The sequence below is a fragment of the Jaculus jaculus genome, chromosome 20 (assembly GCF_020740685.1).
Source record: "Jaculus jaculus isolate mJacJac1 chromosome 20, mJacJac1.mat.Y.cur, whole genome shotgun sequence".
In the NCBI taxonomy this organism is placed as follows: Eukaryota; Metazoa; Chordata; class Mammalia; order Rodentia; family Dipodidae; genus Jaculus; species Jaculus jaculus.
This window is the reverse complement of record NC_059121.1, coordinates 27,586,841-27,731,019: the sequence shown is the minus strand read 5'-3', so window position 1 is coordinate 27,731,019 and position 144,179 is coordinate 27,586,841. Positions and strand designations below refer to the sequence as shown.

The following is a 144,179-nucleotide window of genomic DNA, read 5'->3' as shown; positions in this document are numbered from 1 at the left end:
GAGGGATAGTATCAAGTGTGGAAGGAGAGATTTGAGGAATTCCCAGGAGTATCCCTTACCATTGTCATTGGCATTGGGCCTTCCTCTTAGGTCCGGTTTTATCTGACTTACCCATGACTTCTCCTTAATTTTAAATCATTTAGAAACTCCTTATGATATGTCAGTTTGCAAAGGCTATCAACTTGAACTATTAATTTGATATTATCTAGAAATATGTCCTTTCTGCTATTCATACTGTTAGGCAATAGGGATGCAGATTGTAATCAGTACCTGTGCAATAGACAATAAACTAAATAATAGCTATGCACAAAAAGATACAAGTGTTTTCTTCTTTGTATTCCAAATTAATCACATTTTTTCCCCAGAAAACGCTTGGTGCCCTTTTCAAAAAAAATAAAGACGTGTTTTTGAGTAGATCAGCAGAGAACAGCAATGTGGAGAGACAATGAACTGTTAGAAGAGGAAGCACCCATCATGCAAGGCATCACGGAGCTCAGGAAGAAAAGCTAACCCTCTCCCACATAGGAAAGGAGGGTCGTGAACTGAAAGTGCACACTCACAGGGCATCATCATCATGCCACAGTGGATCAGTCATTGGGCACAGTGAGCAGGGCACCAAGAGAGAGGGAGAGCTACAGTCCTTCAGAGCTCAACTCAAGTTTTAACTGTAGCTTTCACTTCACTTGAATCATTTGATACTGTCTTTATGTGCCACATTTTACTTTAATTCGCATTATTAAAGATTTTCTTTGGCATAGTGAGTGGTCAAAGTTTAAAAGTTTGGTTTGAAGGTGTTGTCAGATACCACCATATTGTTTTTCTTACCTTATGCTTTGGACATTTTGCTTCTATCCCATGTAAACAGGAGGCTGAAAGGATCCCTATGTTTTTTTTTTAATTTTATTTATTTATGTATTTGAGAGAGAGAAAGATAGATATATGTAGAGAGAGATAGAGAGAGAAAGAATGGATGTACCAGGGCCTCCAGCCACTGCAAACGAACTCCAGATGCGTATGCCAACTTGTGCATCTGGCTTACATGGGTCCTGGGGAATTGAGCCTTAAACCGGGGTCCCCAGGCTGCACAGGCAAGGGTTTAACTGCTAAGCCATCTCTCCAGCCTGATCACTATGTTTTTAAAGAAGAGGTCTTAAACTGTGTCATTGCTGAAACGGTCTGACAGCATCAGCTGGCCTTGTTCTATCTTTGCTTTTATTTATTAATTCATGTTATGTGCTTTGAAAGTTTCCTATGTGCCAGGAACTGTGCCAACAAGGGGAAGGCATGATGAAAAATTTCAGTATTACTCCCTTCCAAATGTATAATCGTCAATAGGTTAGGAAAACGAAGAGATTACAACAAAGTGCATCACAGTGCTAATTTAATTAATGCTCTGTCATGAGTCAGTCTATATGTGGTAATGACATTGTCCCAACTGTCTTTTTATTCTACCACAGAGTCAACTTTTCAGCAACTCAGAAAGACATAATTTTCTTTCTTTTTTATTTTAGAAAAGCAAACCTAAAATACATCTACTAGACCACAGTTATTTACAAACATATACATTTCTACTTTTCTATTTGGAGCAGTGATTCTCAAACCATAATTGTCTAATTGTATCGTCTGTCATATATATGCATCCTCCATGCAACCAAAGACAATTATCCCCAAGCACATGAACCCAACATTTGGATTAAGATGGCCTAAAACCACCATGGAAGTTCTAAAACCACAGAACAAGAATGAAGGAGTGCAGTGTCCGTGTGGGCTCTCACCATAAACATCCCCATCTGAACAGAAACAGTATGCAGCTGTGGTTTGTATCCGAGACTTGCTGTATCTTTGTTACAACTGATAGAAGTTTGTTAATTCTCACTTTTATTGTTTAAATGAATAGCTCAAAAAGTTCTGTCATTTTTTAAGCTGGGCCTAGACTATGGGGGAATAAAAGAGACATGTTTTACATTTCTGGAAAACCTGTGTCTATATCCATAGCTATATCCATCACCTGCTTCATCCAAATATACAAAAAACTGAGATAGAAATAAAAGGTCAGTTTAAAGCTTTAGATGCCCCAAATATTTTCACCTGCCATGAAAAATAAAGGTAATTGTTTCTTTTATGGAGTCCGGCAAGTAGGTCAGAGACATTCTGTGATTTGTTCAGCACTGTGGAATTATCCAGTCTGTTGACAGAGTGACAACTAAGATGTCTCTGAGGAAGGCCATACCAGATAACCCAGCGCTCAGAGGCAAGCGTTGAGGCCATTCACAGCTTAGGATCAGGCAGGGTTGAGTCATGCAAATAAATCCAAAAGCAGACAGTGGCTGTAGAAAACAAGGTGAGAAATACCTGCTAGACACCTAAATTTGGAAGTGCACCATGGGCAGGCAGCAGCCGTGGCAGGAACAGGAAGCAGAGGGGTCACAGTCTGTAGGGCTGGAGAGGGTGCAAGAGGCCAGAGACGGACAGAGAGACCCTTCATGCTGGGCTGGAATCAGTACAACAGCAGTGTGTAGGAGGCAGAGTTTGTGGAGTGCCCTGGATTTGCCCACCACTAGCTACAAAATGAGCCCTGCGGAAAACTACCCAGCAAGGCACTGGGAGAAACACAGTGGGAGTCTTTCTCTCTTGGGGAACAGGGCACAGAATGAAGAGCAGGACTGCAGGGAGGAAATGGCCCACCTATACTTTTCAACCGGAGTAGCTCTGTGTTTAGCTTCCTAGTAACAGCTCACTTCAAGAAAGAATTTTATAATTTAAGACAAAAGTTTGAAGTTCATCGTAAATGAATCACTGCACTTTAAAATATATCTTACTATATCCATATAGTATTTTCGATTTATGAGGTACTGTGTTTATTTCTTTTTCTTTATCAGTTATGTTCATACTCAGTGTGTAAACAGCCATGTGGTACCATTGTTAGCCTCCTCCCTGTCCTCCCCTCTCCAAAAGGACCCTCCTCTTTGGGGATTCTGGGTCATGCACTGTAGGTGTAGCCATTAGTTATGGGGAAGAGGCAATGTCTCTGTGCATAATGTCCCAACTTATGGCTCTAACAACCTTTCCACCCTCTCTTCCATGAATTTCCCTGAGCCACATTGGGTTCATTATAGAGGTATGCTTCAGTGAAGAGGTCTTGGGAGTCTCTGGGTTTCTGGATCTCTGGTTTGGTAAGAGTTGAGTGTTTTCTGTGTCTATTTCCATAACCCTTGTGCTGGTACCGGGTTCACCAAGAAAACAGCGCTCTTGCTCATTTCTTCAATTCCTCTATGGTTTCAGCTGGGGACCTGGTTAGGTGTGATGGGCTGATTCTCTCCTCATGTTCTGAGTCCATCTGAAAAAGAGAAGCAGATTCTCCAATAGAGTGAAGTCAGTACTGGATAAATGGGATAACCATTATTATTTTAGAGGGAATTTAATAGTTGTAGGCCCTCTCGTAGCCCATGATTGGTGGGAGCTTGATATTGGAGAGTGGACTCAATGTTTTTGGATATGATTCTGACTTGTTTTGCAGTTCCAGTTATGGGTTCAGTTCCACTGAGTGGATCTGTTAGGCAATGAAAGAGCAGTTGGTTACCCACTATGGCTGTGTGCCACTATTGCACTTGTGTGAGCATCGCGTCAAGTTGTTTACTGCTGAGTAGCTTAGACCACGAGTTGCTTGGACAGATGTTGGTCATTTTCCCTCGGTCACTCAGGTAGCATCTCTGGCAGTAGACAAGGTAACTGTCTGGGGACTGACTCTTCCAGATTTCAGCCAGGTCTCTCCATGTTTCTTTTAATATATTTTTTTAATTTATTTGAAAGAGAGAATGCAGTACAGGAGATAGAGTGGGGGGAGGGAGAAAACAGGTGCACCAGGGCCTCCAGCAACTGCAAATGAACTCCAGATGCATGTGCATCTGGGTCCTGGGGAATCAAACTGAGGTCCTTTGGCTTTGCAGGCAAATGCTTTAACCACTAAGCAATCTCTCCAGCCCTTGTGTTTGTTTTTTAAAAAAAATTCTTCATTTATGAGAGAGAGAGAGAGAAAGAGACTGAGAACATAGGTATGGGACACCAGGACCTTTTTGCCACTGCAAACAAACTCCAGATACATTCACTACCTTGTGAATATGGATTTATATGGATACTAAGGAACTGAACCTGGCCATCGGGCTTTGCAAGCAAGCACCTTTAAATGCTGAGCCATTTCTCCAGCCCTGTGTTCCATTTTTAAAGGCTGAAAATAGAAGAAGCAAATCCCAGAATAATTAAGAGGCTTTCCTCCACCACTGAGCTGTATCTGTAGTCCCAGTCAGATCATAATTTTAGAAACATTGATATTTATCATAAAAAGTGAAAGCTATATGTGAATAGGGCAAGATGGTACCAACATCTCATCAGGTTTGCAGTTTTGGAAACTGTGTCATGATCAGCCAGCACTGAATTGTGAGGATATATATACCTACAAGTAATAGAAGCTTTAGATAGTTCAATTTTTTCAGGCTGTTTTGTGGGGAAAACTACTGTAACATTAAAGATGTCATAAACTGGGGATAGATCTCTGTTCTGAGACCATTGGAACATCACACTGTGATTACTAAAAAAATATCAATGACCTGAAGAAACCTGAGATTTGGATGGGGTTGTTAGGGAGGGGAGAGTTCGCAATACACTTGACGGGACTCAGGAGTAAGGGGCCACATGGAAATGGAGTGACATCGAGTTTGGTAACTCGAAAGTCAAGGTCATCCTTATTAAGACAGAAAACAAAGAAAAAAACAAAGAAGGAAAGAAATCTGTGTGTATCCTTATACCGCTCCTACACCATCCTTCAGATCAGAAAGTGGAAAACTAGGGTAGATAATTTGTGGGATTATCAAACTCCCACAGACCACTCCAAAATCAGCATGACACACTATCCCAGCACCTTCCATCAGAACATGCTCTTATCTCAGCCCCTTTCACGTGCTTGCTTGGGAGGCTCAGCTTTGGGAGTCAGGTTGTCATTTCTTTAACTGCCATTGTGATGTCAAGTTTTCCCCCTCTTACCAAAGTCTAATTCTTGAAGCAATTTTTGTATCTTGAACACTTTCCCCTTATCTCTGCATAGACCTCTAAAATGTGCCTATTAATGAAAATTACACCTGACAATAAATTCTCTAAGATTCATAGACATAAGAAAAGATCAAAGAAAATAAGAAAAGAAATTTTAAGTGATGTTATTTTAAACAAAAATAGGTGAAACTGAAATCTTTTGACATTATGGAGTGCTATAATATTTTTATACTTTAGGAACTGGAGAAATAAGAGTCTAGAGAGCAAAAGATGAGGGCCCGAAATCTGAAAAAAAAAAAAAGTTAAATGTTGCTTACACAGTTTTCTTATTGTGAGTTAGGATGGAATCAAAGTCAAGTAATTTCAACAAAAAGACTCATTTTACATTTTTTTCATGCACGTGATAGGTGCTGTAGTTTCTTTTTTTTTTTTTTGAGGTAAGGTCTCACTCTAGCCCAGGCTGACCTGGAATTCACTATGGAGTCTCAGGGTGGCCTCGAACTCACGGCAATCCACCTACCTCTGCCTCCCGAGTGCTGGGATTAAAGGCGTGCGCCACCACGCCCGGCGGTGCTGTAGTTTCTTAATGAACAAAAGTTATTGGCTTTCGCTCCAAATTAAAGCCCAAGATTAAAGTCATAATCAAACTCATTCAAATCAAAATAAGTAATGGAAAATTTCAGTTAAAAATACAAGTTTAGGGCTGGAGAGATGGCTTAGTGGTTAAGGCGCATGCCTGCGAAGCCTAAGGACACAGGTTTGACTCTCCAGGACCCATGTAAGCCAGATGCACATGGTGGCACATGCATCTGGACTTTGTAGTGGCTAGAGGGCCTGGCATGGCCATTCTCTCTCTCTTTTTTTCTCTCTCTCTAATAAATAAATAAAAATAAAATTTTTAAAAATGCAAGTGTACAGGTGTTGTAGTTTTCTTGTTATTGCTGGGATAAAGCACTCCAACTAAAAGCAGCTGATGGGAGGAAAGATTTTTTTGGTTTTTTTTAACTTCTGTAAAAAGTAAGACGGCTTACAATCTTGAAGGGAAACTTCATGATGGCAGAGGAAAGCATGGCATGAGCAGAGGCCGGATATCACCTGTGCCACAGCAGAGCATGTGTAAAGTAGTAATAGAGTGAGCTGAACTCACACTGATAAGCTGGGGACAAATAAACTTCAAGGCCACCCCTAGCAGCACGCCTCCTCCAGCAAGGCTCCACCTCCCAAGGTGCCGTCAGCTGGAGACCAAGCATTCAAAACAGACCAGTTTAGGGAAATTATCTTATTCAACCCATCACAGCAGGCCCCTGACTCTTAAGGCTGTGAATGTGGAGGATCATGTCTCTTGAATGCATGTGGAACAACACAGTTGCTGTACCGCTGTTGACTTCAGTCACTAAATTAAATATAACCTATGTGAGGAACCACACACCAGCAACACTGTGGTAGCCTAGCAGCTTGATGGAGAGGGAAATCTCCAGATGCCAGTTTTGAGATACCACATTTTTGCCCTACCCTATCCTTGACTTACCACATCAGCATCTATTGCTCATCAGGATTCCAGGTGACACATGTTGAAGTTCCCATAACATTGGCATCAGAGAGAGGGAAACAAATGCTTTCCTGGGAGTCTTGGAGGACTACTCCATAATCAGTCCTAAGGAAACAAAACTAATTATGGGAGGTATAAATGCCCTGTTCATTTAAACTGTTTGCAGATTTGTTTTGATGATTGCATATGGCATTTATGTATCAGAGGTTTTATTTTGTAGGTATGAACTCAAGTTATGGATTGTAGATCTTCTTGTTTAGTTACAAACATAGGCTGATATCCAGAAATATTGGCATAGAATTCAAATGGTAAGAACCTATCTGTAGCATTTTAACCTCTGTTGTCAATTTTCCTGAGATGATTTTTTTTTTACATCTTATTTCATGTCTTCTTCATGGTGACGTTATTGATTATGATGAGGCATGTGTCACTGAAAAATATATTTATATTTTTTAAGTTTTTATTTTTTATTTGAGAGAGTCAGGGAGAGAGAGACAGACAGACAAAGAGAATGGGTGCACCACCTTCTGCATCTGGCTTACATGGGTCCTTGAACCTTTGCAGACAAACACCCCAGCCACTAAGCCATCCTTACAACTCCCCCCCCCCAAATATTTTAAGAGAGATTAAATGCATTAAGGCAGGTTGATGTCCTAGGACCTCACATGAATTTGATCACTTGTATTTAGGGCTTTATTTTAAAGTATGAGTAGTGTATCGGCTACTTTTGTTATTGCTGTAGAAACAATAAATGAAAAGAAAGCTTTATTTTGACTCACAGTTTTAGAGGTGTTTGTCATGGCAGGGAGGGCTTTGTGACATGGTAGCCAGAAATCTTAGACAAATCCAGAAATGACCTAGGGTGAGATATAGCTTCCAAGGTCTTCCCTTAGTGACTCAGTCCTTGTAACTGGGCCTACTGTCTAGTAATGTCATCACATTATGAAGTCATTAAGGTATTAATACATTCATTAGGTCAGAGACCACAGGATTTGATGGTCTCTGGAACTGAGATCATAAACACGCTCATATAGGTGTTTTCTTAATCCCCTTGGAATTTTTTCACACAATCAAGTTGACAATCATATTAGTACAAATAGTTCTATAGCACTGGCAGCGGGCACTGACAGTGTGTTCTGAAACCCTCATTGTCAATGACTTGGCAGTCAGTCTTTCATGCATGTGAGGGTTCTTTCTGCTGGTATGTCTTTTTCTGTACCCTTATATTAGATTATTATAGTCTCAATGAATCTGTGTCCACATATTCAGTCATACCCTGGCATAGTCCCTTGTCATGTGAAATGGGGATAATTTATATGACCTAAAAGATTATTGCAGAAGTAGTGGAAAGTGTCTTCTGCAGATAGATAAGAACAGACATGGTGGTTTCCTTTGCTCTCTTAGATCACCTTGCTAGAGGCCGTGCTGTTAAGATACTCCAGAAGCCTCATGGAAGAATCTTTACCACCAGGATCTGGGGCTTCCTGAGAGGCAGAGTCTGAGGACTCGAGACTAGGGATGAGATCTTGAAGTGATCTTGTATCCACAATACACTCGTAGCTAGCTGGAGCTCTGGTTGGCATCTTGTAGCCCACGTGGTAAGAGAACATGAGCCAGAACCATTAAACAAAGACGTCCATGGATTCCTGACACATGGGGACTGAGACAGTAGCTCTGCCCTCGCAAACAGCCAATCTGTGGAGCACTTGTTGCATGATAATGTATCACTAACAGATAGATCCTCTACCACCTCTGGAAAATCTCTCTGAACTGAACAGTATGAAACAAATATAAGTCCTAAATAAAACTGCTAAAGAAATATGATTTCCTATGTCTGATTTATTTATATTTTTAAAGGTCTCAAGGTAAAATCACTGTCCCTTTTTTATATTTGAAAACAATTTAAGTTAAATATTTTTAAAGATCATACTATAAAAATGAATAGAGGATTTAATCAAGTTATGGATTATATAAATAAATTTTAAATGTTAAGTTAATTTAAAGACCTACACTGATTATGGCAACAGTTATTTTATCTCTAAACAATAATATAAATTAGTAATCTCTGTTCAGGTTGTCTGTCTCTAGGTTGTCTGTTTCTACGGTATAGGAAAGAAAGGAGGGTAGCAAAACTTAAAGTGCTACTTGCCAGTATTTTTCAGTTCTGTGTGAATTTAACTGGGCACAGAAAGCATGTTTTCTCCTGTTGTTCTCTTTTTATTGTCCTGAGCCAGTAGTAAATGTGAGGCTATGATGCTTGAGGCTATAATTTTGTGCAGGAAACCACAATATGGTCTGAGAATAATTGCCACAAGCTCTTTGATTGAAAGATAAAATTAGAAAAAAATCTTTTGATATTTCTATCAAAATTTATTCTCTGGAAGAAAAACAACAAATTACTTCTTCAATGGTGAAATCAATAGTGGGGGAAATGGCATAGATTTTATTTTGGGGGAATAATCAAGTAAAATTTCTATGGCTATATTTGTTCCTATTTTAGGAAGAAAAGTAATAGAGTTTCAAACCTTTTCTGATTCAAATTAGTTTAAAAATAAAATAGCTGCATCATCCAGACAGAAAAGTAATTTTTCCCCTCTTTGGCTTCAACCATCTCTACTATACCCCATTTCCCATCCACAAAATTAGTCAGTCTTTTCTTCTTTATGTTATTGTAAAAGATAAATTAAATTTTAGGAAAAATTTATATGAAAACTACCATGAACAAAATTCTGGCACTTTTCTACAATACCACACAGTAGCTCTGAAGGTAGTATTGGATTGGATTGGCTTTCTTTATTTGAGAATTACACAGAGGTCCATGGGGCATAGAAGAAGCATAAACTGCCCCAGAGTTCTTATACATTTATATATTTTAATTTGTAGTACTAAATTGTTGCAAGGTTTAAAACATATGCCCAAATGTAGTCTTTACTTATCAACTTGAACTCAAATGTTTGGAAGACCTTTAAGAAAACATGTCATGGTCTTTGTCCTGTTTCTGTCTTTATGCCAGGGCTACCCCTGAATCACAGTGGAGGGGTATACTCTGATTTACTCTAAGAGCTTGTCCCTTCACAAGCTATAAACTCAACATTTGGATACCTCACTAGGACATCATGCACATGATTAACTTGATATTTTAGCAAAGAGGTCTTAGAGAAATGGGAGCCAAGAATGGCACTTGAGGCTACTTCCCCGCCAGCAACCTCCTTTGAATATAGCAAAATGTTAATATGACAGAATTGTGCATGCAGAGTCTGACTGCAGGATAAAATGAGACATTATTGTTATTTATATTACCACATGCCACATGCAGAGAAGACATTTTTAAGACATATTATTAATTTCAATTCCCTGTACCAATATAGACACAGATGGTAAACAAGAATGTGGAATGTTAAGGGATAGTTGTTTACTTTTCCAAAGGCTTTACTTTCAATCATTCCTAGAAAGATATTCTATTAATAGGAAAAGTCATTGCCAGGGTTCCAAATTGTTGGAAGGCATTAATCCCTATGGCATCTATATTAACATATAAATCCATAATTATTTGAATAGGACAGCAACAACATCAAGACTTGGTTAACCTCTTGAAAATTTAATTTCTTCTTCTGCATTCATATATAAGAACATTGATGTTAAACGGAAAAGCTGCACAGTAACTTCAGCTGGTCAGGATCCAAAGCTCAGTTTTCCACAGACACATAAAATTAGCTGAAAGTAGCCAATATTCTAACTTATAACAAGGTCTGGGTGAGCTTCCTCTGCTCCATTACTACATCCCGTCTGCAAACCAGGTGCACAAAGCATTGCAAGGAAGTGAAGTCTGGTTTCCAATAATTAATGGGGCTGTTTAGTGAATGAGAGTCAGAGCTGTAGCAGTATATTACCCCGGAGAGTGTTAGCAAAGGTTTCCTGAAGGTAAATGGGACTTACACATGAAAGCTTACAATCCCAGTGAGCAAGGGGATTCTTGGGGCTCATTAAAATTCAATGTCTGACCACCAATGCCTGCTTAAAGAAGAGGGGAGGGAAATCTCTGTTTTACAGAGTGAATAAAATGTATCTTCTAAGGGAAATAAGGCAACCCTGTTCATACTGATGAACCATGAAAACAACTGCCTGCTAAACATTTTCCTGGGCTTAAAGACTTTAGGGCTATGTGCACCTCCATTCACCAAGTATATATCTTTTGAATAAATTTTGTTTATGATTGATGGTGGAGTCTATATTTTATGCTCTGTTATATTTGAAATAATTTTCCTCAAATGCAATTAAGATTTGAAACAATCATGTTTACTGATAAGGATATGAATATTATGAGGAGTATGCTAAAGACCAGTCAAACTCTTTGAAAGGGTTTTAGGCTGTAGTAACCTCTATTATGATGTAGTAGCCAATATTCTATAGTAGCCTCTGTTATGATGAATGCAGAAGGACAAAGAGCCATCTGATACAACTGACTTGTCCCCATCCAAATTACTGAATAGTAAATTAAAGAAAAGTCAAAACAACAGAAAAACAAAGAAGCCTGTTTGAAAACGGTGAATTGTATGTTAGGTCACATTTCTAGGTGTCTTTGGCAAGATAAGTTTAATCTGTTCACGAGTGTCTCAATATCTACAAGTCCATCCTTTACAGTATCTACAGGACTTGTACCAGAATAGTCTGAGTAACGTGTAAATGCCACAGCTGGGCTAGGTCACCAGAAATCTCGTTTGAGGTGAGTTATCAGGAAGATGAGCTTCCTAAGAGAAACATCTAAGTCTTTGTTGGCAGTGAAATGGATCGTCTTTCAATAGAGTTTATAAAAATGGAACTTTACACAGATAAAGTGGCAAGTCAATGGCTGAAATTTGCCATTGTCCTTTATGACACATGTTAGTTTCTATTATTTTGGCATCACAGCAGTAAACATAATTTTCATTCATTCAATCAGTGCATTCTATGGCAGGCAGCCATGAAGCTGGGTTTTTTGAAAGTAACACAAGCAAGGCAAATCCTCTGCATTCTAACAGGAGTTGATGTGGCAAAGGTGGCTGAGGGTCTCTGTCACAAGTGAAATCAGTTCTGGATAGTGCTAAATGATGGCACTGAGCAAAAGAGGCAGACGCGCTCACACGCAAGCAAGGGCAGATTCCAAGACCAGCTTCCGCTCTCTGAGAGCTTGGGCTGGGGAGGTAGCTCTGCAGATAAAGTGCTTGCTGCACACAAGCATGAAGACATGAGCATGGGTCCCCAGCACCCACGTAAATCTGGGAATGGTAGCAAGTGCTTGCATCCCTACTTCAGGCGAGGAGGAGACAAGACATTCCCTAGGACTTGCTGGCTGGCTACAGGTAAATCAGTGACCTCCAGGTTCAGTGAGAGACCCTGCCTCCCAAATAAAGAAGATATCCACTGAGAAATACACCTGATGTTGACCTCTGACTCCACACATATGTGTAAACATATACATGAATACCCCCCCACACACATATGCACACACATATACAAACATGCATGCATATACATGCTAAGCAGATAAAAGAATCCCAGTGAACCCAAAGGGCACATACCAGACACAAACAAACAAACAAAACCAAAAGAACCCACAGATAGACAAATCCTATGCAAACCTCAGAAGGACAAAACAAAACAAACAACAAAATCACAGAGATAATCTTGAAAGAACCCAGAGGGGATCATTGTGCTTTACTTATGAAGAAAGAAGATGAAACATTGTAAGCATTATATCAGGGGCAGAAAGAATATAGGAGCCAGGGATGGGAGGAGGGACTTGGAAAAATGCTTTGTGGACACGAAGTAGTCCTTGCATTCAAATCTGAAAAAGTTGTGAACAACATTGGTCCAATCAACATTCTGTCATAGGTGATGAAGGAGGGGAAAAAGACATCAACATTGAAGGGAGACTAGTAGGAAAAAAGACAGGTTTCATTGGAAGAAAGTGATAGAAGAGGAATTAAGAAACAAAAGAAGAAATAGAAAGCAAACAAGAATTTCTTCAGCTTTTTCATCAGAAACCATGCCATCCAAACTGTGGAACCCAACATCTAAATGTTTGGGCAAAATCATTATCTCGTCAGCCAGCTAGTATTTTATATGAGCGAAAATTATATTTAAGTTACAAGGAAAGTTAAAATTTCCATTAGTTTCATATTGGCAGCCAGTTTTAACATGCACTGGTGTAAGACAAAGTGACCTAAATCACAAGAATATGTACAATGATTCTTTTTTAAAAAAATCTAATATCATTTTTACATTTTGACAATTTCATGCATATATACAATGCATTTTGATTCTCCCACTTACTCTCACTCTCTTTTCCTCTTTCCCTTCCCACTAAAACTCTTCTTCCCATAGGATCCTAAACCCAACTCCCCAATATGACTTGTTTATTTCATTAACTTTTTGATTCAAAGATTTGCATTAGAATCACTTGCATAATCATGGGTGGGAGGCTATTTGCTGGACAGTGGGCAATCCTCCCGTGGCCACCCTTTAGGATATCACTTCTCCCCTCTAGCAGTCACTAGTTTGCACTACTTGTTCTGGAATGTAGGGGGTCCCATGGGCTCTCCCTCATCCATGATGACATGTTATATTAACAGGCTCATCATACATAGGAAGCTCCTGGCTAAGAGTCCATGAAGGGATTGTTTTTATATATATCCAGGAATGTGTTCTGCAGCCCAACTTATCACCCTCCTGTTCTGTTCTAATAAGCTGCATCAGTAATGTTTTTTTTCTTAAATTCATCCATAGCCATTCTTTTTCTAATGACCACTAAAAGGCATTCTAGTTTCTCTCCATCTTCCCTTTGAAGATGATCTTACTAAACTGAAAGAGAAACAGAAGTTTGATATAGAACAAGATGATTATGACTTGGAGTGGAATATTTCTTATTCTTTTTCTCATGTTCGTGTGTGTGTGTGTGTGTGTGTGTGTGTGTGTTGAGAGGCATCAGCACAAAAGCAGTGGAAATACATGCTCTATGTGAGTAAAACTTTTGGGCAAAATGGATGTTTTTGATGATGTTTGCATGATATGTATATAAGTTGAGTTACTGTCTTTCTTTCTTTCTTTCTTTCTTTCTTTCTTTCTTTCTTTCTTTCTTTCTCTCTTTCTTTCTTTGTTTTCTTGAGGTAGGGTCTCACTCTAGCCCAGGCTGACCTGGAATTCATTATGGAGTCTTAGGGTGGCCTTGAACTCACAGCAATTCTTCTACCTCTGCCTCCCAAGTGCTGGGATTAAAGGCATGCACCCCCACGCCCAGCTGAGTTACTGTTTTCTTAATATATTTCATTTTATCTCTGCTCAGCTGTGAACCAGAGTTATATCTTAATAAATTCATAGTAAAATACAGTCTACAATGATTCTAGCAAAGTTACACCATGATTTTTAATTATTTATTATTAATTTTTTTTTTTGGCTTTTTGAGGTAGGGTCTCATACTAGCCCAGGCTGACCTGGAATTCACTATGTAGTCTCCACACTCCATGTGGCCTTGATGCAAGCCAGAAATGTGGTAAACATGAGACATAAGAGGCATGGTACTGTTACAGACTTAACCATTTTATAAGTAAGAGAAATGCATTCAAAAATAAAGATTAAAAATGTAATGTGGTAAATATAGTAAGCTAGTAATAGTTAAATTCACTATCAAATATTATGTACATAAATGATTGTATCATAGTACTAATACATATAATGTGTTGCATTTTGATGTTATGAAGGTTACAGTGTCACTGGGTGATAAGAATGCTTCAGTTTCATTGTATATGGATATTTATTGACATACATGTGTTCCATCATTGGTTGTAACATTTGGCAGATGCCTGTGGGTAGTTTTATAATGCAATACTAGTCAGATGGGCTTCTACAAAGCAATATATACTGAGTCTTTGATACATATTATAATTTAATGCTTGGTAATATCAGACTTCTTAATTTTTGCCAATATATTTGAAAATGTTTTCCATAACATCACAGTGGAAAGATCATATATTGGTTTGTTCTTATGAACTAAGCACTTCTCTTTTAATGAAACCAGAGATATTATAAGGAAAGAAACAATATGGTGCTATATCTCATAAATATAGATGCAAAATCCTCAAACAAACATCAATAAATTAAAGTTATTTGCATATTCAGAAGCATTTGGTAAAAATTCAATATTGGTATATGATTTCAAAACCTATTACAAACTAGAAACAAAAGCGTACGTTTTGGTTAAGTAAAGAGTCTACCAAAAAATAATAAATAAGAAAGCAAAAAAAAAAAAAAAATCCAAGCTAACAAAATACTAACTATGAAAGACTGAATTCTGTCTCCCTAAGACTTGGAAAGAAGTAAGTATGGTCACTTTGCCAATGTCTTTATTTCATATAATACTGCAGTAAGTCAAATAAACCCAAGAGTCAATGAAGAAATAGCTCACAGGGTTGGAGAAATGGCTCAGCAGTTAAAGTGCTTGCCTGAAAAACCTGAGGACCCATGTTCTCCAGGTCCCATGTAAGGCAGACACACAAGGTGATGGAAGTGCCCAAGGCTGCACATGCACGCAGGATGGTACATGCATCTGGAGTTCAGGTGCAATGGCTGGAGGTCCTGACACTCTAATTATCTCCCTGTCTCTCTTTCACTCTCACTCTGTCACATAAAAATGGCCAGTCTGTTGGTCTTGCTGTGAAAAAAATAAGAAAGAAAGAAATAGCACACAGATTAGAGTGGACAGGGTAAAATCATCTTTATACATAAATGGCATTCTTCATTAACTATGAGAAATTGACAAAGAAATAGAACTAAGAAGTGAATTTATCAAGACCACAGAGTACCAAGCAGCAATATGAAAATCAGTTACATTGCTACATAATAGTGATAATTTTAAATTGAACTGAAAATCCTAAAATGATACTTAATCCAATTAACTTATTTTTTCCTGTATAGGACATGGTTAAGAAATTTGTTTAGAACCTTGGTTGGATTTTTAAAGCTCTTTGAAAGAAAAAAAAAGTTTGTCTCTGGGGTAGGTTTCACATATGTAGCATAGCTTTGGTTGAGTTAAAACAATTTGTGTAAAAAATTGACCTGGTTTACATTATAGCATCTTATCACTCAAAACCATATACTTAATGTCTTATAAGGAAGGGACAGAAAAATAAAAGCTGTCTTTAATAGTTTCATTGACAGTGAGAGTTAAAAAGACTCAGAGATTTTAGAGACTAACATGTCACTATACAATTCATAAAAAATTGTCTTAATAAAAATCCTATCTAAGTTGTTCATGGGGTACACTTCTTACCAGATAATAACTTGTAAGTGACATATTTATGTGGATTGAAGATCATTCAGCTTGTGTTTATTTGCAACTGAAATATATGTTCTTTAAATCATTGAGTTGACCCCTTTAAAATAGATTTCTAGTAAATTTATTAGTCTGTATTTTGCAGGGTGCATATAGCATATGGCACTATCGTGTTCAAAAGCTGCCTTAAAGCTAAGTGTACTAGTGTGTGAGTCTCTGCTAGAGCTACCACACATTCATATTTTCTCTCAGTCTCAGGCCTTAAGGCCTTCCAAAGAGTAGGTAGCATTTTTCACCATAGTGATCTAAATAAAAACCTCTGGTGTTTCTACATCCATTTTTGTAGTAGAAGGATAGCCACACTTAAAGCAAACTAGCCACTGTTAAAGTAGTTATTTTGGAAGAACATTCTATATTATATATAATATAATTATATATTATATTATACATATATTATAATATTTATTATTGTATATTATATTATACATAATTATATTATATATAAAATATAGAATGTTATGATTTTTGACTTCCCATCTTGGATTTCCCTATATACTCTATGTTAACTTGTTCAAAAGTTTCTTTAAATAAGTGAGGATTTAATATATTGTAAGCAATGAACCAAGATATGAAATAAATAAGTAGATACTAAAACAAATCAGGTGAAAATTATATGGAAATATTTCTAAGAAGTAGTCAATTCAGAAGAAATAAAACATTCAAATCCATAGGCAATAAAATATTCCAAATATGCTGATTAATTTCTGTATCTTTTCTTAAGCCTATATTTTACTTCTGATGTCTGAGGGAGAAACAGTATTCATAAAGCAGCTGCCTAAAATGACCCCTGTTTATGGTTGTGAACTTCATGTCCAATTTTATTTACTTTTTGTTTCTGGGAAAACTGTCACATCAAATTAATAAAGCATTTGAAATATAACATGTTGCCAGACAGGGAAAAGTAGCTATAGCTTATGGTTGCTTCTGTTAAAATAACTCAGTATCGTGATAAAATAGAAGGGATTGACTTTGAATGTTTGTGTGGGTTTGCTATCCTTTAGCATGGGAGCTTCAGCCCTGAAACAAGGAGAAGTAGCATTTAGTACATGAAGCCCAAACAGTGAATGTCAGCAACGGCTGGTGTTCATAGCCTTCCTTTCTGATTACCCCAAAGAAAAACAAGGTCAAGAAGCCCAGAAACTTTTCATGGGCAGCTTGTATAGTTCAAAACCTGTTTATTTGCTCTCGTGGTTAACTCTCTTTTAGAAAAAATCTCATGTTTTTCCAGCCACAGTAGCCACAGTATTGTTCAAAGGAGTACACATTCTGCATTGTAATATTAATAAATAGCAGTGAACAGTCACCACAAATGTGGACAAGAGAAGAAAAAGAAACAAAACAAACACATTTCTTTTATAGGGAATGATGTGATTGGAAAAAAAGAATTTTATAAAATTTGAGGCGAGGTTTAGTACACATAAATGGCATCTATTAGTTTTTACAAGGTTGTTTTGAACTCACAATTTAAATTTTGGGATCTAGTTAGCAGAACATATTGTTAAAAGGCCTGCAATTTACTGATCTCAATTCACGTAAAGTCAATAGAAATACATGGGAATCTTTAATTTGTTAACAACAACAACAAAAAACCAGCCACCCAACATGAGGTCACTGTATCAAGTTATAAGGCTTTGTTGATGATGAGAAGAAATTTTAGGATGTTAAAAACATCCTAACAAAGAGAACTAAAATTTCAGAAATTATGTGTTTGTCTTATCTCATTCTAGAGGATAAACCCAGGACCAAGGGGCAAAAATGCTGACACACAGGATAGGCAGAGATCAGTTTGATGCAGTTTGGGTTCCAAAGACACATGTTTTGATACAATGGCAGCCAACCAAAAAGTCTGGATCCAAGTAGTCCAAGCTCTTGCTTTAAGATTATATGCCACTCCTATGAATATGGAGACCTAAAGTTCGTGCTTATAGAAAGAATCTACCTTGAAAGACATGGGAAGAAGTGGGAATTTGCTTGATCCTAAGTTTGGACAACAGTAGAATCATGTTGGATATAGAATATATTCCTAAAAAGCTCATGCATCCCAAGGTCTCATCCCTATTTGGGGAGGTTCTGAAACTTTTAAGGACGGGACTTTGCTGTAGGAATGTCACTGGGGACAGGTTCTTAGGGGTATGTTTTCCATGACACTTTCCTCTCTCCCTCTTTTTCCTTTGTGATTTGAGCAGAATAACTTCCTCTGTCACAGCTTCCTACTCCCTAAATAGCTTTGGCCAAATCACCGTGAACCAAACCCTCTTAACTGAGTTGAGATAATCCTTCTACTCTTATCTATGTCAAGTATGTTGCTCACAGTGATGAATAATAGCTAATTAACTCCCCAATAATATGCCGGTGTTCCCTCTTACCATAGCATTGATTACTTGTCATGGAAATTATATTTAAGCATAGTAAATTATGCATGCAAAAACAAACTATAGGGGCCTGAAGAGATTACTCAGTACTTAAGGTGCTTGATTGCAAAACCTAATGACCCTGGTTTGATCCCTGTTACCCATGTAAAGCCAGATGAACTGAGTAGTGCATGCATCTGGAGTTTGTTTGTAGTAGTTGGAGGCCCTGGCATGCCCATTCTCACACGCACAGTTTCTCTCTACTCCCTGTCTCTCTTTGCTTGCAAATAAAAATGAACTATGTCTCACTAATATTTATATTACCAGCATCATATATATATAAATAATATAATGGTAATATAAATATAAATATATATATATATGATACTGGTAATATAAATATATATTTATAATATAAATATATATCTTACAATATATGTATATATATATATCTTACTATATATACATATATATATCTTACTATATATATGATATGTATGGTGATAATGGAGCTGAAAATATTAAATAGGAATGCTAGTTTTCTCAGTTATAGGAAAACCATGAAGATGAGTATTTCAAACCAACAAATACTTGAAATAATATTGATTATTAGGATTTCCATGTGTTTTCATGTTAGTTGAAAAAGAATCAGAATTTAAACCAAGACAAAAGATTTGGAAGTCAATGAAGTATGGTTGTAGTGAATTGTTTATCTATTACTAAAAATGCTCATTAGTTTTGATTACCTCTGAATGCATCAAGCAAGCAATGGACTACATGAGACCGGCAGTTCCCAGAGGTCCCCTTGTACTCTCTAGGCACAATGAACTTTCCCTCTTTGAGTTGCTGCCATGTTTACAATCATTGAAATGATCATGATCAGTTATTGTCCCATAGAAATAGGATTTATTACTACAATGTTCCTGACTCTGTCCATGGCCCTAAGGATGGAGCAGAATAAACCAAACCCAGTATCTATGGCCATAGGTCTTACATACTACTTCTGGTGCTAATGAAATGGTGACTGCTTTCAGGTCACAGTCACTCCGCTTCAAGAATGGAATAAACAGATAGCGAAGGGTGAGCAAACATGGATTTAACGATCCCTACATGAAAACCGGACTCTTGGTTACAGCAGGTTTGCCAACCAGGGCAATGGTGATGGCTGCGCCCTCGGTAGCAGCGGGCTGAAAAACAGCAGGGCGCGGAGGTGTTACAGCTCTGAATCCCTGACAAGTCCCAGAGAGCCAGGCAAGAGAGGCTGCCATCAGTTACCACAGCTGAAGCTCTTGGCAGGCTCTGTTGTTTCAGGCAAGATTGGGTGCCAATAAAGTGGGAGGCCAAGACTGCAGGGCAGGAACAGGGACCCAGGGCTGCCAGCGTCTGGGGCAGGAATGAGTCTGAGTGTGGAGAGCGCAGGTTGGAGTGCAAGGTCCCACGCAGGTCTAGCACCGAGGCAACAGGTGGCTCCAGAGGCTTTCGGGGCAGGAGCACGTCCTGCTGGTTCCAGAGTCCTGGGAAGAGGAGCCTCAGCACTGGGCAGTCGTGGGGGCAGAAGCAGGTTCGGGCCTGGACACCGATGGTTCTCCAGGCCAGACATAAGCAGGTCTATCCACTGTGGCACACACTCACTCTTTCTGTAACAATCATCCTTCTTTTTTTAATATTACTTATGTGAGAAACAAGGAGAGACATTTTAGGCTTAACAGGGCTTCTTACCACTTGCAAGGAACTCCCTATGTTTGTGTCACTATGTGCATCTGGCTTTATGTGACTACTGGGGAATTGAACCTGGCCAGTAGGGCTTTGGAAGCAAGCTCCTTTCACCTGAACCATCTCCCTGACCCCCACCATACTTACTTCCACAGTGACTGTACCAGTTTACATTCCCACCTGCGTTCCATGTCCTCTCTGCTCCATCCTTACCAACATTTGATGTCATTTTTTTTTCTTTCTCATTTTGGTTTTCTCGATGTAGGGTCTTGCTCTACCCCACGGCTGACCTGGAATTCACTATGTAGCTTCAGGGTGGCCTTGAACTCAGGGCAATCCTCCTGAATGCTGGGATTAAAGGCGTGCGGCTTCACTCAGGGTTTGTTTTCTTTTTTTGGCTGTTCAGAGTCAGACTCAGGAGTTGAGCTAGGATTTAAATAGACAAAGGCTGGCCCTGATTGGTCACGCAAATTACTGTGAAAACGCAGAGGGACCAATCAGACTGGCTATCAGCCAAGTGTCCTAAAGTTTACATCCAGTGCTCTTCCTCCCTATTACAGTGGTGAACACCAAAAAGCTATATAAAAATGGCAGAGCGAGGGTTTCCCTGGTAGCATTCTGATCACCACCAGAAAAAAACAAAAAACAAAAAAACAAACTTTTGCTTCTAGATGCTTGGCACTGCAGTCAGCTTGCGGACTGTGGAGCCGATTGCAAAGGGCAGGTACGGAAGCCATGTCCTCCGTGGTTGTGGGGTGGAGGGGATGGTTCCGGGCTCATCTGTCCCTCTGTCTACTGCCAGGACCTCTTTCTTTCACTGTCTCTGGATTGGGGCCTAATTAATTCCGTGTTCTCTAGTTCTCATGTATGACTCTTGTCTCTTTTCTAATCAAGACAAGTAGCCTCATTAAAATCTTTGTCGTGTACTGCTTCCGCACAACCCTTGCTAGGGATTAAAACCAGCCAAAACAATAGAAAGTAAATCTAGTGGCTGAGTGAGATGAGACATCTCTATCACACTGTAAGGCTCAGAGCATGCTGGAGAAGAGGTGGCCGGAAGAATGCAAGAGCCAAAGGATGGGGAGGAGTGCTCTGGAATGTTGCTTTCTGGACAGGAGGTGGCCACTGCATTCATGACCTCACAGCACCTGCCTTTACCTGTACAGGATCTGCACAATATTGGGGCCATCAGTATGTCATGGATGATGGATGAGGGCCAAAAAAAATAAATAAAAGTGAAGTCAAAGTAGAAGGGGGACTAATCGGAAAGAGGGGGTTCAGAACAAGAGGATGAGACAAAATAAAGCAATGGGAGGGGATTGTGATCAAAATACATTCTGTGCCTGTATGAAAACTGTTAACAAAAAAGGCAAAAAATAAAGTACACAGGTCCTACAAGACAAAAAATAAATAAATAAAGCAGGAGTCCTAGAGGCTGAGATGAGACCATAGTTTCTCAATTTACATTTTTGGCCTTATCAAATCTGACCTTTGGATATATTGATCGATTTGGGGAGGTTAAAATGGATTGAGTAGGTACAATGGCAAATGGCCACAGTTTGGAGAAACTTGTAAGCGAGAACTTGGCTGACCACTGGAGGATAAAGCAGTGCCGGGTACACAGAGGCGACTTCCTCACATGTGCACTGACATAGAGGATCATCGTCGTCTTTGGTCATGCTTGTCACTGCAGACCAGAACCTGAGAAAACTAACATTGTTAAAGTTGTGACTAGACAATGGAATTGACCCAGTAAATTCCTAAGCGTTAGGTGTCCTTACTTAGTTTGCCAGCTATTGAGATGAATTCCTCTTCACCCCTGGGATGTATTGGACCAAATTGTGATGAGTGGATTTATAGTTGAGAGATTTCAAGCTCACTTAATAGGCTACTAGTACATGATAAGTTATCCAACCCAAAAACACAAAAGTATTTTCTAGCTGAAAAAATTACTTAAGTTATTTGAAATAATCAAATTCATTAAATTCCTTAACAGAATAGAAAAATGCAAGTGAAATAAGATTGTCTTTAAACTTTGAGAAATAATTAAAAGTAGCCAAATTCATTCAAAGGAGTTTTAAGGTTATTAGGAATGTAGATTCAGTTTTATCTAAGCAATAGTTTTTATGAGTAGTAATTTGTATAAAATATTAGACTAAGAAAAGCAGACCACATTCTGTTATAAACCGTGTTAGTTTAAGATAACATGATGAAGAATGCAGTTCCTTCTTTATTTAAAAAAAATTATTTACACACACAAGCGTGCCTGTGTGTGTGTATATATATGTGTGTGTGTGCCCAGTTTTCTTGCCACTGCAAGATGTTTACTAGACACATTCATTACATTTTGTGTCTGTGGGATCAAACCTGAGTCACAGGCTTTGAAGTAAGCACCTCTAATCACTGTGCAATCTCCTCAGCGCTGTTCCTTCTTTAATAAATATTAAAGAAGTTAGTTCCAGTACAAATTGAAATTAGCAAACAATTCCACCTGCACATATGCAGATTTAATTGGCAATATTCCATAAGTCTGGGTGAAATACTCAGTATTAAAAACCTAAAATTAAACTAAAACTCTTGCCTCACTAGAGTAAATGTGATGAAGGTTTTATATGAGTTGGCATTTTGAAAGGACCCATAAATTCACCTCACATTAAAGAGTTGTAGCCCTCATGTCTGTTTGCTGTGAAATATTCTCTACTCATAGGCTAAAACTTGACACTAATGTAGAAATGCAACTTTCAATTAGAACATTGAAGTTACCATCATGGAAGGAACTATAGGGGCGAGGATAAATTTTGTGTTCTTGGAATGGAATCAAAGCCTTAGTGGCAGCTTTGTACATAGAATGCAATGTCTTGGGAAGGCAAACAGTAGGGATTGCTTGAAATGACTGGAATTAGTCTTCCCAAATACAAACAGGTGATGAAAGTAGGAAGAAACTTTCCAGCCTTCCTTTGTCTCTGGGTAGTATTACAATGTTGGGCATTGGGAAATGATGTAACATATTTTGCTTCTGTTGTACAGAACTGGTCCTTTTTTTTTTTTTAGAAAAAAAATTAGAAAAAGGCTTAGGAAGTAAACTGGCAAGTAATATATAAATACAACTTTAATCATACTATATATCTAGAAGAGATATATAGTATAGATGCATGTGTATATTTCTTAATTTTAGAAAATGGCACGCTTTCAAGTAATAGAAAGCAATAGAAAACCAAAACAAATGGAGTGATTCTAAGAAACATTCCTCTGTTTTCTGGAGAGGAAAGGTTCATTTCTATGGAAGTCTGTTTTGGCCTCAGAAAAGATTCATTTGGGTGTAAATAATGATGTGATCATACTTGGATAAGTAAAAATATTTAATTTGGTGTTAGAATAATTTTGTTGATATTTTAAAAATTCTTGTCTGGAATTAATATTTTTATACTAACTTCACCTGAAATATTACAATGAAATCTATTCTCTTTTTTAAGATATTTTATTATTTATTTATTTGAGAGAGTGAGAAAGAGGTAGAAAGAGGTGGGGAAGAGAGAGAGAGAGAGAGAGAGGGAGGGAGGGAGGGACAGAGAGAGAATGAGAGAGAGAGAGAGAGAGAGAGAGAGAGAGAGAGAGAGAGAGAGAGAGAAAGAGAAAGAGATTGGGCCCACCAGGGCCTCCAGCTGCTGCAAATGAACTCCAGATACATGCACCACTTTGTGCATCTGGCTTTTGTGGGTTCTTTGGCTTTGCAGGCAATCTCCTTAACCATTAAGCCAGCTCTCCAGCCTCTATTCTCTTTTTTTGGTTTGAACTATTTATATTTGAAATGGCAGTGTACAAATATTTCAAATATGTAGTTATAATAGTGGATGTATATTTATGAAAACAAGCTTTCTACAAAATATAAAGCTTATTCTAAGAAGAATATGTCTTCCTAAGTGTTAAAGGTGTATTTAGCGAAGAAAAGATTTAAAGTCTCCAATGTTAATTTAAAATGTGCTTTTGTTGTTTTTTAAAGGTAAGTTCTCACTCTAGCCCAGGTTGAGCTGTTATTCACTCTGTAGTGCCTGGCTGGCCTCAAACTCTGGGTGATCCTCCTACCTCTGCCTCCTCAGTGCTGAGATTAAAGGCGTGCATGACCACTCCCAGCTACAATAAGTCTTTTTAATTTAAAAATTTATTTATTTATGTATTTATTTGAAAACACAGAGAGATAGAGGGAAGAGAAACAGACAGAGAGTGGCACATAAATCTGGAATTTGTTTTCAGTTGTGGAAGGCCCTGGTGTACCTATTCTCCTTTCTCTCTCTCTCATATATCTCTGCTCATGAATATAAATAACTAATTAATTAATATTTAAAAAACACATTTCTTCTTGATTTTTATTTATTCAAAGGAATAAAAGTAATAAGCAATAAAATAGAATACAATTGTCAAGAAAAGGGAAGAGGAAATAATTGTAGTCATCTACCTTTAATGTCAATATGGAAGAAATAAAGTTGTGATATTTGATATCTACAGACAGCATTGGTCCAGAATATGAACGATGTATTTGGGTGGAAGAATTAACAACAGTAAGAACTGAAAATTCAAGACCTGAAGGCAATAGGGATCATGGCCCATTCAGAAACCTGAAATAAATTCAGTATGGCTAGAATGTGTATTTGACTTAACCAAACATTCAGGACATTTCTTTAGTGGATGTAGAGTAGGTGATTATAATAAATGTGCTGTCTGGCTTGTGAATACTCATGTGTTCTGTAAGCACATACATGTTAAGTAATTATTGATAAATTTAATCTTAAATTGATTCAATAGTTTAAAATTTTTAAGGGCAACCTAATAGTAGCTCAGCATTACTTTAATTGAAAGCAAATGATATTCTTATAAAACTACTCAAAAAAAAATGGGGTTTTAATAAGAAGCATGCAGCTACTTTGTTTCTTCTTCTATATTATATTATTTTTATTACAGTAAAAATAAATACATCAACATTATCCAAATAACATAATTTTGGTTTCAAAAGTGTTTGGAATCTATGATTAACAGAATCATGTCAATGTTCATGATTTAACTAGATTTATAGGGTGGTGTTGGTATCTCCTTTGTTGATTCAAGAAAAGTTACTGACTTTGTACCAGGGATAGCATAAAATGTGCGATATACTCACCTTTATTAATAATTATGAAAATACAAGTTAAAGCAAAAGTGAATGACATTTCAACTACTACATATTTTGTGAAAATATATTTTTTGGGCTGGAGAGATGGCGTAGCGGTTAAGCGCTTGCCTGTGAAGCCTAAGGACCCCGGTTCGAGGCTCGGTTCCCCAGGTCCCACGTTAGCCAGATGCACAAGGGGGCGCACGCGTCTGGAGTTCGTTTGCAGAGGCTGGAAGCCCTGGCGCGCCCATTCTCTCTCTCTCCCTCTACCTGTCTTTCTCTCTGTGTCTGTCGCTCTCAAATAAATAAATAAATAAAAATTTTAAAAAAAACATTTAAAAAAAAATATTTTTTAAGTTCAGGAAATGCAAAATGTCAATGGTGATGTGTTGTAATGAAAAACACTGTGGTAAAGCATTACCATCACTGTGGAAATTATTTTGTACGGGGTTGGAGGGATGGCTTAGAATTTAAGGCATTTGCCTGCAAAGCCAAAGGATTCAGGTTCGACTCCCAGGACCCATGTTAGCCAGATGCACAAGGGGGGCACCTGCGTCTGCAGTTCATTTGCAGTGACTGGAGGCCTGGTGTGACCATTCTCTCTCTCTCTCTTCCTTCCTCTTTCTTTACCAAATGAATAAATAAATAAATAAAAATTCACACATTCCAATAATTTCATTTCTAGGTATGTGGGTACTACAAGATGTCTAAAAGCAGCAAAATAAAATTGTGATAATCATTGAACAAAGCTAAGATCCTTAATACTATGTGAAAGATATCTGAATAAATTGTGTATTTCTAAAACCATGCAATGATGGAAATGTATTAACTATGACTAAACATTAACATGAGTGGATTTTAAATTCAATCTTGAAAGAAAAGTCATATAACCATTTCAAGGCTTCAATTTTTAAATTACTCTTTTAAAACACATATTTTATTTGTTTATTTGAAAGCAGAGAGATAAGAGAGATGGAGAGAGGTAATGGGCACACTAGTGCTGTGAGTGAACTCAAAATACGTGTGCCACTGTGCATCTGGCTCTTACATGGGAACTGGGGAATCGATCCCTGGTCCTTAGGCTCTGCATGCAAGCACCTTAACCATTGAGCAATCTCTCTAGCCCATAAACTACTCTTACCACACACATTTGTAAAGCTTACTGATCACTGATGACCATTCACCTAAAGAAATAGTAAATTTATTTTTTTTCCAAAAATCTTTCTTTTCATTGTTATAGATATTTTTATTTATTTATTTTAAAACATTTTTAATTTATTTATTTGAGAGCGACAGACACAGAGAGAAAGACAGATAGAGGGAGAGAGAGAGAATGGGCGCGCCAGGGCTTCCAGCCTCTGCAAATGAACTCCAGATGCGTGCGCCCCCTTGTGCATCTGGCTAACGTGGGACCTGGGGAACCGAGCCTCGAACCAGGGTCCTTAGGCTTCACAGGCAAGCGCTTAACCATCATGCCATCCCTCCAGCCCATTATGGATATTTTTAGGCAGCTAAGAGCCTGTTACAGCAGAAGTGCCCTCTCTACTACCTTCTAGCTGCTGTTTCCTCCTCTTTTGTCTTTTCTTTTTGCTTTTTCATTGACAATGTTCATGAGTATGGGCAATAAACCATATTATTTCCCTCCCATCAACCCCATTCCCCAGTCCCAAATCTACTCTCCATTGAATCCCTTCTGTCCAATTGGTTTCTTTCCTACTTTGATGTCATCATTTTTTCCCTCCTGTTACATTGGCTGTGTGTAGGTAGTGTTAGGCAATGTTAGGTCATGGGTATCAGTGCCATTTTATGTCTGGAAGATTGCATTGTAAGTAGTCCTCCACTTCCTTGGGCTCATACATTTTTTTCCACCACCTCTTCTGCAATGGACCCTGAACCTTGGAGGGTGTGAAAGAGATATTTCACTTAGTGCTGGACACTCCACTGTCACGTCTCAGCACTTTGGTGAGTTTCGAGTCACCTCAGTGGTCACCACCATCTGAAAAGTGAAATTTCTCTAATGAGAACTCAGAGCAGCATGAACATCCGGGCACACACGCAAGTGTTTGGAGGGAAGTTGTCCTTGCTTCTATTAGTCAGTGGTCAGTTTTAAAAGTGTTGTGAAACTCTTCTAAAGCTACTTCTTCATCTGTTAGGTTAATTTTAATTAAAACTAGATTATATAAACCTGTGCATCTGCTCCATTGACCACTGAAACCTGCATTGTGCACTAATACACTAACAGTGAGCAAACCTTGAGAGTCACAATCCACCTTCCTCTTCACACAGCAACCTACCTCTTCTGGTTCTTTATGAGCTTCGGATTGAAGCTCGACAGTGCTTGTATGTTTTTGAGATATCAGGAACCCTTGTTTCTGTTTTAGTTAAAATATATAGCAATATTTCATGCATCATAGATTCTTTTGTGGTTTCATAGACCCTCCTTTAAAACTCCATGAAATTAATCAAATGGTTTTTGGGGTGGTTTGAGTCAGGTGTCCCCCATAAACTTAGGTGTTCTGAATGCTAGGTTCCCAGCTGATGGAGATTTGGAAATTAACACCTCCTGGAGGGATTGTGTTGTTGGGGGCGGGCTTATGGGTGTTATAGCCATTTTCCCCATGCCAGTGTTTGGCACACTCTCCTGTTGCTATGGTCCACCTTATGTTGGCCAGGGGATGATGTCCACCCTCTGCTCATGCCATTGTTTCCCCCTGCCATCATGGAGCTTCCCCTCAAGCCTGTTAGCCAAAATAAACCTCTTTTTCCCAGAAGCTGCTCTTGGTTGAGTGATTTCTACCAGCAATGTTAACCAGACTGCAACAGTTATCAATGGAGATAAAGGAAATGAAGAATTACCAAATATTTGTGTTTTCAAAATCATCATAATGTACTATATCTTCTTCACTGTCCCTGGCTGAAGACCATAATATTAAAGCTTAGTGACTTTTTTGCTATGATGTATAAAAGAATAAAATTCCATTTGAATGGGCATCAATGGCACATTATTTGAGGAACTAGAATTTAAGACTATCAAATGTTGTTTCTCCAAAATGGATATTTTTTCTGTTTTTTTTTTTAACCCTATATCACCTTGCTCCATTTTTTAAATCACAAAATAAGTTTTAAAAACTTAAACTACTTTTAGGCTATGCACATGAACTGAGATGAGAGTTTCAAGACCATAAAAATGAAATAAATAGGTCATCAAGTTTGGAATTTAATTTTAATGAAATTTTGATTAATTTTAAATTAATCTTTCCATTAATTAGAAAGCCATAAGGAGTCAAATGAACTTCAAGCTTCTTGCAGACCCTCTTCCATTGCTTCTAGGGGGAGAATTTATTGATCTAGTTGACCTCTAAGATCTATTTCAATTTTATAATTATAGAATGGGTCTATAAATTTGTAAAATTTGGAAGATAAACCAGCTTTTCATTTGAAACAAGTATCAGTAAGAAGTTTTAGATGTTTCTTCTTAGAGTACAGCCTACTGTTGTGCTAGGAACATTAGATATACTGCTTCAAATACTTACAAAAACTTCAAATACCCTTTAAAAGAAAATAATGATTATTGCCATAGAATTTTATCATAAGTAAACTGATGACAAACAACTGAGGCAGAGTTGAGTGCAGAGATGTCTGGCTCTAATGTCCATATTTTCTTCAAAAGAGACATTGCTTTTGATAGGACTGTGAAATAAATTATGGAAAAATGTATGGTTTTCTTTAAGTTGCATACAGGTGCAATGACAAAAAGGCAAGGAATGTTGGCGATTTTCAGAATTGTTATTGAAAGGAATGGAAAGTATCACCTTTTCCTCAGACTTCTAGCTTGACATGCATAACAAGTAACATGTCAAATATTTTCTTCAGGTGTCTATTTTATTTGTTTTCTTGAATATTTGAAAACTTTTGCATGTGTGTATACCATCATGTATATTTATTCTTGAATCTGTAATTCTACCTAGGTGGCACTGAATCTGTTACATATTTCATGCTCAATTAAAAAGAAATCTTACAAGATTTCCATGTATTATGGAAAGATCGCCATCTGTCCCCTACTTAATTAGGTCCATCCTGATTATGTTAAGTGTGTTCTGGCTCCCGTTAAAATTCTCTAAATGCATGAGAAGGAGAAATTGTTGAAAATGAATTGTCAGCAAGAAGCAGGAGTGATTCAAATGAAGAAAGAAACTCCAAGAGATGTTTAACAAAGAGAATGACCTCAAAAGCGAATGCTTCAACTACATTAAACGAGAGCTCTTCCCCTTCACTTCTCATGGTGTATGCAACAGATCATTGTGGAGCTCCAGGAGTTTCCTTCCTGGTACTTATTATTTGCTTGGAACACCTTTAGGCCTTTTGGATCTGATTGGAGCCAGGAAGGGAGATGCCAAATATATTATAAGAAAGGCTTCTTCTTAGGGTCATTTAGACCTGATTTGAGGGAGCAAAATGTTGCTATACATTTTATATGTCAAAAACCTCTGCCTGAGAAATTCCTAGGTGATGGAAAAGCTATCAGCATTTCAAATAAAACACAAATATAGATAAAAAAGGAAAGGTAAGAAATTCTTCAAACTAGGTGGAGGTAAGGGATGGGGGATAGTCCTGGTTTGTTTTGTTTGAGCCCTGCGGTTATTTTCAAATGTTTCCTTGAATTCAAAATATGAAAGAAGAAAATTCAACTGACCCTGAACATCAGTGACACACAAATATTCACATAAGGTGTGCAAATATTTAGTTTTACTGTTTTACTAGTTACTGAACAAATATTTGTTTACCAAATACATACCAGGAGTGTCTAGGCTCCACCCAAACAAGTATGGATCATGAATTCTAAAAGGAAAGAACATGGACCATTTTAGATTGTGTTATGTGACACACAGAAAAAAAAAAAAATGAGTACGTGTGAGAGATTTATTTTATAAGGAAATTCAGGAATGGCTGTTCCTAAAAGTGACATTCAAGCAGAGATCAGAAAAGTGAGCCATACCAGTGTCCCAGGAAAGGAGCGACTTCCAAAGTGCCCTCAAACCTGTAGGTATGAGAAGCAATGAAGACCACATGGCTGGAGCGGAGTAAGTTTTGAGGAGACACTGATGGAAGATGAAAATAAGGAGCAAACACGATCCTCAAGTCTTGAGCGCATGCTTAGCTGAGGAGAGAACAGTAAACAGCATATTCACTGAAATAGTCACTATTCTTCCAGGATTTAATAATACCACAGAAGGGACTCCACTACCTGACCTTAGTTGTCAAGGCAATTATTAGATATGTGACTTAGGAGATAGCTTGCTTTAATGGAAGGAGATAATTAGAATGAACTCATTTCTAATTAATACATGCATTTGAAATCATTTAATTAAAAACCCCAAATGGTTGTAGAGATTGCTCAGTGGTTAAAGACACTTGCTTGCAGAGCCTCATGGCCTGGGTTCAATTCCTCAGTACCCTAGTACAGTTAGAACCACAAAGTGTCACATGCACCTAGAGTTTGTTTGCAGTGGCAACAGGACCCTGCATGCCCACCTTCTTTCCCTCTCCCCTGCCTCAAATTTGTAAATGAAATATTTTCAAGAAAATGATTCCTGTGCCTCACAGTCTCCTCTTTCTTGGCCTTGCCTTAACTTCCTTTTCCTTCCTTTTGTCTTACTTGGCTTTTCCTCTTATAGGTCACAAGCAGTATCAGTTGATTTGTATAACATTCTCAAAATGACAATATTTTAAAAAATAGAGATTAGCAGTTGCTAGGTAAAAAGGTAAAAGGGGGCAGGTAGGCAGGAAGTGTGGCCATGCATGACAAGGTAAAATGAAGACTTATTTTTGTGTTTTATACATTTCTTTTATTATTGACAATTCCATGCATAGATTACCCTCTTCATTCATTACCCTCTTTTATCCTATTTCCATTAAACTTTTCTTCTTCTCAGCTTATCCCTCCCCTACTTTCATGCCTATATATTTTTCTGACTGCCTGTGCCTGAGCCAAAGGAACGGGCTTGAGCATGGGCGAGGGTTGCTTACTAGTGCTGGGCGAATTGCCACGGCTCTGCCTTGAAGGGTCTAATGCCCCCACCCACAATGAAGTGTGACAGGTTTGGTTTTGTGCAGGAAAACCAGAGTTGCTCTGAGCTCCTGTGTACCATGGCATTCAGAACACAGCTCTACAGCACCCCTCCCCACCCTTTCATATTCCTTTTGCTCCCTTTTCTGTGATGGTTTCTGAGCCATGGAGGGCAAAGTCCAGCTGTTTTCTTAGGGCCGAATTGAATAATCTTAAATGTAAATGAAATCTTCCAAGTCTTCAGAAATAATGGCTTTAGAAATGCCTCATAGCTTCTCTCTTTCTCTCTGACTCTTTCTCTCTCTTTCTGTCGTTCTCAAATAAATAAGTAAAAATTAAAAAAAAAAAAAGGCTGGAGAGATAGCTTAGTGGCTAAGTGCTTGCCTGTGAAGCCTAAGGACTCCGGTTCAAGGCTAGATTGCCCAGGACCCACGTTAGCAAGATGCACAAGGGGTCACCCTCGTCTGTAGTTCATTTGCAGTGGCTGGAAGCCCTGGCATACCCATTCTCTCTTTCTCTCTCTTTCTGTCGTTCTCAAATAAATAAATAAAAATTAAAAAATAAATAAATCAAAATAATACTTGATTTTGTCCCACACTTGAAGAGCATTTCTGTTTTTCATTTTATTTTAATCTCTGGTCACTATTTTACCCCTGGATATTGAGAAACAGGAGGGATGGATAGCCATGCTCCAACATGCATCATTGACTCTCCTAGATCCAAGATATGATTTTGGTGTGGAGGAGTCTATTCATTGATTAACCCACAGATCTGGCTCATAAACAGTATTCAAGGTGCTAAGAATAGTTGACGCTCTAGTTTTTTAGTCTATTTTATTTTGTAAATTTTATTTATTTATTTGTGAGAAGAAGAGAGGGAGAGAGAGAGAGAGGGAATGAATGGGTATGCCAGGGCCTTCAGCCACTGCAAACGAGCTCCAGATCCATTGCCTCCTTGTGTGTTTTATGCCAGTTTACATTTTCCACAGAAGACAAAGTAGTTCATTTGAAAGTGCTGGGCTCAAAGATGATAGCCAAACTACATACTTATTTCTCCTCATTTACTTCATATTTCTCCTTACTTGTGGGACTGGAGAGATGCTTCAGTGGTTAAAGGTGCTTGCTTGCCAAACCTTATTGCTCAGGCTCGATTCCCTAGTACCCACAGAAAATTAGATGTGCAAAGTGGTGCGTGCATCTGAAGCTCATCTGCAGTGGCAGGAGGCCACAGTGAACTTGTACTCACTTTGCTTCTCTCTGTCTGATTTCTTATCTCTTTCTCCCTCTCTTTCCACTAAATAAAACAAAAATTAAGAAGGAAGATTGTATTATCAATAATATGAGTTGTCTTACTGAGATTCTGTTGTTTCTAAAAAGCATGCCTTTTGGGGTCTAGAGGTATTACTCAGTGGTAGTGTGCTTACTTAGCATGCCCAAGGCTTTAATTCCTCAACAATGGAAAAATAATAATTTTCATAGAAGTAATTATACTTGATAAATTATTCTTGATTTCTTCAGAGACATCCAAGAGTCATTAGAGCACAGGCTGACAAACGCCAATATGCTAAAGAAACAAGGAGTGCCATTTGAGTTGTGAGAAGCATGACACCTCATTTCTTGCCTGGATTTTGCTGTGTGGTAATTGTTAGGGAAACATCTGGCTACTGTCACACACTTTAGTATCCAGTCTCATTGCATGACATTTTCTTCTGTGACATTTAGTTCCCATTTGGGATTTGGAGTTGAAAACCTAAAATTAAGTTCCATTTCCAGCTTAATAATAGGGAATCGTCCTGGGTAATGATGTTTGAGGTCCTCAATAAGGAATTTCAACACAACACTTTAGAAAATAATAATACAAAGTTGATATTGGTGATTATATTTACAAAATATAAATGCATAGATAGGTCTCAGAAATTATTTGGGAAGGATAATATGAAACCTTTTTTTCATTTGGAAACATTACCTTTAGTTTTGTGACTCAAGCTAAATTTAAATGCTCTGTCTTATAATGAAGCTGATACATCCACAACATATCTCAATTTCACTCTACAATTTTATAGTTTTTGTATCAGGATACATTGAAATGTGTCTTTTGCGATGACTGAGCATGTATTTGTAAACTTTGTGTTTCTGTAGTGCACTGTGCCAATGGTGGATTCTCTTTAATAGTTCTTCAGTAAATGAAGGACTGCCATTTTCTTTTCTTTTTATTTTTTTGGTCTATGTATGTGTGTGTGGTATGTGCATGCATGTGTGTGTCTGTGTGTGTGTGTGTGTTGATGGAGACATTGGGAGTCTTCATCTGTTGCTCTTCTGACTCAATTCCTTAACACAGAGCGTGTCACTGAACCTGGATTTCCCTGCTTTTTCAGTTAGATTGGCTGACCAGGGAGCCCCAGTGACCTCCCAGTCTCTGTATGCCTCCCCTCTCAGCACTGGAATTACAGGTATGCATGGCTTTTTACTTGGTACTCTGACACTATAGAAAGTCCATCTTTCCATAAGCAAAGTTCTTCCTCCAAAGCTGGTCAAGTGCACAGTCGTCTATGGTGCTGAGAGCTGTGAGGGTTTAATATAAAATGATGGTCTTGTCAATAGGACAAAGAAGAGTGGAATGGCACACAAATTCAACTGGAAGTCTGTGTAACAATCTCCTGGGTGAACAGGGAGGCTTTAAGGGGTCCTCCTAGTTCTTTTACCACAACATGGTTTTTTAAACAAATCATCCACACTGACCAGAAAGAGGGGGAAATATATGTGCTGTAGTGAACACTCACTGTTGGCTAGGCATTATATACAACTTTTGAAATATAATATCATCTAGCTAATGACTGCATAAAGTACTACTAGGAATAGTTACCCAGTTTTTGGCTATTCATGTTTATCTTAAATGAGAGTACCATGAGAAATGAGCAAAGCCAGAATTAAAAGATGTGCATCTCTGATTCAAAAGTATGTGGTAATTCTTCCAGAACAATGCTAACAAAGAGAGTCTGATTCATCAAAATGGAAAACCTTGATTGTCTTTAGAATCACATATTTGAAAAATTGTACAACGACGTAGGTTTGCATATAGGCCAGAGGACAACTTCAGGTGTAGTTCCTCATGTGCCATCCACCTTTAGTGAAACATTTCTCTTGCTAGCCTGGAGTTTGCTTAATTAGACTTGACTGGCTTGCCAGTGAATACAAGAGGTCATCTTGTCTCTGTCACCAAGTGTTGGAATTATAAGTACATTCCACCATGCCCATCATTTTACTCCATTAACATAAATTTTTGAAATCACACTCAGGTCCTCATGTTTGCAAACAAACACTTTACTGACTAAGCTATCTCCCCAGCCTCAGGATCAATATTTTTTTATGTACTTATTTGAGAGAGAGAGAGAGAGAGAGAGAGAGAGAGACAGAGAAAGAATAGGCAGATATAGAGAGAATGGGTGTGCCCAGGCCACTGTCACTGCAAATGAACTTCAGATGCATGTGCCATCATGTACAAATGGCTTACATGGGTACTAGGAAATCGAACCTGGGTCCTTAGGTTTTGCAGGCAAGCACCTTAACTGCTAAACCATCTCTCTAGCCCCCACAGGATCAATATTAAAAAAAATAAGAACTCCTGATTGGGTGTCTATTTCATCCTATGCTTTCTTATCTACAGCAAAGTTAACTAAGTTACCTCTTGAGATGTAGGTCAAATGTAGCTATTTGAATTTATCTTAATGGAAGGCATGAGGAAAATATTTAATGCGTTTAAGAGTAGAAGGAAATGAGGGATAATAATGTTAATTCTAGAAAAATCTGGGTTGACTTAAGTGATACTTTATTGATCAAACATTTTTCAGGGAATTTTTCAGTGCAAGTCTTAGAATCTTGTTAAGCTTACTTTGTTGATCCAAAGAAGGTGAAACAATTTCATCATATGGACCTAAAGCATTATGAGTGTAGATGCCGCTTTCCAACCATGAGTTCTATAGTTTTATGTTATAGGCCCTCTATCAGGTTCTTTAGTCATCTATATCAAAGTACCACAACAGAAATCTTGGTTGATGTATTGGAGACTGGAAATCTAGAGTCAAGGTGTTGCCAGAATGTGTTCCTTCTGAGGCTGTGAGCAAGATTCTGTGCAGTCCTCTTTGCTACATGCTAGTGGTTTGCTGGTAGTCATTGGCGTTTACTGTTTGGAAGATGTATCACCTTGCTGTCATTGGACTGTTTACGTCTTCCCTAAATTCATATGTTGGAAGTTAATTTTTTATGTGATTATATTTGATGGGAGACCTTTGGATGAAGTACAGGTGGGCATCTGAAACATGAAGCAGACTATCACTAGAATATGATTATGCTGGCACCCTGAACTCAGGTATTCAAGTCATCAGGACTAGGAAAAAGTATATTTCTGATATTTATAAAAGCCACTCTTGTGGTGCTTTGTTAGATCATCCTGAAGGAACTAAGACAGTTCTGCTATGTATATGTCTAAATTTCCCCATTTTATTATATTTATTTATACATTATTTCTAGTTATTATAATTTATTATATATAATTATATTCAAAGATACAAGTCATGTTGTATTAGAGGCCTATCCTACTTATTACAACTGCAATGGCTCTGCATTCTATGGTACTGGGGAATAGGACTTCAACTCATAATAATCTCTATTCTTAAAATGTTACCTCTCAGTAGAAGATTCGAATTATGTAAATGATTAAAAACTATTATCACTAGGGAACATTTATTCAATTTTTTTTTTTTTTTTTGGTTTTTCGAGTTAGGGTCTCACTCTGGTCCAGGCTGACCTGGAATTAACTCTGTAGTCTCAGGGTGGCCTTGAACTCACGGTGATCCTCCTACCTCTGCCTCCCGAGTGCTGGGATTAAAGGCGTGCGCCACCACGCCCGGCTTCTAGGGAACATTTATATAGAAGAGAAGTAGATATTTTTAAAAAAAAAACACAGTGATAAATAATAATCACCTCCAACAATCTCTACTAATAATAGAATGGTGTTGAATTATTCATTATTCCAATTATTCATTCGAACAAGTTGATTTGTTAAGTCTATCTTTTCCTCATGAGTATTTTTGGGAAATAACAAATTACATAGGTATTGAATATCACCTCATGTTAAAAATTAGGAGAAATAGAAAGATAAGCAAACTGTTGTTGAAACATGCTGGCTTGAGTATTTTTCCTAGCATATTTAGGAGAGACAGAATGCAGAGCTTTCCCAGAGTGAAGGAGGAGTGATTGGAGTTATTGGTTTAAAACTGATTTAGTTGCATTTTTTTTTTTTGTACAAGCAGAAGCTCAGGTTGTCTGATGCATTTCATACCCCGAATTCAATTTAAGCAAGATGCTATTTGTGACATAACTGAGATGTAATGCCATCTTTCAATGTTTCTAGTTGGAGCGGTCTATGAAAATAGATGGGTTTTATAGATATTGGCTTGACCAGCACTTGTGTCTGAACACACTGATGCATGTCACTAAAAGACTGGCTATCAAAAATCCTGGTGTCTAAATACCAGATGTTAAAATAGTTCTAATGTTGAACTGAATTAATAAGTGACCCTTAACCCTAATGCTTCCCATAACCATAAAAAGCAGTCTTTTCAAAATTTATAATACCTCATGAAACACTGGTTTTAATTTACTTCTCCTTGAAAGACCTCTTTGAGAATATTTGCATTGTCAGCAGCTTAAATTGACCACAGAAATGATAACTAAATAATTTAGAAAATTGTAAGATGATTTAGGCATTTAAGATGTGTATAAGGTAATTAAAACCAAACTTTAGGAGGGCTAAGGCCACACTGCAGTTGGTTATTCTACAGCTGGGGTCACTGCCTAAGTTGTACAAAGGCATATGTTCAATTTAGAGTTGTAATGAGGAACATGGGATGTTTTGATTCTTCATTTGCTTTGCTCATCTCTAGAGGATGCAGTTGCCTGCATTAAAAATGAATATAGACTCTTGTGGAGGATAATAAAAATGTGTAAAATAATGCATGCCACATGCATGTATGGTTGGCATATGGCTTTTCTCAGCATTTGGAATTGTTGCTCTTAACTGCTATCATGATGTAGGCTCATGGAAACGTTCATTATTATCCACTTAGGAATGAGAGCAGCTTCTTTGATCGTGTTAGTTTGATCATGATTATTCCATTTTAACTATTGCATGGTGTTTATAAGTGTGTTTTTAGGAGAACGTTTGCCTATAAGAGCATTTTATGCTTGCCCCTGGACTTAATGTAATCTGCAAAAGGAAAAAAGAAATACAGGTTACAAAATTTTCTTTTGTCTCATATTGAATGTATACAAGCATGTTTTTTTGCTTTCCATTTTATTTCAAAATGAAAACAATGAATGATATTGGATTTCTAGTATTTTTCTACATGTTGATATACTTGGAAATGTTTGTATGTACTCTTGGGTGGGTGTAAAGAAATACTAATAACTTCACGTTTTGAAACAGGATAATATTTAGTAAGGAAGACCACACTTGTCTCAATCATTATATGAGCCTAGCCATGGCTAGAATGGGTATATTCTTGGTTGTAGTCATGGCTAAAAAAAAAAAAAAAAACACAAAAATATTCTTTTCATTTAAAAAAATTCATTTAAAAAAATCTTGAGAGCCTCCTTGTCTGGGTTCTGTGAGCTGGATGGTGCACAGGTGGGCAGGGCAGTGTGCCCTGGCTCCGCCCAGGGGCGTGGTCTGGGCATCCTGATTGGGCAGTATGTGGCAGGGCAGGCATAGTGGTGTGGAGTGGGCAGGCCAGAGCCTGTCTCCTGGCTCCTTCCAGTCCTCTGGTCCTGCTAAGCTCTATTAGTCTTCCTTGGGGAAGCCTGGTTCCTGAGTGAGCTGTGCAATCAGGCCTTTTGCTCTGGTATCCTTACTGACCATTGGGTACCAACATTCCTGTTCACCTGAATCAGAGGGTGCACAGAACAAAGGACAAAATCTTTCTGCTGCTTCAATAAAATAAAGTCATCCTAAAATGGGTAGGCAACAATGCAAAAAAGCCAATGAAAGTCAGAAAACTGAGGGATCTCCACCAAAGATGCATAGTCCTACAATGGAAACCTCCAATGAAGTCCTAGAGAAATCAACAAAAATTCATTCCCAAAATGAAAACACAACAACAAATAACACTGTGATCAAAAAAGTTGCTGAACTGGAAACGATCCATCAAACAACAATTCTATCAATGAAATGGAAAAGAATCATCTCCTAGAGCATTCAGCTTTTGACAGCAGGTTTCACTTGTTGGAAGAAAATGTTAGAACCCTCCAAAGAGATATGAATAAATTGAAAGTGTGTCATGAAATGGAAGATATCAACAACTAGTTGATTAAGTTTAATGAAACTTAATCAAATGCAAGAATGTATTCCAGGAAGCATCAAGAAAATCAGAACTTGACTTGAAATCATACCTCAAAAAAGAGATGGACTTGGTGCAAACTAACACAACAGAAAACAAAAATCAAATAGAAATTATATAAATGTCTCCAGAGCCATTACCAATAGATTTACTCATGTGGAAGACAGACCCTCTGACCTAGAAGACAAGACAGAAGAAATTGAACAAAAGGCCAAAAACTTTGCTAAGTTCCTAAAAATCAAGTGAATAAAATACAAGGGAACTGTGGGATACCATAAAATGACAAAACATCCAGATTGTGGGTATACCAGAAGGAGAGGAAATCCAGGCTAGAGTCATAGAGAACATATTCAACAAAATTATTGAAGAAAATTTTCCAAATCTTTCAAAAGAGACCTCCCAACCAGCTACAGGAAGCCCAGAGAACACCGAGCAGACAGGACCAAAGAAGACACTCTCCAAGATACCTCATAGTTAAACCTCTCAACAATGAAAACAAAGAGTGTTAAAATCAGCAAGGAAGAAACAACTCATAACCTACAAAGGCAATTCCATCAGAATTCCATCAGAATTCTCAATGGAAATCCTGAAAGCCAGAAGGGCCTGGAATGGAACACTTCAAAATCTAAAAATCTATGGCTTCAAACCCAAGCTACTCTCCCCAGCAAAAGTGTCCCTCATAATAGATATTGAAAGAAAAACTTTCTATGAAAAATGTCAACTCTAAGATTGCATTAACACAAAGCCAAACCTACAGAGAATACTTGAGAGAATATTCCACGTTCAGCAGGCAATCCATCTCAAGAGCCAACATGAATATCACAATAACCAGAATAGACCAGGCTCAAAATAGTATAAAACAGAAGAAAGCACCAAACCCTATAATATACCTCATCATGGCACGAATTATTTAAAACCTCACAGTAATAACCTTAAATATCAATGATCTTAACTCACCCATCAAAAGAACATGTTATCAGGGTGGATCAAAAAACTGGACCCTCCTATCTGTTGTCTTCAAGAAACCCACCTCACCACTAAAGACAGACACTTTCTCAGGGTGAAATGTTGGAAAATAATATTCCAAGCAAATGGAAATAAAAAGCAAGTGGGTGTTGCTATATTAATATATGATGCAATAGATTTCAAACCAAAAGTAATCAAGAAGGACAAACAAGGCCCCTTTTTACTCTTCAAGAGAATGATCCAACATGAGCACATTACAATGATAAATATATATGTGCCAAACTCAGGGGCACCACAGTTTGTAAAACAAAATCTACTTGACAATAAAACAGAAATAAACACCTACACTATCATAGTCGGAGACTTCAATACTCAATTATCATCACTAGACAGACTAACCAAGCAGAAAATCAACAGGGAAATAATAGGGCTCAACAACATCATAAATCAACTAGTCTTAATGAATATCTACAGAACTTTCCACCCCAATTCTACAGAATGCATTCTTCTCAGCAGCCCACAGAACCTTTTCCAAAATTGGCCATATATTAGTCCATAATGCATGCCTTCATAAAGTCAGGAAAATTGAAGTAACTTCCTACATCATGTCAGATCACAATGCTTTAAAGCTAGAAATTAACAAGAGACACATCAAGAAATCCACCAACTCCTGGAGGCTAAACAATACACTTGTTAACACTGAATGGGTCATGGAAAAAATTAAAAAAAATGGTAAAATTCCTAAAATTGAATGATTATGCAAACTAATCCTACTAAAACTTATGGGACACAATGAAGGCAATTCTAAGATGAAAATTCATAGCCCTAAATGTCTTCGTTACAAAGACAGAGAGATCCCAAATTAATAACCTGACTGTCCACCTAAAGGCATTGAAAAAACAAGAAGAATCCACCCCAAAGAGCTCCAGACAGAAATAAATAATCAAGATTAGAGCAGAAATTATCAAATTGGAAACTAAGAAAACAATTAAAAATTGATAAAACTAAAAGCTGGTTCTTTGAAGAAAAAAAAAACAAGATTAACAAATCCATGGCCAATTTGATCAAGCAAAAAAAAAAAAAGAAAAGAAAAAAAGATAAATTCTCAACAAGATCAGAAGTGAAAAAGGAGAGATCACAACAGACATCAATGAAATTGGAAGAATCATCATGGCATACTTCCACAAAAATGAATATTCAGGAAGAAATGAATTCCTAGATACATACCAAAACTCAGAGTAGATTAATCTCCTAAACAAACCTATTACATTCATGGAGATTGAAAAGGTAATCAAAAACATCCCCTAAAAGTCCAGGATTGGATGGCTTCTCAGCTGAATTCTATCAACCTTCATTGAAGAACTGAAACCAACTTTTCTAAAACTGTTCCACATAATTGGAGATCAGGGAATCCTCCCCAACTCCTTTTATGAAGCAAGCATCACTCTGATACCAAAACCAAACAGAGATGCAATAAGGAAAGAAAACTATAGGCCTATACCCTAATGAACTTAGATGCAAAGTTCCTGAACAAAATCCTTGCAAACTGAAAAGCATTTTCCATCTTGATCAAATAGGCTTCATCCCAGGGATGCAGGGATGGTTTAACATATGGAAATTAGTCAACGTAATACACCACATAAATAAACTGAATCATAAGAACCACATGATCATCTCAATTGATGCAGAGAAGGCCTTTGACAAAATACAATACCACTCCATGTTCATAACACTGGAAAAATAGGCGTGGGGGGTTCATATCTCAAAACAATAAAGGAGCTATATATCAAGGTCCTAAAGTCCAAATAATTTTTAATGGGGAAAAACTCATGGAGTGCCCTCTAGGATCGTAAACAAGACAGGGGTGCCCACTCTTACCACTGCTCTTCAATATAGTACTGGGAGTACTTGCCCAAACAATATGACAGGAGAAAGAAATAAAAGGGATTCAAATTGGAAAGGAAGAAGTCAAATTAGCCCTATTTGCAGATGACATGATCCTATAGATAGGTGACCTGAAAGTCTCCATCTTAAAATTTCTAAAGATGATAAATTCCTTCAGCAAAGTAGAAGGATCCAAAATCAATGCACAAAATCAGTAGCTTTTCTATTTGCAAAGGACAAATGTACAGAGAAAGAAATCAGTGAGGCTGTCTCATTTACAATACCAACCAAAAAATTAAATACCTTGGGACCAAGGTATTTAACCAAGGATGTGAAAGACATATAATGAAGACAAAACAAAACAAAAAACTTAAGAAAGAAATCAAAGAGGACTTGAGAAGACAGAATGTCCTCCTGTGCTCCTGAATAGGTAGAATTAATATTGTGAAAATACAAGTTCTACCAAAAGTGATATACAGATTTAATGCAACACCAATAAAAATACCATCATTCGTCACAGAAATTGAATGAATTATCTCAACATTCATATGGAATGGCAGAAGGCCTTATATATCTAAACATATCCTCAGCAAACAACAACAACAACCCTCTGGCAGTATCACCATACTTTAGGTCACGTAACTACAGCTGCTTGATCTTTGTCAAAGTAACCAATAATGTAGACTGGAGAAAAGATAGCATCTTTAACAAATGGTGCTGGACAACTTGAATGACTGTATGTAGAAAAATGAAATTTGACCCATTCATTTCACCATATGCAAAAATCAAGTCCAAATGGAACCCATTCCAAAAGTGGGACAGAGAACTGAATAAAGAGTTCTCAGAGGAAGAATTACAAATGGCTAACACACACTTAAGAAAATGTTCAATATCCCTGTTAGGGAAATGCAAATTAAAACAATAATGAAATTTCACCTTACCCCAGTAAGGATAACAACATTAAAAAAATCAAATGTAAACAAATATTGGTGAAGATGTTGAGAAATAGGAATACTCATTCACTGTTGGTGGGAATGTAAGTTGGTACAACCACTATAGAAATAAATATGGAGACTCCTGAAAAGAATGAATATAGAGCTACGAACAGAAGCTGTTATTCCCTTACTGGGTATTTACCCTAAAAGCTCCATGTCTCAGCTCAGAGATATTTGCTCAACTCTGTTTATAGCTTCTCAATTCATAATAGCTAAGAACTGGAATCAACCCACTGTGCCTATCATTGGATGAATGGATAACCAAGATGTGGTATATCTACATGGTGGAATTCTACTCAATAGTAAGAAAAAATGGCTCAATGAAATTTGTAAAGAAATGGCTGAACTTGGCACAGATCATTCTAAGCAAACCCACACAATCACAAAAATACAGTCATCACATTGTCTCACTTATCTGCAGTTCCTAACCTGGATCAGCCCAAGTTGCTGACATACCTGAATGGCATCTCGAGGCTTGGACAATAGGGAGGATAGGGTTTGGGCAAAGAGCAAGGGTGGTGCTGGGTTGGGGGACATAAAACTGAACCTAAATTTAACTGTTTCCATAGAATCCTAGACACTAGAATAAAAGGAGGAACCTTCAGGGGAGCACCTGAATCAAAGGGCCCTGTAGAGGGTGAGATGAAGCCCAACCTTAAATTTCTCCTGTTTATCTTTCTTCTCTTTTTATTTTTTCTTTACCCTTGGTGCTGGCCTGTAATTCCCTGTATCAGGATGTGGTCTACATCCACAATAATCTGTTGATCAGAGAGACCTACTAGATCTCCCAAAACAAACAAGACAGACTTCTATCAGAGCACTTGATTACTCACCAGAGGTTAATGGTAAGACCCTGCTGCTAAAAGACACTATATGCTGTTGACACAGACCATAGAGACCTGGTTGGAATCTGGAATAGAGCCAGTCCCCAGACAATTAGCCCATCTAGTGCTGGAAGGTGTTACATGAGCTATTGGGGGAAAGTGGCCAACATCTGTCTAAGCAACTCAAAGTCTAAGTGACTCAGAAGCAAACAACCTGACGTGATGCTCACACAAGTGCAATAGTGGCATACAGCCACGGTGTGTAACTAACTGCTCTTGGATTGGCTAACAGATCAGCTCAGTGGAAAGGAAACTGTATCTGGAACTGAAATTTGAAAATTTGTAAAGAATCATATCCAGATTCTGCTTTTCATTGTCAAGCTCCCACTAATCTTGGGCTGTAAGAGGGTCTACACCCTTTAAATTCTCTCTAAATTAATAATGATTATTCTATTTAACTGATGCTGACTTCACTTTCTGTTGGAGAATCTTCTTCTCTTTTTCAGGTGAGAGTTGGACCTGAGGAGATAAATGACCCAGTGCATTCCACCCCCTCCCCAGCTGAAATCACAGAGGAGCTGGGGAAATGAGCAGGAGTGCTGCTTGCTTAGTGAATCTGGTATCAACACAAGGGTGAAGGAGACAGACACTGAGGACTCGCAACACCTACCAAACCAGAGATGCAGAGGCTCCTATGAGCCCATCACTGCAGCAGAGTTAAAATACACCAACATGGCTCAGGGAATTTTGTGAAAGAAGAGGCAGAAAGATTGTTAGAGCCACAAGTTGGGACATTTCTCAGAGAGGCGTTGCCTCTCCCCCATAACTGACTTCCACCCCCACAATGCAGGATGCACAATCCCCATGGGGCTGACCTCCATCTCCAAGGAGGAAGGCCTCTTCAGAAAAGAAGCAGGATTGAGGGAAAGAATGGTACCAACAAGTGTTGTTTACATACTAAATGTGTCCATATCTAATAAAAATAAAATTTTTTAAAGATACTGAAATTTGTTTGACTTGGACACAGATGGAAGATAATTGGAATTGGTAAAAAAATATAGGAATATATATATATATATCATATATGTATATGATATGTGTGTGTGTAACTTAGTTATGTCTATAAAGCACAAGTAATTAGCAACCATCAACTTTTTTTTCCTTTTTACAACCCCTTTTGAATGCATGAAACTTTTAAAAATTAAATTAAATTAATTTATTTGAGAGATAGAGGTAGAGTATTTAGGTAGGAAGAGAGAGAAAGAGAGCGTGAGTGAGAGAGGGGGGAGAGAGAGAGAATGGGCATGCCAGAGCCTCTAGCCCCTGAAATCAAACAAACTCCAGATGCTTGTGCCACCTTGTGCATTTGGCTTATGTGGGTACTGGGGAATCAAACTTGGGTCCTTAGGCTTTGCATGCAGGTGCCTTAATTGCTAAGCCATCTTTGTAGCCCAGTGTTTGGCTCTTAACTAATCCACTTCTGAGGGCTTCACAGATCTATGCAATGCCTCACATTCAGGTGACATGGGAATGATGACTTGCTCAGCATCATTCTCCAGTCCCTTTTCATACTGATTGTTCTAGAGACTTGTGTAGTATCCAAACCTGGGCGTAAGAAAATGGAGTTTTGTGTTTTGAAGTCGGAAAGAAATAAATTGGAAGCAGGCAGTACTAGTTAACTACCCAAGGCCGATCTGAGTTGAGAGAAAAAGGTGTGAGCTGCTCCCTCCAGTTCTGGAAAAGTGGAAAGTTACCCCTTCTCCCTCAGCATCCTTCCAAAATGTAAGCCTTTGTTCTTCGTATAACCTAAGTTGAAAAGATCTTGTATGGAGAAATAGACACACTTTCTTAGCATGCTATTTGCATGGTTATGTGCTGTCCTAGAGTACAAGAGATCTTTCCTTTAAGTAGTCAGACTTCCTACACATATCTTTATTTAGACAAAGTTTTGGCTCACTAAAAACTTACTGATATGAAAATGATTAATTTTACTTTACTGAAAAATCAAATGTCAAATGAATGTTACTCAGATTATTAGAGCAGTGCATATTAATACTGATCCATTTAAATCATGTTCATACTCCATACAGAGATACTTACATTCATGGTGATTGTGGTTGTATTTAGAACGGGAATCAGCCAAGATGCCCAGTGACTAATGAATGGACAATGAAAATATGGTACATATAAGAAATATGGTATATATACAGTAGTATGAAAAATTAAATTAAAATTAATGGATTTAGAAAGAATCATATTAAGTGAAGAGACTCAAACTCAGAAAGTCCAAAAGCAGATGATCTTTCTGATATGCAGGTAGGGAATCCTGTAATGGAAAATCTGTAAGTATGTATATATGGAAAGGCAAATGTGAATTATACCTGTAAAGGAAGAATCGTAGCCAAAATAACAGTGTCATGAGCTGAAGATGAGGGAGGGAAGGCTAAACAATAAGTGTGATACAGGAGAGAGGAATTGTGTCAAGAGGGAGGGAAGGTTAAGAGGGTGGGGAAGACAATCACAAAAATTGTACTTTAAAATGCCAGAATAAATGATATCAAAAATCTGTATGCCAATTAAAAGGGTAAAATTATTTAAAATTTCCATATATAATTCACAAACAAATAATGTCCATAAATTTGTTTAGACTCTGGAATCAACTTGCATTATTATGTTTTTTTTTTTTTTTCTCTGTTTCCTTTTCAAATCAAATTCACTGGTCTATTCCATGCCCTGGAAGTCAGATTTTTTAGCCTGACTTTCCTTCCAAAGCCTTCCATTGTTTCACAAGCCTTTCTTGTTTTCAATGCATCCTTCTTCATCCACTGTGTAATCTAGGTGGACCTGAGTGCTTAGGAAAACTGAAAGCATTTGGTTGTTATTAGAGTAAAGGATAGCCGGCTCACACATGTAAAATATTAAAGAAACCTTACAAATGTTTGAGTATTTTTTTTTTTTTTTCCTGTTGTTGTTTGGGGCTGTGGGGCATTTAACCACATCCTGCCTTGACACAACCCTCCAGCCTCTCTTTATTGCCAGGTAGGCTTTTAGGCTAATAAAACAAACAAGGACAGTGTTTTTATTTTCTTTTCCCAACATTTTTATTGTTTTTATTTAAATGTAACATACTATACACTGTTCAGCCTTTTGGGAGGTAGGAGGAGGGAGTACTTTGCATTTTTAGGAGGAGTCTCAGGGCCAACACACACACACCCAGTGCTTATCTCTCACTGATACACCCAAGCTTCACCTGCCAGGCTTTCCCCAGCAGCAGAGCTCCCAAAAATCTTGATCTTTTTTTTTTTTTTTAAGCCTACAACATTCAAGACTGAACTTCTTTTCCTTCAGTAGTTGAAAGAGGGACCAGAATTCTATACTAATATCAAGAAAAAAATGCTGTTTTTTAAATACAGAAGAATCCCATAACTTCTTAGCAAATAGTTTGTATATTTATCACTGTTGGGGTATATGTAAGGGAGGATGTTGGGCTGGAAAGATGTTTTCTATTTTTGGACTCTGCAGGCTTTGATACATTTTGCTAGAAGCTGTTTAATGTCTTGAGTACTGTAATGATGACTGTTTACACATGGTCTCTTTAGCAATCTAAATGGCAATGTGAAATCAGAGCCCCAGGAGTGCCTATCTGCTGTTACTCCGGTCATCTAATACTATAGCTTGTCTCACCAAATATTTAATTTTGGTTGTGGGTGGTCTATATTCATGTGTCAGGTGTAATTATTATTTTAAAATAAAAGAAAAAGGATATCTAGTTTTCATAGGAATGTGTTACATTATAGCTTTCAAACTTAGTTACCAATTAAAGTTTTACATACAGAATCCAACCACAAAAAATAAACATTTTTCAGAATCCCATTTGTCACAAAAACAAGTTGGAAGCAAAGTACCAAAAAAATGCAACCACAGGTATAAGTCAAAGCATTGGAGCTCAGTGTATTCCTTTTGAAGTACCAGCTTATGAAAGAAATCATGAAAATATGACCTTTGTGGGATTACTTTATGGGACATATTATTAATATAGCTACTTTTTAAATAACAAGTTAACTGAAAGTGCTGGGTAAACATCAGCACAAATAACTTATGAAAAGATCACAAAACACCAGCTTACTAGAGGTTAAACTTTAGGAAAAACTTGCATTTAATGAGTCTTTTCCTTGTACCAAAATACTGTATCTAGACAACAAAAATAAACAGACTTTTTCAAAATAAGAAATATGAAGATAAAACTGCAGCATCAGTATAATCTTATAGTTATCACTTAACATATTTAGAACAAATAATGTTTTTCTACTTTAAAAAAAATCACTACAGACACTGCAAATAAGGCTTATGTATTTATTTAGTGGAATACAAGGTGATGGGTAAACTTATGTACTGTTTTCTATACCTGTGCTAACAAAATGAATTTCAATATGGATAAGCTCTAGAACTCTCGAAATTTACAGAAAACAAGTTTGATTTGGTTTTGTAAAGACTAGATGATACAGCTTGAACAGGTGTCAGTATGTGGTTACGCAGGGACCAGGATATACTTGCTCAGTTTAAGCGCCTGGGAGAGTTGTACTTCATACCAAGTTCTTTCATGGTTCCTTGCAGGGGAAGGGAAGGAAGGAATTATATTATGTGGACTTACCCAGGTTTCTTATATATGCAGACAGCTTTTTCATCATTTACCACTGTGACATATGGTAAGAATCATTAATAAAAAACGAGGCTAGGCTACTAAAACATTTCACAATTCATTTTCCTTTGTTTTGTTTTGTTTTGTTTTTAGTATATTCTTGGAGATGAAGGAATATAATAAAAGAGAAGTCTGGCTTTCTGGTCTATGTCACTTTAGGAAAGGAAGCTTCAGGAGTAGTGGATGTTGACAGGTTATGGCAGACATCTGTCACTCAAGCCCCAGCAGAGCACAGCCATGTTCGTTACTGACGGTACTTTTTGCAGAATTGCAACATAAATCAACGGATAGCACATTGGGTGCTCATGCTGCTTCCCTAATCTCATCCCCTATTTTGAAGTGTTTGCCAAGTTTTTTAAAAACACTTTGTCATGAACATGCATGTGTGCTGAAGAAAATGAGAAAAATCAGAGGGCAGCTGATGAGGATACTCTTTAAAACCCCAAAAGATATTTAACATCCTATTAAATAAATAACTTAGAAAGGAGTAGTAAAGGATGAATGCAGAATGCACAAGCAAACCATACTATTTGTGTTATCAGAACAGTTTCACACTGGCATGTTTATATCATTAAGTCTGATCCAATTCTCCACGATGCACCCCAAATCTCCTTTGGTGGTGACATGATGTGCCCCAAGTTCTTCCTAGTACATGCTTGCATGTCTTACTGCTCACAGAGTCACCAGGTTTGAATGAGCAATGAAAGTCTTTGATATGTGTCCGTATTCCATAAATAACTTTCTTGAACATCATTCAACAGATTGTTCCATGTCCATTAAGTTCTATCACAGGTTCAGAAACAAAGACTTACAAAAAAAAAAAAACAAAAACAAATCAGCCACAATGTCATTTGCATGGGAAAAACTTCCAACCCATTCCATTTGCCTGTATTTTGGTTATAAGGCAGGACACAGAGCTAATGAGAAGAACATTATATATCAGCAGTGAGTAATAAAATCTCCAAAGGCTTCCTTCCTTTCAAACGATCAGACCTCTGTGATATGTCTTCATGAAGAATGTCAACTATTCCTGGCCCAGGATCCTCTGGTTCTGTTGTTCCACCAACTCCCTCCCTTCCTCTAGGAGTGGACCACCATTGGGAGAAAGTGAGCTGAGGTGTTTTTCCTTCTTGTTTTCTGTCCTCTCCTGGGAGCTCCTTTTCCATTTAGTGCGACATACATCTGCCTGCCATTGTGTTGCCAGTTAAAGGATGCATAGGTGTTGTATCCATTTTCCTCTATCCTCTCTTTCAGCTTACAGTCATTGTTAAATTCTTTCTGCAAAGAAAAAACAGAATCTTTTATTCCTATGGTAATAGTGCTTGATTCCATATGACATAAACCATTTAAAGAACTACCGTCATGGGTCTTGTTTGGAGTTGCTTTTTACATAAGTTGAGCACTTCTTACACAATGTCAACACAAGAATAAAACTCCTGACCACAAAACAGAGTCTGTATTTGAAAGCACATGACTCATTTTGATGAGTCATTATGGCCACATTCAGGCCCCTTTAAACAGCTGGTGTGCTTTGAAAATGACAAGATTAAATGCCTAGCATGACCAAGAAGCAGGTCTTCCAGTGCCGGTGTTTGTGATGAGCCTGCCATAGAGGACAGTGCTGCAACCACCTCTTATGGGGATAACAGGTCCTGTGGGAAAAACAGAATTTACAAAAATGTGTGCTTATCTCACTTGTGAACTATCTAGTGTGATATCCACAAATTGGTAAGAAGGCAAGGCGGCACAGAAAGACAAGCACTATGATCTGAGAAATATCTCTTCCTCTATCTCAAATATTAATTTCTCCAAATTTACTAAATTATTTATAATTTTTTATAACTTCTAATTTAATGGATTGTTATGAACTCAAAGAATGATCTAAAATTTTTTGTTTATTTATATTTATTTATTTGAAAGTGACAAACAAAGAGGAGTATAGAAAGAGAAAGAGAGAGGGAGAGAAAGAGAGAGAGAGAGAGAGAGAGTGAAAATGGATGTGCCGGGGCCTCCAGCTGCTGCAAATGCACTCCACATGTATGCGCCACCTTGTGCACTTGGCTTACATGGGGCCTGCAGAATCAAGCCTCAAACCAGGGTCCTTAGGCTTCACAGGCAAGTGCTTAACCACTAAGCCATCTCTCCAGCCCTCAAAGAATGATTTAAAACTAGGATCTAGAGGTTTAGTGAGTCATGCCAAAGATGTTATGTGCATGGCAAAGGGGAATGTCTACAGTGCAGAACTCTAGTGACACTGGTCCTGGGATATTCCACTCTACAGCACCAGTGTGTTGTCTTGGTCCTAGGTGACCACATGGTCTGGGGAGTTTTGCTCAGTGAAACATTGGCTCGCATTTGCTTCTCAAATTCAAGGTCTTACTCTGTGGGTAGTGAGACTCAGTGGCTCCAGAGATCTCCCACTCCTTCATTACAGCTACAGGGGACAAGTGTGTAGCTTGCTCTTCCTGGCTCTTGCCTCTTCATCTAAACCATGAGTACTGAAGGCACATTTTGGTTGCAGCTTCTACTGGGTAATTTTTATCACCTCTGGTTTTTTGAATTTTGTACTAAAATTCAAATTCCTGAATATATACATATCCAGGTTTTTGTGGGGGTCAATCATAAGTTCATACATTATTAGAAGCATTACAAATTTGATGTTAATATAAACACCTTCTGCTTATGTTCTGGAATCAGTGAGTTCCAAGTGTTTCTTTTTCATAAAGTAGTACTAATGCAACTTTCAAAAGATGGTGAGATTGAAAGTCAGTAGAAAAGATAAATTACTTAAGGGAAGTATTTTAATAAAATAAAAAAATATGCATGAGAATGAAATTTAAATCCTTTCTACGGATATTGTTTCTTTTAATTCAGCTTTTTGTGTCTAAAACTATATGGTTTTCAAAGCTGTAAGGATTTTTACATCAATAGTTACATTTATTCAAAAGGGAATGCTGTTTAAAGAGTAAAGGAAAATTGAGGATGACAAATAATTTCAAACTTGATATGACACTGTGTAGAAATGTGAGGGTGGATGCTTATTTCTCCTTCCAAAATGAATTTACGCGGTAATATATCTTTTTATAATCTTGTGTGCATGTTGCATGTGGAAGCAGCACATGCTGGTAAGAGCACAACATCAGGAGTCCTCCTGAGAGACACTCCCACACATGCGAGGCTGGGGTTTCTCACCGGCCTGGGGCGTACCCCTAGGCTATACAAGCCAGCCATTGAGCCCCATGCATCTTCCTGCCTCTGCATCCTCATTGCTGGGCTTATAGGCACACTTCACTGTAACTTGCTTTCACGTGGGTGCTGAGGATCTGAACTCAGGTCCACATGCGTGTGAGACATTTGCTTAATGGTTCATCCCCTAGTCTGCAGAGTACTATTTTTAAATGTGAAGTGCTCTTGAATTAACCTTTTCATCTCAGATGTTTGTGATGTTTGGAACATAAACTCTAAATTCTGGGGCAATAGCCAAGCTGTTTACAAGAGGTAGGCAAAGCATCTTTGCTAATGTATAAGCCATCTAGGGTAATGCAAAGTGCCAGATCCGGTTTGTGGTAGATTATCAAGAGGTTTTTTATTCCCCCCACTAATCTGGGAAATTTCTTTGACCTCTAAAATATGCTCTAAGAGAACCCATTCTATCTAAGACAACTTTATAATTTAATCTATCATTCAAGAGAAAATTCAGAATACAACAGATGGTATTGCTCAGAGAATGACTAATGAAATTATCAGAAAGATGCACATTTCCCAGAAAGGAACAAAGGAAAGTATGCAAAAGAAAATAGATAAAGAACTGGCTTAATCAATCATTCTGGGTGTTTGCCTAATGGAGATTTTTCAGACAGGCTTTTGGAATCAATAGAAATTATGTGAAAAAAAGCAAAAATAGGAATTATAGAGTTATTCCCTGGAATACAGAATTGTATTAGGCATGTAGTCATGAATTTTGAAAGTATACCCTTTAGATACAAAATTGTTAGTCCAACTAACTTTTAACAGTACATTTAATTTGAGCAGTTTTTTTTTCACTTAAACAAGTCCTAACTTTCATTATCCCTAAGTCATAATTTTCATTATCCTTAGTAGTAAGGGAGAGTCATAAAAAGTGAACTCTGGTTAGAGAATAAGTTTCTGTCCAAAGTAGGCTAGAAGTACAAAGCATGTCTCTAGTAGGCAGAACTGTAAGGAGCATGGTTTGCCATCACACAGCTCTCTGGATTCTGGTTCTGGATGCTCTGTGTACAGTGGGAGGGTTCAAGTTCAAGAACATGATGGCCAGCAAACCTGCCCATGGCAGATGTCCGATGAGGGTCATGGACTAGAATAAACCCGAGGAAGCTTAATGAAGAGCATCCTAGCATCAAGTTTGAATGAAGAGACAGAATAAAGAAGTTCACAGATAAGAGTTGGGAGCTCAAGATGAGGCATCCATACAGGCCACAACTGTGTTTGGATGGAAGAAAAACTGTGGAATGAGGGAAACATATTGAGTACTTAACTCTTCACATGAGAATGAGTTATTTCTTTCTTGATGTTATTTTACTTTTACTTTTGTTTTGAGGTATGATCTCAATGTAGCCCAGGTTGAATTAGAACTCATTTGTAGCCAATAATGGCCCCCAAATCATGGTGATCCTCCTACCTCCTACCAAGTCCTGGGATAAAAGGTGTGCACCTGTCATTATTTTTAGAAAAGTAACTTTTTATCATTAAGATTTTTATTTTCTTGCATCTTAAGTTACACATTTTCTCCCTTAAACTAAAGTAGCATGACCTACCCTTGCCTTTGTATCAACTTTGGCTTTTGACTCTGGGTGTAGCAGTATTTCTTCAACAAATGTGCACCTGCTCATCTCATCCAGAAATTCTGCTACAGTGGATTAAGAAGGAACCTGGGCAAGTTTACAGAATTTTTAAGAGAGGAATTTTCACTCTGTTGTTTAGAATAGGCTTGAGCTCCTGGGCTCAAGTGATCCTTCCACCTTAGCCTCTTGAGATGAGAATGTAGGTGTATGCTGCTATGCCTGAGTTAAGATATTTTTAATGAAAACAAAAGTTAAAGAAAAATGCCTCTAAATAGAGCCATTAAAAAAATACACATCGCTCTTTTAGGCTAATTAGGGGAGTGGTGTGTAATGGAGGCATTTTACATAAAGTTCCCCTGATCCTCATACAGAGCATATACACTTACATGCTTGACTCTCCAGTTAAAAATAAACATAATCTGAATAAAATGCAAGGGCATACTATGTCAAGGCAACTGGTCCTCAGAGTGCAGTCACTGACAGGCAGCATCAACAACCCTGGAGGTCATGATAGAAATGCATATCCTATCTCAGTCTCAGAAACATACACTTTGAGGGCTGGAGAGATGGCTTAGTGGTTAAGTGCTTGCTTGGGAAGCCTAAGGACCCTGGTTCAAGGCTTGATTCCCCAGTACCCACATAAACCAGATGCACAAGGGGGTGCATGCATCTGGAGTTCGTTTGCAGTGGCTGGAGGCCCTGACGCACCCATTCTCTCTCTATCTGCCTATTTCCCTCTCTGCCTGTCACTCTGAAATAAATAAATAAAAATAAAAATAAATAAAATAAAAAAGAAACATACATTTTGGGCTCAGGTCCCACCATCATGTCATTTAGTAAGGCTTCCCATTGATTTAGATGCTACTCAAATTCAGAGCTGATCCCCAGGCTAGTCAAGGAATAAGTTCATTTACATATTAAAAGCCAAATGACCTTTTGCTGCTATGAAAAATGTAAAAAAAAAAATGACAGAAAATATGGCTAAGATAACAGCCATGTGCTACCATGCCTGGCTTTACACTTCTCCCTTATGCTTCTTTGAAATGCCAGACTATATGGCACATATTAGATGGCCACATAATTGATTGACCTATTGACCTTTTAAAAGCTTAAGTAGCACAAATCATTACACTGTTTATAATTTAGTTTATTAAATTCCATTTTTACTTCTAAAAGCACTGTAGTTTTATATGAGTGAAGAAAATTTATCTAAATGAATTTGAACTGAGCTTACAAAGGTGATTTTCAAAGTACTTAGCATTCATTATTGAATACTGATATAGTTCTACTGAAAGCACTGATTATTCAATCAGCTCCTGAAGGATCCTACTGAGAGAAATACTAGTTATATATATATAATATCCAGCATGATTTCAATGAATGACTATGGTGAAGAGAAGTAAAATTCCAGAGTTCATCAAATAAGTTAGAAAACGATGAAGTTCTTGACTGGGTCTCCATTTTAACAAAATAGAAAACTCTGAGCTCTTGTTTTATCTTTAGCTATACCAAACATAAAGAGAGTATATCATTTTTGACCCCATTCACGTCTTTGTTTTAGATGGTTCTTCTCCAAGTTGTCTGAAGCTTTTATGCCAGACTAACCAGATGCTTCAATGACAATCTGACTGGTTGGTGTTTCTGAACAATCTCAGTAAGAACCTATGTGGTAGACTATGGATGGATGACCAAGAAGATGATAGAGTTGGACAAAGTGTTTTTCTAGGCCTTGAGACATCTGTGACCAGCCTTCTGTGACTTTATTAACTAGCAATCAAATGATAACAAAGTCACTCAATATCTGGAGGAAATATTCCAAACTCCTGGCAATGACTTAGTGAAGTGAATTTTAAAAACAAAAGTAGACTACTTACTGAGCCATAGAGTTTCCCCTTCTTGTTCATGGCTAAGTAATAGTTGCTGTTAATGGCTTTGACAGCAACGACTCCAATTTCCACTGATGTTATTTCCAGGATACCTACAATGCATAATAAAAAAATAACTATAAAGAGTCATATAGATTTAATAGAAAGAAGGTAAAGACAGAAGAAATGACAGCATATTTTTGTGGTTCTCAAAACAAAATAAATAAGAAAATTGAGGGAAAATACCCAACACAATCTGATTCAGTATGTTGAAAAACCCAGGAACTAAAAGAAACAAGTAGTAAGGCTTTAAAAGGATTCCCTCCCATTTTACTCTGAGCATATACAGGGAAATATTGTTTTAATTAAAATGCTTCCTTTGCTAACTCTGCATTTTCAGCCCTATAAATACTGAAACAACTCTACTCATCTTAGCCTCGATTTCACAAAATCTTATCAGAACCCACATCTGTACTGTGGTATTAAATTAAATCCACAGCATATGTCAATGATATGTCAGGTTTACCTCGATCCGTAAAAACAACGATAAACTATTTTTTCTTTGTAGCACACTTAGATAAACGAAATCTTTTGGCCATAGTTAGCTGATAAACTCATTTTTGGCCCATGTGCTGACATTGGAGAGTCAGAGACTAAGCTCAACACCCACACTGTCTTTATAGTGACATATTTGATGCTGGGAAATGTTTTTCTCTAGAGGAAGGGAATTACGGGAGAATTACTGACAACACTATTTTCTCTGATATAAAAGTTTACACTGATGCCTACGAAGATAATATTCTTTGAAACAGTTATAGGAAAAGCATGTGGTATTGGTATGAGTACTGCTCTTTGGAAGGTTTTCTTGGGGTAGAGAAGTAGCAGTGTGATGGGAATGTGTCCACTGGAGCCAGAGTGTCTGGTCTTGACTCTAGTCTCAGTATTTATTGGTGAATAACCACCAAAGCTACCCAACTTCCCCCAAGTCTCAGTGTCATTTGTAAAATGAGCAAAATGGTATTTCTCTCATATTCTTGTTAATATTGATGAGGAAGCATACACAAGACAGGACCTTTCTGGAGTTTGTACTTAATAATTATAGGCAAATTTCCCCCTATAGTTCTGGATTTCAGACCATCTTCAACAGGCAGTTAACTTTGAGTTAGCCATGAGACCTGTATCATCTATATCAACTATCATGAGAAACACAAATGCTGTCTACATCCACAAATAATGACCTCATACTTTTCCCACAAGGATACAGTGACTTTGATTCAAGGCATTCATCGCTTATTTCCACATCTTCCTTTACACGTGGTCTCATTGAAAGCTAAGAGAAATACCAGAGTTCTTCTATAGAAATACTGGCACAAACTAAGACATATTTGGAGACCACATGCCATTCTGACCATGCAACCTGTCGAAGTGTCTGAAAATATGTGTCTTTACAAATAGAGCACCTCAAGTTTGTGGTAAACCCAAACCAAAGGAAGATTGTAAAGGGTAATAGGAACAGTATTTATATTTATATTAGTTCTTTCCTTTATGTTGGCTATTGACTTTGAAGCAAACACATGCATGCATGTGAGTGTACGCATGAGCGTGTATGTATGTGTGTGTGTGTGTGTGGGCACACAGACATTTATGAGAGTATTTTTTCAAAGCACTTTCTTGTAGTATATTTCCTTAATTCTCACAATGGCTCTCTAAGCAGGTATTGTTATTCTCATTTCTGATTACAGATTGAAAATGGAAATAGGAAGATGACTCAGTGGTTAAAGGAATTTGCTTGCAAAGCCTCCTGGCTGGAGATTGATTCACAGGCACACACATTAAAGCCAGATGTACAAAGTGGTACATGCTTCTAGAGTTTGTTTGCAGTAGCAAAAGGCTTTGGTATATCCATTTTCTCAAACTATCTTGAAAATAAATACATATATTTAAATAAAGGAAGATACAAGTTACATAACTCACAGGTAGTAAGGTGAATAATGATAGACTCAAATCTCAGGCTATGAGATTATCTTACACCTCTTATTATGTTCTTTCACTATAACATCCTTCCTCTCTTTCTGTTCTTATAAGGGAGTTTTATTGGGGAATCATTTAACAACATGCTCATCAAATCCTCTTTTTAAATGACTTAATGTGCTACTTCTCTCAAGGATGTTGGTATAACACACAGGAAAATATCTGAGCCTCAGAGAATATATATGTATATACTTTCTCACAGAAGAAACCAAACAGGTCAGGAGATAGAATTATGGCAAGAAAAATACTTAGGCTGTTGTACCTGTTCAAAAAGCAGTAAATTTCAAGGTATTCTCTGTGCATGCTCCTGAAACTGAATACTATTAGAATATAAAGGAATGAGAAATGCATCAATATTTTTGAATGAGAAGCAGTGGTGCAAAACTATAGTAACAAGATTAAATGGACAACAGGAAAAAATATGATATAGGCTTGGGACATAGTTCAGTGATACTTAGAGAACTTGCCTCAAATGTACAAAACCCTGGGTTCGTATGGCAGTACAGGAAAAATAGACATAGACATAATTACAGCCTTGCCTGACCATTTCTGGTGCTTTCCTAGATAAGACATATCATTCCCTTTCCATGTTTACCTCAAATAGAAACTCAGTATGCAAAGGATCAGATGAGATTGGTTGGTTCTGGGTGTAGATGCTTCAAAAGATCAACCTTTTTTTTCCCATTCTACAGCTTATCATGTTGGCTTACTGATTTTTAAACATTTAGAATTGAGACACCAAATTACACATGGTCATGGGTCATTGTGTGATATTCTAACACATGTCCAACGTTTAGGGCTCACACCAGAACAAACATGTACCTCTTCAAAACAGGTTCACATCCCATCAGATGAGAAATTGAAAAGACTTATATGATTTAATAGCATTTTGAATTCCAAAAGAAATTAATCTTTGGGTGCAGAACAAATATGTAAGTTATAATTTGGTGTCTTAGTGTGTCATGGACAATGACACATTATTATGAACATCTGTGAACATTTCTGAGGAAACTGCCCTACTGAATACCTCAAGTATTCATATGAAACTTCTTTACTTTTTTTCTGTTTCTCAATGAGGATTATCACATTTTCCTATAAAATTTTTTTGGAAATGAACTCCAGAATTTTTTGACAGTCACACACAAAACACACCTAAAAGAACTTCTTGGAGGAAAGTGAGAATGGCACATGGGCAGAAATCTGGGTTTCTTGAAGCTTATAGACTCTGTTTACAATTATCTGAAAATCAAAAACTATTAAGAAGCAGTGATAAAAACTGGATCTGAGGCCCACTCCAGGAGGGAATTCATGCCTCATATTGAAAACCTAGTCAAAATCTTATGGCTTAGAATGTCATAGAATTGAAAGGGAAATCTACTGCTATGATTTGGCTAAATGAATTTGTTGTGCCTATCAAATTGCCCTCTAAATATTCATATTTATGCACATAGGTTAGTGTTGTTTTCACCTTTAGCCAGAAAAGCTCCTTTTTGCAGATATGATAAAAAATGAATTCCTGTTTCCTTTCCTAGAAAAATAGAATGTAGATATATATTCTAAGAAATGAGTACATTAATTTGGCCAAAGTGTATTATGCACCAGAATGCAGGGATCTTATTAGGTGATACTACTAAGGCTACAAAAACAAATAATACATAGGCTTCAATTTGAAGTATGTTTTTAAAGCTGGATAAGATAAGAGCATTGAAAATTAATTGTAAAGCAAAAGCAAAAAGTAGTATTCTGTAAGAGATGGCTTTAGGGAGTAAGAAAGTTCCCCTACAGAGGATAGCTAGAGGTAGAAATGAGCCTCTTGGGAGTATGGTTTTAACAGGGAGAGACTGGGGAAACGAGGGGACAATTCTGAAGAATAAAAGCACGTGATGCGTGAAGAGGAGAAAGAGCTCAGGGTGGGCTTGAGCCACAGGTTGCCTCCTTACTCCAACCAGCGTTCTGAGGTTTCAGTACTAGTGGCACTCCTTTGTGAGGTCTCACCTTCACGAACTACGGTGAAACTTGGAAGCAGCTCAGTAAATATCAGAGTATAAAGAAATTTGTGATCACCCACCTCTACTGTTCTTGCTTAATCATTTAATTCAAAATAGCCTCTAATACTAGGTAGTTTGTCTTATTCCATGTGCTAAAATGCATCATGCTTAGTATAAGTAAGCTAAAAGAAAAATTCTAGCCTTTCCAAGCTAAATCTCTGTCTTTTTCCTGAATTGCAATCCAAACTGATCTGTTTAATGCTAGCAGGGAAGGCTGGTCGAGCATCCACAGTGTGCTCACCTTTGTACCACATATGCTGTGGCTTAAACGGCCACATTCACTAGTGGGAAACACGGTAGCTTCATTTTGAGTCTCATCTCCTTAGTTACACATCTTCCTTAAAAATCTTAATGAAATTTGCTGAAAAATGGACGGATTTGAAAAAAAAAAACATCCTAAATGAAATGACTCAAATGCAGAAAGACCAAAACCACATGCACTCTCTGATATATGGTTTTTACCTTGCAAGTATGAGTATACGGGCAGAAAAATGGATAAAACCTACAAAGATAAGCATAATCAAAAGTGAATATAAGGGCTGGACAGATGGCTTAGTGGTTGAGCGCTTGCCTGTGAAGTCTAAGGACCCCAGTTCGAGGTTTGATTCTCTAGGACCCATGTTAGCCAGATGCACAAGGGGGCACACACGTCTGGAGTTCGTTTGCAGTGGCTGGAAGCCCTGGCACGCCCATTCTCTCTCTCTCTCTCTCTCTCTCTCTCTCTCTCTCTATCTATCTAAAAAGTGAATATAAAGAGATGAACTAGAAGAGAGGTGAAGGAAGAGAAAAGGGTCTCATGTGACATGTAAACAAGGAAATACAGGGGAAAGAGAATTTGGGGGAAAGAGTGGGGGATGAGAATTAACAAAAACAAATTGTATTTGAAAATGCCAAATTAAAAATAGTCATAATAACCAGAAATCTTCATTTTTATTAAAATAGTTTAAAATTTAGTTTATAGTTCAGAATATATGCTTAATGTATATTGATTGCAAAAAAACATATTGAATGAAAAACATGATCTAATGATCATTTGAAAGTCCTTTATGTTTTCTATATACAATGTAACTATTTGTTTAAGGAGTTTTGAGCACCATGCAAAAAGGCTATTTATGGTGTTAGGTACTTGATTAAAAAGTGATTAAAAAAAGAAATAACATCTTTGAGGCTAAAAGCATTTAAAGACAACAGAGAGCACAGAAAGAAGACTCTGTGAATGTGACCCTCGTGTGTCACATGCCTTTGTCTCTCACTCACATATAAAATAATTTTCACAAAATATGCCAGAGTTAAGCATTATGCTCTTTGAATGCTGACCATGAGGCTTAGAGAAATTATGGGAATTGTTGGACATATATCCCACGCCTTTAATCCCAGCACTCAGAAGGCAGAGGTAGGAGGATTGCCATGAGTTCGAGGCCCACCCTGAGGCTATGTAGTTAATTCCAGGTCAGCCTGGGCCAGAGTGAGACCCTACCTTGGAAAACCAAAAAAATAAACAACAACAACAACAACAACAACAACAACAAAAATCACAGGTTTTTGGAGATATTCTCTCAAAACACAGGTTACAAGCCTTTTGTGTAGAAACAGTATATTTTTTGATAGCTTCTCATTTGTGTATCAAAAAGTAGACATCTATAAAATGTGATGATTAGAATTGTGGTGGGAGGGGATAAAGGTATGTATTTAATGCTTATGATAAAACAATTATATTTTGCTATGTTTTAAAACCATAAAATCAGATATTTTGCAAATAATCTAAGGTGATATAACTTTATAAACATTGATTCTGGAAACATTATATAAGAATTAATATCTAGGCCTATAGTTAGTTCGTTATATCAGTGAGCTTATTGAAAACATGATTCTAGTCAGGATTTCTCTTCTAGGCCTCTGCAATCATACATGAAAACTAATATTAATATCTAAAAAATTTACATCACCTTAGCCAGGAATATTGTAACTTACAGTATTTTCACCTTTCCTTGAATGTGGGAAACAGCTGAACATCATGAAGTCTGGAAGCATTATGGGAGCTGTGAGCTCACATGTAGTCCAAAGGATCTTCCTGAGTACTGACTGGGCTGAGGGACACCCGACCTTCAGCCGGGTTTCCGCAGGCCTGGGGCCTTGTCTCTTCCCCACAGTGTCCCTTCAAGGACCCTGCTGAGTGTTTGCTTACTAAACAGTGCTGACACACTTCAGGATGTGCATGCTCCCAACTCCTCTTGGACATTTTTATTGATTTTTTTGCCCCTTTGGTAATTTTCTGCTTCCACATAGTCTCTGATCTCCTTGGTCTTTCTGTTTTACAACCCTAACTGTAGGAGTTTATATATATATATATATACACACACACACACATATATATATATATATATATTTTTTTTTTCAGATGAGATTTCACTCTGTTCCATAAAGCTCATGGGTTGGAAAAACATAGTTCTCAAATTTATATCTTAATGGTATTTGGAAGTGTCCCTTGGTACTTCGGCTTAGATGAAGTCACTAGGATGAGGCTTCTATGATGGCATTAGTTGCTTCATAAAATTAGAGATCTGAACTATGTTTGTTCTATGTTATCATGTGATGCCCTCTTCCATGCTGACATTGTAGGAAAGGAAAGTCCTACCAGGTAACCACACCTTGATATCAGACTTTCCAGCCTTCAGGACTATGAGCAAAATAAACTGCCATTTGTTATATATGATGCAGTTCTGTATATTTTGTTAAAGCAACAGAAGAAAGGATTATGGGGACTGGAGGTAAATCCAATATAACTCCTGAAGCCTAGTTTTTGTTTGCATGTTGACACTAACTGCCTATAGGTCCAAGCGCTGCATGGAGTCTCATGACATGGGCATTGAGTATGTATTTACTCTCAGCTGAACCTCATGGAGGCAAGTTATGTAGTTGACATCAGTGTGATTCTCAAACTTAAGCCTGCCTCAGAACCATCTGGAAGACTTGTTTAAACGCAGTTTGGTAGGATTTTTGATCTAGTAGATCCAGAGTGGGGCCATGGAATTAGAATTTCTAGTCTGTTGATTTCTAGGCACTGCTGACTCCTCTGGCACCAGGGCCACCCACAGCTTCACATGCTACAACTTGGGCCGGGAACAGCTCTGACGGAAAAAAGCACCGGAAGCAACATGTGCAGACAGACAGAACCACAAACAGGAAAAGATGCAAACATGACAGCAATGTGACACCCAAGGAGGGTTTTCTTTTCTGTTTAACAGGTGTGGGATTCTTGCCATCTGGATAGCTGTCATAATGTAGACTTGAGACTTGTATACAAATACATACATTACTGCCTTTGGCCAGGATTTTAAAGGCATAGTATGACTATTATCAGAAAGTATTTCTTCTTAATATGACTGTAGAAACATGGGTGAAAACGTGAGACACATTTACTTTTGAAGACAATCTCAAGTGGCTAATTATATTGACAATCTATGGATTAAATGACTAAATGTGCCTATTAAAGCTATGTTCATGGCCATGGAATTACCATAAAGCAATATGGATTCATTTTTTGCCTCGTCTCTTAACCCAGAGATGTAGGTAAACACTTTTCCTAGAATTATCTCATCTTGAATAGATGGATATCACCATGAGGTAGTGGTTACTCTAAGACTTGTCTACCTGGTACTATTAAAGACTTAGGCTGCCTTTGTAGCAAAATGCAGTAGAGCTGTTATATCGATCTGTAACCGTTATTACATATAGTCTTAACATTTACCTAGAATTATAGAGAGAAGTGAAAATCTTTACCAGCTCCTCATAAGATATATATCTAGTGATAGTGTGTATGTGTGTGTGTGCATGTGTATATGTGTGGCATGGTGTGTGTGTGTGTGTATTTGGTGTGTGTGTGTTTTATGATTGAATTGCTCTACAATGCCATTAAAGACCATCCTCTCACTTCATTTTTATTACAAAATGACATGTCACTACATGTCTTTTTTTCTTTTTATTTATTTATTTGAGAGAGAGAGAGAGGGAGGGAGGGAGGGAGAGAGGGAGAGAGGATGGGTGCCCCATGGTATCCATCCACTGCAAACCAACTCCAGATGCATGTGCTCCCTTGTGCAACTGACTTATGTGGGTCCTGGGGAATTGAATCAGGGTCCTTTCACTTTACAGGGAAGTGCCTTAACTGCTAAGTCATCTCTCCAGCCCACTACAGGTCTTTTAAATTAATCATTAGTCACAAATATTTTCACATGCTTACATAATATATCGTTTTTTACATTAACCAGGTATTTTCTTTCTAATTTCATTTCCTTCACTAGTTGAGACTTAAAAATGTATTAGCACCATTATTTATTACTGGTATGATATTACTATGTCTTCATGCAGTACCTTTTGTACTTTTCTAAAGCTTTATAAAATGATTATTTTGCATTTTCCCTATTAGATAAATAAGCTTTCAAGTTAGAAATCCTGATTTCTGGTCAGGGAATCCCAGCCACATTCCATGCCTGGCCATATCCCCTATTATCATACCTCCTTTATTTCATATTGGGAAAAGACCCTGAGGAATCCATATGTAGCTTACAGCTCTTTGTGGAAGCCTGGAAGGAAGCAAAGTCTGGCAATTCTACACAGGAAGACTTACTACACACCAAGCCATGTGAATGTATGGTACTATCACTGCAATAATTTTGCTTCCAGAAAAGTCTAAAAGAAATAGACCAGTGTCTTTCTGAGAAAAGCTGAGAGTATTTAAAGCTTAAGAAAAGGCCATGATTTAGCAAATTGAGAATAAGAGAAGAGCTTGAAGAAATGTAGAGAATGTCTGCTTCATATCTCTTAGCTTCTGTAAGAGATGACATGGGGAAATCCGGAGAGATTGAAGGGCTTATCCAAGCACCTTTAGGAAGGTCACTTAGAACCTGAAATAAATACTCAATCCATGATCATTATGAGGCTCCTGTAAACATTTATAAACTGTTGGCAGCCAGGTGAAGATTTTATATCTACTTAATGTTTTATAGACAAATTTATCTTCTTCATTATACAGAAACAATTCTATTGTTTATTTGAGTCTGGCCATTGCTTTTTATTTATAAAGGGAGGAAAGAAATAAAGTTAACACATAGAGTTAGTGGAATTACTACATGGTGTATTTCAGTAAATGAACACGCACACACACACACACACACATGTTTACCCTAGATGTAATGCTATAAAATGTCTACAACATTTACTAAAGTTTTCATAAATTTATTTAATGAAACTAATTATAATATGAGATTTGTCTCAATTAAATCAAAAGCAAAAGTCATGGAGACATTTTGGTGTTGGGGTTTTCACATGACAGAGTCATCTTCCTTGTGTTGTTGCATGGTGATAATTTCACTAAGCATGAATGACCCTAATTGATAACTTCCTGTGAAACAAGTTTGAGGGGTTCAAAGTCATAGCTCACTTTGAGCACATACATATGTTGTGCATTTGAAGAGCTGCAACACATTATAGAATAATGTATAATTATCCTCAAAACTCTTCCTATGGTTACTTAAAGTGAATACAAATATAATAACACTTGCTAAGAAATATATGAATTTCCATTATACACAAAGATAACTTTTCTATTTATACATACTTTACAAACCAACATTGATTCATTTGTCATCTATAATCATTTGCTATATTTTGGTTATTTGTGATGTTGGCTTCTGTATTAAAGAGGATGTTGAATCCAGGTACCCAGGAAGGTCATGGCTCTGGCTTGAAGACTGCCAAGTATCGGCAAGTCAGAATCAAGACAGATGTGACAGAATGGATGCTTTATCCTCACAGTCCAAGAAATGCCCTGTAGTTGCATAGCACACAACCAGCTAAGGAATCAGGGCTCTCAGGTTGAATGCAAGCCAGGACAGCATCCCACAATTGTTTCTAATAAGCACTAAATATACAGTATTTTGCAGAGTATGTTCATAAAATTCATGTTGAGTGTTTTATTGCTATAATATCTTGAGATGGTGTAAAGACAAACATAGCAATATCAGGATTCAGTCATTCTTACACACTGTGAGGAAGTTGGTATCAGGCTAGAAAAGTTACAAAGAAGACAGCCACATGGGAGAAATGAAGATCACTTCTTTGTGATGAGAAGCAACTAAAAGGAATGGGTAGCTGAGCCTAGCGTATGTGTCTTATTTTTGTAACTATATTTGGGAATGGATGTTAGATAAGATTTTTCAAATGCCCAATGAACACTTTTTTCATGAAAGTCTTTAAATCTTATGTCAACAAACTGTGAAGAAATCCCTAGACAGGGTGATTTCTACCTTACATGTTATGAATTAATTGTGGTGGAAAAGGAAGAGAAATTATCTTATTATCACATCTTTTATCTAAAAGCCAATGGTTAAATTGTATTAAAATAGTATGCTTTTCAGACGTTGAACTTCATTTTTAAAGAAAACATGTTCTAACCAATAAAAATGAAAACTGATGTGTAGAGGAATATTTTATGTACATGTGAGTTACAAATAATCAACAGGAATATTTAGGGGGGTTAAACATGCAGAAGGAAATAAGCAGAGAAAAATACATGCTTGTAGATCTTGGCGATACACACACACATACACAAAATTATCATTTTTTATCTTTAAAAATGTTGAAGAAATACAGACATACACACTCATCTTGGTGCAAGTCTTAAAAAAATTTATAAATAACATGTGTTAAAATGTCAGCATTTAAGAGTGTTTAGATTTAGTATTTAGATAGCAGCTACTGTGCATTTCAGTTCTCATACAAGGAAGATATTTTTGGAATCCAGATTATAAGATAAAGGAGATACAAAGGAAACCAAAATATAATAGGAGAGAATAAAGAAAGAAATAGAATTACTGGACTGAGTGAACTGACTTAATTTTGAATATGTGTATCATTTAAATATATAAAGAGATACCATGGCAATTATAAAGGTTTAGTTTTATTTAATTCAAAATTTCTTCAAAAAATGAAATAATGATATGCAGATTAAAATAACCTTAAATTTCTTCCTGGATTGAGCTCAGCAAATATTGGGTGGGAAGTATAGCTCAGTAGTTGAGTACTTTCTCTTACATGCATATGGTGCTCGGTTCAATAACTATCTCATGAACACACACACACACACACACACACACACACACACACATACACCCATAATATTGTACCTTGAGGAAATGTTTCTTTTATATTTATTTATTAAAACCTGAAATTATTTACAATCAAAGGACTTTTAAAATATAAATCAATGTACACAATAAATTGTAAATTGCAATAAAGAATCATACTGACTTGCTTGATCTTGATTTATTATAAATATATGATCATTAATATTTTGATGAATAGATTTTTGCTGTTTTTCCTGGGTGGGGCAAAACAGAATCTGGAAAAGACCAGATCACTTTAAAAATAACTTGTCAAACCGCTGTCAAGATGACAATTTATAGGTTAAAGAAGCAAGTGTAAATAACTATAAAGAAAAAGTGAGCAGCAAACAACTGCGTCATACTGTTCAACTTCATTACAATTATTTCTACTTTGGTGTTCTAGATGAAAAACCACCTGCTTTTTCCTGTTCATAACACAATTTAAATCAGAACAGCTACTCTTCATGTCAGTAGGGATGATTCTAGGAAAAGATTCAAAGTAAATTTTTGTTTATTTATTTTAGGAAAGGATCTTACAGATCATATTTAATTGAATGTCAAGTAGCATTCTCATTTAGTTTTGTTATTTTTTTATATTTTAGTTATTTATTTATCAACTTATTTATTTATTTTTGTTAAGTTGTGGTCTCACTATTAGCCCAGGGTGACCTGAAACTCATTCTATAGTCCCAGGCTGGACTCAAATCCACAGCAATCTGCCTACCTCTGCCTCCAGAGTGCTGGGATTAATGTCATACACCACAAAACCAGCTTAAATTTAATTTTTGAAAGGACGTATGTCTTCATATTTTGTGACATATTCAAGTTTAGAACACATTATGTGGCATTCATTTCCTAACCAGTCTTAGCCAATAGCTATAGATGGACAATAGACACATTAATATTTGTTTTAGGCCAAAAAAAGAGCTTTGAACAATTTCAAGTAGAAGCTAGCCCATACAAAAATAATAAAAATTGGAAGTATCCTTTAAAAAATTGGGAAATTTAAACTACGACAGATCATAGAAATACCAAAAATAGAATTAAATTAATCATTTTTTATTTATGGTTAGGTTATAAGTACTGTATAGCTAAACTTGTTTCTTTTTAAAAAATATTTTTACATATTTATTTGAGAGAGATAAAGACATAGAAAGAAAGAAGAGTGAGAAAATGGGTATGCCAGGGCCTCCTGCCACTGCAAATGAACTCCAGACATATACACTACTTTGCGCATCTGGCAAGTCTCTTTAACCACTGAGCCTTTTCTCTATCCCCAAACTTGTTTCTTTAGTCATAGACACAAAAGCTAGGTAATTTCCACCATGTATAGTATACATATTTCAATTTGCTTCAAAACTAATCTTTGATCACCCAGTGGAAGTAAGAAGTATATTGAAGAAGAGGGAAACACATTTGGCTGGAGTAGGACGAGATTCAACTTGATTTTAATGCACGGAAAGGAGGGCAGTTTAATTTCTTCCTATGAATGTAATCTTTCACTCTTACTGATGCTATTCTCCCAGGCATGACTCATAGCAGGTGCCTAAATACAGCCATGGGACAAAGGAATTAAGAACTCATGTGCAAAGTATCCATTAGAAACTTATCAAAGTTATTTTCCCCTAGAAAGAAAAAAGGAGATAGAGGAGCTGAGTGTTCTTGTGTCTGTCTTCCGTGGTTCAGTTCTGAAGTTCAGAGGGGTTACTGTAGAAACGGAAGGAAGCTACTCTCCACTAACAAGTTTTCCTTCTCTAAAGACCTGTAACTCTACTAATGGTAATCAGTGGGGAGGTAAGAGAAGTCTGACAGGTTCTTAGCAGCACAGATCATTCTGCAGAGATGATGCCCTAACTCTCTGCCTACCCGATTTGTCTTCCATCCTCTGCAGAGTCAGTAACCTAGAGACCAAATAAATCCCCACATGATTTTATGCATGTGTATTTCCATGCAAAGCAGCAAGTTGGTGGTGCCCTGAAGGGCCTTATACCCTATGAAAATCCCACTGACAATATTTTAGTGCATACAAAATCCATTTGCAGAGCAAACAAAGGCTACTGTGAATTGCATGTTCTAAAAAAAACAAAGAATAAAACAGTCTCAAAGCCTACACTAAAATTGTTGTGCTCAATATTTTCTTACTAAATCTATGTGTTGTACTCACAAAAGCCAAGGACCACTTTGTTTCCTTTTCTGATACAAGTGTGCAGTCATTGGAACCTTTTGAAGTATATTTTCTAAACCATCTCAACACAAAGTTTGGTATCTTAGCCCTCATTCTGGATTTTCTTTTCTCCTCCTCTTCTCTTTTTCCTTCTTCTTTTTTTGTCTGCCGTGGAAATGGTCAGGGATGTGAAGGTAATAAGATCTGCTGCAAACATCCAAATATAAACAGTTCATTGTTGACTCTAAAACCCTGATGAGTGTTTTTATCTTGAGTGCTTAACAGCTTTCTGACATGGCGGCAGATCCTATCTTGATTCTTCCAGTCAACAAACAGCTTTGTCATCCCTCTTTGCCTTGACAGCCATTCACCCAATGTCTCTAATGCTAAAGAGGACGGCCAACCATCTTTCCTTTAGGCACAGACTTAAAGACACTAGGAAGAGTCCATCTATTTGACATCATTCCTCTTTATTACCACCTCCTCTTTTCATTGTTTCTCCAACTTGCCAGTCAACAAAGACAGCCACTAATAATTACGTGTGAGGTACTGGACTCTGTGATCTAATTGCAGTCCTGTGCCACAGGTCTTTGTCCAGTTACACAAACTTGATTTCCAGAAAGATATTTCTTTAGGTATGTTCTCTCCGACTAACTGCAACAGATATGCATCCCATACTATTAAAGGGCATTAAGGGTCTGCACTTGAAAATTGTTCTCACAGATCCTATTTTATTCACCTTCATCTTTACCCCCCCCCAAAACTACCTATTTATGGAATGGAGTGAGGAGCACACTTCTCAGAGAATCTGATAGTTTTGCTTTGACAGTTTTCCTTGCCGGATATCTACTATATGGAGAAGCCAGAGACATTTTTAACTTTGAAATAGAAGCAAAATATTGACATGCAAGCTTTTTTAGTGTTTTTTTTTTTTTTTTGCAGGCATCTTATAGGCAGAGAAGCAATCATATAGTATAGGCAGCAAGTAAAATGAAGAGCATATAATAAATATAATTTCAAATAGATGCCACTCTGAAATAATTAGTTGCCATGTTTGGAAGAATTTTGAGTAAAGACTTTTTTTTTTCATGGCATAAAGGAAAAACTCATTGATCCTTTCAATTTTACTTACCCTAGTGTTTGTTGTATTTCTCAAAGTAGATTTATCCCTAACTTGGCTAACATGTTTGATTACAGACTTCTAAGGTGGCATTAGTATTTTCTTCTCTAGCAGTTCCCATCTAAATGAGAACCCATATTCACATGATAACTTAAATAAAAAGCATCACAGGAAAACAAAACAAAACAAAACAAAAGTTTATGTCCTGATACCATCTAGGGCTTCAGGTTCATTTTCTCTGCTGACTAAAATATTAAAAGGCTGGAAAGAGTTTAAATGAAAAAACACACACACACACACAAACACAAAAAACAGGTTATCTGAAAGTACTCTTACTTTGAAAGAAAGGAGAGAAAACAGGATTCTGTGGTGGAAAAGATTCCCGAGCTGAAAAAATCTGCAAACCCAGTGGGAAGCTGGAAGTATATCCATTGAGGGAAACCCTACCATCCAGAGTTCATGATTGGTCAGTTTAAACCGAGATAAAGGTGCTGACTGGTCCATGATGCCCCCAGTACTGGGGCAGGTCCCAGAAAGCCCACCAATCAGAAAGAAAATTCTCTCAGGCCAGGAAGGTGTAGGAGGAAGTGGGGGTGACCTTCTTTACCATCTTTGATTAGAAGATAACCACCAAACAAGGGTCCATTTCCCCATCTTTCTGCCTAAGAAAGTATCTATCTCCTATAGTGTTTCAACCCAATTCCACAAACATTGCATTCACAATGTGTGCAGTCAAATTCACAGTCTAGTTCCCAGTACAAAAGAGCTATTTTCAGTGGTGTACCAGGTGAAAGTATTCTTAAGATGTGATAAACAGCAAGACCTTGTTCTAATTCATCTTTATTAGATTACAGCAAAGCCCTGTGAGTTTCCACTCAATTACTGTTGTACAATAGACCTGCCTTCCTGTGGAGACAGGGAGCCACACTGCATGGTGTGTGTGCTGGTGTGAAACTGGCCTAGGTGAGCTACATTAACAGTAGTTTCCTCTGGTCACTCTCCATCTTTCCTTTGATGTTGATGAACTTGTTCATACAAGTTAAATATTTTAAATAAGTGTCTGCTAATTCAACCCTCATCTGGCAGTTGTTCGTACTGTAAATTGTTTAACCTCTCAGCAAATAACTTTCCATCACTTCGAAAAATATTCCATTTTCAAAAGCAAGTTGGTTAAAGGAACATTATAAACAAGGAACTAGGAAACAGTGGCAGTTGAAACTTGTCTTTCTCAACATATGGCTTATGTTACAACTGAGAAAGCCTCCAGCTTTTATCTCTGGGAGCTGTGATCTTGGCTGCTCATAACGTCTCAATGTCTAATTAATCCTTATTTAAAATTCACCTAAGTAGGCTAACGTGGATAGGAAGTTGGTTTTTGTTAGCTCTTCCGCCTTTCACCCTACCTCACATCTGGGAAATATTCACTTTTGATCAGGTCCAAGACTCTTGGCATTAACTACCTTAAAACATTAAGATATCACCAGGAATTTGCCTCTGTTTCATAAAATGAAAAGCATATTTGAAATATAAACATGAGTTTGCCACTTATATTATTGATAGTGATTGTGAGACATATTTCCTTATTATGATATGTGGGGGAAGAAGGTATTCTTAGATTAAATAAGTATAATAAATCTAAAGAGTAATACTCTCCTAAAATATCTGCTTATGTCCTTTTGTGAATGCCACAAATAAAGCATATTAAGTACTAATGGTTTCCTTCATAGTTATTGTACTGTTTCCAAGACAGAAAAAAGACATATGACATATAAATAGCATGAAATCATATCTAAGTTTTAGGAAAATATCAAAATTATAAATCAAACTAAAATTATAATTTAGGAATTAGTAACTCAATTGAGATGATATCTCTTTTGTTTGGTAGGATTTTGGTTATTTATTTTTAAATTTTTCAAAGAATTGTTTTGATGTTTTCTTTGGGCTCTACATCAACCTGAGTGACTAGTTTGGCATTCCTACACTTGATAACTAAAAGTAAATTTGGCAGCAAATACATTTGTTCTCAGTCACATTATGGCAACTGGTTCTGACTTCACGTAATAAAGTTAATGGCAAAAGGAGGGATGGACAAAAGGAAAGTGCTTTTTTGTGGTTTGAAAAAACAGCTTAAAGATTCAGCTGTGAGCTAAATTTGTTTTCCTAACAATCCTTTACCCTTTGTTCAGGTGGAAACAGACGGCCCTTCAGGTTTCTCTGGGTTTTCTTGAGGTGGTACTCTGTTGCTGGGTTAATCCACCAATACTTTGCTCCAGCAGGGTTTTTTTTTTTTTTTTATTGAGTCTTATTCAAAGATCTAGCCAAACACTTGCAATCTATAAATATCCAAAATGCTGATAAATTTGTACCTATTTTTAAGTTTTCATGAATAATTGCTATGATATGAGAAAGAGGAAGAAGGTATTAAAAATGTGCCTCTCTTTGCCTTTAAGTGGAGAGACAGAAATTTTTCTAAATCCAATTCATGTTTAGCTCAATGTTTTCTACAAAGCACTGGCATTTAGAAAACATTCTTTAAAAGGTCACTTTGAAGACATGCGAGTACGTTGTACTGAATGTGTTGTTGCATGTGCACTTAGGGAACTTTCTTCTGCAAGGCTGTGCCAGGTCTTCAGATGAATGAGGACCTTCCACTCAGTTTTTGACACCTTCTGTGTCTGTGGGCCTGACACAATGGTGTTGATCCTCTCTTTGCATGCAACGACCATGTGGCATTGAGAATTAAAAGCAGAGACCAGCCAAGCTAGTATAACACAAGGAACCCTGACCACCAAGAACAGAAATCATGCTAGCATCATGTTAAAAGGAATGTGAATTGGTGCCATGTTATGGTTGCTCAATACTTAATGATGGCTTGATATTTACATGTGGTCATTTTGGGGCTGGAGATGGAGACATCCAAGCTGTGTTCTGATGGTGGTGCAGCTGCATATACATAACTCAAAAAAAAAAAAAAAAAGTCCTACAAATTCATCCCTATCTCTCCACCTCCACAAGAAGAAAAAAAAAAAACAAAAAACTAACAAATGGTATGAAACCCATAAGATATGCACATTGTTTCTCTGAACCCAGATTTTCCAATGGGGCAATACAAAGAAGGGTTTAACATTTCTTTTCTTTCTTTTAAAATAATTTTTATTTATTTATTTATTTATTTATTTATTTATTTATTTGCAAGCAGAGAGCGATAGAAGAGACATTGGAAATAGGTGCTCCAGGGTCTCTAGCCACTGCAAATGGACTCCATATGCCTGATTCATTTTGTTCATCTGGCCTTATGTGGGCACTAGGGATCGAATTCTCGTTGTTAGACTTCGCAAGCAAACACCTTGAAAGTTGAGCTATTTCTCCAGTCCCTCTTTTTCTTTTTGATAGTAAGTCTATTTCAGCTTTGCCCTGATGGGCTTATGGTAAGCTGTATTGTTACCCTCTTGCTGTCTCCTTCCTGATCTATAAAACAGGGAGGGTGTTCCAGAGGTGAGTACCAAAGCCTTTTCCAGTTCCAAAATTCTGTGACCTATGAACAGGGGCCAAAATTATACTTTAGGATTTGGCATCTGAGAAGGCCATGTAACTACTCATTTCATTGGTGTCACAGGTTGAATGTCACTGGGCAACTTGGTTTGATTTTGCTGTTTGCCCTTTAAAAGGACTGTCCTTTTTTCTATCCCTTTAGCAATTATGGGAGATTCTTACAAGAACTCTTTTTCCTACTTGTGAATTAAATATAACCCTGGGTGGTACATATGTCCTACTAACCTCTAGTGGGTAAAGCCATATCTTCCTTAGATGAACCACAAACCTGATTGGATAGTGCTTTTCACTATATATGAATCTCCTGGGGTGAGTCTGAGTTTCAGACTCCCAGGTGATTTCAGGGCTGTCAGTTTAAGGACCACATTTCAAGTTGCTTGGGGGTTAAGTGGTTAATATTCTTGGCTTGAGTAAGGAAGAGAGCATCTCTCCAGCATGTGAAACAAGTTTCTCATTAGCAGATGATAGAGAAAGCAGAGAGAAAACAAATGGAGGAGTAGAAGGCATGGGAGGAAAAGACAGGAGAAGGGAAGAAGAGAAGGGAAACATGAACGAGGTCTGCTCATGTGACAAAGCCACGTTGCACTTAATCATTGCCAACCTGGAGAAATTGTCCAAGTCTAGGCATAGTATGAAAGGATATGCATTTTGACTTCCATTGAGGTTTATAATTATATTTTGGAGGTACAATCATATAATCCCAACACTTGGGAGGCTGAGGTAGGAGATGGCTCTGTGTTTGTTGTTGTTGCATGAGTATAGTTACATATGCATGTGTATTTATGTCTCTGTGTGTGTGGGCATGTGGGGAGTGCACCCTCAAGTGTGGGTGATTACTGTCTGTGTCCTCAATTACTCTCCACATTTTTGAGACATGGTCTTTCAATGAACCCAAGGCTTGCTCATGTGGGTCATGTAACTACACAGCTTGACCCAAGGATCTGCATGCTTCATCTTCCCAGTCTGAGAGTACAGGATCCTGTCATCCCTGGACATTTACATGAGTGCTTGGGATCAGAACATAGCTTCTCACACTTGCTTAGAAAGCACTTTACTGACTGTGGCATCTCCTCAGTCTGGATTGCAAGTTCAAAGCCAGGATAGACCATAGGGTAAGACTTGATCTTATGAAAAAAATATAGAGGTCTTGAGACATGGCTTAGTGGTTAAGGTGCTTGCCTACAAAACCGAAGGACCCATGTTCAGCTCCCCAGGCCTCACATAAGCCAGATGCCCAAGGTGACACATGTGCAAGGTCGCACACGTGCACAAGATGGTGCACACACATGGAGTTTGCAGCAGCTGAGGCCCTGCTGTGTGAATTCTCTCTCTCTCCCTCATAAAAAATGCACGTTAAAATCAGTCTACACAGAAAATATTCATTACTTTGTATACTTCATATTAATCATTTTGTATGTTTCGTTGCACAATCAGTTGTGTTGCTGGAACACTGAGTACAGATACCAAGATGCACTGGACCCTTAAAATGTTGTGCTTTGTTTCAGAGAACAGAATGAGCAAAGGTTAGAAACAAAATCCTGTGTTTTTTTAAAGAATTTAAAAATATATATGTTTATTTTCATTTTGAAAGAGAGAGAGAGAGAGAGAGAGAGAGAGAGAGAGAGAGAGAGAGAGAGAGAGAGGCAAGTAGGGACAGAGAATGGGCTTGCCGGGGACGCTAGGAAGGGAACTCCAAAGGAACTGCAGATGCATGCACCACCTTGTGCATCTGGCTTATGTGGGTCCTGGGGAATTAAACCTGGGTCACTTACCTTTGCAGGCAAGTGCCTTAACCACTAAGCCATCTCTCCAGCCCCAAAAGCTATGTGTTTAAAGCATCATATGTAAGGTACCAAGGATACCAGTGGAAACAAGAAAGCTAACAGTGACATGGAATATTTCACACAGAGAATTAAAAAAAAACCCTATATCTTTCAAACTTATAGCAGATTAAAACTCTCTTTACTCGTGGTCCTGTTGCATACTCCACTGTGCTCCTGAGGGAGGTAACATGGAATGAGCTCAGCTCTGAGTCTAAATTCAAAATGACCTCAAACACTTGGACCCTTAATAACTAGATCGCATTGCATTCTGTTGGTTTTCACAAGGCTAAATTCTATAAACAACAGATGAGGGGAATCCTTCCCCTCTGCTTCATTTGACTTCCCTATTCTCATCACTTACCCGTTTTGATGAAAAGAGATGATTTACTTGAATAATAAATGCTGCAGGCCTTGGCCTCAGTCTCTTCACTCAGATTCAGTGAGCAAGGTGTGTTTATAGAAAGAGGGTGGAAGTGGCCAGAGGAGGGGCAGGAAAGCCTGGGCCTCACATCTGTGGTCCCCATTCATCCTTTTGTAACAGGGTGCCTTTGATTTGGTCTAGGGGCTGGCTCAGGAAGTGTCTAGCCTTGATGCCAAGTTCTAAGGGCTGAACTTGACTGACCACAATGTTAGGGCTAGACTTCAATGCTAGGAGAGACCTCCCTCTCAGGGAGGAACTCAGATGTGGAAAACCAAGTCTAGGGAAGGAGGCAAGAGATAAGAAGTCAGATCATCCTTTGAACTCTAGCAAGTGCCGATTACAAGGATAGGCCCAAAGACATTCCTTTTTTTTACTTTCAGGGGCCCAGTCACCTAACTGCCTAAGAGAGCTCCCCCCCGCCACCGTTATTACTTCATCAGACTCCCATTCTCTTGCACCAACTGCTTTTTGCCTCACCATATTTCTTTTGAGAAATAAAAGGTTACACGAAAAAATGGTTTGCTATCTTCTCTTGCTGCTGTAGTTAGGAAACGTAACTTCCTCACATTGACACGAAATGCTTTTCCAAATTCATCTTCAAGCTTTTCTACATCCAGGAAAGACTAGTTGTCCTGAAGCTGGTATACCAGTTTCTCTCTCTCTTCCTCTTTCAATGAGCACAAATGCTGTAGCATTATTTCTACATCTTCAAGACTTCTGTTCTACCCCCTTTACTGTGTTATCTCTGTAGTCCACTGGAGTAAGAATCCACCTAAAAATATTGCTCCTTCTAGCTTTTTCCTAGAATATTCCTGATTTGTACCTGGGATAGTGTTAGGCCCCTTCTACAACAACAACAACAACAAAATCTCTTGAAATCTAACACCAAGAAAAGATCTCTTCTCAGTTCACAATAAACAAACAAACAAAAAGTGCCACCTTCTCACCCAAGTTACACAAGGAAATATTATCACTTCATACAGGCAAAGCTGAACTTGAAAAGGCCCAAGCCACTCATCAAAAGAACCATCCCTAGAGGTACAGTAAAGAAAGTCAGCTGTTTGTATTGGACATACTGTCTCTCATATGGTTAAATGGCTTACCTAACTTTATATAACTGTGATGAAGTCTGCTGAAATTCAAATTTATATTATTTTTCAATACCAGGCCAATTTGCTTTCCAGTCTCTTTAGAAAGGTGATATTGTTAGATGAGGTGTAGTGCTGAATTACTTTAATCCCAGTACTCCAGAGGCTGAAGTAGGAGGATCAAAGTGAATTCCAGGCCAACCTGGACTACAGAGTGTGCTCCAGGTAAGCCTGGGCTACAGTGAGATCTTCTTCAAACAAGAGAGAGAGAGAGAAAGGAGGGGGGGTGGATGAAGAGGGCCAAAGAGACAGACACAGAGAGAGACAGAGAGAAAGTGATATTGTTGGAAGAATAGCTTCCACCCAAGGTTCTATATGTGAACAGGAGGGACATTACTTGCAGTTGTTTTGTGGACTGGAAATTGAAGACACTAGTCCCAAACCATCCCAGGAAAGCTTAGTAGAAATTAGTCATAAACACAGCAAAATCATGACTTAGAATGAAAGAAAGTCTTTATGAAAGACATTCTTCTGTTTATTATTCTCATTTGAGTATTTTCTCATACTTATATTTTAGGATTTTCTTAAAGACACAGTGTATTTGGTTTAATGGTTTTTGTATAATATAATACTCAGAATTTAACCTCAGCCTGTAAGAATAGTCAGAACAAGAAAATAAGTTATACATCTGAATAGCTGACTTCCCATAATTATCACTTGTTAAAACTTATGCCTAAAGGTAAGATTATATGAATTGTAACATAACAAGTATTACTCAAACAATAATGGTTCACCAAGAGACATTCATTCATCTTTCCTTAACAATGCAGACAAGTGACTAAACTCCTTTTCTCAAGTCCGCATGGACTGAAAACATCTTTTAGATTTTACTATGAAGCTAAGCTTCAATTTTGGCTACATTTTTAATTCTTTTATAACTAGTGTTCTAATTAGTATCAATTAGATTATATTGATAAATACTTTTCCAATAAAGATAGCATATAAAAATAAAAGGAGATTGAGATACAAGTCTTCCTGGGAATTATATGGGGAAGAAACACTTTATGATCATTAAACTGCATGCCAAAATAATTTTGTCATGTTAATGTGCTTACAACCTGAGAGTCAGTCATGAAAGATCAATGAACTTATGTCTATTTAGGTCACTGCTTTCCAAAAGTTAGTACAAGATGCTGATGAAGGGAAGCAAGTCTTATATCATAGGTAACCCTATTGAATTTGTTAATTAACCTGTCCAGCTTTACTTCACTGCATTGTCCGTATCACTGTACATGTTACCAAAAAACAGATTGTGGTTGGGGAGGTAGCTCAGCAATTAAAGGAGCTTGCTGGAAAAATCAGATGGATAGGGTTCAATTCCCTAGCAACCACATAAAGCAGAGGCACAAAGTGGTACATCAGTACATTTGCAGTGGTAAGAAGTGTTGGTGTGTCCATACACACACACACACACACACACACACACACACACTCTTTCTTTCCAATAAATAAATAAAAATACTAATAAAATATATTGTGATGGTGACAAAATTATTTTGGAGACTAACTTTGTAAGCTTGTGCTATTTAATATAAATACACTCATTTTAATAATTAATCATTCATATACTTGAAACAGCTGACATATTTTGTGAATGCTAATTTCATAGATATAAAAATAAGAAAAAGTCAATAATCATGTCTATGACAAGCTAGAAAATAAGAAGAAAATAGAAGCAAGATCATAAGCTACCTAGCAATTCCATGTGGCTATTGGATTATATTTTTAGAAGGAAGAGATAGATGGAATTATTTTTTGCTCCTATCATTTTGTGTTAGTGAACCCATATTTTCCAACACATTTTTTTAAAAGTTTTCATTACCAGCATTTCATTAATGTTCTTGGAAAGCCATGATCACCTTGCTGCTGGCCATTATAACGTACACAAGAGTGAGCATTCCATATGTGTTTTTATTTTTTCTTTCTAATTGATTTAACTTTTTCAATGAAAGTCTCTTTCTCTTGTGTGTATATTCTAAGTAAAAAATTATTCAAATAGACTAAGAACTACAGGTGTTTTCAATGTTACTTTCCTGGTATTTTAATGCATATTTTGTGCCACACACACACACGTATATATATATATTTCTTATGAGGATTTTTTGGAGACAGGTCCTCTATAGTTCATCCTGACCTGGGAACTCACTCTGAATCCCTGGATGACCTCAAATTCACAGGGATACTCCTACCTCAGCCTACCAAATGCTGGGATTGTTGGTGCAAGCCACTACATATGGTTTTGTATTTAAGTCTTTTAAAGGTTAAGTATAACTTATACAAAATGTTTGGGACATAAATGATTTGGATATATTTTAATTTTTAATACGTACATGGTGAGATATTTTTCAGATAGGATGTTAATCTAAAGGCAAAATTCACGTATGTGTTATATATAACTTATAGACATAGCCTGAAGGTAATTTTATATAATACTTTTATAGTATGTCTGTGTTTCCTTGACAACCTGTTTTTTGAAATCAGGAGTGAAATTCTCTCCACATGTTATACTGACACTCAGAAAGTGTTCAATTTTATAGCATTTTTAATGTCAGCTTCTTAGATTTTTAGTTTAAGTATATTCAACCTATATTTCTTTTCCATGTTTGTTTTCATAACATTGAAAGATGATTTATTCAATGTTATTAACACGATCAAGATCAGGGACTTTCTGATCCTTTGACTTGGGGCCATCCTTACGTGCCTTCCTCCTGTAGAGGAAGGTGAGGGAGGATTCCTCCATGGGGGAGAGTGCATATGGCAATGCTTATATTGAATTTGGGCTTTGAAACTTTCAGCTTGTATGAGTTCAAATCTTTTCTCCTCTAATGATTTTTGTGACCTTGTGTAAATTATGTAATCATGATAAGCCCAGGTCTTTCACCTGTACTATGGTCTGGAGGGATGGCTTAGCAGTTAAAGCACTTGCTTGCAAAGCCAAAGGACCCAAGTTTTGATTTCCCAGGACCCACATAAGCCAGATGTATAGGGGGTGCATGTGTCTGGAGTTCATTTGCAGTGGCTCTATTTCTTTCTCTCTGGTTCTCTCTCTCTTGCAAATAAATAAAGAAATAAAATATTTAAAAAAGAAAAATAAATGTGCCAGGAATTAAATTGAGATATCTTTAAAGCATGTGGAACAATGGTAAGTATAATGTGGAGAAAAATGACAGTTATTATTAATTGCTTTATTTGTTTTACTTAATTCTGAAATCTTTCATCATATGAATTATTTTCATCCAAGGGGAAGTGTAGAGAGAAGTAATATAGGAAAAAAAACACAGTCTTTATCAACCACTTTGAAATTACTACTACATGTGAGGGTAGTGACAAGGTAGAATGGAAAACAGGAAACAGCCACGTTCTACTCTCAAGCTTCCTGTTACGTTTCCTCAATACTTGGCTGAAACTGATGGTCATCACTGTAGCTATGACACAGTACCATCCTTATGACATGCAATTGTGAAACAATTTCTTGAATCTTTAAAATGACTCATGTAACTACACGTGAATGCTACTAAATTTTCTAAAACTTGTAAGTCCATGGAGTATGAGTGATCTCAACTTATTTTAAGAAAATCATAAAACTCTGATACTGGAATATGATAGAAATGACACCAGAAGAAAGCTACTCATCCTAAATACAATGATAATCCAAGGGATTCAATAGGATAGTACAGCACAATGCCACAATGAGCAAGTGAAGTTGACACTAAGAAATGTGATTTAATTCACAGTTAGGTAGATTATATCTATGGACAGAACTAGTCTTTAACATTAAGCAAAGTGTTTTGGCCTTTGTAATACAATGTGAAACAAAATGTGGAAGGAAATGCTGAGGTGAGGAAGCCATTTTTTCATTATCTTGACCTCCTTACTCAAATAAGCTACCAGATTCTTTGGCAATTCTTGGAATGAGTTCAGTACAAGTCATTTTGAATCAGGTGTTTCTCTATGCCCAACATTACTAGGTGATAAAGTAGTCAAGAATGCCAAAATTAGATGTATGTAACACAAGAGCATCTTCGAATAGTTACAAGTGGTAGTGACAAGCTGAACACAATCTGTCCATCCAAAACGTGTTATAGAAATTGTTATTCTAATGTATGATTGTTGCATTCCGTTTGAGCATTCTACAATGTTAGAAAATTTTATAGACAGCATCACTGAGTTTTAGTAACTTTTTGATAATGTTAGCTTTAAATATATTATATGCTCACAATCCTATAAAAAGTTTGATCCAATTTATATATCAAAAATAGTTTTTATACACCAGGAAGAAGGAAGATCTTCTGAAAAAGCACTGAGAGCTTCAAAGATGGCATTATTGGTGATTTTCAGTAATTTGTACTGAACAGTATTTTCTAGAGATGGTATTCAGAACTTTTCCCCTTTAGTGTACAAAACTGATTTTCAGAATAGATAAGATGCCTTAACAATCAAAGTAAAAGAACAAGTAGAATAGAATAGTCAGGAGGGAAGCCAGGGTAGGCTGGCTGGCTGTGCTCAGAGCTCCTCTGCCATTCATAGGAGATAAATGCTGCTGCCCATTGAGAAAAGCCTGCACCACTTCCATTCAGGCTGACAAAAGCATCCCTCCAGCCGTAGGGCTTTGATGTGCTCAGAGATCAGGGAGCCTTCCCTGGGCTTCTCCCCTTGCAGCACAAGTTCAAAGAAACATTCATAATGAAAAGACTATATGGTGACAAAAGCCTTGTCCTAGCTTTGAATTACAACGTGAAGTTTCTCTACGACTTTATCAGAAACGCTCCAACAACTGTATTAAAGTGCTCTTATTTTCATTAGCTGTTTGTGATTAATAGCTTCCGTTACAAGTACAAAGGCAAAAGAATGGACATTTTATTTTTATTCAGTGAGAATTAATTTAGAAACAAGCTATATCCATATGGAGGTTATTTAACCAGCTACTTAATAATGAATTTGAAGCATGTTACAAATGTCAATTAGAATGTGGGTAGATGTTCCTGTCAGGCCAAATCAATGAATCTAATTTCCGGTTTATTTAGGACAAACTATGTTTAATTTTAAAAAGCCCCTTTCTCTTATCATTTTTCTCCTTAAAAGTGATCAAAGCATAAAATGAATATGATTTAAAGAAAGTATGTCATAAAAATATCCCAAGTATCTAAACTATCCCTAAAGATTTAATTCACAAAGAACATTTTAAATTTTAATTATTTTTATTTGAAGTCTTGTACATCTTAACTTTCCAATGTTATAAGATGATCAGAATAAATTATTTTAGAATCCATAATGCAAGTAGACTATGATTAGTGTTATGAACTAATGCAAGTAAAATAATCAGCACCTTAAAAATACCACACATATAATAATTTCATTTGTCTTAACTTTTAAGCTTACTAATCATCATATTTTCTTTGTAGTATATTAAACAGATTTCAGGTGGAGAAAACAAAATAAAACACACACTTTAAAATCAGACAATCTGTCAGGGAAATGATGTTTCTGTATATGAATTCCGCTAGGCCAATACAATTTTTTTTTGTATATTGGCAAATTATCTAAAATGTAGTGATAACCTCCTATCAACAGTGTCTATGTGAAACAGTAACCTATTAGGTACATACTGAGAACTGTCCACTTACTTCTTTTCCCACCTTGGGATCCTTTGAATGGTGTCTTCTTATCTCAAAGGTTTCCTTTGGCCATTTGACCTCCATCTGTAATGTCACGCTTCCTGCTCCTTGCTCTTCAGCTCCTCACCTTGCCACACTGGGCTAAATTCCTCCTCTCTTTCAGGATCCTTGTTATCTCAAACAAAGGGCCACCGCTTTAAGCCATCTGCCCTCGCTCTTCCCATGTCAGATCAGCACTCAAGCCTCACTGGGGAAGACTCCCCTCTCTATTCTCACATGTAGCTTTAAAGCAAGGTATAACCTCGCGCACTTCCCTGAACTTGCAATTTTTTCTCTGCTACTTTGTTAGTAGGAAAGACACTAGGATTTTAAGGGAACTCAAGAGAGAGGAACTGTAGAATGTAGTCATGTCTTTTTGCCACGTGTACCAGTCACCATTACTGTCAGACAATTGTGACATTTTCCATTTCACATATGACAGAGATGATGATAAAGGAGGGATAGTGTTAAGGAAGAGAGCAATATGTAAACATGGCAGCAGCAGCGGAAGAGACAGAAGTGAAGGGAAGGAGAGAGCGGGTGTTTTCATTAGTGCAATTTGGAAGGTGAGATGGCAATGGCCCATGAACAGAAACAATAATGCTCCTCAGTATCCTTAGAGTTAGCCAGATGTGGTTAATATGCCTATAATCTTAGTCCTGGGAGGCTGAGGTATGAGGATCACCATGAGTTCAAAGCCAGCCAGGCCTACATAGTGAGACTATGTTCCCAAAGCACAAAAGGAGTACAAAAGCAAAATAAGAACATGAGAGCTGTGTACCTAAGTGAAAGTCATGGTGTGTGAAATCTACCCTTGCATTCACAAGCTGCCAAACTTCTAGCTTCATGGCATTCATCCTCTAAAACTCATTGCACTGACATGATAGCAAAATGACATGTGACATGTGACATGGATAAAAAGCATGAATGTTGAGAGATATGATAGATACATGCATTAGGACATGGTGTGTCAATACCAGGACACAGTTCAATGCTTCTTTGTCATAATGTGGAAGTACAGCTTTTCATTATTGTGTCAATATTAACATAGTTGATTGATAGATCATTGATCTCACATTGGACTGGAAAGTGTTTTCTAGACATGAGTTTCTGAAAGAAAATGCAGTTTAGAAATTTAAGCTCCAGTGGGGTAGAATTAGTTTTTGTTTCATTTATTTGTTTGTTTGGTCTGAAGACTTCTTTATAGGCTTAAGAATCTCTTATTTCAGATAAACTCAGAAACATAGAGAAAGAAAAGAGAAAATCAATTGTTTATTCTACCTTACTTGTAAGAAAAAAAAAAAGAATGAATATTGATCAACATTAGAGTCAGCCAAAGTAGACACAAGTTCCCCTAAAATAATCATAGCAATTAATATGAATACAGTGACAAGTTTAAGGATTGATTTGCGTGATAGATTAAAATACGTTTTCTTTCTGATAAGATAAGAATGTATGTTAACCAAGTCTTCCATTGTTGTTAAGTTCAGTGTTTTCTGGACATATCTGACCTGTAGACTCTAATGTAGAATAAATCTTTGCACATAAATTCTAGATGATATGAAGGCAGAGAATGTTGGTTTATTTAGTAAGCATTTCAATATATCAGCTTATTATGATTTTTTTGTGTCTTTCCTATTTATACTGGTATAAAAACTTTAACAGGAGTTCAAAGAGTAAGGATTTTGGATTAAGAAGTTTATGTAATGCTCTATTGAAAAACCAGAATCCATGATTCAAAGTATTTACTGACTGTCCGTTATAGGCTAAGCACCACAGTAAATCTCAGGCACAACAAATCCTTACTACAATGCAAGTGAAAATGTATAGGAAATTCTTTTGAATGAGGGTTTGAGACTGGGTCTCATGTAGCTCAGGCTGGCCTGGAATTCATCATGTAATTGAGGGTGACCTTGAACTCTTGATCTTTCTGCATCTGCCTCTGATTGCCAAGTGCTGAGATTACAGATGTGAGTGAGCATGCATAGCTTTGGGAAATTCTTTATGAAACTAAAGCTCACCTTTAAAAAAACATTAGTTATATGCTTTGTGGTAGTTCAGTAACTTAAGAATTAGAGTGGCATGATGCCTCCAAATTTGGAGATGTCAATCCATCTTTTAAATTATTTATTTATGAGATAGAGGAAGAGAGAAAGAGAGAGAGAAAGAGAGAGAGAGAAAATGGGTGTTTTAGGGCCTTTGGCCACTGCCAACAAACTCCTAATACATGTGTTGCCATGTGCACTTGGGTTACGTGGGTTCTGGAGAGTTGAACCTGGGCCCTTTGGCTTTGCAGGCAAGCACCTTAACTGCTAAGCCACCTCTCCAGTCCACAATCAGCTTCTTACATTAAGAACTTGAGTCTTGACTATTCTGGCAGTACATATTGGACTTTAATTCATTGTCTGCTATCCCAAAGAATTAAACCCCTTTTCAAACTGTAGTGCATAACTTTTTAGGATCACAGCAGTTTTATAACTAATTCATCACCATTCTATCAATTACTCAACTTCAGAAAAGAATTCTCTCCAGAGGTTGGTGCAGATTCCAATGTGTAAGGTGTGTGTAAATGGGGAAGGAGTACTTTTATGTGATCAAAGAAAAATAAATTATGTCACGGTTATGTAATAATGTGAATGTTATGGACTAGAAGAGTTCTGTTGTTTATAGTAAATTTATTTTCACTGATAGTTCACTTAACACCATTGCATAAGATGCATGTGCTCTAGATAAACAGAAGAATATATATCCTAAAATCTCAAAAAAGAATTTTTTCACACTGTTCTGAGGAGGACATGTGGCTTTTAGTGTCTCTGGTGTTGACAATTACCATTTTACCCCCTAGGTTTTATCTACTGGTACAGAGGTGGGAGAGAATTATCATCATCCAAGAATCAGACTCAATGAGTTTGACATTCACTCATCAGTTAGGTACTGGCCACCTCTGAAGGGTTGCAGTAGATATTCACTTTCCCTGCCCACACCAAATTCAGTGCCATTTGTTGTTGCCTTGGTTTTTAGTATGCAATATGTAGATGATTATTCATCTTTCTGTTCATACAGTGAAAATTTGCAGAGCTTTCCTTCTAGCATCCAAGCTGGATCAGAGCTGCCATGCATATACATTTCCAAGAGTTATAGCTAGAAAATCCCACACATTCCTGGGATCCCGAGACAGCTGGTAAGCATCCAGGCCTGCTAAGCTCTGAACAAGAGTCCAGTGGTAAGCGACTGCTTACCACCATTGCACAGCTAAAGCCAAAGTCACGTGACTTCAATATAGATACACAAGAAGCCAGTTAAAAAAAGAAGATTTAGTAAAATTATCGGGTAAGGGCTTGAAAGATATTAAAACTTTGTAGCAGTGGTGATGGAATGCTTGATGAGGAAACAATGTCTGTGATGGTTTAATGATGTAGGACTCACACGTGTCAATCACACAGACCGATACAAGCCACAGCTAGAATCCAGAGAGGTACAAAGATGTGAGTCCATGCACAGGTTGCAAAAGCACAAGCCGTGGACATTGGTCAGCAATCTGCCTAGAAGAGCAACGAAAGGAACATCCACTATGACCATGAGACAGGCTGAAGCACTCTGCTTTCACAGACTGGGAACTGCAGAGCTTCTCATGTCCACAGTCCAATTTCAGATCATGCTGAACTCCATGCCAGTGAGGGTAATGGCATCAAATTTCACTAAGGACATACCCAGGGAAATAGCTTTTGGTGCTTGCCAGTGAGAAATATCACTTGAAAACTGAAGAAAAGATTACATGAATGTCTGCTGCTTCCTGAATTTCAAACAAACAGCAAAAAAAGTCAGTCTTGAGTTGAGTTATAATTTGGGGATGTTTAACTATTGTTTTCCTTTGCCCACCATTAAGGTTCTGCTAGCTTTTGACATTTTTTTTTCTAACTCCCTGGACAAATTCTGCTTTGAGGGACAAATATTTTGTCTTTCCAATACTTAGGATTGAGAGAATGCCTGTTTCCTACAACAGGATTTTCTGTGGAACATTTGCTAATAATAACAGTGAATTTCAACATTGTTCTTATTTTATGGTATGCAATGGGTCAGTGGTTTCTAGGGGTCAGTAAAGGAAAGGAAGTGTTTGGACTTTCAAAGGATTTCACTTGAAAAATAACTTTCTGAATTTGGATAAAAATCACTTGTCTATTCCTAGTAACTTCTCTGACTCAGAATCCATATATTCTACATATCTTATTAATGGCTCTTTTCTCTTTTTACTGCATTTGGACTATTGATCTGTGGTCTTGGGTGCCAAGACAATTTCAGGTTTTTGAAAAGCATTTTCTTTATTTGCATGCAGAGAGAGGGAGAGAAGAGATGAAAGAAAGAAAAAAGTACAGATATATAGAGAGAGAAAGAATGAGCACACCATGGCCTCCAGCCACTGCAAATGAACTCCAGATGCATATGCCACTTTGTGCATCTGGCTTTACATGGGTACTGAATAATTAAAAACTTGGGTCAGGGCTGGAGAGATGGCTTAGCAGTTAAATGTTTGCCTGTGAAGCCTAAGGACCTGGGTTCGAGGCTCGATTCTCCAGATGCACAAGGGGGTGCATGCGTCTGGAGTTCATTTGCAGTGGCTGGAGGCCCTGGTGTGCCCATTCTCTCTCTCTGTCTGCCTCTTTCTCTGTCTGTTGCTCACAAATAAATAAATAAAAATAAAAACAAAAAAATTTAAAAACTTGGGTCATTAGGCTTTGCAGGCAAGAGCCTTAACCACTGAACAATCTCCCAGCCCTAATTTCAGTTTTCTGCAACTGACAGTACCATTATGCATAGTCTGTAATCTAAATAAGGATGCCTTATGCATATGCCATAATTTTTAAGCATGTAGTTTTTTTATGAAGATAATAAAATTTATTTTAAAATACCAATGTCAACATTTATTGTGATATAAGTACAATGAGTCAATGCAGGGACCAGAAAAATATCTTAAGCCTAAAACTAGCCTTGCTAGGAGTGGTTACATATGCCTGGGACCCTTGTTCTAGGGAGCTATAAGCATTTGGTCAGAAGTTTAAGGTCATGTTTGGTTGCACAGTGAGTTTGAAGCCATCCCTGTTTCTTTTTTTAATGCTGAAAGTTTAGGAATTGAAGTTAATATTTTTATTTTATTATAAATATTTAATGGTGGAATGAAAAAAATTGTTGTGACCATGCGCCGAGGAAGATATGTTAAGAAAACTAAAATCCTATTTGTTTTTATTCTTGTATTCACAAAAATATTAATGCGGTAACATTTCTGATTATTATTGAACTTCCATCATTTTTGCCTAGCCAAATGGTATTGCTAACACCTGTCCATGTGAGATCATGCTCAGTGACCTCTTTGAGAGTCTCTAATATTAAAAACAACCTTCCTTTGACTGAGGGTTCCTCAAAGTTTTGCTCCACTTTTTCTTTATGTTCCCCTGTCAATAACCATAAAGTTATCTTTTCATCCTCATCACTATCTCACTGATACTGGATTTCTACTTGCCTCCTACCAGCCACCAGTAGTCTATTATGAAAATCCATGCTTTTTGCTTATTTTAAGCCTTCTCCTGGTGGTCTTCACTAGAAACAGTGTTGTCTCTTGTCTTCTGAGAGAGGCAGAGAGAGAGAGAATGGGCACTCCAGGGCCTCCAGCCACTGCAAACGAACTTCATATGCTTGTGCCCCATTGCACATCTGACGTAAGTGGGTCCTGGGGAATTAAACCAGATCCTTAGGCTTCACAGGCAAACACCTTAGCTGCTCAGCCATTTTCCCAGCCCTATTTGTTCTTCTTTTTGGCCCCCTTCTATCTTGTTCTGTCTTTGCCCCTTGCTGTCTTCAATATAGAAATATATTGACTTTAGCTCTGGCCCAAATGTTCAATGCCTGTTTCCAAAGGTACCTCTGAGTCATGAGTTTAAAAATCCCAAGCATTTGATATGATGCCTAGACATATATCTTCAACCAGGACTACTTATCTAAGGTCAGAAACATCTACTTAGTAGCTGTACTTGAAATTTTAATGATGATCTTAAAAATAGCTGGTTTGCCTTCACAAAATTGTTCCTGGCCCCACAGGTTTTCGGATCTTAGCAGAAAAGAGAACAGTTTCTCCTCTGACCTCTGTACATCACATGCTCATTTGCAGCAAGATTGTTCTTTTATATTGTTATGTATATGTGTGTCCATGATGCATGCATGTGTGTGTGTGTGTACAGGTGCCCACATGCCACAGCACCCATGTGGAGATGAGACAACCACTTTTGAGTGTGGGTCTTCACTTTCTACCTCACTTTGAGGCATGATCTCTTTTTCTCTTATTCATGTTGTTATTATTTACTGTTGCACTCCCCAGGTTAGCAGATCTATGAGCATCTAGAAAATTCTTCTATCTCTACCTCCCATCTCATAATCAGCATGTTGTGATTATTGAAGGCCACCTTAGCCTGTGGCTTTTATATGAAGTCTGGGGATCCAAAGTCAGGTCTCAGGCTGGAGTGCCAAGCACCAAACCCTTTCCCAGCCCTTCACTTAAATGACAATAGCCACATGTATTGAATGTATTGAATAACACAATCCTGTAAATCACTTTCTTTCATTTTCTTTTTACAACAGAAAACTTAAAATGATTCATATCAATTTTAATTGGTTTCCCCACTTTTGGAAGAGTTGTTTCACTTCTCTGCAGTATGAGCTCCTCGAGGACAGAGATGTCTCAGTCTGTTTGCTTCCACAGCTTTGCTAGATAGGAACAGCATGCGGCAGACTTTCCAAAAGTACTTATGGAAAGGTGGATAAATCTTTCATTCCCTAAAGAATGCATCTTCCTGCTTTTCAATGGACCTCGTGGTTCTGGCTCTGTGTGTTACAATCTTATGTTCAGTTCCTTCTGTTACCAACTTCCCTGGACTTCCTGGGGTGGCTCCTTACTCACTCAAGCCCCCTTTCTAAGGTACTCTCAAGTTCAGTGTGTCCAGGTACCTTGGCATCAGATCGTCACACACTCCTGCTGTGGCTGGTGAACAATGCCTCCTTTCCTATGGTTGCCAGACCTCTGTTCGTCATTCAGAAACTGACCATCTATCTGCTCTGCATGATATCCTGCTCTTGCAAATCTTTGTCTTGCTAAGAATCTTTTTTTTTAATTGTTTTGTTTATTTTTATTTATTTGGACAGTGACAGAGAGAGAAAGAGGCAGAGACAGGCAGGGAGAGACAAAGAGTGGGCGCACCAGGGTGTCCAGCCACTGCAAATGAACTCCAAACACATGTGCCCCCTTGTGCATCTGACTAATGTGGGTCCTGGGGAATTGAGCCTCGAACCGGGGTCCTTAGGCTTCACAGGCAAGCGCTTAACTGCATCTTGTGTAGATGCCTAATAACCCCTTCTTCATCTGCAAGAGAAGGCTGGTGGGATCTTTACAAACTATCTTCATAGTTCTAAAATATTTTCTCTTAAGCAGATTCTCCAGCCTTTGCTAGGAATCATTTTATGAGTGATCATGTGAAGACGCCTATTATACCCTGACCATGCACTGATTTTTATGTGAGTAAACAGCGTGAGAAGTCTACTGTGGCACATAGTAGGTGCTCATTAAACTCAGTTCACGACCTTATGTTAGGAGTCCATTGGACTTGTGGTGGAGTTCAGTGGCTCTGGCTAAGGATTTTATTATTCTTACAGAGAACACACCACAAACAAACAAACAAAAACCCTTCCATTTTTGTTGTTGCTGTTTTGGGACAAGGTCTCACACTGTAGCTCAGTTTGGTCTGCCACTCACCACTCAACAAGACCAGCCTCCTTCTGCCTCCGTCTGCCAGGTGCATAAGCCACTCCACGCCATTCTCCATTTTTTTTTTTATAATGGTCCTTTTATATATATTTAGACAGTGGTATGTTTTCATTTCATTTAAATGGACAATATAGGAGCCTTCCAGAAAAACATTTAGAAATGTGTTTTGATTCTTAGGATTGTCACAATATAAAACAAAATTTGCATAGAATCTGCTTAAGAGAAAATATTTTAGAACTATGAAGATAGTTTACAAAGATCCCACCAGCCTTCTCTTGCAGATGAAGAAGGGGTTATTAGGCATCTACACAAGATGCATCAAGGAATTATCTTAATTATTTTAAGAGATTATGAATTTAATGGTGAACCAGAAGTCATATAGTGGAAATGCATTTTTGAAACGACTAGAAATACTAGAACAAAAATTTTCTATAAGTATTAAACAAAGCACATACTAATAAAACCCACTAATGGAGTAGTTTTGCCATAAATGGAAGCAGAGCTAGGGATGGAAGGAAGGGCACTTCACTAGGGGTCTGGCTTTCATAATCATTCTGACACTAATTGTGCATATTTGTGCTTACTCAAACCTCTGAGTTGCAAGTTTCTATCACTCCCATTCCAGATAAGCTGAAACCTTCCATCCTCATTATCTCCAGGGTTCTGAGAGACATTTTGCCAGACTTAGAATACCCAGTTGAATTTGAATTTTAGGTCAACAATGTATACATTTTTATTTTTAGTATGCATAAATTTTTCATATATTTTGTACATATATTTTTACTTATTTACATATATATACTTTAGTAATTTGTTGTTTACCTGAAATTCATATTTACCCAAAGCCCTTTAAAGAATTAGTAGAATTACAACATTTCTTCAAGAAAAGGTGCTAACTGATGAAAGTCTGGTAATCTTATGTGGTGAGGCTTCTGGAAACTGATGATTGAGTGTTCTTATCACTTTTGCTTTAAATTCTTGCTTATCTAAATGTTCTATCCTTTGTTTCCAGTAAAATGTGAATCTTACCCTCCTTCCATGTTTCTTGCATTCTTTAGGAGAGAGATATGTGCTATTGTGAAGCAATGAAATTGCTTCTTCTGTAATGTTTCTGTCCAGAACTCATTCAAGGCACTTGCATATGAATAAGACTTAGCTTAAATGCTATGGGAGGGGACATGGGTTAAGGCAGTGTAAATAATCTAACTAGAAACAGAAGATGTGCTTCTATTCCATACTTCTTTAGTCACATTCACTGTCCCTCTTCCAATTCCTACTCCTAGCAATTTTGTAACTTCATTTGCCTCTACAGTCTTTTGTCTCCTGTTTGTTTTACCTCCTCATTAATTTCTTTTAACAGCCTCCTTGCTCTTGTTACTTCCCATTGTATCCAGACATCCACTAAGGTTACATATAAAGTAACTTAACTAACTCATCTTTTTCACTATCATTTTACAAATTAACATCCTTATGACCTCAGGGTTTCCAGGGATGGTAATTCTTCGAAAAGTAAAAGGAAAAGATGGGTAACATTGTTTCCCACTGCTAATGCATAATGGTCTGAGGCCACCAGAGTTTAATTCCCAAATACGTAAACAAAAACAGGAAAAGCCTTTCCACTTATTTATGTCAGAAATGTTGACATATGTAAAGATTATATATGTGACTCTCATTCTCTCTCTCTCTCTCTCTCTCTCTCTCTCTCTCTCTCTCTCTGTGTGTGTGTGTGTGTGTGTATGTGTGTGTGCGTGTGTGTGTGTATGGTCACACATGTATACACACACATATAATCATCTTATTTCCCCTTGTGAAATGCAGTCTTATGCTATAGAAATCAAGAGTAACCTTGACCTAGTAGCATGTGCCATTTCAAGGTCACTCATACTTTATTTTTCAAAATAATTTTCTAATTTTGCTGTGGTGAAATATGTTTAGGGAAAAAATAGCAGAAAAGTTTATGCCTTGAAAATCTGAATATACTCTGAGCCCAAATGCTGGACTCTGGAGAAAAAAAAAAATGAAGGCATTGAAGGAGAGTGGTTACACTTGCGGCCTTGGAACCAGACAGAACTTGAGCAGATTTCAGTTTTGAGGTGAAATCTAAATCTGAGTTGCTTATCTGAAATTCAGAGATAATAATCTTGAACTAATAAGACTATTGTGAATATTTGAACTACTGATAAATTCATGCCCTGAATACAGGTCATGAATCTCTTATCTGCAGTAATGGTTAGGTAAGCTGTGTAAGTCAGAATATGGTTAGAGACTCAAACTAATATATGTACATTGTACTGTGATGAATAAGTGTCCATAAGAAAACGTAAGTATGACCATGATAGAATATACCATATATGCTATGTATATCCACTCAGTTTTACAAGTACATAATCATGCACAACTTAAAGTACATCAAAATTCTATCTCACCCCAGTCAGAATGTCTTTCATTAAGAGAAGAAATGATAACCACTATTGATGGGGATGAAGGGATAAGGGACTTTATACGTTGCTGGTGGAAATATAAATTAACCCAACTACAAGTTGCTCAAAAGCTACTAGAGCTATTATATGACCCATCTAGACCACTCCCGGAACACAGCCACCGGAATCTAAGTGAACATCTGTAGAGATAACTGTGCATCCATGTGTCCTGGGGTTCTGTCCACAATAGGCACATCAGAGAGTCAGCTGAGGTGACCATCCACAGATGACTGGATTCAGAAAACGTGAGAGGACAGGGGGCAGGAAAAGGTAAGGTGTGATGAATGTTGTCAAAGTACATAGCATACTTGAATAAAAATATTACAAAATGCACCACTTTAATGAATTTATGCTAATAAAATTATTAATCATAGATACAAAGAAAGGAATAAATTAACTAAAATATAAAAAGTGCCTCTGGGAGGTAGAATTATGAGTAATTTTTATTTGTGTACCTAGTTATCTTATATACTTCTAATAATGGCCAAGTAATCTTATTAGTAATAAGAAAATTAATTTGCTTATGCATTATAAACAAGTATAACATATTTGAAACATTGGCATATACATGATATATATATATATAAGCTCTTAGTTATATGGAAAATTATATTTATCTGTATGATTTTAGAAATGTATCCAGTTTAAAATGTTTCATAAGCATTTGAAATTTTTATTTGGCACACAGTTTGCTTCATGATAAAAAACATTCACTTTGGTAATGATTTAATAATACCAATATAGCTCTCTGTTTGATTTTCTCTCAGGTATTAAATGGAATTGCAATTTTTTTTTTTAATTATGACTTTAGTAACTTATAAGTTGATTGTCCAAGTTGAGAAAACTTGTTTTTATTAGCATCATTGGGGAGCTTAGTAAATAAGACCCAACCAAAGCTGTTTCTCTATTGTAGTACATATGCTCATTTTTTTTTAAATTATTGATTTGGGGACTAGAGAGAGAGAGAGAAAGACACACACGCACACACACACACATGGACAGAGAGAGAGAAAGAGAGAGAGAGAGAGTGATTATGGGCATGTCAGGGTCCCCAGCCACTGCAAACAAGTCTAGATGCATGTGCCACCTTGTGCATCTGGCTTACGTGGGCACTGGGGAATGGAACCAGGGTTTTTGGCATCACAAGAAAGTGCCTTACCTACTGAGCCATCTCTCCAGCACATGCCTAATAATTTTAAGAGTGCTTAAAATCAATCTGCTCAGGTCAAATTGCTTATTCATAAATTGTTAACTAAATAAAATTAGCTAATTCAGCTTAGCTCACATTAAGAGTTAAGTTCCTGGGCTGGAGAGATGGCTTCAGAGTCAAAGGAGCTTATTTGCAAAGCCCAACAAACTACTTTCTACTCCCCAGTGCCCTTGTAAAGCCAGGTGCAGAGTTGTGCACGCAACTAGCTTGTTTGCTGTGGGGAGATGCCCTGCTGTGCCCATTCTCTCTCTCCCTTTCCATTTTTCTCTTTCTCAAATAAAGTAAAAGAAGATTTTTTCAAAAAAAATTATTTATCTATTTATTTTAGAGAGAGGAAGAGGCAGAGAGAAAGAGAAAATTGGAGCTCTGAGGCCTCTAGTCACTGCAAAGGAACTCCAGATGCATGTGCTGTCTTGTGCATCTGGTCTATGTGGGTCCTGGGGAATCAAACCAGGGTCATTTGGCTTTGCAGGCAAATGTCTTAACCACTAAGTTATTTCACCAGCACACAAGAAAGATATTTTTAAAGAAAGTTAAATTCTCTTGGCTGTGAAATACTCTCATCCTACCGCTTTTGGGAGAAGATGATAAGCCATGATACAAAAATTTATTCACCTTATTCAATATAAATCCATTAATTAGCCTATAAGGCATGCTTTAAAGCTATAACATAGCTGTAAAATTCCATACATAAGTGGCATAGCATCCAGTGATAGGCAGATAGAGCATTGATGAGTGAGTGATTAACTCTCATGTTCTTGACAGTCGGACATTGTACTGAAATGCCTCATGTTTGATAAAATACAGGTTACATTCTCTGATTTATTCCACTGGAGAAAATCCAATTTCATTTTCAATGTGGTCTTTTTCAAGATTGCAAAACAGAAAAATCCTGAGGAGTTCAAAGCTACCCATGAAACTTCAGTTAAATGATTGCTCATAAAATACTATTTTTTTTAATATACAGGCATGCATTGATTGGAAATTTCCCTCTATAAAGTAGTGCAGGCTTTCCAAGGCAGCCTTAAAATTAGGATCTTAACTCTAAAGAGGGAAGACTTCCTGAGTATCTATAACTAGTTTCTATAATGACATTTCTATTTTATTGCTATTATTAGTTTGGAAATTGGAAGTACTAGATTAGGCCATATAAATTTTCAGTATTTTTTTTACAAAAATTTTGGAGAAATATAGTTAAATTTCTGAGTCAATGAAATAATTGATAGAAAAATATACAACAGATATATTCCTTTCTTCAAATTAAATACACACAATATAGAATCAACTATTTGTATTTGTGATTGATTTTTTTCCCTCTACAGCGTAGAATTTCATAACTGGGAAATATATTTTAATTTAAGTCAAGGGCTAAAAGTTAGAAACCAGCAAAGCCACAGACTAAATCAGCTACTTGATTACTTTGGACCAAGATGGGCCAAAGATTAACTGGAAGCACAGAAGAGGAACACACTGAAGATTCATTGCTATGTGTGTGAATGAATGCCGTTTGGCACTTGCCACAAAATGGGGACTGGTAATACAACACCATGCCATTGGCGGGGCAACCAGAGCTGGGGGCTTGAGGAGCTTTTCTGGTGGTCCTGGTGTACGAGACCAGGGTCCATTGGATGCACCGTCAGTACAGAAACTACCCCTGCGAGACTCTAGCCTTGCAGTCTAGAGGTGACAGTAATATAGTGGTAGCCTTTCATGTTCCTGGGAATGAGTACAAGTTGGGTTCTTATATTTTGGGGGGGGATTGTCAGCTCTCTGCTTCTATAAAGTTCTGCCTACTTTTTAAATGTATTCTAAGACCCTCCTATATTAATTCAGATAAGTAGGAATACATGATTCAGATACTACCCCGAGAAATTTCTAGGTTCTATAATTTTGGGAATCTGTACTTTTGCTGAAAGAAAAAATTACAGATACATTCCTATTTTACCCAGAAAATTTTGTGATGTAAAATGGTGTCAGAAGCATGGCATGGAGGTACACCTGAGGTAGGAGGATAACGAATTCAGTGCCAGCCTAACCATATAATGAAATGTTCCCAAAGACCTCAAGGGTTGGGGTGAGGATGTAGGTTGTTATCAGAGTACTTGCTTAGCCTGTGCAAAGACCCTGGGTTCAACTCGCAGTATTGAAGAGAAAGAGAGCGAGAGAAAGAGGGAGATGAGAAGGAAGTCAGAGAAGCCCTCTTTCTTCTCATTACTGTATTTGAGAGGTGTCTGCATATCTTCACATTTCCCTCTGTGAGTTTTCCTCATTGGTAAATAAAGATGAGATATTTGTTATTTGACCTAACATAAGAAATTTTCTTATATTTGAATGTTAATAGTAGCATGCCATCAACAAATTTTAATGTTTGCTACTAATACAATTTTGTTTTCTACCTTACTTTATAATATACACTACGCTTATCTGAAAAAGGTTAAGAAGCACTTTCTTATAGAACAACTTCTCAATATGACACAGTGCTGCATGAGGCAGAAGAAAACTATGTATTCTCCATGATCTCACCCTCATGCAATCACATGAGTTAGATTAAATGTCAGGAAAGGAGTCTGCTCAATAACTTCTCCCTACTTACTGTAAATTTCCATATCTGAAATCTATGCTGCCTCCCCCCAATTAAAGCCAGGATAAATGTTCAGTTTCTAAATAATCCATATGTTTCATTTTGTATTTTCTCTTTCTTTACAATTTCATACATATAGAGCTAAATATTATGCATAATAGCATGCATGATACAACTGCCAATCAAAATATTTCGTAACTTTAATACATTTAAAATTTTGTCTCACATTCTTATCTATACTATGGCCTAAAATCCCTTGATAATTAGGTTAAAATAATAAATTAAATAAATACAAAGAGTGATTTCCAACTATCACAATGAAATCTTAGGTATCATCTAAACTGAGATTTTCCTAGGAAATGTGGATAGAATATATGTAGAATTATGAAGAAGCTTTGTGAGAAAGGAAACTGATGGAAGTTGTAGAATCTCGTGTATATCTTTGAGATTTGATTATCTATTACACCGTCATTGGCGCCAGGAAACTCAGTTGAACATATGGGAAAATGTTCTCGCTTTTGCTGCTAAGTGCATGAAAGTACACTTAGGGTTATCCAGCTAGCACACGTGTTTCAATTTCTAAGACACTTTATAAATAATTGGAGGGTATTTTCCCATTCACTTTTGTTTTTCACATTAGTAGTAATACAATTAGGTATGGCATCTGGTAAGACACAAGGCATAGATAGATTATGAAAAATAAAGTATGACTCAAAATATTTTCTTAGATGTGGTGTGAAAATATATTTGTTCTCCTTTACTCATGCCTATTAGAAAGTTGCCTTTATAAAAAGTCATACCAGTTAATAATGAACACAGTAGAGTCTAACCTGAATACCTTAGTAACTTCTTTTCATGAATAATTCTTAACAATGGTAGTGAATGGCATATTAAATCACATGGTATTAGCTCTTTCTTATTTTTTCTGGCATGTTTTTGTTTACTGAGGTAATATAAATACTTTCGTATTTCACATTGGGTGAAAGTATACTTATAACTACAAGTATTTTTCACATCATAAAAAAATAAAGTACTTTGAATAATGCTTAGCATTACTTATAATTTCCCTAACTTCAACCACCTCATAGTAAAGATTTTTTTTTTTTTTTTTTTTGCAGGGAATGGGTCATAGTGTATAGATTCTATATGTACATGCAAATACACAGTTGGAGTTTTATTGGTATAGCTTTTTTGCTGTTTTAATTTTTTAAATTATTTTCTTTGAAGTAGGGTTTAATTCTAGACCTTGTTACCCTGGAATGCACTCTGCATCCCAGGCTGGCCTCTGACTCCTGGTGATCACCCTACCTGAGCTCCTGTGTGCTGGACTGAAGTTGTGTACCACCATGTCCAGGTTCTTGTTATGTTTTCAAATCAAATAATTAACTCTGAGAAATAACTGTATGTGAAGGACTTCAGAACACTCGTCATGTTCACTGATAACATTGCAGCTGTACACGTCACATGGCAATACATCTCAGGTTCCCATCCTGCTAAGAAAATGCTCACTTAGACATAGGTCTTCATGTGCATGTTAAAAATCTCTAAAGCTCGTGCTGTGTTCGGCTGTAGCAGAAGGTAATGTGTGGGAATTGGGTCCATTAGAAAGTTATAATGCATCTGTAGTTTTAATCCTAAATCTGTAATGGATAAAACCCAGGGCTACTGGTTCAGCTACTGCCTGCCCTGAGTCACATTATCTCATCTCCAAACCATGTGTAACATATTAACAATCCAATAATTAGTGCACATTCCTGCCTGCTCCTTAAAAACCTTGCTCCCATATGAGGCTTTGGTAGGATCTTGGTTTTATTAGCTTTCATGATTCACTACCATTGTAACACCAGCTCCTTCTTTGCAATTCATTAGGCTTGCTATTTGACTAGGCAGTAGTGATGGACTGACATCCTGAGAACAGCAGTAAGTTTTGTCTTCTTCCTGGAACCAATCTCTATGTGTCCATATAATGCAAAGCTGTGATCTAAATGGTGTGAAAGAAACAGAATTTATAAAGAGTGTTTATTTCACTTACCACTGGAGTTAGCAAAATGAAGTAGGAAGAAAATGATTCACTAAGTACATCCATTGTCCTCTGGCCTATTCAGAATGTGTAAAGAAAGCCTCATTTTAACAAACTGCCCTAACTTTCATTGGGGAGGGCATGTCTATATGGGATAATGTCTTTTCTATAGATATAATTAAACTGAAAGAGAAAATGACTTACAAGATTCTTTTATTGAAAGACTCAAGAACAGAAAGGTTGTTGATGCCTCTTACATGTGCAATATATTGCTTTGTTTTTACTGTATTTTAAAGACTTGTTTATTTGCAAGCAGAGAGAGACACACAGAGAGAGATAGAGAGAGAAAAAGGGAACGAGCATAGTAGGGCACCTCACCATTGCAAATGAACTCCAGATTCATCAGGCTTTACGTGGGTACTGGGGAATCAAACCCAGGTCATGCAGGCAAGTGCCTTAACTTCTGAGCCATCTCTTCAGCGCCTTCCCCCCCCCTTTTTTTTTTACTGTTTTAAAATGGAGCAGTAGGGTTCATTATGAAATGGAGAATGAATAAGCACTTTAGATTCCCAAGTGTAAAACAAAGTTATCCGTGTACAAAAGGCATAGAAACAAGTAAAAAGTAATGAATTACCCATCGTTTTTACAAGGGTCCAGCAAACTATAACCATCAATAAAAGCACAACATCATATAAAAGATGTAGAAATATGATTGCGGGATGATTTTGAGTATAGGATGCGTTATTATGTTTAAACCATGATGATTCAGTTTCACTTTTCTGTATTTGATAACTAAAACAAATTGAGATAAATTATCTTAAGTGGTAGTTTGGGCCAAATATCCAAGGCACACCACTGTTTTCTCAAAAGGCTTGATTCTGTAATATGTTAACAAGAGAATACTGATCCTGTAGCTCTTGTTGTCAGCTAAGGGGGAGAGGTGAAGTTGTTTCAATGCTCCAAGGAAATCAATGAGGGGAATATAAGGATTTAATTTTTGTTCCAGGCCTAAACTTTTACTAACTCCATCCTGGCTCACAAGGCCATGTCCAGCCAAACAGGCACAATACAAAGTCTTCTTTGCCAACCGTGTTTTTAACAAATTTAGGAATCAAAGTTAATTAGATGACCATTAGCAATCCAGTGAGTATTGGCCAACTTCTTCCACTGACGGAGTGGTTCCCATAGGCGAAATCTAGATAAAAGATCTCACCCTCTATTATCAACAAAAAGTTGGGTACATTTCAGTTTATCATAAAATCAACTCTCTTTGTCTCTGTTGGCAAATTAAACCTAAATTCAACTTAGATTTAAGTCTAAAATAAGTAATTTTATTAGCTGATCTACCTAACACTTTATTACACAATGCGTTCAATGTCGTAAACATGCTTTTTGGCAATGTGTTACTGCAGCTCAGAAACTGACTTGGAAAACCCTGGACAACATTTGGATAATGACAATCTCATCTTGTCTTCCTTGGAGAGTCATAATGTAAACAAAACGAACTCTTTACTGGCGGCCAAGTGCAACGGAGTTTGTGTCTGTTCCTTTTCTAATATCAGTGTCCCGGGGCTCCTTCGTGAATGTTTCTGGAGGCAGGAAGATTCCATATCTTTACTCATAAGAAGGATCTTACATGGCTAGTGAAAAGTATTACCTAGGAAAGCCATTCATTTATCCACTCTTTTTAAAAGCAGGTCTAAAGTTCTCTGAACCTTTAATGGGGGGAGTGCCCATGAAAAGGTGTCTAGGACGGCTTTGGTTGTTAGGAAGGGCAAAGTAGCCTTATCAAACTGATGTCGTATTATTACCCAGCTGCCACTCTGGTGAAGCAAGAATGAGGTGAGAGAGAAAAGAATTACCCACTTTATTCCAGCCGGTGACCTAGCAACCCTTTTCCTTCCAACTTACTGTGCTGAAGAAAAAAAAAAATCTAATGTTTCACTCTTTCCTTTTTTTTTTAACTACCAAAACTGTTAGAAAACAAAAAAGATTCTTATAAAGAAAATTTATGTATGTGTAGGTAAGAGATACGGAGTAGATCACTGACACAACCTGTAATTCCCCAGAGTTTTATGAAGAAGTAAGTCCACTGCAATTTAGCAAATGGTGAGTTATTCTGACCTAGCCACAACAAAACCCTAAATTTGTAGTAAGTGGAGGTTTTCTATGAAAGAAGCTATTGAAGTGATCTCCAACCTACTTATTTTATAGCTAAGGAACTTGTACCCCAAAAGTTTAGGTAACTGTGCAATGCCACAACTTCTTAGTGCTGCCATTAGGAAAAAGTTATCATTGATTTACAGATACGATTTTTTTCTGTATGTATATGAATAATCATGCATTTGCTATCAGAGTACTGCATGGAACTGAGAATTTTCAGTTTGTGTGTTAACACTTGCCATGGGCCAGTTACCAGTTAGCAAACCATTTAACCACCATAAGAGCCTTGAAAAGGATTCTATGAATATTCCCATCTTATGTGGGATGAGACAGGCACATTGCATTCAGTAATTTTTCCAAGGCCACCTATCTTCTAGATGGTGAAATGAGAGCTGACATCTGACCCTTGCCCTTGTTATTAACCATCATGCTGTTTTGTCTTCCTTTGGGGGTACAGGGGTAGTTTACTAACTAAGATGACAATTTAAAGCAAAATTCTCTTGTTTTTTTTTTTCAACATTTCAGTAAATGTAGTTTTTTTTTCTGTATAGTTAAGTAGATGCTTTTTTATCTACAATGTTATAAGAATTCTGAAATTTTCCTAAGCATTTTTGCCATGGAGGCCTTAAGGGTCTTGCAGGAATTATAAATGTTCTCCCATTTCTCTAGAATTTACCAGATGGGTCACATTGTAAGACAGTAAAGGAGAACTTTCATGAGGAAAAGTAGAGCTGGTATACCTTTTTATGAGCTTAGTGATACCTTTTTCTTGTTTAAGAGCAGACTATTTCAGACAGGAAGATTAGAGTTCTTTGAGAATTAGCAAGATTCCACATGACAGAAACAATAAATAAGATGAACTCAAGGAAGAAGATATTTAGTGTAAGTTCACTGGCTAATTTCTTTGCACAATTTCTGCTAGGTAGGATGTCTCCCAAAGATGTATTATATACTTTGAAATTTTAAGTAAACATTGTCATTATTTTCCTGCTGTGCAAAGGATGGCTATCCTAGGGGCACATCATCTCAAATTAATAACTGTTCCTAAATAGAGAACATTTAAATTAGGTTTGTCATCCTCTTTGCTCTTAATTATTTGTTTATATAAGTACAAGTTAGATTAACCATACATTAAATAAAATAGAAAGGCTATTTGAGTCAGAAGCTCTGAAAAATGAAAGGACATTGTAGAACACAGACAGCTAGCTGCTTTCTTGTTCTGCTAATAAAGGTCTCCCTCCAGACTGTTTATGTGGTACGCACAGTGTCACCTGATGTAGATTGTACTGGAAACTTTCAGACATAATTAATCTCAGTAGTCTCATAATGCAATTTCACCTATAATTCACATCCCAGCTTGTACCCCAGAAGAATCTAACAGCTAACTCACCCCAGGATTGCAACATTACATGAAGACTCTGTGATTAAAGCCAGACATATAGACAGTAAGAAACCATGCGGTGTGTGTTATCCCCACACATCAGTTTTAATGGCACATGTTCTACCCATGACAACACTGAAAATCAGTACATTGTATCTTAAGTGGAGAGATTTATTCTAAAAGCCAAGAAAAAATTGAAAAATATACAATTAATACAATTAGTTCCCCAAATAAAAATCACAGAATAATCTCCAAGACCCGTTCTATTTTTGTGATACATTTGTTCTATGTTGCAATACATGCACGGTCAAACCCCTGAGTGCCCAAGCCTTTCAGCAGGCGATTATGGGTAGCCTTGCATCCCAACAAAAGTCTTCTAGCTGGATTTTTCATCTCATAGGGCAGGGCACCATCTTGTACTTGTTTTGAACCATCTGTAGCACTTTGTAGAGGGCTGGATGTGTTAATGAAGCCTTCTGAGTTTCTTCCTGCTTTTAGGTATGCTCTCAACTTTAACATTTTTGTATGTGGAATTTTTATAATTTTTTGTTTTACTGTTATTCATTTATTTGGGAGCAAAAGAGAGAGAGGGAGAGAGAGAATGGGTGCGCCAGGGCCTCCAGCCACTGCAAGCGTACTCCAGATGCGTGTGCCCCCTTGTGCATCTGGTTAAGGTGGGTCCTGGGGAATCAATCATCGAACCAGGGTCCTTAGGCTTCACAGGCAAGCGCTTAAGCACTAAGCCATCTCTCCAGCCCTGTATGTGGAATTTTTAAAGGAAAAATATTGCCAATGCACTGGAATAGCATTGAAAAAAATCAAATGTCTAAGCAAAGGATAATTACATAAGACAGTCTGGATTTTGTACAGAACACAATCAATAATTCTACATGACATCTGTCATGGTAAAATTTTATTTTATTTTATTTTATTTTTTACAAAAACAGTTATATCATGCAAAAACATCTGCATTACCTGAGAAAAGCTGGATTAAATAAAATTAATTTTTTAAAATACATTTATTTATTTGCATGGTGAGAAAGAGAGAGCAAGCAAGTGTCAGGGCCTCAGCTGCTAGAAACAAACTCCAGATGCATGCACCACTTTGCACATCTGGCTCCATGTGGGTACTGGGGAATCAAACTTGGCTCACTCACTATGTTTTGCTGAAAAGCACCTTAACTGCTGAGCCATCTCTCCAGCTCCAAAATCCAACTGAATCAAATATTTTTAAATGCATTTATTTATTTGAGGGAGAGAGAGACAGAGGGAGGGGGGAGAGAGAGAGAGAGAGAGAGTAACTATGGGAATACCAGGGACTCCTGCCACTGCAAATGACTCCAGATGCATGCAACATTTTGTGCATCTAGCTTTACATGGGCACTGGGGAATTGAACACAGGCTATCAGCCTTTGCAAGCAAGTTCCTTTAGCCAATGAGCTCCCTCTCCAGACCTATAAATAAAATTATTCCAAGCCAATACTGCAGATGTAAATGAAGTGAGGGTGGTAAGCATTATTTTTTCCCCAAGTTTTAAATGTATTGCTTGGAAGACTTTTAGTTACAAAATAGTGACAATGGCACTTTCTTCATTGGTGCACTGTGGGGATGCAGATAATGGCCCTGTTAGTCATCTGCTGATAACACATGGTCTTTAATAGTTTATCATTTTTCTTCTCAGGTGACTAGGGTTGGCTAGGTAACAGGTATAATTTGAGCTGGAAAATTAAATTCTTTCTTGAAAACATGTGATGTATTTCTATCACTGTGATTGTTTAGAAAGTGCCACTTTGCTCAAATGAATAACCTTTGTAGAGGTATAAGTCTTCTTGGAATTATAAGAGTTGTCCTTCAAACCAACCCAATCTTCACAGTCCTGAGAACACAGAACAAGTTTGCCAAATGGCCAGTCATCATTTATGCTTTGGTTCATGATGGTATATAGTTTCATGGCTGGCTTTTGCCAAGAGTCACTTGAAAATTTTTTAAAAATAGTTTATTTATTTTTCAAGGAAAAAGAAAAAGAGAGAGAGAGAGAGAGAGAGAGAGAGGGAGGGAGAGAGAGGGAGGTAATGAGGTAGGAGAGGCAGAAGGAAAGGAAAGAGAGAGAGAAGAGAGTTCAAGAATGGGCACAATAGGGTCTCTGCTGCTGTACCAGTGCAAATGAACTCCAGATGCATTTGCCACTTTGTGTATCTGGCTTACGTGGGTCCTGGGGACTGAATACATGTTGTTAGGCTTTGTAGTCAAGTGCCTTAAGTGGTGAGCCATCTCTCTAGCCCTCACTTGAAGTATTTTGATCTCTGTCACTCACTATAAAACAATATCTAATCCCATCAGAGCCATCTTTAAATAAAGCTAATATCATGTAATTGAATAAAATAAATTACATCAAGAAAAATGTTTTCAGGCAGGCATGGTGACACATGCCTTTAGTCTCAGCACTTAGGTATCAGAGGTGGGAAGGTCTCTGAGTCTGAGGACACTCTAAGAATACAGAGTGAATTCCAGGTCTGCCTGGGCTGGTGCAAGACCCTACCTCAAAACAACAACAACAAAGTGTTTTCAAAGGGCAAGAGATTTAAATTTAATGCATTGATTACACTCTACTACTTAGTCTACATTTGAGATCTTTTGATGGCTTTACATATGCCTATTGAAATGTAATTTCTCTGCTAACCTCCAGCACTGTTTTGCTACCATTCATTCAGCCAAATGAATTGGCTCCTTGATTCCGGAACATACATATTTCCAATTTGTCCAAAGTCAGCACTTGGAATTCCCAGCATGTTCTTCTCCACGGTGTGTGCTTCCTGTCAAGAGCAACTGCTGATTGTCCACTTCCAGGGTTGCTTATTTGCCTGCATCTGTACTGATTTTACATATACTTGTGTTAAATGTTTACAAATACTTACAAGCATTTATCATTGTAGTGCCTGCTTTGACCCTTAAATTAGATTGCAGGGCTCTACATTCTTGAGTTTGGGACTGGAGTCTTCTGTCACATTACAATTGTTGTTATTCTTGAGACAGGAGCTGGATCCCTACATAGTTCAGGCTGGTCTAGACCAGATGGTCCTCCCTTCTCAGCATCTCAAGTTCTGGGATCACAGGTGCTTCCACATTGTCACCAGTCTCTATCTTATCCCAGCAGGTACTAAAGGAATATCTGAAGTGTAGGATGACAGTCATTATTATTGCTCTATTAAAGGAAAAAAGATGCTTTTACATACTTTTATTTATTTATTTGTAAGTAGAGAGACAGAGAAAGAATAAGTATGGGCATGCCAGGACCTAATGCCACTACAAACAAACTCTAAACACATGCATCCTTTGTGCATCTGGTTTTATGTGATACAGGGGACTTGAACCCAGGCCTTCAGACTTTGTAAGCAAGAACCTTTAGACACTGAGCCATCTCTCCAGCTCAGAAAGACCCTCTGAGTAACCCAGTCACCAAGTGAACAATCTTCAAAGAATGTTGATATCATGATGTGACTAAAAAAGTATTGTCTCAATAATATTTCAAAATTTGAATAGTCTCAGGAGGCTTGCTACTGATAAAAATGTGGGTGAGTTCCCTGATTGTTCTAATCTCAACTTCTACCTTTTGTGAATGAATGTTCTCCAAGTTATGTAGTGGTCCTATACAGAACAGAATCCAATGTACCCAGCAATGAATGTGTGTTGTGGTTTAAATATGAAATGTTCCACATAGACTAAAGTGTTTGTAGAAGTCCCTAGCTGGTGACAATGTTTGAGAAAGTTAAGGAACCTTTAGGAGAAGAAACCTTGCTTAATGAAGTGGGGACTTGCCTGAGGTTTTATAGCCATTATACTCAGGCTCCACTTCCTGTCTACCGTCTCTATCCTGACTATGACAACATGACCAGGTTACCTGCCATGTACCTTTTCCTTCACAAGGGCTTGTACCACTGGAATTACAAGTTGAGATAAACCATTTTTGTCCTTAAGCTGTTCCTTTCCAGGTATTTGGTCACAACAATGAGTAATCAATGCTCTATGGGAATAGATATGCTGTATAATTACAAATAATAAAAAGTCTTAAATGGAAATAATGTCCTTACAGCAACAAGTCTACTTCAAGACTATGAGGCAGTGTTGAAATCTTGACTGGAAGGGTGACAATCAGAGGCTTTGCTAATTCAGTGAAACGCAGCTTCTGCTGTCCCATGGGAGCTCTCTTGGCCTCCATAGCTTGTAGTTTGTTGCATCTTGTGTTTTAAAAAGTTTTAAGTTGGAATAATAGCAGCTGAGACTTTTCAGACACCCATGAGAGCCTTCTATTTTAATGCAGAGGCATGTAAAGGCCACTCAAGGGGTCGACTCATCTGTCTCCCCTCCAGAGGCAATACTGTAGCTTTGAGAATCTGACAGTCCAGTCTTTAAGAACTTCTGGGTACACAGGAATGACCCACTGTGTTAATTAGGAGAGCGAAACCTGGTACACCACTCTGAAAACTGAATGGGGAGTAAGACTTCCACTCCAGATGACTGATTGTCAAATAAGCATTTGGAAGAGGTCAGAGCATCGGGAGCTATCTCTTCAGATAATAGCTCCGTTTAGGAGCTGAGCCAGGGAGGCGAGAGAAGTCTGTCTTACATAGTCTGGCAAGACTTAGAAACATTGGGCTTTTACAGATTTGTTGTGCTTTACAAACTCATTATGATGTTGCACTTAATAAATCCACATTTGATATTTGTTGTACGCTGGCTTGAAGTTTTTCACTGGTTTGTTTTTGTCTGCTCAGCACTTTGGTAGTCTCCACTGTTAAAGCACCTAGCTACCATTCCTTTGCCCGTTTGTCTGCCCTTGAAGTCTCTCAAATCTGCACATACACAAACTGGCAACCAAACCCTTTCTCCATCGTTCCCTTTATCAGACAGGTGATCGGTAAAGAACAAGGAAGTGTTCCAAAGACAGTTAAATGTATTTGTTTTTACAAAACCAATCCAACACATTTATTCCATCTGCCTCTACTCTGAAGGTCCTTTGAAGAGACTCCACTCTCTACAAAACCTTACCAAAGCCAGCACACACATAGAGGGATGGTGGTATTCCATGACTGATTTCAAGTGTATCTACCTTGACACCATGCTCATACCAGCCTGGCACTCACTGTCATGGCAACTTGTGTAAATTATTCGTAAATTTCTTTAAAACTGGATATATCATTTGCTCCAAATGGTTAAGACACAGGAAAGGTTCTACCACCCAGCATGTAGCACACAACAGCTGCTGCTATTTTCCTGTATTTGATAGAACTAGCATCAATCACAGGGGAGCATCAATCGTATATGCAGCTTTTTAAATTTTCTCCTTTTACATAGTTATCACACATATGTAAAAGAATTGATACTGTTCTTGCCACCTTAGACATGACAAGTTGTTCCAATTTGCTCTATCCTGAAGTGTGTCAGTCTTTCTCTCTACTCACAATATCCCTAATGTCTTAAAAATATTCTAAATGTCCTTTGTTCTCTGCTACAGATCTAGAATTGGTATAAGTCATCTCCGAATCTTCTCCCCCAAACATTCAGAGCTTGGTAAGGATAGCTTTTTTCTCTTCTTTGCGCCTTGGTAGACACGTAGTTCAGACTCTTGCTGTACTGTGTCACTGTGTGTTCCTGTGTCTTTCTCTGGTTCCAGATTATGATTAGCATGTAAGAGATAGAAATTACTCATTTTATTATTCCCAAACTATTTCACAGAGAGTTTAATATATATTTGTTGCATCACGAATGTACACCTGAAGTAGCATGTATTGTGACTTTAGCAGAATTTCACAACAATGTCAAATTTCCTGAAACTTATTTTTGGGAAACACAACAGATCAATATAATTGACTTAAAAATTACATGTCATTTCCAAAAGAAGTTTTGTTTTAACTAAGATCTTTAAATTTCAATCATTTAATGTGCTATGAATACAGCTTTCAACTTGTAATACAAAGGATAATGCCTCTTTAATTGCCAATAAATTGAAATAAATCAAATGTGATTCTTTTAATGCAATTGTGTCAGCTTCATATTTAGATAAACAGGGGTAAGGAAATGGGAAATTTAAAGTATTATAAAGAAATATAATTGCACTTAGAGTGAACCATAAGACCCAAAGATTTATCAGCCAAAATAAAACTTTTTTTTATTTTCAAGAGTTATTTTCTTATTTGAACCAGGTGTATTTTCTTCAGAGTTCATGTCACTTTCATAGCACCAGCTATACAAATAACTCTGAACCACATGGTAATGAGACAGCAAATTAGCAACTGTAGAAAACATGATGCTTTGTATTTGACTTTTATTGTATAATTACTATGTTTCAGAAACTCACAGCTTCAGGGAGTATAATTAAAAGTGCAGAAAACTTCCAGACTCAGACTCTGGCTATCAACCAAGGCTTAGTGGCTAAGTGACTCTCAAAAAATATCCAAAATTAATTTTTTTCCTTTGAAATTTACTTTCAAGAAAAAAGCTAACCTTTTTAATGTAACCCTGTTTCTTAAGGGAAATACATAAAGTTACTCAGTGATTTGAAATGGGAAACCTTAGATGGATTGAGAGAAATAACTAGATTAGATCCTCTGAGTCGAGAGCATGGTAATTTAAAAAAAAAATTGTAACCCTAACATTCAATGCATATCAAGAGGGAGATGCACAGCGTATACTTAGGGAATTTCATGACACTTAACAGTAATTAAATTCTCAAGATATGACCAGGCTGAAAAGTTTTGGTGGACACATCTGGGAAGGTGCTGTTGCTGACATCTGGTGGGTAGAGAACGAGGTGCTGAGAGGTACATTACAATACACTAGGAGGCCTCCTGCAACAAGGAACTATCTGATTTGAAATGTTAATACTGTCAGCAAATCCTGTTCTAGGAAAAAAAAAAAAAAGTAATACTACAATGACAAGACTGTTAAGTAGAAATCAATGGAAAAGATTTTCATTTTACATGGATTATGAGGTTTCTCACATACTTAATGCTACATAACCAACTTATAGGACTACTGTGAAAACCAAGTAAGATCACATGTGCAAAGGTATCTTGTAAACCAAAGAAGGTTTTGAGTTAATTAAGTCACAGTGGTTCAAGGAAACCCAGGAAGAAACCTAGTAATCTATTTTTGATTTGCAAGGAGAGAGAGAGAGAGAGAGAGAAGAGAGAGAGAGAGAGATACCAGGACCTCCTGTTACTGCAAACAAACTCCAGACACATGCATGATAGTGTCTCTGACTTTATGTGGGCACTGGGGAATAAAACCCAGGCTGTCAAGCTTTGCAAGTAAGCAACTTTAACCACTGAGAAATCTCTCTAGCCTAGTAAATGTGAGGATTTTAAATAAGTTGCCTATGACTATTTCTCCTATTCACAGAGGACAAACAAGATAAAATGAGTAAAAACTATAAAACTAGACCTTAGGTTTTATATCTATACATGCCCACATATATCAAGATATTTTAGACAAACACTAAACCATGTATTAATGGATATTGTAGAATTCCAGTAGTGAGTGTTACTGTCAAGTGTCAGTGTAGGTGGGAGATATTCATGATGAGAGTAGCTTGTGGAGAGAGCCTAAAGTGACCTGAATGACCTTGGAAAGCTTCTCCATGCTCAGGACCTCCACTCAGGATTTATTCCCCAGGATTAGCGGTCAGCACTCTTCGGCAGGCTGTCTTGTAGGATTCCAGACGCTACCACACTCAGGACCTCTTTCATCAATTGTCTCCTTTTGGCCTCATGTCTCAGTCCTGGTGCTCAACTCCATTTTCAAGTAATTTGCCAAATTTTTTTTCTTTATATTATTGTTTCTTTCCTCATAAATCTTGATTATGTAATGCTATTTAAAAATACATTTGGAAGGAAACCCAAAACCTTCTCCTTGCACCTCCCCCTTCTTTCTCCATAAAATTCCTATTCCACTCTGAGCCATGACTAACATGTACAGTATGTGTGCAATGAAAAAATTCCCCCACAAATGTCCTAACTCCAGATATTCAGTTGTATGATCTAAGCTTTGATTAAGACATATGTTGAAAGTATGAATCTGTTTTTATCCCAGTCTGGGATTCTTTCTTTTGTTACTAAGGGACTTGAGAGGAAGAGCTAACCTCAGTACATTTTGCATTTAGTTTTAGCATGGGGAACCACAAATGGCTAATGCTGCTGAAAAAAAAATATACCAAGCTAGAAAGGGGAGAACTGACTACAGACGCAATTAGTCACAAGAGCTACTGTGTATCTGCATAGAGACCATTTGGCTGTACTTTTGAAGGACAAAAATAAATGTAACTGTGAGGTGTTCAAAATATACTACAATTTGGTTACAACAGACCAGAGTTAGGTAGTATTATCTGGATGACACCCATGAAGATCAATCATTTTTATTCTTCTTTTAGTATTAGATCAATAATTATTCAATTCTTCAAAGCCGCTTTTCTGTTATAATTATAGCTAATCCAATGTTGAAAGTTTAATCTCACACCTCTATCGCATTTAATTCTTATTTGATGTTATTTTATTTTTTTCTGCCATCATCCTAATGGGAGTCAATTAGAATAATGAGGGCAAAAGGTTATGTATACATCTGGTCCCTGTATTTAACATCCTGGTTTATCTTTTGTGCCATGTGGAGAACAATGGTTGAAAGGTGGGCATGGGGACACCTTCTGTATACATTTTTGCTGCCAGAAGAAAAGAATGGAAATTTTCTACTTTTCACATATGTGACATCTGAAGTAACAAAAACATGGCAACAATACTAAGGAAATTGTTGCTTCTTAATTCCATGTTTAATTGTCAGAGGCAGAAGACAGAGGTGAAGAGAGAAGGCAGGACTTGCGTGGCTGCTGCTTTTTGAGGGCCTGGGCTGGAGCAGGCATGGCTTTCATTACATTTAAGTGAATTAGTCTGTTTCCTTTAAACAGGAGAGATTAACAAGCCACCAAGGGCCTGCTGTGGGATTCTGACACTTTTAGTGGCTTGTGACATATGATTTGTGAATATCAATTCTCCTTCAAAAGCAAAAAGCACATCTACCATTAGCATAAACTACGCCAAAAGCCAATTTTGGGTTTGGTTGAAATTCATTAACAATGGCATTTGCTAAGATGGAGAAATAAGTATTTCATTTGATCCAGTGTTCTGATAATTCTTAAATTATCTTATGGATTAAGAAATGGCTATGTGTAGATATTAGTAGTATTCCAAATCACTGTTCTTTAGTAAAGAGAACATTTCAAGTCTTGAACTAAAAAACTATGGTGAAATTCAATAAATGGAAACTATCAGCTAGCCTAAATAAACTTTCCTTAAAATTTTGTTTTCTTAGTGAAAGTGTAAGTCTTCAGGCAATATGGCATCAAGACAAATATTTCTCCAACTGTAAGATAACAAGATAAATGTTTTCCCTCATATGTGAGTAGGCAAAATAAACTTTGGTATTAAATGAATGACATAAATAATTTCAAGGTGAAAGAATTGATGCAAAATGAGTTTATAATGTACAACTACTTAAAAAACACTTCATTCATCCTTTAAAAAGTTGCTATTGAAAAAAATATTTATTCATATGTATTTATATATATTGTTTGGGGGACATTATGATATCAAGATAAAAATGGTCTGGAGCCTGATTTTTTTCACTTGAAGGTACAAATCTAGCAAAAAGAGATATTTTTGAGTCATTATATAAGCAAAACCTAGTCAAGAAAATACAGATTACTACAGCTAGAGAGTTTAATTTGCTTATGCACCATAGTGCCCAGTTGGCCACAGTATAAATGAAAGGTTTCACAACATACTAGCTCTATCTTATTGAGGCTAGTATAGTGGTTGAGTGCATTTGAACAGGAGCTACACTGCGTGGGTTCAAACCCTACTACCACCTTTTATTATAAGACCTCAGCTAAGTCAGGTAGCTGGCAATCTTGCAATATACCCAAGATGAGTATCCACACCATCAGATTCTTTTGAAAATGAAATGAGCACATGCATAAAATATATTATTTTATCCTAGTCCAAAAACAGCTGAAATGATGTGGATGGCCAGGAAGTAGATTTCTGTCATCAAGGCTGTTCGGCCAATTTATACCAATTATTTAGTGCTTCCTAATAAAATCCATGTAGACATATATTTTGGAAATCTTGCTTGCTTATAGGTTATGAAATCTTCAAAATAATGAAAAAGCTACTATGATACATGTGCTGATTGAAACAGAAATGATAGTTAGAACATGGACAGTTTCCATGATTGACATAAATCTAGTCAATCTAAGAAATTATAGAGATATTGCTGAATTATTCACTTGTTTTAACATGGAATGAGAGGTAAATTTAATAACTTATTACAAGTTCTAATTTTACTTTCTTGTCCCCCACTGTACTTCATCTCAAAATGACAGTATTATAAAAGGTTAAAATTTTCATTAATTTAATTACAGTGTCAGTCATTGAATAACTGCTTAGGAAGATAGTATAATCTAGGATAGAAACTACATGCTTTTATTCTATAATCACTGTCACAAAGAGAGGAATAATATACAATATCATAATTGACAGATAGCATTTTAATGAATGAATTTAACAGTGAGCAATTCTGATTATTTAATGAGAAAAAATGTCATACATTCCAAAGAACATAAAACATTTGCTTTTGACCCAGTGCCCCATAAGACACAGTACAACAAGATATGACAAATAATTTTTCTGGGTGTGGTGGTGCATGCCTTTAATATTAGTGCTTGGGAAGATGAGGTAGGAGGATCACTGAATTCTGGGCTAGCCTGAGGCTGCACAGTAAATTCCAGGCCATTCTGGGCCAGTGAGACTCTACCTTGAAAGTAAAAAAAAAAAAAAAAGATATTATAAATAATTTTAATCCCCATGTAAATTTTTGGGATTGTAGAAAGAAACAACTACTAAACAGTCTACTTTAGATTAGACAAATTCATAAATTATGGTAGTGTCTGTGAGGTGCTATAGAGCTAAGTTCAACTGAACACATTCTGATGAACTTTACTAACTTTCTTTTTATAAAAAGTTTATTCAATTATTTTCAGGCAGAGAGAAACAGTGAGAAGAGAGACAGACAGGCAGGCAGTCACAGACAGAGAGGGCACACCAGAGTTTCTAGCTGTTGAAAACAAACTCCAGGTGCATGTGCCACTTTGTGCATCTGGCTTTATGTGGGTAGTGGGTAATCAAATCCAGGTCATTAGTCATTATAGGCAAGCACCTTAACTGCTTAGCCATCTCTCCAGCCCCTAATTTTTAAAAAATCTTTTAACAACTTACATCCTCTGGGATTTTATAATAAATATTCTATGCATACACATGAATTACCCAGCATAGACATATAGTGCCCATCCTGAATGCCTGAGAAAATTTGTATATACAGCAGGTGAAATTCAAAGAAAGTTTGAAGCTGAAAGAATCTGTCATACTACATACATACAGTCTAAAATGTTAAGGACTTAATTAATTTCCCAAGATAATATGCAGAGAAATTAGAAACTCTCACCAGTATTCCTCTCTGGTGTCTCTAGCATTGGAAGTTGTGATCCAAATGGAAGTGATCACTTTGAGGGCTAGGATCATGCCAACACTTTGGGGCAGAATCACATAAGTACAACTTCCCATGGCCTAAGTAAAGAAGTATGGAAGAGCCAGAATCTCTAAGAGTTTGTTTATATAGTTGTCATCGGGTGTCGCGTCCCCAGCTTTTCTTCACAAATAGCAGTGGAGTGTGCTGAGAGAAAATAACCAGTTGAAGGGCAGGATCATGTTTTCTTCTCCCTCCTCCAGCTTTAGCACACACACACACTGGGACACAAGAGCAGACTGAAAACTGATCTAATTTCAGATCTATCAGAAAATCTTTCACTAAGCAGTGAGCATGGAAACTTAAGCATATGTTTTAACTTACTTTAAAATTATTTCCCTTTTATAGAACATACTGGAGCTTTCTTCTTTTCTAGGAGATATATATATATATATATATATACATATATATATATGCATTCTAAATATATATATATGCATGTGTATATACATATATATATTCCAAATACATATATATGCATATTCAATATATATGTATGTATATGCTAAATATGTAAAAAAAGTTCCAGATATATATCTATATTTTATGTTTGCATATAAATGGTTTGCCGACATGGAATATATGCATGAAAATGCATTCTGCAAACTTTTTCAGGTTATCCTCAGCTCCAAACACCACGAGCCTCTCCTCTTGTACTGTTACCATTAATTTAGTGTGACTTTTGTTTTCATTGTTTTTTAGAGGTTTATTGGTGTTAAGAATGAGAATATTTATTAAAGTTAAGATTACTATGTGTGACTCCTACCCCCACCCTTGAATTAGTCCCACAATGAGATTCATAATTTGCATGTACCATAAATTGCAAGTACACAATTTTGTTCTGATCACATGATATGGCCCATAAAGCCAAGTTGAGAAATACCTATTATTATATATTAGTCTTACTATATATACAATCTGGCCTTCCTCTCCTGCCCTAAACCTCTTCGTTAAGTGGTTATTAGAAGAAAATTTATCTTTATTAAGAGAAGTGCACACAACTGTCTCTGTGTCATTTTACTGATAAAAATGTTTTGGCAATACTGTGCACATTCAAATAGACCTGTGCTGCTTGCTTGGAGAGCATATTGACAAACTACTGTGTTCAAGCAACCCTGAGTCGTGGCTCTGTCCCAGCTCCCTTGCTCCAGAGCTGTGCTCCTAACTGCGCTCACCTTTCTCAATACCCCACCATTATCTCTTTTCTCAAATGCCTCTAGCACCAGCACTCAGTTGACAATGAGTGTTAAGAAGAAAAAGTAGGAGCCATTAGAGTCAGGCTCAGCTTGGCAAAAGCCCCATTATCTGAAGACTGGACAACAAAACGTTTGTCTTCTCTCTACAAAATCATAGCCCCTAGTGCCGTGAGAGAAACTGATTTTCTGTAAGAGGAAATGCCAGTTGTAAAATCATGCAGTCTTTCCAGGCTCTAAAAGTCAAGTCATATAAACAGACAAGATAATAAGTTTTAGAAGTGTAATATTATGAAAGAACCTTGAGATGAGAGGGTTTAAACATTTCATGTCATGAAATTCATGTATGCTGAGAGAGGATAGATCATACAGGATCAGTTTCAAAAGGAACAAATGCATAGTTAGAATTAATCATTGAAAATATCCTTCACAAAGTACTACTTACTGTCATTTTAATTTCCTACACTTAAAATTGGTTTTCTAACATCTTTAGCTATAAAGGGGACCCTTTATGAAAAGAGTTATCTTGGGAAGCAGTTTAAGAAAAATCCTTCAGTCCAGCTATGTTGAATATATATCTCAGTGGAAAAACAGACCACCTGGATTGTCAAGTTTTATGGCAAACAAGCAAACTTTTTGTTATTATGGTAACTGTTATGGCAGTATGAGCAAACAAAAGGTATATTTTCAACAATGCCTTGCAAGCATGCAATCATTTTAGACATAGCAATTTAGTCAGTCATACCTCAGGTATTGTTAGGAGCCTGATATTTGTTGGTTGTGTTTATGTTAAGTGCTTTGTTCCACCCTTACAGATGGGACGAGGAAGTGGAAGCTTGCAGACAGTGTAGTCATACAAGAAAGAGCTGCTCAAAGCATTGGCACTTACATCTGTTTGAGTCCCTGCTTTCTGCTCTCTACCATAAGACACAGCATTGTTTCTGCCAAGAATGATCCTAGATTTGGTCCATACAAGACTGACTTAGCTGACTCTGTAAGCTTCCTGAGGTGGTTGTAACAAATCTCTACAAATTTGGCTACTTAAAACAACAGAAATGTGTTATCTCCCAGTTCTGGAGGCTAGACAGTCAGTATTAGTTTCACTGGGTTGAAGTTAAAGGTGTTATCAGGGTTACAGTCCCTTCCACAGCTCTCCAGGGAGCTTGCATTCTGTGCCTTCATCAGCTTTTGGAGATGCATCCTTTGGCTCATGACCACCCCTATCTGCAAAGACAACAGCATCACATCTTCGAATCTCATTCTGCCTTCCTTTGTAATATCCAATCTCCTTCTGCATCTTTCTTCTAAGGACATTTGTGGTGGTCTCTAGTCTCATCTCAAGATTTTTAATCGTCCTGGCATCATTTTACCATATAATGCAACATCTACAAGTTTCAGGGATGGGAACTTGATATCTTAGATGGCTGTTATTCAGCCTTTCATATTCTACTGGTCCCCCCAAAATTACATGCCTTCCATATGAAAAATATTATAAAATCTTAGACATCAATATCCACCAAAGCTTTCACCAGCTTTAGCATAAAGTTGACAATCTCAAATACCATCAGATCAAAAATTTGACATTTCATAATCTAAATTGGGCACAAATGAGACTCTGAATGTGATCCAGTCTGAAGCAATTACTCTTCATCAATGAGTCTATAAAAGAGGAAATAGTTATCAATTCCCAAATAAAATGACAGAATTAGCATAGAATAGAAGTTATAGGCAGTTCTGTTCCCAGAAGAGAAAAATATGAGGAGAAATGTTTCTAGTCCCAAACAATTTGAATGCATAGCAGATCAAATGCCATTGAATGTCAAGGCTTGGTAGGATCCTCATGGCCTTACAGGTCCTGTTTTGGGCCCCACAGTGGCATTCTTTTAATCTGTATATTTAAATCTTCCTTGTGCCTAAGGCTTTGCAATAACAGTGAGCCATTTTTCCTCTAACTTTAAAGATAGCATGTGTTTGTGGCTAAGTTTTCTTATTCTGTTTATTCTTTTATCTGCCTGTAAAATTTGGGGGCATCTGACAACTTTCCTTCATCTTGCCCCTAGCTTTGTCCTAATTTACAATGTTTAGGTATAATATTCTCAAAACTTTGTAAGCCTCCTATACCCAAATTATATACCCAAATTCACCATGTACGTATGCTGCTTTCCACACAAGGGTCACCTGTCCTCCAGTTTCCAGCCACACACTCCTTGTTTCTTTCTGAGCTCTTGCCAGTTGTACTTTTATTTCTCATATTTCTACAAGCTTTCTGCTTCTGAGGTGATGAGTGTGCCCTAGATGATACAGACCTAACCCTCAGCTCCTTCCACGTTTGCACCATCACGTCTTTAATGAGTGTGCCCTAGGTGACAGAGACCTTACTGTGTCCCTTCAGCTCCTTCCACATTCACACCATCATGTCTTTAATGCCCCTGTTTTACCAGGACTCTGTTCTATTTTTGTCAACACATGCCTGAATATTCTTTTATTTCATGCCTAATGTCCAATTTTAAGATCACTTCCACATTTTTGGTATTTCTTACAGTAGCATTCCACTCTATTACCTGTGCCTTTTTTTAAAAAACAAATAAGTTGGTGTCTGAGTAGAAATGTCTTCTTTCACAATTCTGGGAGCATATAACTGATGTCAATTTTATAGGACCTGTATCAATGGATCATCAGAGCCAAGCTCTTCTCTGGGGTCTAAGAGGACCATCGTCTACTCTTCCTGTTTCAATAACTGCAACCTCATTCCTTAGCTCATGGCTCCTTCATTCATCTTCAAGGTAAACAGCACTGCTTCAAAACCTTTCTCTGGTCTCATTATCAAATCCCCTTCTGCCTTCTTTCTGTATATCCTTCTTTTGCATCTCTTATAAGGATATTTGTGATGACATGTAGGGCTCACCCATATAATGCAACTATAATGACCTCATCCCAAAGTCTTCAGTCACTTTTGAGAAAGCTTCACAGTATGAAGTGACCTCCACAGAACCTATGGTTTAGGATTGGATGTCTCTGGGAGATCATTCCTCAGGATACTACAGCACTTATTTTCCAATTCAGGTGTGTTCCCAGAATTTGCTCCTTGATCCGTGAAATGAGTATACCAAAGTAGCATTTTAATAATGATTTAGTTCAGTTCAGTGTACTCATTACATAGATAAGTCTCTGAGGCCAAGATAAAGTAAATGACCTGCTTGAGATCTCACAGTAAATGTTTTGACACAGCCAAGCCTGCATGCCACACCCCGTTGCTTCCACTGATTGTAGCACACTATTCTTTCTTGCTAAAAGAAAATACTAAGAATTGCCTATCTGTTAATCATCACGATATTAGCCAAGAATCAAAACACAACTCTGAAACCAGAAATAGTTATCACATATCCAGTAAGTTTTGAAAGGGGAGTAAAGTCATTATTAATATCTACTGAACATAATCAATGTAGTCTTACAATAATAGAGAACCATGAAAAATATCCTGTTTCATGATTACACAATTTTCAATCAGTGGTTTGAATGAATTTAAGTACTTCATGGTCAGCTTATTAATGATGGCCCTGTTGACGTAACCTCCCAGTTTTCAGAATTGTAAAGTTACAACTGAGTGGAATTGAGGTCATTTACTTCAATCGTGTCTTTTAAATACATTGAATATTAATTGTTCTTTCCAGAACATATGACTGACCAAAGGAAATTTCAGTTAATTGATCAAATTCATGTAGTTAAGATGAAATTTATTTAATAGTTTATATAAAGAGGATCTCTGATAGCTGCCAGGTTCTGGAATTAAGTGCTTGCATGAAATAGAGTCTACTCCACAACAAAATTTTGGTTTAAGAGGAAGTGAGTGAGTAAATAGTAATGAAATCAATGTAAAATTGTACTACTGATAGCACAACCCATGCAAAGTCAGCACAGTGGTTAGAAAGGCTTTCTTGAGTTGACAGATCACTGAAATCTGAAAGGAAGGAGAACTGCGAATGAGGAGATGCACACAGTCCCAGGTACACATTGCAGTATCTGTAACATTGGACATAGGGGTCAGACATGATCTGGAACTAAAATCAACCTAGAACATCTATCATGGGAGCCTGGTAAGAAATGAGACTGGGCTTGTTAGGGTACAAGTCATATACACTTTACATGATATCCAGTATAATGTGGAATGTAGGTAATATTCTGAGGCCGCTGGAAAGAAATGGAAATATCTAATAGAGAACTGGCTGTATGCATGTGCCCTTTACGTACACAAGACTGACAAAGACAATAATGGTTTTATTTTAGACTAGTTTATGACTGAGTGTGATACTATTGGGAGGCCAGAACAAAAGGCACCCAGTGAGGCTGTCCAAGCAAACAAAACAAGGTCTTCTAGCTAAGATAGGTGTGAGCACTGACTCATGTTAACTACATAATAACTTCTGTCTACATAATTTCCAGACTAACTTTTCTCACCCAAGTAGAATATGGGGTAACGCTATCTTACTTCTACCTCAATGTTATTCTGAGGACCAGTGAAAAAACATTAAAATATTTTATAAACTATAAAGTTAGGTACTATCAATTTTCTGCTTAATTTAGAATTGAGAAATCTTTCTAGACAGTTGTATAATTAATAGCTTTGCCCATTAGTCATTGCATAAAAGACTATTGTAAGCTAACCATTTAGAGCTCTTAAAATGTACCAGGTCCCGTATTTACAATTTTACATTTACAGTCACGTTTGTAAGTCTCTGAACTTATCTTGCTAGTGGTGATAATGTAGATGATAATGGCAATGGTGATGACACATAGATGTAGAAAACAAGGCCTGAGGAGCAACATGGCCAAGGTCGCAGCTACAGAGTTATGGCTTTCAGATTCTGTGCCAAAAAAAGATTGACCCCAGCATTCAGGGTTTCATTAGTGCATATTGTTGTGGACACGCTGTCAGTACCTGCCTCCTGGCTTATTTAAAAAAAAAAATACTTGGGTTGGAGAGATGGCTTAGCGGTTAAGCGCTTGCCTGTGAAGCCTAAGGACCCCGATTCGAGGCTTGGTTCCCCAGGTCCCACGTTAGCCAGATGCACAAGGGGGTGCACGCGTCTGGAGTTCGTTTGCAGAGGCTGGAAGCCCTGGCGCGCCCATTCTCTCTCTCTCCCTCTATCTGTCTTTCTCTCTGTGTCTGTCGCTCTCAAATAAATAAATAAATAAATAAATTTAAAAAAATACTTAAGTATGCCTTTTTGCAAGAAAAATGAGATAAGGTGTCCATTTTTGTTCATTTCCTCTTTGTTTCTCGTGGTAGGGGTTCCCTGTAACCCAGGCTGACTTGGAATTCAGTATGGAGTCTCAGGGTGGCCTAGAACTGACAGAAATTCTCCTATCTCTGCCTCCTGAGTGCTGGTATTAAAAGCGAGCGCCACCATGCCCGGCTATGTAACGTGTGCTTTGTTTCTTATCCTGATCACCTAATTCAAATCAATCTAGGACAATTTAGAACAGGAATGGCAAGAACAAAGACAGGGCTGGTGGTGGTGCCAGAGCCTCAGTAGTCCCCTGTGGGAGTCTTTTGTGAATTGTAAAATCTCTTCTAACTGATACACAGAGTAAGAACCTTTAAAGTCAGGAATATTTTGAATCTTAAAGTAATGGTCATCTGTGAACTCATGAATGGGTAATGAAGAAAGAGGTAACTCACTGAAGGTTGGAAGGAGGGCATCTGCTTCATGTTCCTAGGAAAAATTTATTTGTTTTCCTTTTTTTCCTAAACACCAATGTATAATCCTATCTATATTATCATTTAATTATAATCCTACATAAAATATTTTCAAATACTTCTCTGTTTTTATTTCAATGAAAGATGGGCATAACATTAAAAACAAGGAAGATTGGGTTTAAAGCAAAACAATGTACATGTGGCAATGTGTCAGAAAGCTGAGGTCCATGAATATAGAGGTGTTTACATACTGCTCTTTTACATGGCAGTAAAATATATTATTCTGTTCTCTGTGCCCACCAGCCTGCAAACCATTCCACCCTGTTGGTCTGCCTGTCTCCTGAACATTTCTTTTTTACTGGACACTCACATATTTTAGCTATCTTTGGGGGTAGTCTTACTCCTCTCTTTTCATCTTTGTACTGGAATATTCTCAGCGTGACCTCCTGATGTCATGTCTCTCCCTCAGTTAGAGGTTGCTGCTGACTTAACATCTTCCCTGCTTCTTGATTTGGAGTGTAAAATGCAATCTTTCACCTTCCAGCTCTCTGTGATAAGTTTCTGTCTCTAACAATACAGGAAAATCTGTGAGGAAAGTCAAGAAAGGTCACAGTCTTGGGAGCAGGAATAAAAAGTAACCACATTATATACTGACTGGGGAGCACCTGTGACAGTCTTAGTTCAAAACCATATCATAATGATACAACAAATGTGGTTTGAAATATTTAATAATTAAGAGATTGTGTTTTGCCTTTTATATGTACACTATTTTTTTTTACTTTACAAGTTTACCTGTTTTGTTAAAGTTTTTCTTCATTTTGAAAGTCATGTAGTTTGTGTTCTTGAAGACATTTGTCTTCTGTTCACTATTTCAATTCTTTCTTTTAAGTCATCTTTTGGTTTTCAAATACTATCTAAATCTCTTATAGAACTAAACCTCCATTCCTTCCTCCAACCTCAGAATACTATGAACACTACAACTCCAAATCAAGTTTCAGGTAGATCTAATATGGCCCTTCCATCCATTTTTTTTAAAGGCTAGGTATATCCCTCATTTCTACATCTTCCCTCAGTTCCGGTGCTGTTAATCTGCATTTTACTAGATCATAATCCACAGGATTACATTTACTTTTACTGGTAGCATACTGATTTGATGAACGTATAGTAGTATGTAGCAGTCACTGTTGAGCGGTATACCAGTATAGACTCCTATTTCTTCAAACTTTGGACAAGTCCAGCTTTGGTGTGATTTCTCCATCCTTCCTGGAAGAGGTCTGAGTTCCCCTTTGCAGGATCCTGACTCCCATCTGTCCAAAAGCTTCTCGAGCCAGGTGGATGAGAATAGTTCTTGGGTTTTCTGCTACGGTGCCCTGTTTGTTTCTTCTTAGCCTTCATCATTATGTTTCATACCTTTTGGCTTGTTTGCTTTGGACAGAGTCAGTAGACTATCATTCCCTGAGAAGCAGAAAATTTACTCTGCCTCACATAGTAGCTAACACACAAAGCAGCAGTCATAACTTTTGAATAAGTTCATGAATGAAAACATCATCTCATGTAACCATTACCATGGAGGAACGAGAAAGGCACTGTTACTATTTTTTGTTTTTTTACAATGACAACTTTCCTACAGCTACACTCTTGTCTGGTGATTTTCACCCAAACCTGTGGCTTTAAAGCCCATTTTCAATCCAGGCCCCATACTTTTAGACATGTTGATGAAAAGTTTATATTTTTCTCACTCTTGCAACAGTATAGTCTTTTTTAGCAGGATGTGGGCTTAAGCCTCTCTAGCTGTTGATGAATTCTGTAGGATTTATCTTAAATTGCAGATTCTCATTTCAGTTAATTTAAAATTGAGTCAAACACCAGCAGTAGGGTTATATTTCTCTCACACCTTTCTTGCCATGTCAGGATTTTATTGGGCTACTTTTATTTGCCTGATCTCTATTCTAGGAGTTCAAAACCTTTGTGTTTGTCACTTTGAAGAGTAATTCATCTCTCTTATTCTTATGACACACACAGAGAGAATTGTCATGGCGGGGCTCCAGGCACTGAAATCGAACCTGAGACGTGTGTGTTGTCTTGTGATCTTGGGCACATGTACAACCTTTCAAGCTTGCATCACCTGTACATCTGCCGTATGTGGGATCTGGAGAGTCAGACATGGGTTGTTAGGCTTTGCAGGCAAGCGCCTTAACCATGAGTCCATCTCTCCAGCTCACCATCTCCTTTTTGTTGCATTGTGTGTCCACAAACTCTGCATACTTTGTGGCTCATTGTGATTTTTGTCCTGCCACTCTGGCTTCTAGCATTTTCTTTTTTTCTTCTTTACCACTTTTCCTAGTTTCTTGGCTGTCAGCATTTTGAACGTTAAAGCACTTATGTATTTTTGTTCACCAGGCTTTTATAGCATAATCTGATTGACATCAGCAGTCTCATTCCCATATTTAAACAATCATATCCTTCTATAGAGAATTTAAGAAATGCCCATAAAAACTGGTAATTACTGTTACTAATATATTATAAAAATTTCTCACATTTGAGGAAAATCATGTGTTACCATTTCTTTTCTTTTCTTTTCCTTTCTTTTCTTTTTTTTTTTTGGTTTTTCAAGGTAGGGTCTCACTCTAGCCCAGGCTGACCTGGAATTCACTATGGAGTTTCAGGGTGGCCTCGAACTCACGGCAATCCTCCTACCTCTGCCTCCCGAGTGCTGGGATTAAAGGCATGCACCACCATGCCTGGCTTCCATTTCTTGATATTATATATTATTAACTCTTCCTTCAAGTCCATCAGTAAATCAGTGGCTTAAACTCTGAAAACAATTTTTAAACTGTAGCTTGACTTTTCATCATTATTACAGTAACAGGTAAATTTGATGTATGTAAATAGGTAGATGTTGCATATAATAGAAATAATTTTAATCCAGCAATCAGGCCCAAAATGTTCTTTCTTTGAAGAAGCATAGGAATACACATATATTAATAGTGACTCATTCCTATGAGTGCTTAAAAGTATTCCTAGTGGAGATGTACATTTCTACATGGGGTTAAGCTGAAGTATACATACATGTGTGTTTTGTATTGCTTCCCCAGTAATAACCCAAATTTACCACAGCATGCTTTTTTTTTTTTTTAAAGACATATGCATTTTTCAAGGCTATAAAAGGAGCTGAAGAGTCTCCATGACATTTGACAAATTGGGGATATGAAATATCTCACAACCAGTATTTCTTCTCTCCTACAATAGAAGACAGGAAATTCTTCTTAAGTCATCTTAACTTTCTTTGACACAAGTTCAGGAAATGGTATAAAAGTGAATCACAAAGTAGCTAGAGAAAGAAATAGTGAAATGGACCTGCGTAAACAGGCATTGAGCATAGAATTTAACCTGATGTCCTAGATAAAAAGGGTAGGCTCCATTCTCTACAGGTTGCTTATCTGAGGATTGCTCAAGAGGCATAGCTTAAAAGAAGATGGCCTGGGGCCTGGGATAAGAATGGATTAACTAGAGATTCAAAATAACAAGAGGATCCTGGTGGAGAATGTTGAATTTAAATTGTTGAAGTTTTTATGCACAGAAGATAAACCATCCAAAATCCCCAAATACCTGTCTAGCTCTTGGCCCCGAATGTCATCTAGGGTCCCAGTAACGCTAATGAATAACTTTCATTGGCCTCAAAGTTATATGGGGGAGTTTAAAACCTGATAAAAAATGTAAAAGAAAGTAGAGGAGATGGTAAACTGATCAGGGCACACCACAGACTTGTCAGAGTGCCTCAAATGAGAACTATGAGAACTTGGTTGAGGATTGAATTATAAAGACTTTGCGGAGGATAGTCACCCTCAACAGAGATGTGGGGCCTTAAGAAGATTAAGTATAAAATGACATGTGTGTTTTTCAGGGAATAATTCTACAAGGTCCTTAAAAGAAATTAATAATTGTGGAAAAATATAAAGTGATGTTTTTAACAAGTCTGCAATCTTTCAGTTAACTCACACTATACAGAATTAGGTTATAGTTGTAAAGAAATCATTAAGTTTGTCTAGTTAACAATTATTTAAAGTTTAGAGTACATCAAATTAATCAAGACTTTCTTTTCTGTTAAGTTTAGTTGGATGATATATTAACGTATTCATGACACCACTCATTGCAGGAAGCATGCCAAACGTTTGGAAATTCCTCATTAATGATAACACATATGCTGACAGGTCAGGCATAGGTAAAGGTGGGCAGATTTAAGTTGAAGAATTATTAGGTGAGCTATAAAATGAAGTAACGCTTGACTGCCAGCACTGCGAATCTATCAGATGGTAATTGGATGCACGTGTTAGCAGCAGTAAAAAGTCACTGTCCAGTTGTCCACCTTACATGGGAATCTACTCTGAGTGTCCTTTTTGATTTATTGTTCCAATTAGAACACAGTGTTCAAAGAAAGAACACAATTGACTTGATTTAAAAGCCAGGGAGCCCTTAAGGCCATTATTTTGAGAGTGGCCTAGCCCCTTGTAGATATCTTGAATGTTTCTATTTGTGGAACATCTGTAAAAATTATGTACTCAGTTTAAAAAATAATTTTGTAAAGTATGCAAATGTTGTATTTAATAATTGAGTATTCTGTCACTGGAGGGACTCAAGTCTTGGGTATACACTTCCTCTCCCTAATTCTAAAGGCGCATTTCTAGATTACTTTTAGTGACACTGTCTGGCTGGCACGGGTAGCATGAATTGAGGGGGAAAGCACTGATTATAGATGGTAAGTATTTGGTAAAACCAAGTAAAAATCATCATGTGTCAATTCGCAAATGTGAAAGATCTTAAAACATTGTGGTACACTGTGAAAGTTTAATGTGCTTCTGTATAAAGGGGTTTGAAACAAAATGTAGTTCATTGTTATGAAATTGCATTAATATTCAATAAACATGGACCTTACATCCCTTCTCACTGCTAAATTAAAATAAATCTTTAATTTCTATGAGAGGGTTGCTAATATTTTACCTGTTTATATTAAGCAAACATCAACTATTAATGCTGACAAACGCTGGGCCATTCATACTAAACTGTCATCTGAAAAACACTCTCCATGGAAAAGTTCACAGAATTAATGTTAAGATAGATTGAAGTCACTTTGAACTGACACATCTGTATTACTCTTCCTTCTCAAGCAAAACAAATATCACTTGCATTCTAACTATGGATAAACATACCGACACTGGCTTAGGAAACATGTATATATTCTCAAGCAACTCATAAATGTGAGGAACATTAGTCCCATCTTAAGTGAGCTGTCAACCTTCCCCAGGGATTTTGGCTTGTGGAAAAGTAGATGTCTGGATAGTAAATGAGGTTTGCCTCTGAATATTAAGATAGTTGTGTAGGAACTTACAGTACTCATTCATGCTCATTACAAGTTACTTAAATTCTATGGAAATGTGCTGATATAAGAATTTATACTACAAAGTTTATATTAATGTAGAAGAAAATGTGTATTCATGCTGTTTTCTTTGATTTTTAAAGTACTTGTCTTCTGCTAAAAGTCTGGGCTTAAATAGCTTTTGGGAATCATGTGATTTTAAGGAATGGTCCATACCATCCAGCAACAGGTGACTGGAATTGCTGAGACATAGAGATTTGTGTCTCTGAATTCTTCTTCTCCAATACCAGCATGTCATTTCTACCAAATGTTTGGTTGGACTCTTCCAGTAGGTGGTTATAAATTAGATTTATGAAGAGGGAACACTCAAGTTGTACATTTTAGTGGATTTATGATAAAGCCATCAAAGTGGAGGGACCACATTGTAGAAATGTAGTAAAGGTGACAGAGCAATGTCATGTAAACATTAAATACAGTGCCTTCCTTCTTCATAAATCCTTGATGCTCAGGATTAAATGCCTCTGGTTATAAATTATGCAACAAAATTCTCAAAAGAACCACAATTTTAGATAAGAAACCAGAAGCCATAAATTGTCCATAGGTTTTCTTCCCAGAAAGCTCTTGTATATTTATTAGAAGATAATATTGTCATCCTTATTTTCCTCAACAATTATTTTTCTCACTTTAGCTTCCTACAATAATAAATTGCAGTCCTTATTAAATAGTCATAATAATGCTTTTAATCCTAGACAACAATGCCATTTTTATGGGGTAAAAGTACATTTTGGACTTGCAGACTTATTTTAAAGCAAATCATATATACATATAAGAGACTTAAAAATGCACATACATGTTACATATAGCAATATGTGTGTGTGAGAGAGAGAGAGAGACAGAAAGACACAGAGAGAGTATACTCTTTTAGGATTATGAGTTAGAAGTTTCTATTACAGCTTAGGTTCCCACAGGTATTTGCCATCAAATTATTTTATTGCACATGGGAACAATTAAGTATTTGGCCCTCAGCTGTAAACAATTACTATACACAATGACATTCATGGATTTTCTTAAGTCGTTATGTATTCTTAATGACCTCTGTTAACATAAGTGAGATTGATGTATGTGTACTTTGTGTGTGTCTATTAGCAATTCCACTCCCAAACATACTATCAAGAGAGGGAATGGTCTAGATAGTGCACAGACATTGTCTGCTACCTTGGGCCACCTGCCATGGTGATCACTCACATATTTTGTGATTGTCCCAGGGCGATTATACTTTTCTTCCCATTAATTTTAAAATGTATTAGTTTTAACAGATAAAGGCAAATAATGTTTTGGATGACTTATTTTTTGGTGATTTGGTGGATCTAATTCTCACACATTGGTATTAATGTTCAGACTAGCAGACTTAACCAAATAGGCTTAGGCTTGTGTCATGATTTTGCCAAATTCTGGTTGAAAAACTAGAAAATTTATGTATTTCATCAGCCTTAATTTTTATATTTTAAAAGTACAGGTAGTAATATATCAAGTATAGTCTTAGTAATAATATTAAGTGTAACATATATTTAAGGAGATGGGGCACATATCACATTCTTAGGCTGATTTCTCCACTGTCTCCCATTCTCCTTGCTTAAAAAGGGCCCATAAGATCTGGGACATTCATCTTTAGTTGTCTTAAGTTTGGAGATACATTTTCCTTTCACTAGATTCCTCTTTTCTTCAACTTTTCACTACATTCCTCTTGCCTCCCCCCCACAGGGGAAGCTTACAGCTGTTTTACTCATGTCCAGAAATAAGTCATACGGGCCCAGTTGCAAGGGGACCTAACAGCTGTATCCAGCCTTGGAGGTGGCCAGAACTGGAGTTGAATGGTAATGTTTCAAGGGCAAAGCTCTAGATATAAGGAACGATAAAACAAAACCTAAATGAGCCTGCACCTATCTAGTGACAGGTACACCACAGCTATTCTAAATTATTCAAGCTTTCTCAGACTTCTAGCAGCAGAAGCATAATTCACCTCTTCTCCCCTTCCTGCATCGGTATAATGGCGTGGAACAAACATACTCTTCTTACAAAAGATGCCCTAATCATCACCCCAAGTTGAGAAGAATTTCTTTAACAGATGCAGCGCTCTCAGAACTATCCAAATCATAGGTATCAGCTTTGGAGGTAGATGGTAAAATATTTTCTTGCAATAGTTATGAGTCATTTCTTTTCTGCCCTCTTGTGAACATCTTTCTGGCAACACACCAGAAACACAGTTGTTTAATTACCAAGGACATCACAAACATATAACCCCTTAGATAAACTGTTACTGTATTTTAACAGCAATAGTACTAGGGTCAATAGTATCAAGGAAAATTACTCTCCAAATAAGCAAACCTCAAAAGAACAGCTTTGTGTATTGAGACTAATTAATAACTTGTTTAGGGAAATAGTCCTGAAATGTGGTTTTTGGACAAGGAACTGACACTCTTCAGAGGTTAGATATCCTAATATTTAACAGGCTACCATTTGGTGGGCTGACTGGCTGGTTACCCTGTAGGCATGGCAAAAGTTTGTTCACATGTAATTATGCAACATTTAGACAATATCTTAATGATACCATGTAGTTCAGCTGAATCAGTCCAGCTGGAAATTATAGCAGCATTCTGATTACTGGGCCACATGTGAAATTAAGGCCCTTTCAACCTCTACTTTTCACTTGCGAGGTTTTGATACAGATGTTCTGGAAAGCTTAAATTAGTTATGGTTTGACAATATTTAGCAGTGTAAAGCCCCTCTTTTCATTTTAAACCATTAATTAAGATTGCTTTCCTATAATATATTTAGCTTGTAATTTCAAATGGGACTATTAGTAATTAGTATACTTTGTATCACAGAAGATATGGCATATGTTTTGAACAGTTAGATGGAGAACTGATGCACTACTTTATTCCATAAAAATTGTTTATATATCACCTTTTTGGTAGCTCATCTTATAAAAATAAACTCAGTGTGTTCCCTGGAAATCATTTTACTAAGTAGTTCATGATACAGTGAGTATTAATTCAGAAAATCATAATTGAAGTTTTATAAACTAATATGGTGCAGGTTGTTCATTATGTCACATCTGAAAGATGCTTAAAATATAGTATTGGCAAAACCAACTTATCAAACTTTCAAAAACAAAGATAGCTTAGGGTGAACACTCAGGAATTTTATTATATTTCTTTGAGTTTTCCACATGAACTGAAAATACAAAGAAATTCAGTCCATGGGAATTAGAAAAGAAAATCCCATATACTTTGTGTGGCTCCGTGTGGGGGCAGGCTTTTTGACACTTAGCTGAGCGCCACCACTCAGTTTTGCTTTAGCAGTAAGCAAAAATGTGAAATAACAAATGCAAATAGCAATACTTGATGAACTCAGATAATAAATGACTTTCAAGTCATAATACTCATCATTAATGGCATTAGTTCAGCCACTTTCTTGGAGTCAGAATGAGTATGTGTGAGCATGTGTGTACAGGAGGGTTTAGTTAGCATCTTCAGTACTGACCCTAAGGTCACCTAATTTAAAATACTTCTACAAATGTTTCATGGCTTCTAAACATATTGGTGATTGTAATAATTAGGATGAGCTATTTAGAAAGGAACATAGTTAATGACAAATGGTGTGTGAGTTCCCAGAGAATAAAATATCCTTAATTCATGTAAATCTTTATTGAAAAGCAAAATGCTAAGTTCTGGTTAACTGTCATTTTCTTCAGTACTTGGCTAGTTATTAGCTAAGGAATTCTGGAACATGTGACCCATGTATTTATGTTAACTGACAAAAATATATGCTTAGAATTCCCAAACAACTAACATGAAAAGGTCCCCTTAGAGGGTGATTTGGAATTTACCAAAGAGATAAAGCTAACTGGTCATTCAAGATGTTTAAAGGTCATTGTCTGCTGTCTTCAGTGGGCCATTTCATAGCCTTGGGACCCTTTGAAATAACAATCAATAGAGGATGAGTGAGTCTCAGCACTTGAAAGTAACCAGGAAAGGAAGCCAGCAGAGTGGTGACCTGACTTGGCTGGACTGATTCAAGAAGCAACATTGTATCCACCCCTCCCCTCCTTGTCCTCCCTCCCACCATCAGACCACACCCCTGCAAGAAAGTAAGATAGAGAGACCAGAGGGGAAGGGAAGGAAGAAGGAAAGAGATCCAAATATCTCAGGCAAAAACCAAAACAACAACGATAATAAAAAACACAAAAGACTTCACTCTACGGGATACACGAAAACCATGGAAACAAACTTATTATGACTTTTACTTTGAAAAATAAAAGAATGACAATGAAATTTGTGTGAGGTCTGCGTGAATCCAGTCCCAGATGTTTACAATGCTGTAGTAGTATGGCTGTGCAATATGAGAGGTTTCAGGAGAAACTGTACAACGGGACGCTGCAGAGCGGAGCATATGCTATTGACAAGGCCGACATGAGCATCATGTTACCTAGAGAGGAGGCCGACAAATATCGGCGGGGCTGCCTGAAGAGCGCCATGGACTGCAATCACTCAAGCCAACACGAGGGATCCAAAAGGGGGGGGGGGGACAAAACCGGAGGGTGGGGGGCGGCTATCTCGAGGTGGTGAGGCAAAAGGATGGGGGGCGGGGAGGCAGTGGAAGTGACTTTTCTTTCTTAAAGTTCCCATAAAGTCCTAAAAGTGACAGCAGATAATTATTTTCAGCTTGAGGAGCCTGTCCCAAAACTCTTAAGATTACCATCGATATGTGTTTACTTGAGCCATTTCTGGAAGGGAGGGGACAGGACGGGGACCTTCTAATGAGATGAGGAAAGCTCAGGGATGGAGACAGAAAGGAACGTGCATCTCCACCTATCTCCTCTCGGCAACCACTCCAGGGCGCCCTGCGCGGTGCAGCCGGTGACCAACAGGAGAGAAGGGGCGGACGGGGTGACCACGGCCGGGAGGTGTGCAGGAAGCTGGCCCAGGGGAGGGGATGCAGCCCCAGTGGCACGATGTGTATGCACCGGAGTGGGGGTGATTTAGTGTGAAAGTATTCCACTTAATCATTTTACAGGGGTTGGGGACGTAAATATTTAGCTGGCCACATCTGGAACGCATTTTCAGCCGCCCCCCCCCCCCCGTGTGGGGTGGGGGGGTGGATAATTGGAAGGAGGACAGCACGCATTCGTTACTTACTGTAGGGACAGTTTTCTTTCTTGGTACCGCTGACCTTGCCGTTCTTCTCGATCTTGAGAAAGTACTTGGTGAAAGAGAAGAGCTTTCTCCAGCGCACATCTCCTTGGAGATGATTGTAGCTCCGTACGTGCCTCCCCGCACTGGAAGGAGAGGAGGAGGAGGACGAAGAGGAGGAGGAAGAGTTGGTGGCCTCTGGTGACACCATGTCCGGACCAAGCGCTTGGCAGGTGACAGGGACTGAAGACACCAGGAAAAGCAACAAGAAGCAGCAGCAGCAGCAGCCGGGCAGGTGGGGAAAGGCTGAGGCACAATGTGTCAGTATCCATTTCCACATTGTAGTGAAGCTCTGGGCGCTGGAAACTGTCTCATCAGAAGGAACATGCTGGAAGGGTAAGACCTGGTGCGAGGCGAGGAGACAGCTGGAGGTGGCGGCGGCGGCTGCTGCTTAGTTGCCTCCGGGCGCGGATCTGGCCAGAAGTGAATGCATCAACATCCATAACTCCTCGCCAGAGCCGGCTGCCTGTCCGCGCTCCTCTCTCCTCTCCTCTCCTCTCCTCTCCTCTGCCCTCCGCCGCGCTCTGCTGCGCCCGGGACCCGCCGCCTGCGCCGCGGTCTGTCTCCGCGTGGATGGACGTGGGTGGCCGCTGTCGCGGGAGCGGGTGGTGTGGTCACCAGCGCTCTTGGCTCCCCCACCCCCTCGCCCCACGGGGTTACTTTGCTCTCTTCTTCACCATATTAGAGGCAAGAAAAGGGCCGAAAAACAGATGACAGCGGGGTGAAGAGAACCCATAGCTGCTTGGGCGCGGGGAGAAGTCTGCACCCGCGGCGCAGGGCACCTCCAGGCCCCTTTGCGCTGATGGAGCCCCGAGCCCGGGGTCCCCTGCGCTCAGCTCAGCTCAGCTCAGCGCGTCTCCTCTCAGTTGTCAGAACTGTAGGCAGCTGCTGGCTCGCCCTTGTTTTCTTCTCTCTCCTCTCTTCCCTCTCTCTCTCTCTCTCTCTCTCTCTCTCTCTCTCTCTTTTGGTGGTGCCTGTCGATGGCGAAGCCTCCTGAAAAAAAAAAAAGAAAAGTGACTTCTTGTTGGAGAGAGGATGGTTGCTGGTGTTTTTGTTTGGCCCTATCCCCGCCTTGGAAGAGAGGCTTGTAAACAGGTTGAAGCCCCGAGTCTAAATGTCAGTACCGCTCCGCCAGAGGTGGGCTCAGCCTCCTTGCTGGTCAGACCTCATTGGCGGGGGGGGGGGGGGGGGGGAGGGGTGGGGGTGGAGGGTGGAGGATGGGGGGGGTCAAGTGGCGGTGGGACATCTGAAACCCTGCGCTGCTGGGAACGCCTGGGAGAGGGAGGGAGAGGGAAGGGGCTGAGCTGAAGTGGGGGGGGGGGGATGCAGGGGAGTCGCCCAGCGCGAGGGGCTCAGCGCCGAGGAGCCCAGGGCTGCGGGTCCCTGGCGGGTGGCCGCGGGCGCAGCCTCCAGGCCGGGTGACCGCCGCGCGGAGCCGGGTGCCAGCAGCGCCCGCGTCCCCGCGCGCTGCCCTGGGGCCCCGACCACTCCCCTCTGGGGAGCCCCTGCTCACTGCTTTCCCACTGTAGGCTTTTTTTTTTCCTCCCACCAATTTTCTTTTTTCCTTTTGGCTGTGAAAGGGCTTGAGAGCCACCTGGAGCCTGGTGCTTGGACTTTAGTGGTTTCCCCCTCCCCCCTCTGACTTCTACTTTCCCTCTATGTCCCCAAGTGGGGAGAGGGCTGGGGAGAAAGTGGAGTAGCGTGGTAAGGGCCGACAGCAGATTATAAAGTTGTCGCGGCTAGCAGGGACAAGGGAGACGTAATTCGCTTCCTCTCCTTGTCTCCCGCCAGCTTCCAAGGAGGTCTCGGCTTTAATGAATCATTGATTTCTCACTTCCGTTGCTGAAGTAAAAAGTTCACACTTTGGCCCTCTCTGCCTTTTAAACTCAGGGAGATTTATCGTTACCCTTAAAAGTCGCCTCTCTCTTGGCGCAAATGAAATCAGGGAACCAAACGACAGATTCCTAATTGTTAACATGAGCCTCACAGAATCACGCGCGCACTTCAAAGCCAACACACTTTATTGAGATCGCAAAGACTTTAACCATACAGTTTGCCCAAATACCCGGCTGTGTGTTTCCTTTCTTTTCTATGCAGTTTCCTTTGCACGTTACCATTAAAGGGTAGCTTTTCCTATCTTCAAATTCAGTGTTTAGAAGTGGTTGTGTTATCACACTCTTCCACACACCGCGCCCACCCCTACCCCCTCCGCGGCGCCCAGCATCTATTCACAGCCCTGGAGTTCAGGGGGGACCAGGGCGCCATTGCCAAGAGGCAAGAGGCATGTGTCATGTAAGACAGGTTGTCATTTGTGTTCTGTGCAAGCATCTGAACTGACAGCGTTTCACTGCTCTCCCCTAGAGAAGTGGCAATTTCTTGAGTAGACTGGTGGGCTGCCAATCTAAGACGGAGACGAGTCCAGGTGAACTTGAGAGTTGGACAATCGGATCTGTAATTCGGAAGGAACTCATCATCCCAAGGACTTGAGCATACAAGCCAGAATGCCTGGATGTGTGTTGGGCTTCGACCCGCGTGTACAACCGGATAAAATACAGAGAAATTGTCCTGCTAGAGATAGGCACGGGGAAGGATTGCCCAAATATGTTTGAGTGGCTTGAAAAATGGCTTGACATGCACACTGTTAGGTTTTGCAGAGCCTTTGAAATAGAAGCATTTCATAGCAGAACCAGAGTTTTAATTTATTATTTATAACTCATTGGAATGCTTATTCAAAAGATTTCGACAATGTGGTGAACATCACAGTCGATTTCTAAGTTTAATAAAATTAGTTCTGATTTCTGTAGCTATTAATTGGAAATTTAAGCAAATAAAGAGAATACGTCAAACAAGGCTTGCTTCTTTAATTAAAGCATGGGTATTGACAAATGAAGCCACAGTACTAATTTCAATTTCCTAGTTCACAGTTTTATACCTGAGCAGACCAATGCCTTGAAGCACGCTGCTTCTGAGGGATGTGCTTCCAGTCCAATGGTAAGGAGAATCCAAATGTTTGAATTAACAACTAATTAAAAATACATGTTTTTGAAAAATCATGTTTGATGGAACTGTACAATAAAGATTCTGCTGTGAAAAATTACAAAACACAGGAAGTTATTATTTTGGGGTTTCTGTGCACTGGGAACCAACACTATTGTTGCCAGCTTGGGATTTTAATTTTTTTTTTTTAATTCACACCAGACACTCCTTTTCTAACCCAACCCAACATTTCTTTCTTTCACTCCTTCTCTCCCCAACAAGTTTATGTCCAATAGAAGCCATTCAGATCTTTTACCTAGAGTTTTTGTTTTCATTCAGTGTAAAATGGGGAGCAGTCATCATCAAAACTTGCACATTAAGATCCGGCTGCAGCAGGTGCAGGGTTTGAAAGTTCTAGAGCCCTTTCGCCAGTCTGATCCTCTGTACAGCGATGACAGGAGGGGCATTTACCAAACAGCCCAGAGGAAAAGCTGACACAGCTTTTTAGATTATATCTCATTCTTCTTTTCTTCTCTGTACAGCCTTTCTTTTATAGCACAGCCGAATCCCTAAATACCCCACTACTTTGCATTGTTAGGTCAGCTCTTGGGTTAGCCTGAGAAAAGTGCCACAGGAAAGATGCACTATTTAACGGAATTCAATCTCTCCCAATAGATTTGAATCACTAACATAAATGTATGAATGTAGATTATATCTCTGTAATGAGGCCTGAGTCATTCTCAGTTACTTCAAAGGACTGAAATTCTACCTTCCTTTTTTTTAAAGCAGCAATAATCAGGTCTTAATGGGTTCCTTTATTAATTGTTTCTCTGCTAAGATTGAAAAGGACAGGAGAAGCTTCAGATTCAAGTGGTACTTACTAACTCTAAAAGGCCGTCTTTCTCTTGTCTCCTCTGGAAGGCGAGCTTTATTTCTATGTCCTAAAAGTATCCAGCCAAATTAGGCTGAATCTTTACTGAGGGAGGTAGATGTGAGCTTTTGTAGAGTATGACGTCATAAGGAATCTTAGAGACTGTTCAAAGCATAATCAAGACACCAGCTATTAAAAGATCCTGAAATGTAGCACTTTTGTGAAATAGGCAATATGGGTGTGTCTTACCAGTTCTCTCAGTAGCTCCTCTGGCCAAGAGGCTTACATCTGAAACATACATTCCCTGAACCCTTCATGCTGCTCAGTGTGGTCAGTTACAAGATGTGTGCTTTGTTGAGTGTGATGTGATTGGCGATGTCAGTAAAAGCTTCAAATAATGCTAAGTCAGGTCAAAAGTCAGTAGGACTGTTTGACCACTTAGACATGCGCAGGCTTCATTTGCAAAACCTGCGGCATGCCGTGAGGATGCACCTAGCCTGTTTTCCTGTTTGGACACAGGAAAGGCATATATTTGTGTTTATTTTCTTTCCTAGACATAGCTAGGAAGTATGGTGACAACCAGTGAGATTTAGGCTAACTGAAGAATTGGTATCTTCTTATTACTAAGGGCTTCAAGGTAAAGGAAAAGAAAGGTTGGACAGACAGAGCGCTGCCGTTGGCAAGCTCCCAGCACTTTGAAATGCAGAGCATACGTGGCGCTGACGTCTGCAGTATTTACACACATGCTGGGACATACCTTGAAAGCAGAACCCAAGTCAATGCGCGAGCGTAATTTATGTTTCAAATATGCCTCATACGCAGGCATGATTTTCCTTCAATATTTTCACCTGCCATCATTTCAGTTGCAGCCCAGCCCATGAGGCCGGATATGCCATTTTTCACCTCCAAGTCCCATTGGCCGCCAAAGAATTAAGATTTTTTGAACATTTAGGCTTTTGAATTAGAGATGATCAACCTGAGATGGATCCAACTAATTCGACAGATGTATGAATGGGTGCCCAAGCTGTGTGGTCAGTTTGGAATGCCAGAGAGAGGCCTTAAATGTGATCCTACATTTTGCAACGCCTGTTTATAGGCTTTCTCTTTCTTTCCTCCTTCTCTTCTCCTCACCACCTAGTATTCCTCACTCTAACACATCTGAGTTGCCAGAGTGAAAGTGAAAAGAAGGGTTATAAGGCTTTATTTATGGAAAAACAGCCTGAATTGGCTGCAGTTAATTAGCCAGAGAAAAGTTCTAAAATAGTTTACTGTTAAATTATTAACCACTAGGTGATGATCCAAAACAAAATATATGTATTTTATGTGAAATATTGTGTATAAAATGAGTGTGTCAAATTGTAACTCATAGCATGTATTTTCAGGATATTCAAGGAATATTTGAAATTTAAACTGACTGTAAATTCTCCTCCAGGAAGTTGATACATTATTGAAAAGCAGATCTGTAATTTGAATCTTTCTTTGTCTTCATGGTAAGTTATCTTAAAGAAGTGATACTTCAAAGCATAAGAGTTTGCCTAAAACATTGTTTTATTTAATTTTATTTATGTGCAAGGAGAGAGAAAAGAGAGAGAGACCAGAAAGAGAATGGGAATGAGAATTGGTATGATGGGGTCTCTTGCCACCACAAACTCCTGATGCATGAGCCACTTTGTGCACATGGCTTTGCTTGGGTACTGGGGGATTGATTGAACCTGGGCCATCATATTTTGCAAGCAAGCACCTTTAATCACTGAACTCTCTCTCTATCCCCTCAAACATTAATTTGGTACAGTTTGAAATGAAAATGAATTTTCTAGTCCATTGCCTTGATAATTTGCCTGGTAATCTACTGTCTTAAAGGAAATGTGAACAAGATAGAAAAACGGGTATTTTAGAAAGACAAAAAATCTATATAGGGATATTTAAGAAATATAATCACAATGCATCTGCATCATTCCAGGAAGCTGAACTCTGCATCTTGGTACCAAACACAGCAAACAAATTTCCATTGTTGTTCCCTCCCTTCTGATGGTAAGCAGACCTTTGACAAAGTGTGCCATCTCTCAACAACTGTATTTGCATTCTCTGTTGCCAGCTGACCCTTGGTAGATTTGTGTTTCCTTCTCCCTCAAGTTCTCTAGGTTTCTTTGTCCTGTTACAGACGTCAAAATTTTGTTTGTAAATCAGCTGGCCAATTACAATATTTTCTTTACAGTTTTGGTGCAATGACACAAAACACATCTTCAATGCAGTCATTTGTTTATATTTTTTCTTAGTGGATTTTACTCATCTAATGCTCACTGAGTATCTACTATGTACTAGCAGGACTTTATGATTACTGTTCGGTTGCTCCAAGAAATAAGCTTGATCAAATCACCCAATAACAGTTATGCATGCATAGATGGATGAATGGAAGGTTTTAGCCATCTTGTCGTATAAGGTGGCCCAAACTAGGTGTGGTGGTTTGATTCAGGTGTCCCCCATAAACTTAAGTGTTCTGAATGCTAGGTTCCCAGCTGATGGATATTTGGGAATTGATGCCTCCTGGAGGGAGTGTATTGTTGGGGGCGGGCTTATGAGTATTAAAGCCAGTTTCCTCTTGCCAGTGTTTGGCACACACTCCTGTTGCTGTGGTCCACCTTATGTTGGCCAGGGGGTGATGTCCACCTTCTGCTCATGCCATCATTTTCCCCTGCCATCGTGGAGCTTCCCCTTGAGTCTGTAAGCCAAAATAAATCTCTTTTTCCCAGAAGCTGCTCTTGGTTGGGTGATTTCTACCAGCAATGTGAACCGGACTGCAACACTAGGTTATGTTGGGAATCAGATGAATCTATTTGGGAGGAAAGAAAGACCCTTGAAAATTATTTCTTATTGTACTTCTATAGAAAATGAGCCAAGGGAACTGTAGATTCTCATCATGGACTTCATGACGGATCAAAACTTGGTGGTTGATCTTGACTTAACACTTCGCTCAAAATTTCCCCTACAGGTGAGGCATGGTGGTACACACCTTTAATCACAGCCCTGAGGAGGCATAGGTAGGAGGATTACTGTAAATTCAAGGCCACCCTGAGACTATATAGTGAATTCCAGGTCAGCCTGGGCTAGAGTGAGACCCTACCTCGAAAAAAAAAAAATTTCCTCTACATGATTTGGGCTGCATTTTTTCCTCTCTATTCAACTATTTTCTACTTTCCTTCTACTTTCATACTTCTATCCATAATTTTATTCTTTCTAGTTGATCATTTTAATGACTTTCTAACAAAAATTTCCCAATCCATCTGTTATCCCCTGTGCCCACTATTAAAACATACATTTGTTTTCAAATGTTATTTGGCCTAATAGCAATTATATTTGACATGTTGTGCCCCAGTCAATGGGCTTTGGCACAGAAGAGGCATTTTCTAGGGAGCATTAATAACAGAAATGGGACTGTGTTGTGGTGTATGCAATCTTTGCTGTGTTGGTTAACCTTGGATTGTCCCTGGGGATCCATTCTCTCCCCTTCTCTGCTCAGCTCCGCACTGTCATCTGCTTCTCTCACAGATGACTTGCAGTTGTACTTGTCACTGGGACAGTGGGGTATTCTGATCACACAGGAGTAAGAACTCAGCGAATTTATTCCTGTCCTTCTCTTTGTCCCAGTGTCACTCTCTGACAGGATCTGCAGCCTTCCAGTGCCTTCTCACTGGGGAACCCCACCTCTGGGTCTTCAACTACTTGAGAAGTTCCCAAGATAATATTTCTTCTTCTCACTATGTAAGCTTGAGGAATGGATTCAGTTCCTCTCTCTTGTTCGTTGGTCAACATCATCCCTTGCTATCCTTTTAAATGTGCCTACACCTCTGTAACTGGTACCTTCATTAAAGGCCTCTTCATTTGAATCGACCGATGGGGTGACTCTCACCTTGTTAGGACAGTGACTGCATACTGTAGCACACATCTTCCACAGTAAGTAACCAGCGTTTGATATGATTTTAGCTTATGCTTGAGTTTATGAGAAAGTGCAATTCAATACAAAGGGCTTGATCAATAACCTAATGCTTCCTGGTATTGTGCTGGAGTCATTGTAAAAATGATAATGAGCCATGGCATTTGCCTTTGTGGAATATATAATCTAGTATTACATGATTGATTATTTCAGAGCTTTTTATTTAGTTAATGATTTTGAGGTTCCAAAGTTAATCATTTTTGATTAATGGAGGTTCAGTAAAATACTTCAACATAAGTGGAAATAAATTCAGCAAGGTAGAAATTATGTAGATAAGTGAAATATATTTCTAGAAATCTGAAGTTAAAGCTCTGGATTAAAACTAGATTTCTTTCTGATTTGCTATAGAAGTTTAAATGTTTCCTAATACAAATATTTGTTAATAATTAAAATGAATATTTGTGAATAACAATGTTATACCCAACTTGGTTGATAATTTGGTGGAGAAAATAAAGAAGGAATTCAGTGATACTATTTTCTGGGTTATTTAGAGCCATTATTTGGATATTTTGTTTTCATCTAAAAAGAGTTGTTTAAAAATGGAATAGTAGCTAATTCTAAATTGTTGTGATAACGTGGGGTTTGATATGGAAAATAATCTCAGGAAGAAATACAAAGATAAATTTGTAAGTTGACAGCCATGGACACAGTTTCCTATGTCTCATAGGCAAGTGGGCTCTTACAGAAATGGGAACATTTCAGAGCTGAGAAAGTCTTGCCCTTCACCCCTCACTGGAACATTCTGAGTAGTTATGCAGCTTTTCACATTTGTAGCCCAGGAAGACCGACTTAGTCCTCTAGTCTTTACTTCACAATGAGGAGAAGGTGGGCCTAGGAAGGCCAGGCCAGCTTCTTAGGCAGCCAGGTTGGGAGTGCAAGCTACTCCTTGTGCATCAGACTAGTGGCTATGAGGATTTCAGCTCGGAACAGACTCCAGGGGCAGCATCCACCTCCGTGAATAGCAGTGGCCCTTCTGCACTCCAGGGCTGGAACAGAGAGGAACATCTCAGAACCCTTGTGTCACTTAGCTTTCATAGTCTTTGGCATGCATCATGGATGTAAGAAAGCTCAATTCTCATTTACAGATCAATTTCTAGAGTGTTAGAAATAACCCAAGCAACAAATTGTTCCATAGAACAGAAGGCCACTGGGAGTAATTGATTTTTCAAAGATATTTCTGAGAATAGCCAGCTAGTATGACAAGATAAGGGAGGAAGGTGAGAGAGACGTGAGATCCATGCTCAGGCATAGGAAGGTGAATTCTTTTGCTTCTGTGGTCTTCTCTCTATGGCAGAGTTGGGTTCTATTCAGTTGCCTTCTCTGATTATTAAGAGTTCAACATCTAGAGAACAGAGGACCTTTATCCCTGAGTGTGTATGTTCTTTGTGTCAAATGACCCTTCTTCTTCACACTGGGACAGGACTTAACTCCTGTGTTACTTTTGTGGGAAGATGAAAGATGATTTGGTCACTTGGCTTAGAAACACAGTCTGGATGGCTGCACAAAGCTTCTTTGGAAATAGCAGAGAACATTTTTTTCCAAGCTAATCACTGCAGGACAGTCTTGTGACCATTTGTAGCTTCTGTCAATGATAGTCCTCAAGACAAGATCTCACCACAGATGGGAAACATGATGCCAAATCTTTAATTTAATCTAATTTTGGCAGGGAATAATGAGGATTGTGAATTTTTAAAACATAGTTATTATTTGAGAGGGAGAAAGAGGGAGGGAGGGAGGAGGAGAGAGAGAGGGGGAGGAGGAGAATGGACACAGCAGGGCCTCTAGCCACTGCAAATGAACTCCAGACACATGTGCTACCTTACACATCTGGCTTACAAGGGTACCATGAGTACCAGGGAGTTGAGCCGAGTCCTTATGCTTTGTAAGCAAGTGACTTAACTGCTAAGCTATCTCTCCAGCCTGGGATTGTAAATTCAAGAAACTTCTAATTATTATCTAATAATTAGAAATTATGTAATAACCTCTATTGCCATTTTAACCCTCTTTCTATTTTAAGGTTGAGTTTTAATGAATGCAATTTTTTTTTTTTTTTTTTTTTGAGGTCGTGTCTTACTCTAGCTCAGGTTGACCTGGAACTCATTCTGTCGTCACAGCAATCCTCCTACCTCTGTCTTCCAAGTGCTGGGGTTAAAGATATGCATCACCATGCTTGTCAGTGAGTGCATTTTTAAAAAATTAGGTAATGTTTTAAGTTATTAACCTAAAGACTAGAACTTAGCATCATAAAAGTAAAAACTAACATTGTAAATTGCTTGTAAGGTTAAAAAATTATAGCCAAGGCCTGGGGAAGTGGCCCCAAGGAGCTTGCAGTGCAAGTGTAAAAACCCTAGTGGGGATCCCCAGCACCCATGTCAGTACCCAGCTAGGAAATAGGCACAGGTGACCCTAGTGCCCCGCCCACTGAGGTTTGCAGATCTCCCCATGCTACTTCACTATTGAAATGGGTGAGCTCTTTCAGGGAGAGACCCTGTTTTAAAAAAATAAGATGAGGGATGTCTTAGCAGTGATGGTGCTTGCTTGCAAAGCCAAAGGACCCAGGTTCGATTACCCAGGACCCACGTAAGCCAGATGCACATGGAGGCAAATGTATCAGGAGTTTGCAGTGTCTACAGGCCCTGGTGCATCCATTCTTTCTCTTTGTTTCTCTTTCCCTGCCTATTTCTGTATCTCTCTTTCAAATAAATAAATAAAAATAAAATATTTATGAAAGTAAGATGAAAAGCAACAGAAAGACCCAAAATTGACCTCTGGCCTCCACATAACTGTGCACACATTGTACCCACACATATATAAATGTGCATACACACGCACATGCAAAAAAAGATACAACTGAGCAGTCAGTGGAAAAATTTGACTAGTTTATCTTTTGGAAAACAAGTAAGGGTAAATAAAATACAGACAGTCAGGAAGCCAATATTTGGTAAGGGTAGAACCCCAGGATCTCTCTCTCTCTCTCTCTTTCTTTTTCTCTCTCCAAATAAAGTCCAGATTTAGCAGTAGAATGTATCATTAGTTTTGGTACTTAGGAATATTTTATTGATACACAGTACCCTTTTAGGTCTACTGAAAATACACAGTTGTGTTTAAGTGACAGCAAATAAATATTTTAGGAAGAAACTAATTATTGTATAAAATTTTAGGAGCCAGTTTCATTTACATATTTTTCAAAATATATTTTTGTTTATTTTAAAACTCAAAAGCACTAGGTTTAGTCATTTGGGAGAGTACTTCTTTTTTCTTTCCTCATGGAAGTGACTTTATACAAAGTTAATTTTCTAAGGCTACCCAACGAAGACCGGAGTGGATGCATGAGATAAAATTGAGAATTTGTAACTGCCATTAATGTCAGTAAAAGGAAAGGGAAAGCTTTGCTGCCTTGACTTCCATTGGGAAAGAGAACAAACTGCAAATGAAAAAAACAAAAAAAGAGGGCGAGGGGAGGGGTGATGGGCTGGTTTGTCAAGTATGTTGCCCACAAGGGTGTGCAGTGCTGGCGGAGCGGGGCAAGCCCAGCCTGGCCATTTAGTGGGAAGGGCTGAGACCCACAGGCCCCTTGTCAAACCGCTCCAAGCGCTTCTGCCTTAGCTGGGGAGAAGTGGTGGGAGAGTGCGGGTGTTTCTCCTCGAGGTGGTCAGAATCTCAGATAAGAGCAATACACAGTGCAGAGCAGTTCTTTTCCCTCCTGAGCGTGTTTCATAAAAGCGGCACAATTTTAAGACCTTCTTACTTAAATGGTCATGTAATTTTTGTAACATTGTATTTCCAGGGCTATTGTATGGATACTATCAAAGTTAGTAAAGGGAACATTGTTACTGGCTAATGAGAACATAGGTGACCATATATGCTTTTAGGTTGTGTATGTGTGTTTATGTGTGTACACATGTGTGCACACACATCTCTGGTTTGAACTCAGTTGTGTGGATGCCAGGGTATACATGGGGAGGTCAGAGGACAACCTTGGATGTCATATTTTGCATCAGGGTTTCCAGTTGTCTATGGCTGCATTAGCCAGGCTAGCAGGGTGCACTGAAATTGTAGGTGCCCACTACAGCGCTTGTTTTTTTCATGTGGGTCTGAACTCATGTTCTCATGCTGGCGTGGCAAGTACTTTACCCACTAAGCCATTTCTCCAGCCCTATGTTTATAGTTTTTGAAAGAATAAAATGGCCTAAATAAATATATATATGCATATATATGGTAAATTGTTTTAAATTTGACAGTATTTAAAAATATTTTAATTAAGTCAATGGTTGGCTCAGCAGACATATGTGTACTGTGCAGCATGGACTAGTTTAATGTTTTTTAAACTTTTATTTATTTATTTGGCAGATAAAGAGGGAGGGAGGGAGAGAGAGAGAAAGAGAAAGAGAGATGGGGGGAGAAAGAGAGACAGAGAGAGAATGAGCATGCCAGGGCTTCCAGCTACTGCAAACAAACTCCAGATGTGTGTGCCCCCTTGTGCATCTGGCTAATGTGGGACCTGGGGCATTGAACCTTCGTCCTTTGGCTTTGCAGACAAATGCCTTAACCGCTAAGTCATCCCTCCAGCCCAGTCCTAGTTTAATTTTGATCAAAGTACACGTCATGAAACTGTTCCTAGTAGGAAAATATATGCCTTCTCAGCCTGCACTTAGACTTCCAAATTACTGGTGAATATCGTGTGTACCCAGAACAACCGGTGTTGGATAACCTGTGTTTCAGCTGACTCCATTAAAAGTATTTTCTGAAATGTTCACATGTATAGGGAGTGATCATACATAATATTTGTTAGGCTTACATCTGTGATTGTTACGTTGTCAAACCAGTAGGAAAAGAGAAAAGAGCCCTGGGGATGAAAGTTAGGAAATTTAAATTGTCTTCTGGTCCTGACAAGGCCAGCAAATGTAAGGCGTCGCTTAGCAATCTGGGACCACACTTACCTTGGGCTCTGCACATACTTCTCTCCTGACAATGCATCTAGCAACCTTGGATGCTCATATACACGTCCCTTCAAAACATACAATAGGTTCTTCTACCCCAGCCACTTTCATCACTTCCTTTTGCCCTCAGTTTTCGTTCAGTCACCTTTTGAGGTACATCTGGGAGCTAAGTCCAGCCTGACGGGTTTTGCGTGTGTGTAGAGAAAGGCAAGCTGTCATTTCAGAAACTTTCAGGGACAATTTCCCCATTGACTATCCTATGTCTATGCATAAGTAAGCGAGGATGTTATTCAAATCAGATGCACCACGGGAAAGAATGTGTACGGCAGAGAAAAGTGTGCACACATCACCCAAGTCCATCAATCAAAGCGGAAAGATCACTAAGTTGCTTCTCGCAACCAGCTCCACCTCCTGGATCCCATAAAAGGGAAAGCTGGGCAATAACCTGCTGCTCTTGAAAACTCCCTCAAGGAGCCCTCTTCTCTCTTTGGCAGTGCATCTGACTTGTGCTTTTGCTTTGCTTTCTAATAAAACTTGTTGCTTAGTGTCTATGTGCTTTTACAATTCTTGGAAAAAGACCCCAGTAGCACTCAGATAGACGCAACAGGCATCAGTGATACTAATGGCTGTGTGGACTAGGGATGCCGTTTAGGTGAAGGATTAGAGTTTGACAATGTAGCTTTATCCTTCTTTTACCTACAGTTCTCAAAAATGAATAACATCATGCTATTACTTCATTAGTATAATAGTAAAAATAGATATTATTTAACATAGATGACCTGATCTTATCATTGGATTTAGTCATGGGATG

General features: G+C 37.9%; 1 protein-coding gene across 1 annotated transcript; it reads right to left on the bottom strand.

Annotated features, from left to right (window-relative positions):
- Positions 1-48,838: 48,838 nt before the first annotated feature.
- Positions 48,839-131,525, bottom strand: Fgf10 (fibroblast growth factor 10). Its single transcript, XM_004664953.2, has 3 exons — positions 130,537-131,525; positions 54,689-54,792; positions 48,839-49,272 (listed from the first exon to the last, which is right to left on the bottom strand). The coding sequence occupies exons 1-3, from the start codon at positions 130,868-130,870 to the stop codon at positions 49,075-49,077; spliced, it is 636 nt and encodes a 211-aa protein (XP_004665010.1). The 5' UTR covers positions 130,871-131,525; the 3' UTR covers positions 48,839-49,074.
- Positions 131,526-144,179: the final 12,654 nt, after the last annotated feature.

Excerpts from the sequence above, each read along its gene's own strand:
- Fgf10 (XM_004664953.2), bottom strand. The coding sequence starts at position 130,870 with ATGTGGAAATGGATACTGACACATTGTGCCTCAGCCTTTCCCCACCTG. Across the intron at positions 54,793-130,536 it reads GAAAGAAAACTGTCCCTACA|GTATCCTGGAAATAACATCA; the intron begins GTAAGTAACGAA and ends TATGCATTGTAG. Across the intron at positions 49,273-54,688 it reads AGGGGAAACTCTATGGCTCA|AAAGAATTTAACAATGACTG; the intron begins GTAAGTAGTCTA and ends TTTTCTTTGCAG.